General features: G+C 45.5%; 1 protein-coding gene across 1 annotated transcript; it reads right to left on the reverse strand.

The window, feature by feature from the left end:
* Positions 1 to 373: 373 nt before the first annotated feature.
* Positions 374 to 69,937, reverse strand: DDHD1 (DDHD domain containing 1). Its single transcript, XM_059819692.1, has 13 exons — positions 69,220 to 69,937; positions 54,206 to 54,379; positions 46,361 to 46,462; positions 39,638 to 39,766; positions 37,702 to 37,849; positions 27,069 to 27,175; positions 26,815 to 26,921; positions 13,882 to 14,144; positions 11,669 to 11,744; positions 6,439 to 6,588; positions 4,262 to 4,514; positions 2,801 to 2,983; positions 374 to 708 (listed from the first exon to the last, which is right to left on the reverse strand). The coding sequence occupies exons 1-13, from the start codon at positions 69,935 to 69,937 to the stop codon at positions 527 to 529; spliced, it is 2,592 nt and encodes an 863-aa protein (XP_059675675.1). The 3' UTR covers positions 374 to 526.
* Between the last annotated feature and the right edge of the window lie 74,242 nt (positions 69,938 to 144,179).

The raw sequence follows: 144,179 nt of genomic DNA on the forward strand, positions 1-144,179 counted from the left end.
ATGGCCTTTCAATGGTACTGTGGATAATAGGATGTGGAGCTGAGTAAAGTCCTAGAAAAATGACACCACCGTTGGTTATTTACTGATACATAAAACATCAGAACATGGCAGTTTTAGGTTTGTATCTAACATATATTTCTGTTAATGGAAATTAATTTAGGTTTTTTTTTTTAATCAAGTAATCTTTTACACTTTAATGAACTAAACAGCAGTTATGGTCAGTAACAAGTCAGCCACCCAAGCACACTGCACAACCGTGCTTACGGGATGCTACACGGTGTATTGGCTTTTTATACAAAGTTAACAAGACTTTGGAATCATTTCAGGTCTAATTAAGCACTGCAAAATGTTTAAAACCAGAAAGTGCTTTTCAATACAAATCATTTTTGCTCTTTAGAAATAGGAAAAAACCCAAACGTGCACTTAAACCTGAAACCTCCATGCCATACATACTGCAGCTCAACAGTAAAACATCAGTTTTGTGCCATTTGTTTTAAAATTTCCTTTCCCATCCCCAGTCAAAAATTCAAATAGTGTCTAAATTGGATTTGTCAGTATCTTCTTGGTCGTGTTTGTACATGAAGGTTAGAAGGAAAAGAGCAATATCCAGAGATGACCAATAGGCAGTGTGGGATGTGACTGCGGACCAGTATCTGCTCTCCACAAGACCTTCCCTGAGCTCGAAATCAATCCTGTGCTCCAGTTCCACTAGAAATTGAACAAGAAACAAAAGCCTGGTTAGAACTGCATGTCAGCAGAAGAAAAAACACCGGCATGGTTTTCCATCAGCTTTCTACGTTCTACTTGCCGTATATAAAATGCATGTAGTATCTCTGTGTTTACATTTAACAGTACACTCACCTAAGTCAACTGTGATTTTTAATAATCTGGACATACATTTTTACGCACATGCATTTAGCACAAACCCGGCCTAAGAGTGGTGCTTAGTTCAGGAGGTAAAAAAAAAAAAAAGATAACCTAAACCTAAAGCTTGGAAAAAGCTGGCATTTTTTTAAGCAGCTGTTTTCCTTATAGTAACTACCTAAATACATATATTTATTCTCCTTATGGTAACTACACAGAAGTATTCAGCAAATGTTGAGGCCCCATTAGGAAACATTGGCTTTCAGAAGGTGGATGGCTCAGAACTTTCTGAAATAAATGGACTTCTCGCATCTTTAGTGGCTAGACAAGGAGACCACACCCAATATTCTAAGCCCTTTCTGAAAACCAGCCGTTCCTACCCAGCACTAGCCCTTTTCATTTCCAGATTATTCCACGTATATTTCAGCAGTTATCCTTTCACTGCAATGGTGGGTTTGATTAATACCACGTTCAAAGCAATTTTCACTGCCTGTTTCACTGGGCCAATGGCTAACCCATTGTCAAGGCACTTCAGCGGTTAGAAAATCTCAACAAGGAGCAATAGAATAAAAAGGACAAAACCAAAAGCCTGCTTAGCCACAAAAGCCAAAACCCCATATTGAGTAAAAAACGCAGCCATTTATCAAAGCCAGTTTCAAGGAATTTTAATTCTTGGCTCAAAGAGCGCATAAAGGGAGCATCGCACAAGGGCCGCCTCCACTCGGGGAACGACGTGCCTTCTTCGTGTTTTCGCAGGAGCATTGCGCCGCTTTGCAAACGCGGTGGAGGAGAGGGAGTCAGAGCCTTCGAACACCAGGAGACAACCGCAGTCATTTCCACTAAGACGTATATATTCAAAAAACCCCACTCGCTCTGCAGGAAGGACGCCCCGAACGACTCCGTCTCTCTCTGACGAGAGGCCGTTACAGGAGCTTGGGAGGCAGCCAAACCCCACCGCAAGCCGGGCGGCCGCCCTCTCAGAAGCAAATACTTGGGCGGCGGATTGCATCATTCAGCTCGCAGCCTCTCTGGCCTCCGCTCCGCAGTCTCCTTCTATGGAGCAGGGATGGCCTTTCAGCAGAGAGGGATACGGGAACAGCGCAGAAGGCCCTTGACGTGCCAAACACCCCTGGAAAGGACCTCATCATCAGCTCCACGACGTTTGCTGTCATGCCACTCTATTCTCTCAAGTTAAAAACAAAGTCTCTGTCCTCAAGCACTGACTCAGACAGGTTATCTGTCGAAATTAGCAGTGATGAACGGACAGCAATGTATCATGTGAATGCTACCACAAGATACAACATACTTGTGACTCCTTAGATTGCAAAAACCCCCACCTTGCAACAGTGCCAATGAGAAGTTGAGAAAGAAAACCAAGTATGAATTTCTGTGAAGTACCTATGCTTTTCCAAAAAAACAGCTGCTAAAATTGCACTTTCTGTTCTGGGAGGGTCAGATCAGGACAAGGGCAGCTTCTGCTGCCAGTCACATGTGCCTTTAAATCCAGATTGCTTTGGAATTGCAAGTGTATGGGGAAATGTAAATAAATCCATTTTATGATAAATGGTGAGCGGGATTCTCTGCAGCAATCATATTGCTTTTCCTAGTGGGAGTCTACGAACTACTGATACGGAGATCTCATTAGCCAAAACTCATACATGCATATATATATAAAGTGGCGTATATGCATGTACAAACACATGTACAGCTAAACCTCCTTTAAAAGAAAAAAGGATAAAAGGGAGAGCAAAGACCAGTCCTTGGACAGTCTGAAGAGATTCAAAAAGCAGGAATGGATTCAATATTTATCACTTTAGAGCAACCCAGCAAAATCGAATAGCGGTATGGTAGTATGATATTTCCAGCCACAACAGAGAGGCGCATCCCACCGAAGGTCCTGTTTCCCTGGGGTTTGTAAGGTGGACACGTCGCTAACCTGTGGGTTCGAGAAAGCCCGAGCTGCTGTGCAGGAAAGGCGGCGTCCCAACGGTTGTGGCCTTCTTGTCGTCCCCCTCGGCTCCGTCTTTTCCCGTCTCAAGCGTTTGTGGGGTGGTTGTACTAGATCGACCAAATCTCGAAAAAAGTATCCCGCCGAGGCCCTTACCAATACTCGCAGCTCCTGCATTCAGCACAGAGGAAAAAAACCAAAAAACCAAGCACATGGGCAGCTAAATCAAACCATAAATTAAAGTCACTGTAGCACCCATGAATCAGAGTTGAGTGACAGATGAAGGAAAACACTATTCATGCTTTTCTAGGGTGGGAACAGCTTATCTGACTTATGTGTACACTGTTTATCGTGAGACTCATCTAGTGTACAAGCAGAGGCTATAATTTGGAAACTGTAGTTAGGGGAACAAAAATACATGAGAACGCTTCTGCAGCAAGAAATCTAGTACTTCTACAGATATGTTGTAATTCCTCTTTCATAAAAAGTCTAAGACTAAGACAAAAATGCTTTATAACAATGTTAGTACCTTCTGCATATAAAGAACCCACCAAGACATCTAAGACGCTCCTCCCATTAAGGGTCCTTAGGTTGGCTTTGCCCTCGCAGACATTTAGAAATGCTAGCTCACCCTCTAACAGGACTATTTTGGTTGCTCAGGAAGAGGGGTGTAAAAGTTAAGACCAGATCTGTCATGTTTTCTCCCGACTTTGCTGCCACCTTATGGACACAACATTAAAGTTACTGTAGTAACGCAGCAAAAAGCAACCCTGCTGTGAAATACCGCTGATCTCCACTTAAGGACTAAACTGTTTTTATATACTTTACTTATTTGATTGGGAAGACTCCTGGCACTAGGTCACATTAGCCTTCTTCCAAATCCCACATAGAGAGCTAAAAAAAAAGCCTTGAGTCAACAAAAACTGCAAGTGCATGCTCAAACATAAGCTTCAGTCAAAGTGAATTTAAGCTCAGTTAAACCAGGGCTTATTTTGAATCAGAAAGCCAGAAGGGGACAGACTTCATATTAAACCAGCCTCAATTTCCTATTGTAAAATTGTGAGTTAAATGGAACAACTTACGTAGGAGAAAAATCACTCTAGTTGCCAATACCAGAAAATGTAGTCACAAAATAAGCTTTACATTTTTTTTTTTCCATGAAGTACAGTGGAAACTATTAAATGATCAGGATGTTACTTCAATGAAGCAGACAACAATAAGGCAGCAATAGCATAAACTCCTTGACCCACATCCTCTTCCCGCAAGCCTTGACTCCGGTGTATGTAAACTGTCTTTTCTTCAAAGTAAATGTCAGTTGGGATTAAAATAAGTCATACACCTATACAGAACAAACTGAAACAGCCAGGAATAGCTTGTTGTAGCTCAAACAGCAAAGCTCTATAAGAAGGTCCTATATAAAATAAAAAAAAGGACATGAAGAACAATCACCTAATATACTCGCTTTGCCTATGTTTGTTATAGACTCCCCGTAGTGGCGTCGAACCATGACTGGTGAAGTAGTCGGGCTTGGTGCAGTTGAAACACTTTCACCATCAGTAACTGAGGTAGGTTCTTTTGTTGGGTTGAGAAAACTTGGCTTCATATGCTCGTAAGGTAGAGGGTTTGCAGTGTTGTACCAGTGGATCTGGACAGGTGAAATGTTGCTGTAGTGTTTCAGAATTAAAGGTTCTAATCTATAGGCCTGCAAGAGTAATTCAGAAAAGGACATCCTGAGTGTCAAGACTGAAAAAAATCACATTCCATTCCCATATAGAGCCCTCTCCAATCTCAAACCCAAAATATCTGTACCGAGTGAAGCCTATGAAGTGACAGAACGGTGGCGTTATGTTCTGGTTCACTTTTATTTTCACGGCTTTTATTTTCAGAAGCAGTGTGGCAGCAGGAGCAGGGAGGGGATCGTGCCCCTGTACTCGGCGCTGGTGAGGCCGCACCTCGAATGCTGTGTTCAGTTTTGGGCCCCTCACTCCAAGAAGGACATTGAGGTGCTGGAGCGTGTCCAGAGAAGGGCGACAAAGCTGGTGAGGGGTCTGGAGCACAAGTCTGATGAGGAGCGGCTGAGGGAGCTGGGGTTGTTCAGTCTGGAGAAGAGGAGGCTGAGGGGAGACCTCATCGCTCTCTGCAACTCCCTGAAAGGGGGTTGTGGTGAGGTGGGTGTTGGTCTCTTCTCCCAAGTGACAGGACAAGAGGAAATGGCCTCAGGTTGCACCAGGGGAGGTTTAGGCTGGATATTAGGAAAAATGTCTTTACTGAGAGAGCGGTGAAGCACTGGAACAGGCTGCCCAGGGAGGTGGTGGAGTCACCATCCCTGGAGGTGTTCATAAAATGTGTGGATGTGGCACTGCGGGACATGGTTTAGTGGGCATGGTGGGGTTGGGTTGGTGGTTGGACTTGATGGTCTTACAGGTCTTTTCCAACCTTAGCGATTCTGTGATTCTATGTATTAGCTGCCTAGTTGGTTGTGCACTCAGTTGCACATTTCTCTGCAACACTTCTACTACACGCTGTTACGAACGCACAAGTCGCTGTTAACAGGTGTTCATTGTTATGCATTGACAGAGCAAACTTTATGTACAGTTAAGCTGACTCTGCACAACACGGCGGAGAGGGAGGAACGGCTATGTAAACATTTTGTTTGATGACTCTTCACTGATCCCTGTGCAAACCATGAATTGCTGTGCTTATCATAAAAAAATCATTTTCTATTGATTCTTTATTTTTCTTTGTTTACTTAGATGTAGAAAAGCATTCTGCACTTCTTTATCTTAAAACTAAGTGAAGTTACCATTTGCAGAGTGGGACCACAGACTGCAGCCTGACCAATCGTCCCAGATGTCCCAGGAAAATTCTGGTTTTGGGGTAGCTGGAGATGAACAAGATCTTAAGATGAGCAGAACCAGCATGTTTGGATTGAAATCTGAATGTACTCAGATTCAGGTAGAGTTTAAACACAAAAGTATCCCCAAATTACTATTCTACAGTAAGCATGAAATCCCAAATCACACTTGCATCCAAGAAGTTGCCAAGGTGACGCAGATCAAAGGTCCAGCATCCTGCCTTTGGTAACAGCGAACATTGGGTGCCTACGGAAGGGTGTAAGGACAGGGCAAAGCTATGGCAAAACCGCCCTCCCAAGTACCACCCCACTCTATAACAACCTGGTACTCTGGATCCCTTGGGAAAAAAAACAGTGTCTTTGTTTTTCTACAGTATCTTGTAACCTGCTTGTGAAGCCTTTTTTAACAGCAGTATCATCTTTGGACGGATGATGTTTAACGGAAGTCAGCAAGTTAAACACACGTTAGAACTTGACTGAGAAGGATTATTTCCTATGTCTTTGCAAAAAAAAAAGCAAAGCAGAGTAATCTCAAATCTTATGCTTATCAATATGAAAAGAGAAGCAAAGTATATGTATTTAAGGCAGTTATTTGTGGAAACTGTCATTCTACAGTTACAAAACCCAAGACATTGTACAATAATCGTCAACAAATAGTCCTGTGCTGGAACATACTTGTGTTGATTCACAAGCTTTGAAGATCACACATTATCACACAGCTGATGCTTAAAAATAGTCAAGGTAAAAGCTTGCAACTGCAATTAAAACTCACCACTGGATCTGTTGGATGAAAAATATTTAGTAAGCGGTTACAAATTGTTCTGGGCAGAATATGATCTTGACTTCCGCTATTTCCTGGACGGATGCCACGCAATGCCAAAAACACTGCTAAAGGAGATCCCATACAGAAGAAATTCTCAACCTAAGGAGAGATTTCATCCATGTTAATAAGGATGGAAATAATGCTTTCTAACATGGCTGGATTGGATTTCTCTCTTTCAACTGATTTCTCAGTTTCAGGTGAGGGACTCGTATAGTATTAGTAAGTCAAAACAGGGAAGACCACTGTAACATACATACTATAACATGAAGGTTAATTTTCCCATTTCCCTTTGCTGTAAGAAGTGTTACATGTTGTGATGCTACATAGATGGAAAACTGAAAAACAAGTCGGATATTTGAACTGAAAGAGGTCTACCAACACTGGAAAAGCTGGAGCGAGAAGAAGTGGGAAGACACTAAGGAAATGTGAGGAGTTTCACAAGACTCAAGTCCAATTTCTCATGAAACTTCCCAAAGCTTACCACAGCTCCTTAACCTTACCCTAACCAAGTACTCCGTGATTTGTTCTGCTACACACACCCACTGATGAAGTAGAAGCGCAAGCTACACTGAGTATTAAAGACAACCTAGAGAATACTTACAGTAGTCACACACACATACAGGCTGGTGTTATGTACAACCTCTTAAAAACAACTCGCGTTAAGCGAATGGAATGTTGCTTGTCAAAAGTGCCACCACGTCAGACGTTAGGAACCACTACCCAGGACAGGTACGGCACACGGAGTGACTCTGCGGGCTACTCTCACGCCGTCCAAAGCTACCAGGACTTTGCTCTAAAAGGACTGCTTCTAACAGCGAGAGGCAATGGAGTAAACCTGAACTGCGACCGCTAACCCATCTGACAAAGGTCGCTGAACATGCATCAGCGGTAACGACTTTTGGTCACTACCAACCTGGGCTGGGATTCAACAGTAACCTAGAGGTGAATGGCTTCGTATCCCATTACCACTCCTCAGACATCGTCTCCTAGAAACATCAAATGTAAAACTCTGCGGTCAAAAATATTTTCAGAAGTCAGAATTACTTTTTAACCTTTAGAATATTTTCTTATAGGAAAAACTAATTTTACCATTATCAGAACTTCACTGCAGCTTTCCCAGTAGTAGCGCCCAGTTTGCAGGGCACTACAACTGAGCAACTCCTAGTGCGCTGCTACTTAACCAGCAAGAGAAATTGCTGCGTTCTTGCTAAGCGCACGTGGTGGATGCTTGGATTCATATGTGCCTTCGCCATATGTCAGCGCATGGAGCAAGGGTGTAGAAATAATGCTCCATTTCATCTATCAGACTCCAGCACTGCACAGAACTTTCCTCCTCCTTTGACTTGGCACTGGTACCCCACCTCTTCCTTCCAAAAGGATATGCAAGCCCCAATTCAATGGAAAAAAAGAAATAAATCTAGGTCTTCAGGAAAGCTATCCAATGTCAGCTGCTGCAAAGCACTGCCCTGTCATCTTACAGTTACTCTAGTCTAGTGCAAAGCTGCTCTCCTTTCTTATAATCAAGCTTTACACAGACCCTTACACTTTTGCGGTTTGGATTAAAAAAGCTTTCTCACCTTCAAATACAATAGAAACAGATATTCACAGTGCAATCCTTTAAAGGGCATAAGTAACCTGTAACCCTGTCCATTGATATCTCTGTATCGAGCGCCTGGAGCACACAACGGGTACTCCACAATGTGGAGTCCACAAGTCTTTCTGCTTTAGAAAGAAATCAGAAAGCGAGCACCAGCTTACACTTGCTAGCTGATGCTTAAAAGATGTTTTCATGAATTCCCCTTAGGCCACTACAGACTAGGCAAAAATCTCAAAAGGTAAATAGTTTCAGTGGTGACATGGTGCATGGCTTTTGTTCCGTTACTTCTATTGATAAACACAGGATTAACAGTGTTTGCAGACAGATGCCTTCTTCTGGGAGGGCTCTGTTCTTTGCTATGTATTTTCTTACAAGCGCAAGCCTTTCAACACTGTCTTCCAGCTCTGGAAATGCTTACAAAGATGAAATACCAATTGGTGGGTACCTTAATGGGTGGCACCTGACCAATACCAAAGCGGTGAATGCTAAAAATCAAAAGCAAATCTTCCAAAAATAAACTCCTTTAAATTGCAGCCACTACACTCTCAGTGTTGTTGCAAAGTGGTCGAAGAGAAGACTGCCATGCTGTGAAACCTACTGGGAATAGAGTTACTAAAGTCTTTGTAGAAAACATTTATTAATTTTGGAGTTTCTCCTAGAAGCAGGAGTGAGGCACTTCACATATACTCCTGTAAATGTTTAACAACAGAGAAGAAATGTTTAAGAACATGACCTTTCAGGATAGCACTTTTCTGCTGGGTATGATTCATAAACAGGAGACTTAATGAATTTATTTGTATTTTAAGCAGAAGCTGAGCCCAATAGTCATCCATTCAAGTTAAGACTGCAGTATTTTTAGAATTAAAAAAAAAAAAGCTGAATGAGCCAACAGAAGTGAGGCAGCACAGCTCTTTTGTGCGTAGGTAAGCGTGGGGGACAAATGAACATGTTTAGCGGTGATGTTAAAACAGAAGACACAGAAGGCAATTACAATTTATGTTTCTGTGCTGCCTTTCAGCCTGGAGGATCCCAAACGTCCTGCCAGAGTGAGGAAATACAGACCTCTGCCGCAGCCTCTACCCATTCCTGCACCCATGAATGTTCTGCAGCCTTAGAAGACAAAGGGAAGAGACTTATACCAGTATTGCATGGGGCATTGAACTGGGTGCTTGTGTGTTGAACTGCTACGACACATTTCTGCATTCAGTTTAAAGGCTTCCTCCTCTCAGATAAGGCTGCACATCAGCATCCCATTAAGCTCTCATAATTCTTGTACATGTGGTAAATCAGTAGTATCTTATAAACAATTTGTGATAGTTGTTATCAACGTTGACATCACTGTCAGATGATGCTACATAGAAACCACAAAGTCAAGTACAAGCTGAAGCTTCTTCCGGAAGAGTTTCTGTAACCCTGGGGGAATGAGAAGTGCTAAGGAATCCTGAAGCACTTTGGACCAGCACATTGACAAGCCCAGATTTAAATGAATTTCCATCTCAGTATTAAGGAGCAACTGAGGTACGTCCTGCCCTCTTCTTCCCTACTGAGATTGAAAATCATCCTACAACATGGTTATTTTCATGCACCACAGAGTCATAAAGAGGTGGGTGTTGCACCATTCCCCATGTTTTCATCTTCTTCAGCCCCTTTAGCCTTTAACTCCAATTCCTGTTACATAGCTGGTGGGGAGAAGGCTGCGCTTCTAAGCTTTAAATTTACAACGGGGTGTTGGCTTTGCTTTTAACCCACGCAGGTCCTAATGATTTAGCAGTTTATTCAATTGTGCCATCTGAGGAGAAGCAGAGGAGAGAGCGCCCTAAGGATACCTCGCCCTCAAGTTCTCATTCTGGTGGCTTGGTCAATACATTATTAGAGCACAAGACACTCCATATCTTCAAGGTTTTTTTTTTTCTCCCCAAAGGGTCAGTTGAACGCAGATCATTTCCTCTAATATTAAATACCAGCCAAGTTAGCTGCTGTATTTATTCTTACACTTGTCTTGCCAAAAGCTACCGTTGTGCTTGCTCAACATCAAGCAAGCTTAACTCTGCTTAATGTAGGACTAGTGACTTCCTCTCATCCTGGGAAGTTTAATTTGTTTCAGTCCATAAAAGAGGCAACACATCGACAGTGGCCAGCTTTTTCATTACAGCTGTACATGCCCATTTTGTCGTGTAATACAGCCTAAAGAGATCAGTCAAAGACTCCAGTCTCTGGCGTCACACAGACCAAAGTAACTTGTGGATCAAACACTTGTAGTTAATAGCAACTCATGATCAAACGAGAGCTCTGGTCTGCCATGAACAGCCAAGGTGCTGGTACCTGGTACCTACAAAGCAGTTTGTTCTCTTTCAACAAGCTAGTCACCGTCAATAAGCTGGACCGGCTTGCTGACGAGCAATCGTCTTTCAATGTTATCCTGTTCAAATCCTCCCTCGGCAGAAGCACTTTGCCATCACGTTCATGGAAAGCCTCTCTCTTCCCCTGGAGCTCTGTTTCAGGCACGGTACTCAAGCAATGGGAGTCACTAGCGTAAAGCTTCGCAGAAACAAGCATCTTCCTTTCAGTAAGGGTAAGAAAAAGGATGTACTGCAATGGAAAATGACCTAGCAGTAATTTGGATTGATACAGTCCTCTTTTCTTCCCCCTTTCTTTTCCCCTCCTCTCCTGCTCCCTCCAAAAAGCATCTGTTCAAAAAAAATCTTCAGTTTAAACACAACTGAGTGAAGAATGATCTTTCACAGAGCTGGAGGAGTATCAGCCTGACTCCAGCTTCCTTGATGGTAGAGATAATAACATGATACATGCTTTTAAACAGTGATGAAAAGGAGGCGGCTATGACAACTTGAATTATGGTTAGTTTCCTCTTTTTTATGGCTCAAGATTGATCTTGGCTTCTAGGAGTCCTTCTGAACTCAGAAGGAAAGAAAAATGGCAAGTTAAGAAAGAATAATCTATTTTCCTCTCATCTATCATGTCACATGGTTTAACATTTCAGGATATAGTCGAGCAACTAGAAAGTGTTGTACATCCCACCAAGAACCTAGAAAATGCCTTTTCCCAACAATATGAAATTGTAGCAATTTATACAGCTGATTAGCAAGCAATCTATTTCATGAGACTAAAAGTAACTTGTGCTAGCTGTCAAACCAGTGTAATTTGGAAGGAAAATCCACTGCTGGAGGAAATTCAATCAGATTTGCTCAGATATGTGACATGGTAGAAGTAGTCCCCAAGGAAAATGGATTAGTCAGCAAAGCAGAAGTGAAACTGTTTAAGATACATGATTAATGTAATTTGCCAAACAGCTTTTACCTTCCCACATAGTTGTACGTGTGTGTAATATATTAAGAATCTATATACAGGCTTGTATTTACAGATAAACATATTTGTAATAAATAGGGGTATATGAATACAGTAAAATGTTTACACACACACATACTACAACCGATACATTAAAATTATTCTACCAACATCATGTCTGGGGACATGGGGAAAAAAAAGTAAGTAGAATTACTCATATTGCAGGTGTATTTTTATAGCAAGTAGAACATTCAGTAAAAACCTCTCGAACATACATACCTTAAATTTTAAGACAGGTGGTTTTGATATGGTGGATGCCTTTAACCCATGTAACCTCTCTTCTATCTCTCTCAACCTAGAAAATAGAGATCTTTCTGAGATCCAGTAAAAAACGGAGCCTTAACCTCTCTGATCCAAACAGGCATCCCTGTGGGGTCCAACAGTTTTGTCTGCTGGGAAGAGAGAGTGATGGCGTCAGTATTTCTTGGAGTCAGCCCAATTGATTAAGAATCAATCTATGTGAAATCCTGTTTCTCTGACCACAGAAGGAATCAATCAAGACACGACGGTTTCCTTGTTCACCACCCTAAGCATCTGCCCACCCTCCTTCCTTAGAAGTAGCTGACTCACCTCCTGTTTCCTTGGTGTTTAAGCAACAAAATCACCTGATTTGGGTTTTTTCCTTTTTTTTTTTTTAAAAGAAAAAACAAAGCCACAGGAAAATCCATGGCCCAAGCATTATGGAGTTCTACATTGTGGTGGAATATCTGGAGGAAAGTGTCCCACCCTTTCAACTATCATTAAAAAAGATTGTTCACTTGTTCTTCTAGTTAGCCTGAATTAAAAAAGCAGCTACAATATAAAGCACCTCATACGGACTGGTAAAACTGTCCAGCCCAGCACTAGAGCAGGAAAACACGATCTCCTCCAGTTCCACAAAAGCATCATGTAAACAAATATATTAAGCTTAACTTCTGCCATCCTGATTAGAAAGAAGCAAGTCTGGAACTGAAACTTCCCAAAGAGCAGTACTTTCAAAAAAGTTTGTATGCTTTAATGAGCATGATTCAGTCTTAAAGAAGGCATGCAAAATTCTTGACTCTTGTGAACTGTTGTCAAAGGGTTCCAATGCACAACCTCACATGCTGTATGTATGTTATTCTATGATGTAGAATATTTATACATGCTACGACACACCCTACTCAGGCATAAGCATTTCCAGAAATCCACTATGTGTTTGCCATTCTTAAAACACTACAAATCCAGAAGTTATAGGATGTCAGTAGTATATTTTCTGTCATTTCAGACTGAATTGCACTAGGATGACTCACGAAATGGAGAGCCACTCTAGCTATACAGAAGTGCCAGTGTCAAATGATACTTGGATTACTGTGGGTGCAACCTGAAGCACTTCAGAGGATGCCTAAGGAGCTGGAGCGTGAAAACAGTAATTTTTCCCCGATCATATGCTAGCGATATGCCTGAAGGGTCATCTCACCACTGGACAACTTCATTAGGTTTCGTACTTCCCTTCTCTCTGCACTTTATCCAGCCTTGCAGCTGATGGAGATGTCCTGTACCAATCCCTAATTACACACATACTGATTTCAAGCCCTGCAGGAGGTCTATGCTATATATTAATGCTTCCAAAGTACTGCCAATACTAAGGTTTGAAGAAGGAACCAAAAAGAACTGTGATCAGGATTTATCCTCACCTCCCACTGGAAAGACTGAAGCTCAAGCTACTATTATTAGAGTCTCTATTTATGGGTGTGTCTCATAGCACCTCGATATCCAGGTTAGGACAGGGAAGTCACCACGATGATCTGCAATGTCCCCTAACACTGCGAATCCCTGCCAACACTTGCAAGGCGCTGAAACCGCGATCCTGTTTGTCATAGCGGGCAGTGCTGCTTCGCACTCCCAACAGCACAGACATTTCTAGATGGCAGCAGGAAGAAGCTGGTAAATGATCCGCAGCAGAATAGCAACCCCATAAGCCCAATCACAGCAATTACAACATCTGTATCCAGCTGGTGGAGCTCAATTTCCAAGCTGAGCCTAGGAGAAAACTACTCATTTTCCTCTAGAAACTTAGGGATTTCACTGCTCAGGTTCTGCTCAGTGTTACAGCTCACTGCCCACCTGCAAGCTACTTGGTTGTGGTTCTCCTCAAGTATCTGGAGGGCTAATGGCCTGACCTTCTCCTTTCTTCCTGGCTATGATCTGCTCCCAGTGCATCTGGTCAGTGAGCAGTAGCTAGTGGCTTGGTTCTGGTACAGCCCGTGGGATGTGGATTCAGAGCTCCCGTTAGCAGTGCCAGCTCCCTGTGCCTGCTCAGTCCTGTGTTTAGCATTTACCACTGCCACTCATCACCAGCAGAAGAACATCAGCCACAAAAGATAACAGCCATGGTGGGTTCTGGAAACACTCAAAGGGCGTCATCTAGGGATGCGATTTTCTCCTTTAACAATCAGAAGTGGATGCATTACCGTTGCTTAGTTATGTAAAGTTCTTCAAGTAAACGTTGCTCCTCATAGCTCATCCAACGGTCTTCAAGCTCCTCCTCCTCCTTCTGCAGCAACTGTTCATAAAGCCTGACTGGGTTCCAGCCAGTCATGATGTCGTAGGTGATGACGCAGCCCAGCGAGTGGGACACAATCGAGACTTTCCCTCCTTTCTCCTCAAACTCTGGATTCCGGGAGCAGAAGAGTGAGTATAGGCGGTTCAGCTCCTGCTGCAGCCCTTTCACCAGCTGTTTCAAGAAGGTAAGGAAAAAAAGTTTAATATCAACATCTTATCACTTGTGTTCACGTTCACATATGTTCACGTACTACACCGATGAGCTTCTTGAGAGTCTATCTAGGATGAGCATGACAGTCTGTTCACTTCGGCTGGGAAGATGAGCAAAATCTTATGGTCAGCAGCAACAGTTTGGTTGACTGTTGCTGACTCCAGTGGTTCATCTCTCCCCTCCAGACCCAGCAGCAACCACCACACAGGACATGTGGTGACCCTAGAACTGCGGCACGACACAGCCCAAAGCATTAAATCGAAACAAACCCTTAAAACAAATGACCGCTGTGCTTGAAGTACTTAACAGCATCCTCTGAGGTGAGCAATAGCAAGGTCCTTGGTTTTCACTAGTGATACATTAGCACAACAGCGACTATTAATACAGCTGTATTTCGCTATTGCTTGTTTCTCCCCCAGTTTCTCTACCTTTTCACAGCACTCAATGTTTCTCCTGTGTCAGAAGTTCAGCTCCTTTTTTAACCTAAGGAGGCTGGAAGGTGCCTGAGCCACCCATGATCTGAAATCAACTCACATCTCTGCCACAAGCTTGGCACATAACCCTAGACAAGTCGTACTCTCTCTTCTCCATTTATCAAAGTGAGCAACAGCATTCCTACCTCATCGCAGGGGACTGGGAAGATAAATCCACTAAAATGGATACACACAGACACTACAGTGACAGCCTAAATGGGTTCTGGGAAAACATCCTCAAATTGCTTTTTGGATCTTCATAAAGCATAGTTGAACTCATCAAGTCTTCCATTATTCTGCCCACTGCTTGGCTACAAAGAGATGCGGCTTTCTGTCCTACTTCCCCATCTACCATACCGCACCTATTGTAATTTTTTTCCAAAGGGATCAGAATAAAATTATGCCACTAAAGAATAAAAAGCTTCATCTTGGGCAAAGGGAAGATATGGGAGGAGAAAAAGCAGATACCACAGAATCACAGAGTCACTAAGGTTGGAAAAGACCTGTAAGACCATCAAGTCCAACCATCAACCCAACCCCACCATGCCCACTAAACCATGTCCCGCAGTGCCACGTCCACACATTCCTTGAACACCTCCAGTGATGGTGACTCCACCACCTCCCTGGGCAGCCTCTTCCAGTGCTTCACCACTCTCTCAGTAAAGACATTTTTCCTAATATCCAGCCTGAACCTCCCCTGGCGCAACTTGAGGCCATTTCCTCTTGTCCATCACTTGTCACTTGGGAGAAGAGACCAACACCCACCTCCCCACAACCCCCTTTCAGGTGGTTGTAGAGAGTGATGAGGTCTCCCCTCACCTCCTCTTCTCCAGACTGAACAACCCCAGCTCCCTCAGCCGCTCCTCATCAGACTTGTGCTCCAGACCCCTCACCAGCTCCGTCACCCTTACGATATGCCCTTATGATATGAGACAGGCAGAGCCAGAATTTGAACATTCGATATAAGCAATGCTACGAAAAACAGTTTTCTGGTTATAGGATGTTTTTTTTGGGGGAAAAACGGGAATACAACACAATTCTCAGACGTCATAGGCTAATCCTATAGTACTACTGCAATAAATATATATTGGTCCTATGTTAATTGAGTCTGAGAGGCTTAATCTGCTTTGAATGCTACACCAGGGTACATATGCATAAAAATGTTCAGATTCACAGAAAGTATTTTTTAGAGAGAAATGTTTGAAGCCATGAAATTTAGGAACTAGACAATACAAAAAAAGGCAGCTTTGCTTGTGAAACTCAGCATAGTAACAGAGCAATGCTTCCAGGCTACAGCAGAGGACAAACAAGAAATTGCAAATCATTCCCTTGTTAGCAACAGGAAATTAAAGCTATAGAACATGTAATTTGAACATGATTTTTCAAGAGCCTGAATCGTTACTGAATATAAATATGAATAGCACCAGGACTGTCAGTGTTTGATGCACATTTTACTGAGTGAGAATCCACACGTCAAACCCTGCGCCTAAAGCACTGTGAAATAATTAACAAAGCCTTGCAACAGCTTGCAGAAATAAGTATCGGAATATCTGTTTTCAAGTATCATTGACTGTGACGCCACCTATTCTTGCGTTTGGCTCTATACAGACTCTGGGCACTACGTTCACACATGAACAAACAGGCAGAGGTTTTAGCAAGAGCTGGAGCTGAAAATAGAAATCAGGACTAGCTTTGGCTGGCTGGCGTCTTCTCCATTTAAAAAGGTTTTGATTAAAACCTGGAACAAAATAGCAGAGATCTGTTGAAATCAAAGTGTTTTGGGATTCCTGCCAGGAGCTCAGTGAACTGAGGAAGGCTGATATCTGGCAGTTTGCGTGGCTGGCTGCCGTGGTACCCTCCAAGGGAGCCAACACACATCGTCCTGCCATCGGGGACCTCCGCAGGGAGCCCGGGACCCCCAGCCACGCAGCAGACACTCTGGACGGAGTGCTGGCTTCAGGTTTCAGAGCTGTCAGGGTAAAAATGCCAAGGAAACTAGTGCTGGACTCATCACAGCTTCCAGCATCTCTGTCAGTACAGCAGGGAGATGAGTAATGCCATCTCGGTTTAAAAAAAAATCGTAAATAAGCAGTATTAATATATCTCAGCGTCCCCAAATTTTTTCTCTGGTGGGAAAAGTAAGATGCACAATAACTCAACTGCTTTCCTTGGTTTCTTCTTGCATAAAAGCTATTGCTCCCGATGCCCTGCCCAACTTGCTCAACAGCTCTGTCCCCTACTCTCCTGTACCCTATTCCCACACAGCCTACTTCCCTGGAAAAACAGATATCTCCCAGGAAGAATGGCATTATGTCAGTCCCCTCCACAGCCCGTAGGCACAGAGCAGGTAAGTAATCTCCTGGCATCATGGCATTTCATTACAAAGGTCTTGTTCTCTTGCAATCTGGAGACATAAGACAGAATATTTTTGGAAAGTCCTGGTTGGACACCAAGTCCAACGCTGTTTTTAAGGAAGGGAAAAGGGAGGGGGGAAAAAAAAAAAGGCGAAAAGGGAGGGGGGAAAAAAAAAAAGGCGAAAAGGGAGGGGGGAAAAAAAAAAAGGCGAAAAGGGAGGGGGGAAAAAAAAAAAGGCGAAAAGGGAGGGGGGGAAAAAAAAAGGCGAAAAGGGAGGGGGGGAAAAAAAAAGGCGAAAAGGGAGGGGGGGAAAAAAAAGGCGAAAAGGGAGGGGGGGAAAAAAGGCAAAAAGGGAGGGGGGGAAAAAAGGCAAAAAGGGAGGGGGGGAAAAAAGGCAAAAAGGGAGGGGGGGAAAAAAGGCAAAAAGGGAGGGGGGAAAAAAGGCAAAAAGGGAGGGGGGAAAAAAGGCAAAAAGGGAGGGGGGGAAAAGGCAAAAAGGGAGGGGGGGAAAAGGCAAAAAGGGAGGGGGGGAAAAAGGCAAAAAGAGAGGGGGGAAAAAAGGCAAAAAGAGAGGGGGGGAAAAAAGGCAAAAAGAGAGGGGGGGAAAAAAGGCAAAAAGAGAGGGGGGGAAAAAAGGCAAAAAGAGAGGGGGGGAAAAAAGGCAAAAAGAGAGGGGGGGAAAAAAGGCAAAAAGAGAGGGGGGAAAAAAGGCAAAAAGGGAGAAAAGCATATTCATGTTAAGTCCCAGCTAAAAAATTATTTGGTTAAGCAGTATATGAAGTTAAGATAATATTTAATCCTGATTTGCCTTCTTAGTCTTAAAAAGCATACAATATTCCAACTTATAAAAGAAAAGCTTAGTTTGAAAAGGGCTTTAGTCCAGCAAGTGTAACACGAAGTGCTTTCAAATCTCTTTTGTAGTTAAAGCTTGATATATATCCTAACACTCCATATAAGAATACCTTCCATAAACACCAATTGGCTTTATAGCTGTTAAAAATCAATGACTTTTTTCATTGGAATTACACACGAAAAACATAACTACCTATTAAATTTTACCTCCTAAACAGCATCACTGTAATTAAACCCAACTTTTTAAGAGCTGACTTTTCTTTTTTATCTCCAGCTTGTCTTTCTGCTCCTTCTAAAGGGTCTACAGGAGTCTGTTTCATTAAAATAGAAACCAAAAACCCAACTCGCTCCTCAGCCTCCCAAAACCACAGCACCCATGCGGCTGCTCCGTGTCTGTACCTCCTTGGCAGGTGCTAAATAAAGGGTGCCTCAACCGGAGCCTGCTGTAGGTGCTCTCGCTGCACCTACATCCAGTGACTTCCCAGTTAAGGGAGCCCTTTCCCCACTGGTTTCCCGGGTGCTTCTGCCAACCCCAAGCCTCACTCACTGCCTGTCTGTGGGATCTCTTATGTGCTTAGGAAGCCCCTGCTCTTTCTGCCTGAAAACAGGAAAGCATGAATCATCCAGGAAAAACCCACCAGTTTAATAGCGGAATGCAACATGACCAGACGCCCCTCTCTCTCTCCACCTCCCCTCTTGCTTCCCCCCTCCCAGTTCCCACGTTATTTTGGGGACCAGTGGGACTGAACATTCACAAAGAGCCGCTTCTCCAGCCCCCGCTGTTCTTTGGCAGTCCCCCAAGCAGGGCTTGCAGGAGGGCTTTCCCCACAAAAAGGCTAGAGTTTCCACCCAACCCATACCACCACCTCCTAAGGCTTCTCCCACAGACTAAACAAGCTCAAGTGTCTCACAAAAGAATAAATGTGGCAGCAGTCGAGTGAGTCGATTTTTTTTTTTCCCTGTGCAGCTGCTCCGACTGCTAATCTGCCGGCTGCTCTGCTCCGCTCGGTTACCCTCAGCTCTTCCAGAAGGACCAGTGAAATGCAGCACGCTTCCGTGTCTGTTACTGAACAGATCTAACCACTGTAACAAAGGGAACAGTTCCTATTTCTTCCAAAAATAGCCATATCAAATCCCTTCTTTCCAGCTGACGTTTCTACCGCAGCATTAGTTCAGCATCAGCCCGAGGACAATGCAATATTTGAAAGAAAGGTGCAGAAAATCTTCTGATTTTCTTCCCCAGAAGAGTCCTTTCTCCCTGTTCTGGTTTTTAGGGAAAAATGTCCTAAGCATCTTTTGCAGACCAACTGTCTCAGTGCCAAAGTTTAGTGCAGGATTAAAATGTTACAAGCCTTGTAGATGTACCACCGCAAATATTCACAGATACCCAGAGAAAAACGAAATATAAATGAAGCAGGACTTTGCAATGCCTGAAGCCTTTGATGCAAGCAAATTTCTGTGACTGATTTTATGGCAAGTCATAATCAGGCACATGAAGCACCCCACAGTTCTCAGGCAGGGGAAAGAGCCCTTATGTACTATTAAATTTTCAGACCCACTCAATGCCAGCACAAGCACAGACACTTCAGACACAGCCTTCCATACAGTCTGACAGAGCAGCATCCAAGAAATGGATGCGTCACCTACATGTCCTAGTCCGGTCCCAAAGGACAAGGGAGAGACATGATTTCCAGCAGTCAAAGATCTCAACAAAACAGGGTGAATGGAGAGGAAACGCCACCGGCCAGCTCAGCAGATGTGGTACGGTGCTGTTCCTCTGTGAAGCTCTTCTGGGAATGTGTTTCACTTTTGCTTCATGAAAAGGAGGTTGATTACTAGTTGTCTGACGCCCCCTTATCAGCTGAAGTTTTGCCAATAAATCTTCCATGCAGGAAACTCAAGCTTGCTGGATCAAGTTGCTCAGAAGCCATCAGCTTATAGTCTGACAAAGTGAGTTAAACGCTCTATGCCCTTCACAAACCAAACTAAAGGGACAGTAAGGAATGCTCTATCTGCATATTCATGGAGAGCCAGAGTGACAGCCGTGCAATTCGAGAGGAAGCCAAAAACCAGACTGTCGACCAAGGAACGGGTTGCTGGACCTGGCTGCTGGTCAACAGCCGGCTGAAGATGAGCCAGCAGTGTGCCCAGGTGGCCAAGAAGGCCAACGGCATCCTGGCCTGTATCAGAAATGGTGTGGCAGCAGGAGCAGGGAGGGGATCGTGCCCCCATACTCGGCGCTGGGGAGGCCGCACCTCGAATACTGTGTTCAGTGTTGGGCCCCTCACTCCAAGAAGGACATGGAGGTGCTGGAGCGTGTCCAGAGAAGGGCGACGGAGCTGGTGAGGGGTCTGGAGCACAAGTCTGATGAGGAGCAGCTGAGGGAGCTGGGGTTGTTCAGTCTGGAGAAGAGGAGGCTGAGGGGAGACCTTATCGCTCTCTACAACTACCTGAAAGGGGGTTGTGGTGAGGTGGGTGTTGGTCTCTTCTCCCAAGTGACAAGTGACAGGACAAGAGGAAATGGCCTCAATTTGTGCCAGGGGAGGTTTAGACTGGATATTAGGAAAAATGTCTTTACTGAGAGAGTGGTGAAGCACTGGAAGAGGCTGCCCAGGGAGGTGGTGGAGTCACCATCACTGGAGGTGTTCAAGGAATGTGTGGACATGGCACTGCGGGACATGGTTTAGTGGGCATGGTGGGGTTGGGTTGATGGTTGGACTTCATGATCTTACAGGTCTTTTCCAACCTTAGTGATTATGTGATCAGGCCAAAAATCCCCTCTGCTTTCCAGTTACATGCCTGCTTGGCAAGGCCTGCTTCCAAGAAGTCAAAAAATAACAGCCCATTCCACCCATTCAGGAATCATGGTGGCAAGGACATGTGTTTTAGAAAGACAAGACGGGAGTCTGAGTCAGATGAGAGATGCCACTGTCATCTCAGGCAGAAGAAGGGGCTGTGGCAAGGCTGATAACAAGGGCAGAAGGATCACATCTCTAATCACCTCTTGAGTATCGGGTAAGCCTGAACTGCTGGATCATGATGGGGAGCAAGTAATCATGTAAACAGTGAAACATCCAGAGCTGCTGTCTGTCTCAGCTGAAGCCCTTTTGTGCAGAACATTAACATCATCCTGTGCCAAAATGGAAAAAACCAAACCTCTAAATCGACAGCACCATCATCCAAAACAGCTGTTCATTCCTCCTCTGATGCAAAAGAAGCCTCATGAGACACCAGCGTAAATAAGCATGCCTGTTTCTTGCAAAGCCGAAGAAAGTCGGCTGTGCACGTGGTGGACAAACACCTCCTGGTCCTACACCAAGGAGATCCAGGCAGGAGGAAGAACTTCACTCCCTGGCCATTCTAGTGGGCAGATCGCTGGGGCCGAAGAGGCTTTTAAGTGCACGCCAAAAGTACCAGGGTAAAAAAAATCCAGGAAATGAGGATTTTTTATTTTTTTTTTTCAAGAAAACAAGGAGTACAAAACCCCTGCTGACACCCTGAGCACAGAAATAACGCAGAGCTTGCACTGCTCTTGCTCAAATCCTCAATGACCTGCTTGCTGCTAAAACTTGGATATAGCACTCCCATCCCATTCTCTTTGATCTGTTAAAGCCAACAAAAACACTTGCTCTCCTCTTGGGCTATGCTAATTGTCCTCTTCTGAGACTGCTTGCAGCTCTGACCACCCCCTTGCTGTAACTTTCAGAGGTCCTGTCTCTCTGCTGTCTCCACAGGACTCTCACCCACTGGACAATCTTCTCACACGAACAGCTTGAAGCCCAAGAGGAAAAAAAAAAATCACAGACAGCTACATATGAAAAGGGAGTGCAGTAAACCTGACCTCTGCACCCCTCCAGCTTGAATAGCATGACTGTTTTTGTAGGCTTCGTGGGAAAGGAATTTTAAGGAGATTGGAGGAACAGTGAGTTTTGCAAGCGGCTCCCTCCAAATGTCAAGAGAACTTCAGGAGAAAGTGCAAACTCGTTTGAAATTCAGCAAGCAGGCAATAAGAAGGTGTGTGAGCCAACTGGAAGTAGAAGAAGGTCCTTAAAAGCCAACGAAAGATCTGCAGCTCAAGGGTGGATTGTAAAGGACCACGAAAGCAAAGACAAGGAGTGTTTGCTTCACGTGAACCAGAACATCATGCCAGCACACAACGCAGAGATGGTGAGACTGCGGACCCTGCAGAATACAACAGCTGTCGTGCTCCCTGATGGCATCACTGATGGCTGCCAGTAGAGTGTCACAACAACAGATGAGAGGCCAGAACGAGACTTAGCTGTGTGAACAGACAGGAATGGCTGCGTCTTTGTGGCATTACAGAAAAAGGATCTGTGGATCTGCCCAGACCTGAGTCTCTCTCTCTCAGTACCCCTCTTTCTGTTGAAAAGCAGAGTCTAACCCATTTCTAACCAAGTCACTGTGTTCAAGACTAAGTTTAGGTTCAGCCAGATCCCGTAACCTGTTATAAAAAGTTGAGAATACATTCAAGGACAATCAAATGAATTAAGCAAGCCATGAAAGTGCTGCCAAGCAGCTCCTTGACTATTAGGTTCAACAGAATAAGAAAACCAGTGTTGAAATAGTCTCAGTTAAAAATTTCCTTCTTCACATCCCTCCCGTTTTCAAACATGCATAAAACAATTGCCTTTTATTGCTGAAAGGAACGCATAAGAGAAGGACATTTCCATTGCAAAACTTCATATCAAAGAGGGATGAAAGCTCTAGTAAAAGTTAATACTTGCCCCGAATTTCAAGAGTATAGTGATTAATTCTCCTTTGTAATATGTGTATAATAGCAAACCATCAAGCTGTTTCAAGGCGGACAGTGAAGTCTGCCCAAGGGAGCAATGCTAGGTTGGCCACATTACACTGCATCCCCCCTGGCCTCCTAAAGCCTGTGATGCACCTCCAACACCAAGCCCACAGCCACCACGTCCCAGACCCCGGCTTTTTCATTTCCTGACCTCAGCTGATGAGAAACGTTCAATACCCACCGCGTTTCCCTGCACTTCAGCTGTGGCAGAAGTAATCCATAAATATCTCCTACTAGTCTTCTGAGGCTATTGCAGTATCTGCACTAAATCTTTAGATATCTTGGGATGACGGATGTAAATAATATTTCTCCTGTAGTAAAGGCATTTTCTGCCAAGACATATATCAATAATTTACAGAATTACAATTAGCCTGCAAGTAAGTACAGTGAAGATCAGTAAAATAGGCACTTAACAATATAATGAAGGTGACAACACTAAACCTACTATGCATCAATTAGCCTTTTTAATCTCTGCTACAGCCATTTATTATTAAAGAAATATGAAGCTACACTGACACAGACGTGAAACCAAGTCACCCACTGAAGACACTAAAACCCAAGGATATGTTACCATAGGTGGCACTAGCAAGGTCAGAATTAAAAGTCTGAAATCATTGTTCATTTAGAAACAGGCACGTGGGCATCAAAATACCAATTTTTTCCTTATTATCTGTGTAATGTTGAAAGAGGGATTCTGTTTTACTCATCCTGGACCGCTGTATAAATGAGGACCTGCACAGCACAATTCACCCACAACCACACACAAACGCCACAGCTGAATCTGTTGGCTGCAGACATCCTCCAGACTGAACTCGGAGACCAGATTGAGACGTTCATAGGGCTGTACTGAATTATTAATACCTGTCTGGTATCACATCACACGTCAGAGGCCCCTTTTGGCTATTCTCCTACCATGCTGCAGAAGAAACAATACTCGAAATCAGAGAGGGGGTCATCCACCACACTCCCGTAACGCCGAGCAGAGCAATCCAGCTACATCTGAAACAGCTCTCCACTATCTCATGTGAAAGCTGATATGACAAGGCTTCTTCCCCCCGAAAGAAGATAGCAGCTACCCACTTGCAAATCCCTTAACAAGTTGGTTAAAGAGCGGTCAAAACCTTTAAAGAAGCAGTTACGTTACTTCTAGATGTGGGGAAAACCCTTGTAAGTAGAAGAAAATTCCTATCAAAGTATTGTGGAGTGTTATCAGGTGAATGGCAGCTTTGCTCTTCTCTAGGCTGAACTCGCTGCACTGCTCGATTTATTTCACAGGGGCACAGCAAAGTTTAATTAGCTCCTTGTGAGATACTTTTAGGATTTCTGGATAGACAGGGTTAGGAGTGCCCACAGTATACAAAGAATGGGGTTGGCGTTATGAAGTGGTGAGCAGGAACACTAATTCTGAACAACGTGTGACCACGTGAATACTTGAAGACAAGGACCATTTCTGAGCTGGCATGAGCACTCGGAGCAAAGCGCCACAAAACAGCTCCACACTGAACACGGGGAAAACCCAACTGTTTTTCCAGAAGAATGCTCAACTAGATACCATTGTGTTTAAACTCTGCAAAGTTAGGTCACAGAAAATAAAATGGGATAAAGAGGAACAAAAAACCCCAAACCAAACCCAAACCAAGTCTCCTTTCTGTAGGTAAAGGCAAAATAAAAGGTGAAAAAATATGCAAAAACTATTTAATGACTGTTTAATGACTATGAACTTTACACAACTCCTAACCAAGTGAGCAGAATCAAACAAGAAGTCGCATCTCTGACAACTCACAAACAACCAGAAAACCCGCAGCCCAAACATTTTGTCTGCAAGACCAAAGATGCATTTCAGAAACCTGTTCTTCAAGGTACTAACATTTCATTTGTAATAGCACTTTCTTATTTGGACAATTCAAATTGATTTAGCAATGCAGGCTGAATACAGTAAGGTAATGATCAACTTGTTGCAAACATTTCAAGAAAATTCACTTGATTCAGTGACAAAAACAACTTAGTCTTTTGTAATCAGATCTAAGCACAGCCACAGCACACTCATTTTATTTGTCAATTCTTGTACTTCAGGGATGGTGATATACCTGCAAAACTACAGTTCTACTGAGCAATGAATTAAATTTTTCAGGCATCGTTGGCCAGCATACCTGAACTTCACTCAGAATCACAGAATCATTAAGGTTGGAAAAGACCTGTAAGATCACCAAGTCCAACCACCAACCCAACCCCACCATGCCCACTAAACCATGTCCCGCAGTGCCACGTCCCCACGCTCCTTGAACACCCTCCAGGGATGGTGACTCCACCACCTCCCTGGGCAGCCTCTTCCAGTGCTTCACCACTCTCTCAGTAAAGGCATTTCTCCTAATACCCAGCCTGAACCTCCCCTGGCACAACTTGAGGCCATTTCCTCTTGTCCTGTCACTCATCACTTGGGAGAAGAGACCAACACCCACCTCACCACAACCCCCTTTCAGGGAGTTGTAGAGAGCGATGAGGTCTCCCCTCAGCCTCCTCTTCTCCAGACTGAACAACCCCAGCTCCCTCAGCCGCTCCTCATCAGACTTGTGCTCCAGACCCCTCACCAGCTCCGTCGCCCTTCTCTAGACACGCTCCAGCACCTCCATGTCCTTCTTGGAGTGAGGGGCCCAACACTGAACACAGCATTCAAGGTGCGGCCTCACCAGCGCCAAGTACGGGGGCACGATCCCCTCCCTGCTCCTGCTGCCACACTGCTTCTGATACAGGCCAGGATGCCGTTGGCCTTCTTGGCCACCTGGGCACACTGCTGGCTCATCTTCAGCCGGCTGTCGACCAACACCCCCGGGTCCTTTTCCGCCGGGCAGCTTTCCAGCCACTCGTCCCCCAGCCTGTAGCATTGCATGAGGTTGTTGTGACCCAAGTGCAGATACTTGCTAGTCCATCTCCCAGAAGATACCCACAGACATGCCAATCCTCTAAAGCAGTTTAAAAATCTATTTTAGAGCTGCCAGAGAAGTTTTCATCACTTGCCACAAAAGTTGGTACTGACCTCAGTTCCACAACAGCGAGAGAAATCTGGTACACAGCAGAGAACCCAGGAGCCCTGAACAATGAACTTGCCATCACTGACCAACAAGAGAGGCACAGCTTTCGGCACACGTATTGCTAGTGCTGGAAGCTTCAAGGCCTCATAGCGATCTCACCACCATTGCTAAGAAGTATTATTAGGTAGTTTAGGGTTTAACAATTATACTGCCAGACTAAAGGACTTACACATATCTAATTTTCATGAAAGGTAGCATCAAATCCACAGGTAAACTTTGAAAGTCTCTCTCCCCTGCCCCAGCCTAACCACGCACAGAGCACCAAGGCTGCAAAAAAGATTACTATTACTCTATACATAACGTGGTCAATACAGAAAAAAACTAGAATTCCTATCGAAACTAATCCTAAAACATTTCCCCAGGTTTTCCAGTAAGTGTGACACAGAAAGGATGCTATTGGGGTGATGCGCTGTACGTATTTTTACAAGCTACTTTATCACTTACTCAAGGCTTTCCCCCTCTGATTAATGGGGTCACTCTACAGCTACACTGACTAAAGCACACATGTGCTTACATGGATGTGGCAAGGTAAGATGGGAGCTTCTGCTATACAAACAGTCCCCTAACAAACAGGTAACTGAGTGTCATCTTGCTTTTCCAGCAAGGCAAGTGTACACAAACGCATCAAAACTGGCTTGGGCATGTTTACACATGCTGCCACCCCGCCTGACACAAACGAAATGATAAACGTTCATGGATTTTGGAAGGGGTAAGAAGAATCTCAGCTCTGTGGTCTCCCATTGCTCTGAATACACAGATGCATGAAAACACCGTAAAAAACCTTCCTATTTCTAAGCTGCTGATACAGACCCATTTTAGACAGCCCTTTCTGCTCTAAATACATTACACGGATTGTACTTTCTGCTGTTTCTCTACTCCTCTCACTCTTAAAACTCTGTATTTTGATTACTATGGATGACCATTACATACTTGCAAAGTGTTAGTATTTACTTTCCGCAGAAGGAAACGTTGCTTACATTCTTAAGCCCAGTTTGGTTCAGCCTCTATGCCCTGCTCTAGTAAAACTTACATAAAACCACACTTACTTCATCTCTGTAAAGAGGACTTGTATAATACATGATATCCATCGCGCTGCTGTTCAGCATATCCCGTAAACCTCGTACTTTATCTGGAGTAATGGAGTCCACAGTGTCTGAAAGAAAAAAAGAAAAGACTTGAGTTACAGGCAGAAGAATGATAAAATCCAAACAAGGCACATGCAGAGAACAGGGCACAAAACTTCTGGGGACAATTTTGCAGGCTGCAGCTCCTGGAACAGCAAGAGAACCAAGTAATGTACCTCCATCGAGGGTAAGTTTTGATCTCCATTCCACCGGAAGAAATTCAACATGCGTGGCAAGATTGGAAAAATACTTTTCTTCTATTTTTCTTGCAGTATCTCGCATCCTATAAAAAAGACAAAAAAGAAAATGTTCCTGTAAAGACTACTACCGGTGCTCTTATCAAATAAAGCCAGTGCATCCAGGAACAACGCATTTCTCTTATTACTACTTTTAAAGTATGCAATGCATGCTTACTAACAGAGGTGATTACTTCAGCCTCATGCTTTTGTTATAAAGTACTTAAATTCTCATATAATGAAAAATTCTGTGCATTACATGCTCAAAAGAGTTTAAAAAACTTTAAATGTATTACACTATGGGCTTAACATAAACCACCTGAATTCATTTGAAAGATATCTATTAGCTCTGGTGGGTTTGGGGTAGAATGTGACTGAAAATTAAGAATTTTACCACTGCCTTGAAATCTTGAATCCACTTAGATCAAAAATTCAGACCAGTACATAAGGAAGATAATTCAGTGCCTTTAAACACAATGAAAACTATTAAAAATATGGCTTGAAAAGTCAGAATTTAATTTTAATTTCACATATTAAATTGGAAGGCTTGAGTGTTCTCAGAGCGAGAAATAGGATCACCTATTAGCATTTCAACTTGCAGGAGCAGATGGACAGGCTAACTGTCCTTTTAAAAGACTTTTCATTTTTAAAGTATATGTGGACATGAACACTGATGCACCTCTCTGAAGGGATGCAAGCAACTTAAAATCCCCAAACCTCAAAGTATATCTGACCCTCTCTGTTGTTTGGGGGTTAAGGGGAATAATGGTATGTTATGTGCTTTTCAAAATGATACGCTACTTGTGTTATGTGAAAGACCGATCAGCAAAAAGTGAAAACCAGCACAAAATTATACAAGATACTGTCTTGTATATTGTACTATCTTGTATAAAGATAGTACAATATCCACGCATTCTATCAAAAACATTCAGCAACCAAACCGAGCATTCTATTTTCCTTTCTTTCCTTTACGTGAGCCTTGGCTCCCAATGGCATTGGCATTTTTGAAAATGAGCATGACAAACTAAATCTGCCCAAGGGGCAGCAGCGTGGGCTTCCCAGCAGCTGGTTCCCAGTTCCAAGCATCAGAGGGGTTTTTTTTATTTCTGAGGCAAAGCTCAGAGTTTCAACGTGGGGTTTTTTTTTCCCCCCTATTTTCAACGCAAACCCCTTTTAATGATTGCTATAAGCATGGGCATGATGACATTAATCTCCCATCTGTACTTGAACCAGTCCAAAGGTGGGTTAGGAAGTTAAGCCCCTTAGCTGAGACACTTTCCTTGAATATATTAACGCTCCTCTGTTCTCCTTCAACAGAAATGAGGCAGTTTAACCTAAATCACCACCAACACTGGTGTACTCACTTGAGCTGCTCCATTTGAGGAGTGCTTTCCGCATCAACACAGCATCAGCACTATAAAGAGAACCTATATAGACAACTCTGCCGAACTCCTGGCTTGAGTTTAAGCCCCATTTAAAACAAAGTCAGGAGTGGCCCAAATCTCCTCCACGAGGCTGCCACCAGAGGTGACAATACAGATGAAAAAGGAAGAAGTATTGACAAAATTTCTTCTTAATCTCCCAGCATAGCTGTCGCCCCGTTGGGACGCAGCTCACTAGTGGGATTTAGGCTGAAGGCAGATGTCTCAGGTGGAACAAACGCAGAGATGAATTTCAGCCATCACCTTCAGCTCTTGAGGGCTGCAGAGATGTCATGGTGGCTTTGGGCAAAATGCCTTCTACATTTGTATTTCAGCCTTATCAGCTGCACAGCGAGAGAGAAACACACTTCACTGAGGCAGGGGTGTGAAAGGCAATGCCTTGCAAAAATATCTTCTACAAAGATAATTAATTCTTCTCCTTTATCACGTTTTTCCCAGGAAAAGCAAAAGCACGTTATGCTACTAAAAAAAGCAGATCAACGATGTACCAAACTTTTGAAGCAGGCAGTCAAAAGACTTTTCCATAACTGGCACCTACTTTCTGATGAAGAAAAGGAAAAGAAGGAAAGGGGAGCATCCTTTACATGCTTTCTTCCAAAGCAGTTACTGATGGCCTGACCAAACAGCCGAGAAATGCAACTCATCAGCATCTCTATTTTTAAAGCCTGGTTTGATTGCACTCCTAATCTCCTAGTCTCTAGTCCAACGAGATGGCAAAGGTTTAGGTAAAGCAGAATGTCCTTCCTATGATGAGGGGATAAAAAAAAAACAATTCAGCAAGAGGATCTGCTTAAATCGGGGACGATTTAAGGCCCGAACTGACCAAGCCTTGCAAAGCACAAAACAACCCTCCCCACCACCTGCCTCTAAGGACACTTACTTGAGAGGCCAACTTCAGCCGCATGGAATTTCTAGATTATCAAGAAGATAAAAATTCAGTAAATACATTAACATTCCTGGAGTCCCTGAGTAACCAAAACAAAAGAGAAAAACACACCTGTCTAAAGAAAATCAGATGATTACTAGCTCAAGGAAATATAAGGACCTAAATTCGTGCCCCTGTACTCGGCACTGATGAGGCCGCACCTCAAATCCTGTGTTCAGTGTTGGGCCCCTCACTCCAAGAAGGACATGGAGGTGCTGGAGCGTGTCCAGAGAAGGGCGACGGAGCTGGTGAGGGGTCTGGAGCACAAGTCTGATGAGGAGCGGCTGAGGGAGCTGGGGTTGTTCAGTCTGGAGAAGAGGAGGCTGAGGGGAGACCTCATCGCTCTCTACAACTGCCTGAAAGGGGGTTGTGGTGAGGTGGGTGTCCGTCTCTTCTCCCAAGTGACAAGTGATAGGACAAGAGGAAATGGCCTCAAGTTGCACCAGGGGAGGTTTAGACTGGATATTAGGAAAAATGTCTTTACTGAGAGAGTGGTGAGACACTGGAATAAGCTGCCCAGGGAGGTGGTGGAGTCACCATCCCTGGAGGTGTTCAAGGAACATGTGGATGAAGCACTGCGGGACATGGTTTAATGGGCATGGTGGGGTTGGGCTGATGGTTGGACTTGATGATCTTACAGGTCTTTTCCAACCTTAATGATTCTGTGAAAATCAAAATGAATATTCTTTGGAAATGCTAACAATTCTTTGGTAGTGCCAAGTCAGCTTAACTTTCTCTGCATGAAGGAGGATGGTGGCCAGCTAAGATGGATTCCGAAACAGTAAGTTTAGCAGGAAACCGCCCCAGCAGCAATCTAAAGCTGTTAGGCTTAAAAGCAATAAAAGCATAGAAACGTTGTATGAATAAAGCACAGAATTCTACACAGCAACAATTATTTTAAGGAATCGGTAAATAACCTGGTCCTAATAGTGCAGGAAAAACCATCCGAACCACTTACGCATCAGTAGCGGCTGTAAATATTATGAATAAATAGCTGTTCGAGCTACTAGAGCTATTGGCATCCCCATCTTCAAATATGACAGCTACAGGGTTTCTTCCTGTTCGAAAAGGTCCAGGTTTTAACTAAAGCTATTCACAGAGGATTTTTTAACTAACAGACTCCTTTCTAAAGCTACATATATGGAAAAAACGGTGCAGCCTAGCAATTCTGCCAAAGCTTTTGGGAAAAGCTTCAAGTCTCCCCTCCTAAAAGCTGTGCCTTAGCCAAAATTTTGTGAAATGCAAAATGTAATTTTACTCGCATCTGGAGGGTTCCCCCCGCTTCAGCTGAGGTTGCCCAGACGTGTCCAGCCTCCGGCAGAAGAGTCCCAAATTTCTGCTAGAACGGTTTACGGACAAACATTCAAAAGCACTCGGGTACATTAGAAAACCAAAACCCACTCTGCGTCCATCTTCCTTATGCCTGGCAAAATACGTTCTGGTAGAAGTGCACAAAAGGTCTGTTTCGACAAGTTTTTGTTAACTGCCACTTCACCGATGTCAAATCAAGTACGCAGCAATTGCGCTTCTCGGTGTTTCAAGTGTGCTCCTGTGCTATGATCCATTGCATTGCACGCTAACCTTATGAAACTGCTTAATATTATAAATTACTGCCTGGAGTTTTGCAGATTACAAACTATATTGTTACAAAAACATTCTTTTTTTTGCCTTCCACTAAACTTTGAGGCAATCCAGTTCAGTGTCACTAGCCAAATACTGTCAGAGGGGCAATTATTCTCTTTTTCATTATTTTACAGCAAAAACATCACACAAATCACCTGAGCATAAGAATCATGGAGGCATTAAAACACACCAGCAGAACAATTCCCAGTGCAACACATCTCATTTACAGCGAATGGCACTATACGACATCTCCCACTGATTTTGATCAACAGGTTTATATTATAAATTCTAAAGAAAATTGTGGTGTAATTGCCAAGCGATGCGGCTACGCTCTCATGCAAACCCCCAGCATATATACCTGCTATACACACGCTTCTCTGGTTCTGCTATAGAGTCTGTTTTTTTCTTCTTCTGGCTTTTAAAAAATAAATATTTTGAGCTATTTTATTACATGGCAAGTCCATCTACTCACTTGCTAAATTAACACCAACTGAAGTAATAAATCCTCATCCGAACAGGCAAAGAATTCTCCTCCTTTCCAATACAAATGGATGTTGAAATATCGACCCCAGAGCAACAATGACTTAAATCTATACGTCAAAACACATGGTAACAACTAAAATTTACGATTTTTCTAAGGAAAAAAATCACTCAGGTGCAGATGCAACACATACCTTAGAAAGCATTTTGACATATTGCTATTTTCCATGCAAGAAGTAATGTCCTGAAAATAGATACTTTGAAACTCACCATAAATAAAATGTGCTTGGCTGCTTTTCTCTGATTAAAATAATAAATAATAAACCCATATTTTCACAGGTATACATCCTTGCTTAAGCAAGTATATTCCAGAGATGTATCAACATATTTACGATTATCGCTGTGTTATGCTACTAATTTTACTCTTGTGGAGCATTCGCAAATACGACATTAAAAACTGGAGAGCTACAAACAAGTTAGCTTCAGCTAGTTTACCGATTTTATAAAATGACCTTGATAGCTGGTAACAGCAAAATGCCTGAAGGCTTGATGATGTTATTCATTTTATTTCCAAGTCATCTTTGCAGACTTTCTTCAGTCGGATGATTCATAGCCAAGAAAAAGGGCATGGTTTTTAATTTAAAAAGCATTACACCAGCCAACTGCTTACTCTGAACTCTTGATTTAAGAGATAGGGCAATGGGATGTCCCCATAGAAAAACCTAAACTCTTGCTACTGCCTGCAAAACCATGTGGATCCGCTGCTGGTTTTTGGTCATGCAACTGGTAAATTATGCTCTAAAGCATTCCCCAAGTGCTTTCACCACTCCGCAGTTGCCTCAAACGGAGGGCAGCACTCACCGCCTCTTTGAGGAAATAGTACCACCAGTTATTGAGGAAACTCGGGGCTGGCTTAAGCTAAATTCGGTAAGTCAAAGTGAGAGTAGCGGGCATGAGTAATAAAAATTGAGATCCGCTCAAGCCAGAGGAAATGAAAGGGAGGTTGTTTTCAAAAGCTCAGCTGCACCGCAGAAATGCGAACTCAAGTCTTACTCCAGGCGGATTTCAAAGAGCAATTGCGAGACAGAAGTAATTTTCTGCCACTGTTCTTCAGGGATTCATCTGCTCTCAGACCAGAACATGTTAAGACCGCTGCTCTAGGACACACGCAGACTCATTTGACTTCTGAAGGATGGACATTCTAGGATGCAACCAAAGTAAGCATGGTCATGGCTCACACTTCATCTTTTTCAAGAATAATGGGACCCCGCATGATCAAAAGAACTCAGGCTGCTCAGTTAATTGATCACGGGACCCCTGCGACAAGCCGGCAGAGATCCAGGTGCCCCAAGTGCAAGTGCCTCCCTCCCCAGCACCGCTTTCCAAACGGCGGCAAGGTTGCCCCTTGGCGAGATGCTGGCTTTGGCACACAGCAGATTAGGCATTCCCCGTCCCCGTTGTCATCCCCCGCCTCCTCACCACTCCCTCCCATCTCCCAGATGGGGTTCCAGGTTTGGTTTTTTTTTTTTGACCAACTGCAGCAATCCAGTTTACAATGGGACCACGCAGATGGTTGTGCTGGTGTGGGCAAGGAACGGGCAGCACCGGGCAGAAATGAGGGCTGGGGGGAGGACGGGAGCGAGAACAGATCTAGAGATCCATTTAAGTCCTAAACAGACTCTTACAGCTTCCACCTGATACGCAGTCATGTGTTAGGTAATTAATAAATGTACACAAAACAAGCTCTTACGGAAGTATTTAATGCCCTAACTACCCCCTTTTACCTCTTGGGCTGAACTTCTCATTTAGCTTGCAAGAGCAGCTCAAGTTGAAACCTGTAAGACAATTTTTACCATTTGGATACTTAATTTCAGAAGGACACGCAATCATTACCAGCATTGAAGAACGGAAAACAAGCATGTAATATGTATTTAATGCAATGCAAGCATTTAAATGGAAAATAAGCAGAATTACCAAATACTTGAAAAGCTAAAAATTTTAGGAGAAATTTTACAGGAAATCTTGATGTAAGATTCCGACAGCGCATATTTAATGTGCTGAAAGGCCTCTGAGAGGCTCTGCACTCTGTAAGGGCTTGCATACCACTGGAAATGTACCAAAATAGCTATTCTGAAGTAATTATTATAATGATAATCCACAATTAAAATGCTTTCTAATGGGACTTGCAATAAAAATGTAATTGGTGATTATGGAACGCCAAGATGATGTTGCTTGTGCAGACAGCATTTTTTGTGCTATGAGCAGCAGCACAGGCAAATATAATTTTCAAATCAAACCAGGAGATTCAGACAGAGGCAGACAGATACCAGCTTTAGGGTAAGAGCAGCCAAGAAGTGTCACAACATTACAGCTATGATGGAAATACACAGAACAGTTCTTCCATTGAATTTGCAAGCACAGGAGCTGATGAAATTTAGAGGGTCAGCCTAAAGGTCTGACCTTTACCTAAGTCAGGTAAAACAACAGGATTTTTTTCAAGGAGGTTGGAAACATGGGTAGTAACATTCCTAATATACGTAAGAAACCCCATCCCATCCCTGCCATAATCTAGAAGCACAATTTCAACAAAATCAGAGATTAGGGTTCAGTGAAAAAAACATTCAAATTAATGGTATGAAAGTGTATACAGTAAAATTAAAAGGATATCCCAAAATGATTTTTTTTAAAGTTAACATTGTACCTTACCAGAAACCTAGTAATGCCAGAATACTGCAACTGATGGCAAATAAAACCCCCTCCAATTATGCCATAATATCTTAGTTTATACTACACAGGAATATAGAATATAATATCTTCTTCCTTAAATAACCATCCCTTTGCTACCGAAGTGGCTCACAGCACATTATTCTGTTCACGTTAGGTCAGCTGAATCACTGTTCCAGCCTGGAGGAGGTACTGTCTCTTCCCAGACGAGTTCTGCAGTTAATATCAGCACTGACAGAAGCAGCTTGTTGTACCAGCTGCCGTGCTACATTTAAGATAATAAATGTGTTTAACGACACTGAAGAAACAAAATCATGTCACATCTACCAAAGACCTGTTCACTCAAGCATCGATTAAATGCACCTTTTCCATTTACCTACTTACAGGACACCCTGCGACCACAGCATCTAACCACGTTAATGATTAGATCGAACTCCATTCCTTAATGAAATCAGCGCATATAATTTTACATCACCCTGGAAGCAGAGTTCTGTTTTCACCTCTGTAACCAACAGGATCTGCCTAATGATGCAGATGCATCATGTGAGCTGCACCAATTTCTTCTCGAGGAGGTAACCTGAGGACAGAGCATATCAAATGAGCTCTGGTAGGGTCTCTCACCAGCCTGGGTTACACAGTATTCCCTGTCTGGGTTATAAGCTATATTTTTGCACTTTCTTTTTCTTTCTTTTAGGACCACTTGTTCAGGTGAGGCTTTGGTTTTGTGCTATGAACTGAAGCGTTGCTCTCACACAGGTTGAAATAAATACAAAAGTTTCATCCCAGGGTAGATTGAACCCCCAAAGAAGCAACAATAACCGTACGTGGCAAAGACAAAATGCACAAGACGGTTTTTTGTGGATGGTAGAAAGGAGCCTGAACAAGTATCCCTGAACAAGAGACCCCTGAGTCCCTCCAAGCACCGTACCAAAACAAAAAAAAGCAAGGTGTCACGGAGATTGCCTCGTCCAACCTACCTCATCTCTGTTCTCTCCCCAGAGTCCGTGGAGAGGACTGGTGGCTCTCTGCAAAGGAACGTGTCCTGCCATATGTCCTGGGCCTAAACCCAAAGCAACCTTCTATTTCTAAGGGGGATGCACACCACCTACCCCAAGGTTCTCACACTAGCATGTCTATATCACAAGTGAGATCCAAGTCCTTCAAAGCTGCACGCAGCCCGAGACAATGACGAGCTCTGAGGGCTGACAGGGCTTTCTACATCTGCTGGTGGTACCCAGATATTGATGAGGGAAGAAAGGAGTGGTGACACTGATGGGCAGACCTATGGCTTAAGTTACAGATTTAGCACGGCTGCAGCTACACGTTTCCTACTAAAGAATGTGCCTTTAAAAGGAAAAAAATCACTGAATTCTATTCTCCTTAGCTTCTACTTTAAAGTGCGAATGGTCAAAAAATATTTCTCCTTATCTTATCATTTTTCAAAAGGCAACATTTGACTCCTTGTGTCCCTAATGCAAAAGAATGTAAAAAAAAGCAACACACATATCACAGATGAAGGTGCTAACAGAAAGTGCAGAAAGTGCTAGTATGGCTTGTGAGAGCTGCCATTGTGCTGGCCTGGCAGACTCTTCTTCTAAAATCTCTTCCTAGAACATATGGGTTGTTCCTCACTGATAAATCTTATGCTAAAAAACCCAAAAAACAAAAAAACACTGAAAAACTTCAATCTAAATGATGCTTTCATTTGCAGATTTTGTACAGAATACACAATTTATGCCGATAATTAGCATTTTAAAAGACTGCGCAATACTATCTGATATTTCTTGAGGATATGAGCGAGATTTACTGAAGCACAAAAAGTCTTGTTTCCCTTTTAGACAAAAGATTTCACATAATGTGCTGCCAATTAAAGCAGGATTTCTTACAGAATGAATGCTTATACACTGTGTCCTGAGCTGAAGTTAACCCACCCGTACAACCCCTGTATGTACGTTCAATGGCAAACAGGGAAGGGAGAAAGAAAAAAGCAGAAAACCTTAATGATTCCAAGGTGGAAGTTTTATTTCTCGTCGCTGTTAAAACAACTTATTTTTAGGGTATTTGCATTTCCAGTGTAATTGCTTCCTACAAAAATTTAAGTTTTTACATTTATTTTGGTAACTAACTTCAGCTTTTTATCAAGGGCTGTGGATCCTTTTCTCTTTGGTTTTGATTGCTTGCTCTTAAACAACACGAATAAAAGAGCAGTGAAGTGCCAGAATAAGGGGAGTAGCAGGTTGTTGCTTTGAGGTGACAAATGACACAGCAGTGACATCAAGAGGTCTACTCTACCACACGAGAGGACACTAGAGTGGAACAACCAGCTGAACGAACACAAGAGCCTGCTGACATGATGGTACACACCACAGCGACGGCACATAAGCCCTGACCTACATTGCCATTCTGGATTTAAAGGGAGGTTCACAAAGCTCTTGCCACAAAATCAGCAATCCCGGCTCTACACACACTTCCACAGGAGTCACTGGGTACGTCGCTATTTCTGTCAACTTTGATGGAACGTGGAACTATTTGGGACACACATACTAAACCATCTGCACAATACAGATCTGCGATTTACACTTTTTTAGCCTCTTCTTTCAGCTAATGAAGCATTCCTTAACACCACCTTGTCCCTCACAATGCTGTTATCACGACTTTACAATTTCTTCTAATATTCAAAAATATTTTCAGGTAGAGCATTCTAACAGCTCAGGAGTTTCTCTTCCCATTCACCAGCACCCTAACTGGCCTTCTGAGTTAGCTCAGATGTCAAATCAAAAGCCATTTGCAAACCAGTCTTCACATAAGACATTCAATGAAAAGATCCGGTAAGCCTTCAATCACGTTTTACTATTCAACGGGTATCTACGCACAGAACTCCACGAGCAGTCTCACAGCAAGAGCTTCCAACTGCAGGAAGTGACTCTGTCCTGTTAGGAATGCCAACATCCCTACTAGCTCCCCGTTTCCCCTCTCTTACCAGTATGCACTTCATGCTTCCACTATTCTGACAACCAACAGGAACAATAGAGATTCCCCTTGAGTCCAACCAAATGAAAATCTCTCCCTGCTCAGCAAAGTCACTGACCACAGGTGCTAGAAATTCACGGGCCAGTACCCTAGAAAGTTGGAAGCGTTGGTCATGAAAACAGAATACCTCTTCTTGCTCTTCTGGCTTGCAGCTGCTCTCACAAAGTCCATACATCTGAATTAACATAGAAAGTAGTGTACTCACAATATAAAGACTAACGACTCAGGGGAAGAGGGGGAGAAGGAAACGGGAAAAGATACAGCGTAAACCCAAGGGTCTGCTGTCACGTAGAATGTCAGCCTTAGATTCAGGCTAGAGTTGGTACTGCAAATATTACAAAGCACTCACATAGCTGTATTTTTGATGATCCTTCCTTGGTCCATTTTCTGCCCAATACCATGCACAACAAACACAATGTGACTAGTTTGTGGTGGCTTGTCTTCTAACGTAGCTTCTTCTACATAGCCTCTATGTAGCCTTGTCCCACTACTTGAAGCTGTAGAAAAAACATTATCCTAGATCAGTTACATTCTACGAAGTGCAATGGTCTTTTATGTCGACAGAAGCTTGACTCATCTCAGACCAACACATTAAAGTATTTTAAAAACAAGATTATGCATAAAGGAATAGCATGTATTTTTAATGTCTGCAATTTTAAACTCCTGTGAGATTTGAGCAACTAGGTGATATCAATTGTATCAGTCAATGTATTACTAGGCCATTTCCACTGTAAAGACAACTAATTTCAGAGATGTTTTGAAAAACAACCTTTTAAAAAAACAGTTGTATAATTGTCCCTTCACTTTTACAACACAATACCCTTCTTCTGTGTGTCTCAATCATTAAACTTCCTTACATCCCCACCTTACTTCCACAGAATGGAAGGATCATGGAAATGATCTGGCCCCAAAACTGATAAGCGTTGTCATTCTTTCTCTGACCCCATTAAGAGAGCTGGTTGAAAAGCTTTACAGGTTTTCATTTTGACAGGGAAAACCTATGTTTTATTTGAAGCTCATCCAACCTCAAATTTCCCCACTCGTTGTCCAGTTCAGCTGCCAAACCAAAAAATCAAACACCCAGGGCAAATCTGGGTATTCTCCCAGTGCCACGCCGATGGCTTGAGAAACGCACTGGCACAGCGTGTCTCCATCTCCCTCTAGTGACAGAGCCATCCAGAGGACCACAGCCTTGCATCAGGGCTAGCTGCGCGTGAATCCAGCAACCCCTTCAGATGGCCACGTAGAGGAAGGCAGCATCATTCCCCACCACAACAACTGAAACAAACAACTTGGGTCGTGTTTTTGTAGTGTTTTCCTCCCTAAAAATTAAGGGCAGTTTTTACATGGGACAGGTTTTCTTTATCAAGTGGGCTTCTATTCAATATTCCCCCCCACATTGTTTAGGACAGATCTTATTATTTATTACATGCTATCCAAATCAAGTTCTGGATACAGAATATTTCATTTCTTCTGGAACCGAAGCACTGAATTATATTAATTCTTGGCAAACATTAATTAAGTATCCACCCAAGAGCCCTGTGGGGTAAGAAGGCGTTAATTACAGAACAGAGGCATGGAGATTAAAGCCAAACCTATTACCCGATCTTGTCTCTTCAGAGACCAAGGAACAAAACAGATGTGTATGTACTTGTTTCTGTAGTTGTCCAGCAGTGCATAGGAGCACCATGGCAGAGAGGACAAGTCCCAGTTTTCTAGGTTGGCAATAATCTGCCTTTTGCTGGAGAGAAACCATTCTCTCTTCCAACCATCTCAGCCTTGCTGGCTTTGTAACTGGTAGTTTTGAGCTTAAATGAGTCTGGAAACAATTTCTGTCTAAATGCTTCACCCCTCCTCTCAGTTCATACATCTGTTTAATGAACTGAAAAAAAAGCAAGAGCTGGCGAGAGGGGAAGGTGTGATCATGTATTTAAGGAATACATCACAATACACAAGTACATAGTGGTAAAGTTAAGGTTGCAAAGGGAACTGTAATTCTTGTATCGTAGCTGCTAGACTAATATTTTCATGTACTTATTACGTAATGCTAACTGCTGCATCCAAAATAATAATAAAATACGTAATAAAAATAAGTCATAGCCTATTCCCATCTAGTTACAATTACGTACAACAACCTAAGGACCCTAATATACTCTTCTGTAAAAACTGCAATGGCCAAAGTGGGCTAGTCACATATTAAAACTTCAATCTCCCTTGAGCGTTAAAGTAACAAACTTAAAACACGGGTATTTACAATATTCTTTACAAACTCCGAGAAATATTACCTTTGGAAAACCCCAACTTTTGTGTAACAGTTCTTGCAATTTTAGATGTTGTTGCATCACTGTAAAGATACACTTCATCCACACTGTGCCAGTCCACATGGTTGCGACTCAACTTTAGACTATGAATAGCTGCAGCAAAAAGGAACAACATTTAATTTAGATGGGTAAGAGGAAAAGAAAGCCTCTTCAAACACAGAGAGAAGAGTAATTTACACATAGGTTAAAATCTAGAGCTCCATTATACCTAAATCCGTATTATTTCTTACCTTGGAAAGTTTTTTAGATTTAGGATTAATCTGACCAGGACAAGCAGCAGTTTGGAGACCACCTCTGAGGACATTTCATATCATTCTCCTCCCACCCTCATTTTGGGATGGTGGGTTTCCAAATTATTCCCTTAGCTGAAAATAAAACACGGGGGATGGACAGGGCAACGCATCCTGAAATATTGCAGGTTGGTATGATGACCAGGTGGCTGCCCCATGCACTCTCATCGCTAGAAAAAGAGCAATTTCACTCCTATCTTCTCTCTCCTGTGTCCGTACAGCAAGATCCCTGCGTTTGACTGTACACTGCAATACCACAGCGGCTTTCAAGGCTCCATTACTAGAAGGCTCCATTGCATTTCTATCCTTTCAGAAATATCTAGGAGCTGGAAACGCAGTTCAATGAGAAAGCCTCTGAATGAGTAATTTCTGGCACAGAACAGAATCTAACTCTTTCAAAAGCCACTAAGAGCTCTAGTGGGTTTTTTTGTGCAGTTATTGTGTTTTCCAGATTTGGAACTGATTGAGCTCTGGGACCAACCTCATGACACGCTGCCTGATTGTCGGGATTAAGCACAGCAGGCATGTTATAATGCAAGTCAGAATCTCTCATCTAAGGCTTAGAGCTTGCTTGAGCAAAGCAGTCCCGTACCTGTATTACTAGTAATTTGGATTTCACCTAAGTGTGGAAATCTGCTGCTTAGCTCTCCTCTAATGTGCGATATATAACATTTGGAGAGCTGACAACAGCAATAGCCCTGTGACAATAAAAGTGTTATTTAACTGTCATTGGTCTTGCTAAAAAGTCCAAAGTCATGGAAAACACCCAGAGGGTTTGCTTTGGGTTTGGTTTTTTTTTCCATAACAAGTGGACTCTAACCTGTCCCCTACTTGAAGCCACTCAGGTGAATTGTTTATACCCTTCTAAAAACATTCTGAGAAGGCCTGAACCATCATGATTTCATATTTTAACTCTGCTACAGCACAAACCAGCCGTATCAAGCTAGATGTTGTGACCTTTCTCCTGCAGTATTTTTTGTTTCTTTGCCAAGGCAGATAGACCTCACATAGTCTGATGAAAAACTAGATGAAGTCTGTAAGAAACAAGGGGATTAGAAAAGGATTATCCCTTCTGTTATAGTAAACAACTGATTCACAAAAAATAACTAGAACTATATTGCTGTTTTACACTGACAGAGGAAGAACAGGAAAGGAAGTAAGCCTGACTTTGAAGAGCAGACATGTCAGCTTAGGGTAACGACTGGCCAGAGCAAGAAGCGATCTAGCAAGAACACAACGAATATACAAACGGATTTTTCATAAACATCCCTGCAGGCGCAGAGATGAATCCATGTCCAGAAATCTCAGTTTAGAACTGGAGCAGGAAAGAAATGCCCAGCAAAAATCCCTCTTTCAGACTTGGAGACAATGCAACACAGACTGCGATGTCCCAAGACAGGCACGTAGTCTAGGGGCAAAGGCAAGGGACCTCCTTGCAGATATCTCTGCAATCTCCTCCATCCTCAATTCCATGACCAATGTAAACTTTTTATGCATTGTCTAGCAGGTTGTTAAGAGCTGTTCCATCTGCATTCTGTAAAATCCCTCTCAGGGTATGTTCCTGGGGAAGCTGACAGAGGAGGGCTGGAAGCTTGATGCCTTTGTAGAGCGTTGTGATCAATGTCCAAAGCATGCAGAGGAAGAGATGGAGAGGCCCGTGGCCAAGACACTTATTTCTACTGAAGAACAGCAGTTTGGGGAGGAGCGATCCTCAAACTCTTTCTGGAATCAAGTCCAGCCTCTCTACTGGAAAGAATATACAGAAAGAAGTAGGTTTTCCCTACCCTGCATGAATTATTCTCACTTGGGAAGAACAAATTCCTAACTTTCACTCTTACGGTGTTCTTCAAAAACACCTATGTCGAAGGACACATCAAAATCAACTACAAGACATGCAAGCACTGAGGAACTGCAAATGAAATATCCAACACTGTTTCTCTGCATATTTAGTAATGCCTTCAAAAGGGAACCTGAAAAATTTGGTCTACTGTTAACACAAGCACCACATGAAAGTACCAGTAACCTTCAGTAGGACCGTACCTCCTTGTCTCTTGACAACAGAGTCACTTACCTCTCTGAGATGTGTTGTTAACATACATGTTGCATTCAAGCTCAGATCTATTTTTTACAGCACTTGGACTACACACCATTCCTTTCTCCCCAGCACCCAGAATAAAAGTTAAAAAAAAAGTGTGTGTGTGTGTGTTCTCGCTTCTCAGTTTTCCTTCAACCACAAAATATCAGGAGCTTTTAGGGAAGCGGCAGGATCCAGAACATGCGTATGGACGCTTTTCAGAGAATCTGAATTTGCCAGCAAGATGATAAATTTTGCAATTTTGATTGACATATTTACATTTTATTTCGCGTCTCTTAGTAAATTTTGTTAACCAACACAGTCACTGCTTTGCTGAGTGCCTGTCAATGTGCACACTCCAGAGCAAAGTCCAAACCAGCAGCAGAGAGACTCAATCACTGAAGAACAGTGGCTGCAGGACGTTTTGAAGGCACCATGCACTCCAGTGCAGTATTTTGCACTTTTGTTTTTGAATAAAAGTATTTTGAAGTTTGGATAACACTTCCAGGGTGACTATCTTACCAACCAGGAGTAGACACATTCCTGTAAAAGTTAACAAGAGTCACCAGGCTCAAAACAAACTAAGCTAGGTGCTCTACCTTGGCACTCTGTTTTGAAAGCCCATGGGATGCACTGTTTAAAAAGTCTACCTGAGGATCAATGCACCCATCCCAGAGACCAACCCAGCCTCTTACTGAGGTGGGGTGAGATTTTGTCTCCCCTTTTTTATTTATGTAACTCTTGGGATGTCTGTTCATCCTTAGGCCCTGGATGTGATGTCCACCAGTGGAGCAGAAAGCCCCTAATAAAGGAAAAATCTATCACCCTGAGCTCCAGGCCCTCTTGGTGTGCAAGAACACCCCTTCAAAATAGAAGCGACACCCCACTTGATGACTATGGTTGTGCGCTCTTTATCCTTACATAACCGTCTGTCCCAGTGATGACAATGTCTGGGGAGAGAAAAACGGTACACCCTTGCGGATTTGCATGGCAGAAACCCAGCTGAGAGAAAAGCTGCCTATCCGAGATCAGTAACAGGGATAAGCGATCCACAAGCCAAACATGCATGCATATCTAGGCAGAGACAGTGGTCCTCCGTCATTATGCACAGGAGATACTCTTTAGGTAAAAAAAAACCCCAAACCCTGCAGTAAGGGTCCCTGCATGAGGGCCAACACTGCACCGAGGACTGTGAGGAGATTCTCAAGACTCTCAAAAGCCCAACCAAAAGGAGCTTCTGCTGCTGACAGTCCCAGGGTGTGTTAATAAGCTGAAAATAAGTATCCTAAAAAAAAAAATAAAAATCTGCAAACCGTGCTTTCCAGGCATGGGATTACAAGGGCTGCCATCACTGTTTTGAAACTGAACATGAGGAAGAGCAAGGTATGTTTTCCTGAAGATGATGAGACAACATGATTTACATTCTCTTTTCAGAACAAACCGTGACTGTCTTATAAACCTCTTGCATGCTGCAGAGGTGGTCAAATTGACAAGTCAGGAGCTGTTCACACCGAGAGATGTCACAGAGTGTCAGGAAGTCACCAAGGCATGTCGTAGCATGGCTGAGGAAGCCAAGTCGCAGAATTCAGATTAGGCAGTGGGTATGGCACAGGGGAACGCTCTTTGTGTTCATTCCTCTGCCCTCTGGGCCCTTCGGGAGCACGCTTTCTACGTCTGCGGATTCTCTCCAGGGCACCAGGCTAGGATGTTGCTGAGCTTCACTGAGATCCAACTGCGGCTACGGCATCTCTGAACGGCAGGCACAGAAGTTGAAGGGTCTCCTGTAAAACCGTGGGACAGGAATCCCCCCGTGGATCAGACTTCTTGCAGCTTTGTTTTCACATGAACTACTTCTCTGACACTGACAACATGCACAGCTTGCTTAGTAGGCGTCTCCATAGGTGCATCTTCCCCAGTTGCAGAAAACACTAGATATTCTGCGCACTGCTTAGTTTTCTAGTTTGGGATTAACAGCCAAGCCCATGGAAATGAGACCAAGTTTTGGTTTCCTTTGTAGCCAGAAACTAGAAATGAAACATTTTTCAGGAATACCAACCATGACAGACACCTAGAGTATGAGTATGTGGAAGGCACAACCCCACTGTAGATGGAAGACAGCCTGATGCTAGACAGGAGCGAGCAAGCCATGCAAAAACAGGGAGAGAAGCATAGGTAAAGGGAGAGTGATCAAGAAAGGACTTCTCTCAGCTGAAGAAATCAACAATAACTATCACAGAAACCTCCAGTTTCACCAAGGTAGATGAACACAGAGGGGAAAAAGCCCTCTAAAATGTTTAAATATGAAAAATGAAGAGGTAAACATAAAATATAGACTACAGATTCCTAACGCCTTGAAGAACCTGAACTCAATTAGACTGCAGAAACTCATCTTGAGTCAAAATAACTGGAGAATAACTGAGGAGCAGAAAGCCTGCACTATTTTTTATGCTTGTAGCACAAAACCCATGGAGAAGCTGGGAATGTGCACACTGCATGTGCATTGCTAGTGCAAACATCCTCCCAGCTCAAGTGCTCGAGGAGCTGAACACCTCCAGCATCAAGCACAGACAGACAGGCACTTGAACATGGCATTTCACAGGGCCAACCGTTTAAAATTAAATACCTTTTAACGTAAGCACCTGTTTTTTTTACTTGATACTTTCATCCACCTGCCAATACCAAAGCACAGGGTGATTCTCTTCTAGCAGAGTTTGACTATGCTCAAGTCAAAATCAATCTAGAAGAAAGCATCTTTGTAGGGCTAAGAGCTGGTATCACCTCCACCTCCGCCACAAAGGCACTGTCATTCCAGTCAGGGCTAAAGAGCAGAGAAGGGATACACGCTGTCTGAAAACCTTTTCTGCCTTCTTTTTTTCAGGGATTTTTAAATTAATCTGTCTTGCAATCAGTAAGCATTACTTTCTGCACAAAAGCCTGCCGTGTCATACAGGAACTCTGAAGTTCTGGTATGTAAACCTGTGGTACAGCTGTAGACTTTAAAACCTTCTTTTATTTATTTAAAAAACAAATGCAAAGCTATTAAAAAGGCGATCGCTCTTAATTAAATTGGGCTGTTTCACATTGCTGTCATTTTTGTATTGCACTTCACCACCTCTCAATTCATCAATGTCACTATTTGTTATATAAGCACCTACTTTTAATTTTTTAATTCAAGCACATTCATTACCACTACTGAACATGATTTGGAGAAAAAAGAAAAAACACAACCCAAAACATTTTCAAAATTACAAACATGAAATAAAAGGCAGAAGTCCCTTCTTACTGCTCAAGACAGTAGTGACACTTATTCACCTTTAACAGACTTGAGTTCCATGTGTGAGAAGAGGCAGGAAAAAGCTTAATAGTATAGATTTTCATTTCAAGCATTTTCATTTCCAAATGATAGAAAAAATACAATTAAAGGAAGTCAAAAGGCAAACTTTATGCACGTCAAAATAAATTCTCATACTTTACAATATCCCCAGGAGCTAAAGGAATATACGGTATGACAAGAATAACTCTAAACCTACCATGTGCATATACATTTTAAATCGAGGGTGCAGTTTTCAGAAGTCTAGTTCCACAGTCACTGAAGTCTGTACAAGTTTAATCACTATTGGCTTTAATGGTGGCAGAGAAAGACCAGTGACAAGTACTTCTGAGCCTTTTGCAATCATTAATGGCTCCTGTAAGATCTACTCCCACTTTCTGAGACAAATTTGCACATCAGCTGCTGCAAGGTTCAAAGTTGTTTCTGCAACACAGCAGCCTTCATCATGTATTCTGTACAGCTTCCCCTTTTTATATCATATGTCCAAAGTCTCATTTCATTCCAGTACTCACACAAAAGCTGCATTCAAAATAATTTACAACATAAAATTAAAGATGCATGCATTACCCAAAAAAAGTGGCAAAGAAAATATTATCTAGTATAAACCCTCCATTCCTTCTCTGACATAATTTATCTTATGCCAGGCCTGCCGTGATTCTAAAAAAGTTGCTTTTAGTTTATTAAAAAAGCCAAACCACATATAAAGAGTGTAAGAACCAAACGATTATAGTTTTCATCACAGTCACAAACAATTTTAATAAGGATTACTGCATGATACTGTTAGCATCTACTTTTCTCTAAGATTCACAACACTTCTACTTTTCTTCTAAGATTTATGACGCTTTTTCCTTCCTTTTTGAAGGAAATGGCATGAATACAGCTCAAGAAACTGAAGCATGCAAATCTAACGCATTTAACTGATATAAGCAAACTAGAATTTAAAGCTTCCTAAGCCAGGAGTACCACAAAAAAGAAATCTACAATTACTGTACCTTGGGAACGCTTTCGCTTAAGACATGCAGCATCTGAATTCTCCTTATATCCTCTCCATTTGAACAAAGAAGGGAGGGAGAAGGGAGGGAGGTAGTAGAGAACTAAAAGTAAAAACACTGAGCTTCAAAGTAAAATTTTTAAAAGGAGTGTCATATTTCTCATTAGTATTACCATTTTTTGAAAAAAAAAGTTGGCACATTTTCTGAAAAAGTATATACACTTGAAAAATTGGTTTTGTAGCAAAAGTGTTGGGTCACATTAGCCAAATTCAATTTCTTCACTCTTCATAAACAGTTCCGACATGACAACAAAGCTAAAGGCATTAGTAAAAGACAGCTGGGACACAACGTAATCAGACTCACTGACTGCCTTTGCATTTACATGTACAAAAGCATCATTGCTCTCCTTGGTATTGGGTAGAACACAGTAACCCTTCTTAAGCATACATTCAGGATTGGAAAAAAAAACCCAAACCAACTCAATTTTAAGCACAGCTCTATTATTTTCCCCAAAGAGTGTAAGAGAATCATTACAAGTTAGATTAGACAAAATATCCTACTGTTACCCTGTTTTCTAAGTCCTCAAGAAGCTGCCGTCCATGGTGAAACGCAACAGCGTGCACGCTTCGCCGCTGAGCTTCCCCTTGATGGTAAGGCAAGTCCGTAACTTCTATTAGACTTTGAATCATCTTATTTCACTCCTTGAGAGTATATTGAAATATTGCACAGCAATCCAAAAGATTCTTTTTCAGGGACTTGCATATTGGCCCTGTGCTATTATGGGAGAAATACTTTAAGGTAGGTGAAAGCTGGTGCTAAGGAGCAGGTAGAATCATGGGAGCAGGAAAAAGCCGCTTTGGCACTTACACAACAGGAGACTTGTGTTCACTGTTAACTCAGTTGTGACGGATACCTTTTACGCTTCTCTGGGGGTTCCTGAGCAAGGCTGAAAGCGAGGTCCTACAAATCTACATCTTCTGTGTTACCGCTCTGTGGGCCCTCGCTCATACAAATAGTTTCAATTTCAAACTGGTTTAGCCTCAAAAACCTGATATAGTCAAGGGAGTGTGTTTAAATCCAATGAGAAACCAAGAGGCTCCAGCCTGGCTTCTGAACCCACAAAGTCATTAGGCTGCGATTACCTGAAATCAGTTAGCCTGCTGGAGAGCGGGGAGAAGTGCAACTGAACAACATCTTCCCTTACAAACACCAGGAATAGTTAATACTTTATGAGCCAGTAACTGATGCCAGTACAGGAGGGTGATAGTCCATGCTTGCGTTAAGGGCTTCGACTGCCAGTTATGCTGGTCCAGGATCACACCTCTTCACACCCTCAGCTAACAGCTCTGTCAGCAGATGCCTTAATACAGATGCAAGTCAAGTATATGACTGTTGCACATCAGTTTTCTAGAGAGGAAAATTAGGCTTATAGCTACTGCACTTGGAACTTGATGGAGTAATTTCATCTACAGAATAGTCTACTGGCTGTGGCAACTCAAGAGGAATATACACAGGAAATTCAAGTAAAGTATAAGAAAAAAAAAATCTTCGTTATGGTGAGTGTGATAAAACACTGGTAGGGATTGCCCAGAGAGGTTGTGAAGTCTCCGTTGTTGGAGATATTCAAAACCCCACTGGAAACATCCTGAGCGATCTGCTCTCGTGTCCGCAGCTTTGAGTGGGGAGGTTGGTCTAGATCATCTCCAGAGATCCCTCTAATCTGCACGACTCTCTGCTTCTATGAATATGTCTTTCCTATCTAAAGGTTAACTTAGCCAGCTGCGATAAACATTCATCATTAATATGAATTTTTTTATGAACAGAGAAAATTTTATTTGAAATCTAAGGCAAAACAAATCAACTATTCCAAACGCAACCATTATAGTTTTTGCAGCATCTAAACACACGCTGAAAATCTGTAAGAAAAAATAATAAACTTACACAGTTTCAAAATCAATGCATTTCGAAAATTCCTTCCGATTCTGACTCACTGGATTTTTTCCTACCTTTTTTATCATCTATCACAGAATCATAGACTTGCTCACAGAATAATTTCTGTTGCAGGGACTGCTGGGGTTCATCTGCTCCGATCCCTCACACACAGCAGGATCAACTTTTAAGTTGGATCCAATTTCAAATTTGGATCAGGTTGCTCAGGCGATTGCCAGCTGAATTTTGAGCATCTTTCTGCGCAAATACAATGAACTACGTCTATTCCTATCTTACTATCACATACATTAAGCTTTCAGCTTCACTTCACCCCCATTAAATGAATATACCTAAAAAAGATGATGAAGCTGCAGACGACAGGTACTCAACTGTATTTATGATAGTAACAGCTAACCAAGTATTCTTAAAGCAGAGATAGCAGACCTTAAAGCTGTTGGAGGATATTATTTATACTGGGGACCAGTTTATGATGTACCCTTTGAACCACTGCTCAATGGTCTCCAGTAGAAGAATCAGAATTAGCACTCGTGCTAGCCTAGAGCAGTGGGAAGCATCACCTGCCGCTATCTCCCCCGGAGCACACGAGAGATATGTGGGCTTTGGCCCCAGAGCAAGAGAGAAAAATCAGCACTGAAGTAGCGACCTTGACCCTCCATCAAGAAGCTCTTGGTCTGAACATCACTGCCTTTATTATGGTTAAATACTGTTAGCAAAATATCTAGTCTGAGAACGCTTAAGAACCTGCTATGATCTGAGTTCATGGTCTTGTGTTATCTTACAATGGCCTTCATGTTACTGAGATCACTTGAGAATGCTGCTCCTTTGATGGACTACTTTAGGTAAGTCCTGAACTCACGGTCTGCACAAAAAGCAGTTTCTAAATCTTATGTTATTCTGTACATTTTAAGCTTATTGACGGCTAAAAAGGTATTATGATACCCTTCTTGTATTCCTTTCAAAATGGTTTCAGCTGAAATATTACTTCAAAGAACAAGTGATATAACCTAGGTCTTGCTCAGAAATATTTACAGAATTATTTTACACTAGTAATATATTTAAGCATAATCACTGGGTATATGCAGTACAAGGAAGGTCAGTATTTCTGCACAAAGGCAGAGTTACAAAGCATTCTCAGTGTGATCAAATAAACAACCCAGATATTTCCATGTTTTAAGGGTTGAAGTTTGTTTCATTTAAAATTTTGACCCTAAGAATTTAGATCAAGACGCCACCTTACATCTTGTGTTGATATTCTTTTATATACGTTACGTTTGAAGAATGAATCTTCCATAAGAAGGACAAGCAAAGCCAATATACAAAAAAGCCTAGTTTACCTGGATAAAAAACCCAAGTACTAACAAATGAATTTGAGGTCCCCAAAAAACCCCAACAACATCTACCTATCAACAGAGCAGCAGAACAACAAATCAGTCCTGGAAGCCCACATATACTGTTACAGCAGTGCAGCATCTCATTTAGGGGTTTAAGGTGTCAGACTCTATTTTTTTAGCAAAGACGTGAGCGGCAAATGTCAAGCTCTACTCCTCAATACAACTATAACATGACAATGTGATAACTCTCATTTTGCTCAAAAAAAGTTATGCAAAATTACTTTATGTAATGACGAGACAGACGATGCCTTCCTGAACCTGCAGATATGCAGTTTTGCATTTGTGCAAATTTGTGATTTGCATTCACTCAAACCCAGGCTGCAGACAGTTTCACAACAAAGCAGTCGAAACCCTAATTCCTCACCCTAAGCGTGGTTTCCTCCTGAAGCCGTATCAGTTACTCTGTCTTAAAAGACAGAATAGCAATGTCCTTTCCTGTATCTATCAATAATAAAATGAACTATTTAAACTGAAAAATGTATGTGGAATTTGGCCAGGATCAAAGCAGACTCTGGGGTGACGAGGCGTGAAACAGAGCGCGGTCAAGCTATGGAGGAGATGGGTGATGCCCTTGCAGCATTTGCTCGCACCAGGACTTCAGCAGCATTCCCCTGGCCTGGTTCTAGGCACCTTGGGAAGCACAGCTCCCTGCAGAGTTGGTGAAGAGAGAAGCTCATGCCCGCAGCATCCTTCCCAGACCTGCACACATTCTGCCCAGTCTGGGGTGGTCCAGGGAGTCGGCTGTCTCCCATGCCAACACCTCCTATGGATGCGGCACTTCAGAGATGGCCCATCAGGGTAGCTGGCCTTCTCCAAGTGTTACAGATGCCACCACATTCAGAACTAAACATCCTTCCTGAAATCTCAGAAACATGACTAATTTCTACAAGCAGTGGATAGAGCTCCAGCACCTGGGAATCATGTCTATGAACTCCTACAGGACATAATCTTCTTGGAGACAAATCCAGGTCAACTGGGTATTGCAAAACTAAAGGTCACATTAACCTGCTTGGACAGTCCTAAGTGCCTCATTTCTGCGTTCTGCCATAACAAATACCTGAGAAAGTCATGCCACTGCTGAGGCCAACAGCTCAGCAGACCGCTGAAGAGGATCAGACACCAAGGGGAGTCAGTGACTTTAGGCAGCATAAACGCAGTTCATTTTGCAAGGCATGAAATTAAATACTTTAAAGGGTGAAAATCAAAACGCCACTACAGGCAGTTTGCTCAGAGGGATCTCCCAGGGAAGCAGTGGTCTCCAGGCTGCCCCATGGAAAACTGAACTTGAGAAATCGTTCACCTAAACACCGTCGTATGCTGTTCTGTTACCTTCAGCATTTACAGCTTCCTGCAGTCCCAAACAATGCTGGAAGGTAGCACGGGCACTGCAGGACATGGTTTAGTGGGCATGGTGGCGTTGGGTTGATGGTTGGACTTGATGATCTTACAAGTCTTTTCCAACCTTAGTGATTCTGTTACTTATGGGCCACAGGTTGGAGATCCCTATTCTGAAACATTTTGCACTTTGGGAGGAAGGTTTGCTTGGATTAACATTTTAACAATGGGGCATGTATTCATCGACCACCTATTATCAATAAAAGCCCTGGATAAAGCTTAGTTATTTCCTTGTTAACATGCTACAATCCAGGAGCAGAATTAATAAATCACTGGAGTGGGAAATTGGTGGATGCGTACTCTCCTAACGTGTATCCCAAAAGTAAAGATATGAAGAAAGAAGCAGGGCACTGCACGCTGAGCAGCTACCCTTCACAGGTAACGTACATAGTGCTCACTGTTAGTTTTTGCAAAGACAAACTCATCTGTACGGATGACTCCCCATGCAGACGGGAAGCAGCACCGCTCGCCCCGTGCTTAAAGAGGGCAAATTCCAGTGCCAGCAATGCACTGGGCAGGCTGCTCAAAAGCCGAGGGTGCTAAACACCTAGTAAACTTGCTCGCAATTCTGTTTTCTTCACGAAAAGATTTCGGAGGACAATAAAATTAATAACTCAAGATGATTAAATTGCAAAGAAATTGTCAACTGAGTCTTGGATACTAACTTCCAGGATATCATACGTTGTCCCAAGTTCGTAGGCTGAATGAGAGAAAATTATCCAGAACAGGAGCAGCAAAGTAGAACCTGCTCCTAACTTTTCAGCCTACTGCCACCATTTAGAGCATGGCTGGGGTCAAATCAAGAGCCAACAGGTTTGTCTACTGCATATCAACAAGATGCTTGTTGACAAGCTAGTTTTTTGTTATTTATGATGCAAACTGGCATATTTGTATAAAAAAGTAATTGTACCTAAGTACTAAGAGACTGTTACAGCAGATCGTCTTAATTTTGCTGAGGAATTAGATGAGATTGCTAGTTTTTCATCATTTACAATGCTTTATCGTAGCATTGCAAATAGTCACTTCGCCTCACAATGATATTTACAGATCTATTTCAGCTTTCACCACTCTTAAATAACAGCTACCTGTAAACCTTGATGGGACCAAAATATGTTTCATACAGGATGCAATTACGACAAATTGAAGCATTTAAGAAATTTATAAACTGAATGCAGCACTTCTCCAATTATGTTTACTTCATCAGCGATCATGTAAGTTGTAAAGCTTCTCCCAGTGCCATGTGCAGATGGCAATCATGGATGCCAGCTGATCAGAGATGTGTGGAGAGGCATATTATAACGACAAAACCACTTTTCACACTTACTGTTAGCTATAATTTTCCTGCAACTTTCCTATTACTACCAAAAAAAAGCTATTGAAAGTTATTGATGACTTTACATCTATTACATTTTGAAGTGACTGCATACACAGCTATTTTTTTTTTTAACTTTAGTTTTAGAAAAGGCATTGGCATCTGAATTTGGATTTTCTTTTTCTGATCTTTTAAGTTTTTGTAAATATCACCCATTGTATCTTTCTCAACATCTCCCCTACCTCTCCTACCTTAAATCTGAAAATTTTTGCTCCACAGCCAGACTTTTTCTGAAAAAATAAATAAAAATGAACTCCCTTCCTTACTGGATAAGGAGAATCCAAGTACAACTGAAGCCATCCCTCCTTCCTTCCATCAGAAGTTAAGCCACCAAAGGCTGGAAGCACTCGGCAGCGATAACAATGTGCTTTCCAAGTAAGAGCGTACTACCCCACCACAAACAGCACTGCACTCTCAGTGGGGCTGCAGCTGTACTAACAAAGCTGAGCTTTGTACCGGTACACTGGAAAAATAAATCAGTGCAAGCACACAGAAAGACACGAAAAAGTGCCTTTCAAAGGGGCGGTTGTACTGGCACAGTGCTCAGGGGTGACACCATTTTATGGACCTACCTGACAGAGCTGTTAGAACAGAAGACTGTACTGCAGGCTTGGCCAGAGGAAAAGATCTTTTCAAGTGGTGTAAATAGAAAAAAAAATATTCACGGAGTCCTCGCTAAGCCTTGAGGGGAGTTAGAAACTTTACTCTCTCCACTGTTGAAAAATCTCTCCAAGTCAGCAAATGCTATTCTGGTTTTCCTTACAGTAATCACAGAAGAACCCTGACTCCTGCCTTGCTTCGCAGTTATGAACAAGCTTTTACTTGTGTGGTCCTGTAGCTCACACATAAGAACTCCTCCACGCTCACCGCCAAAACACAGCCACTCCTACATTCTGTAGCTGTTTTGTACAAAGTTGTAGTTTAAAGAGTTTAAAAATAAAGTTGCATTATAAAGAATAACACAACTAAATCCCTACTAAAATGTCGTGCGAGGCCTCTGTACTTGCAGCTCTTCGTTTGTAGATTGTTCAGGTGACAACCAACAAACAGAAGTGGAGTGTGAAAGCCAGAAATGCTGAACTTCCGCTGCGCTATACTTATCCTGATCAACCAATTCAACTGCGTACATTAAATAATAGATCAGTAATTTCAGATGGCTATTTTTAAAAACTTTAAATGCACCTTTCTGAGATTCCCAAGAACGCTAACTGAACGTCCTCAGCCTGGTCATTAAGATATAAGGACTTCCATAACAGAATGAATGCTCAAGATTTACTAAAGCTGAAAACTAGTCTAATAAAGTCACAGGCTGAACTAGAATAGAAAATGAAATGTGATCTGTAAAATTGGTACTCCCTTTAGGGCAAAATTAGGAATGCTGGCCAGAGAGCTAATAGCCACTTTGCATCGGGACACTGATTCTTCTCGTCCCATCAAGAGATTTCAGTTTGAAGTGATATTTCAAACACAATTAAAAGATACGAAACACAAAGCAATGCGGGAACAAGAAGTTTATCCATGAATATAATTTTTACAGTGTTCATCAAATGTGCTGCAGCAAGAAATCCTACAACATCAAGATGCACTGAAAAATGGGAGAGCAAACTGATGCCTATAGCAATGTTCCCCACTACGTAGGATGGAAAACCATCACAGATCACATTCTCAGGTTTAAGAAAAACAGACCCCAACTGTCCAAAGAACATACTATGATAACAGTGATCTAAACAATCTTACCCTCCTTCCCGTCAACAGGTTTTGATACTTCCATATCAAAGCTCTCTTGCAGCTGCTGGCCTTTGAAGCGGTTGAGGTGCTCCTGTTCTATTAGGTTACTTTCCTCCTCTTCCAGAGGTTGCCATGTACCATCAATAAACCACTGTCCACGCATTACAGGGATCTTTTCCGTTTCTGAAAAATCAAACAAAAGGAGTTTGTTTTTTTTTTTTTAAATGCAACAAATCACAAACTGACAGCAGATAAGAGGGAAAGGGAATTCTCTTTGGTGTTTTGATGAAAAAGTTACACTCCCGCTGCTGGGACCCCTAAGAAGGCAACCAAAAATGCCTTGAGAAACCCCACCACCTTTTCCCATGGGGCTGAAATAAGTAGTGAAAGCAGTGTTAATCCACCAACAGCTGAGCTAATGAGGCCAAGTTTTCAGAGTGTATATGAGGATGTGAGAGATGGACAGAAAGATGTGGATTCTGGAAAATTTATTAAAGGTTAAGTTCAAACAACAGGCCAACCTTAATGGGATACACTCCTCTCTACCCAGTTGCCCTGAATTTTCAAAATATTAGGAACTTTGTGAGAGTCCTGCTCCTCTATAAAATCTGACTGATAACAACCAGTGGTTTCAAAGCTGTTAAGAGGGTGCAGAACAAGGAGGAGAGACAAAACCACTCATGCTTATCCCAACTGCACAGAGCTTTGTTTCCTTTGGGAACTGCACTTACAATAACCCAAATTACCCATCAATTAGCATAAAGTGAGATTTTAAAGAGGACTTTTTTTTTTTAATTAAAATCAGTCTTTCACCAAGGACTGGTTTTGGTCACTGTCATTTTAGTTTGAGTTTCAGCACTCCAAACAAGGACACTGGGTGCCCAGCAATCGCTGTCCACGTGACAAAAGAAATCTCTACGAAAAAATGTATCTTGGTGCTTATTCTTCATCAAACTGTGCTCGATGCCCAAACTAACTACTGGGGCTGTAAGGGGCGAGAATTCTCCCCTTATATCTACCCCTGCAAGCAAGCTGAGACAATAATATCCATTGTAGCTCAGCTCAGAATCTCTCCTCCTCCACGTGGAAAATCAAGAAGGAGAAATAATGTGTGTGCCTGCGCTCTGCAAGCCTGTAAAACCCCAACCTCCAGCCTCATGGGACCAGCACAGATACAGCTCTGCTGCAATCGGACCACTGACCTCCAGCACACGCTAACGTGCACTGCTGTATATTGCATATGTATAGAAAGACTCAGCCAAATGCAAACCTCTCGTGTGTGCGCATACTAACCGCACAGGTCGAGCTCCCCAAAGTAGTTAAGAACTCAACCACAAAAGGAGAGAGTCAAAAAAGGAGATGGGGAAAAAACAGGCTTTACTACTCAAAGATCCGTTCCTACCTGGAAGGTGGGAAAAAAGCTGGTAAGGACAGCATAGAAAAGAAACAATAAATGCAAAGAAACAGTAAACTAAGATTAGGTAGAAACCAAACCAACAAAAAACAATAGAGAGCACGAATATTTCAGAGTTACTGAGCGAAGGAAGGGAAAGCAGAGATGCCCAATCTATCGCCAGACCAGTACAAACACAGCTGGGCGAGGTGACCCAGCCAAGGGCAGTGGATTTTAGCCCGGCCACAGCGCTCTGTTCGCACAGCTGTTAGCTCAGGTCACGAAAGCATCTGCTCCACAGAGCACCACACCGGGACTGGGCACGTCCCACTAAGCCTGATGGCAGTTCGGAAGCCTCTGCGCTGCCCTCCACTACAGATACGCTGCCAGCGCTCGTTGTGCCTGGGGACACGAGTATACAGCAGAAGTATTTTTCATACTAACTGCTTGCAGATGAGAATGTAAGAGAATTGCAAGCACCTCCGTAATTTACTTGGAACCTCCAAACTATTCTGAATTCTTCATCCCCCCAGACCACTGGACCTACAAGCTATGAAAATAAAAGGAAAATCTCCTTAAAATAATCTCTCCACAGGGCAAGTAACACTCAAAATGTTTCCAAAGCCAATTTTGAAACCTTTCCTATAACAGATTTACATGTAAATCCTGTTTCTACAGTACTAGAAATGATGATAATCTCTTAACACCCCACCTTTGTAACAGAAGGAGGGCACACTTGCGGGTGACGGCACCCTTAAGTTGGTCCTTGCAGCAATCGGCAAGGAAAAGCAAACAGCAGGAAAGCTCGAGGCGGGGAAGGAAGCGGACGCTGGAGGCAGATGATGCGGAGCGAGGAGCCCAGATTACCACTGAACTCCCCTCGCTTGGTGCTGGCACCCGCGTTCCCCCAAGCGTTCCAGTGACTGGGAAACCTGCAGGCAACCCTGTAAAACGGCCCCTCTGTCCACACATGGCACAATGCAGAGAGTCAATTCCCCAAAACAACGGCTCCGAGCGCTGCCAGCTTCTCCCATCCCAACTTCCCATAGATCCCAGTTTTCTTCGGCAGGCATCGGGCATCCTGGTTGGTCCCTCGCAAGTCCCCCCCAGCCCTGTTCAAATTCTCCGACCTTCCTGCATCATCACCTGTGCCTCTACATAACAGAGACGACTCCGGTTGTGTTGGCTTGACCAAGACACAGACGGAAGTAGCGCAGGACCCAGTTCTGCCATTCAAATTCTGTTTGCGTGGCTAAAATAGCTACTCCAAACAGGAGTCACTTGTTACGCACTGAATTTCTCATGTTTTGGATGTTGACGATCCATCAGATGAATAGAGGTTGGGGTGTTCAAAGGGCACGGTTATTTAATGAAAATGAATCCCAACATATCAGAAGAACAAAAGGTCTGAGTGGCTTTAAACTGCAGAAGTTAATAGTCACTACAAATGATATAGAAAACTCAATTGTTTATGAAAATTTAAGCTAACTCTGGAGTCTACATCGCATCAATGAAGTGGGAAACATGATATTTCATTTTCACGAAATGAAAGTTAACCACAGCAATGTTAGTTGTCACCATACACAGTAGCTTCTCGTCATGCCCTTGTCTTAACCTTCGCTGTATTCCCCTACGTTTTACACCTGTCAGATAGCCGCATTTTTCAGTAGAGCTAATACCCACAGATCCAGTTAGGCTGCCCTTACGAACAAAGCACTGTCTGTAGGAAAAAATGAAATGCACATAATACGTGAGCGTAGATAAAGGATCCCATTGTTACTGAAGCAATGACACAACTACGTCAGATGTTAATCCTTACTGGGAAAATCTGTAAGCAATTCCTTAATTCTTGACTAAGCATTCTGACGAGGCTCCATTCATTGAATTTATTTTTTTTTTTATATAATAATCATATGAATACGATTTTGTACTCCAAACCAAATGAATACAAGACACCTCTTTTTCAGTTTTGAAGGGCTTTAAGTTTTTCACATGGGAATTTCCACCTACAGATTTCTAAAATTCTAAACATAAAGCATTAAAATAAACATTTTCAGGCTCTTTTTGCCTGAGATAAACTTTCCCATAGTGGTTCTTTACAAGAGCAGACTGTAGCACTCAACAGCAGCTCTCAAACATAAGACAGGCAGTGCCTTTTCCAGAAAGGCTCAGCCAGGAAAAATTGGCATGTTTGAAATAAGAACAATTTTATTGTAAAATCTTTACAGTTTAGTTTGGGAATAAACTAATATATCTGGCTCTGGAAAGGGCATTTATATGGAAATATAAATCACTTTCAGATCCAAAGAGAGAAAGTTATGGAGCTTTCTTTTCAGATTAGGGCTTTAAAACCTGAGCGAGGCAATTCTGTTTTCCAAAGTTCAGTGGGATTTTAGGGGGACCCAGGAGTTGCCTTTTTCTTTTTCTCCCCTCCTTGAAACCATTGCACACCCCACGTGCAGCCACAGCACCCTGAGCTACAAGCTTGCCTTATTTCACATCTCCAGCTGGCCGGCGGGTTTGATCACTGCGCTGCTGGGAAACCTCAAGAGAAAACCGCCCGGTAGCGGAGGCGAGTAAACGACATTTCCTTCCATCGGAGGCACAGTCTGAAGAACACCGAACACTGTCTTTCAGAAGTGAAACAATCAAATTTCATGTTACTTCGTTAGAGAGGAAGCTTGGTAAAGTGGGGAAAGAACAACTTCCCATTCACATCTGTGTTTCCAAAACTGAACGACGACGGCTCTAACATTGTATGTAACAATGCTGGATTTCAGTCCAGGTCAAAGCCTAACTCCAATCACGATAATTATGACCTACTGATCCTAAAAGCCACCAGCTCCAAAAGCAAGTGGCATTTTAGTTGAGAAGAAAGAGAGGGACATTAAAGGTAATTACACCGGATACTCTGGGTTGGGTGGAGAAAACAGGCGACTGCAACACAAGAAGAGATTTTCCAGTATAATCTGTGGACGGTGGGAAAGAGTAAAGGCATGCCTCGATAAACACAATTCCTCTGTTTAATCTCGGACAGGTGCAGTTATTTAAAGATTTCCCTGCGACTCATCCAGAGAGCTTGATGCAAGCCATTACAGTAATCACCATGAAAAAAGTGATGAATCAAAATTGCCCTTTTAGCACCCGATTTCACGCGTTCCTATCCACCTTCAATAAATCCATCTGCGTCTTGGATATTCACATGATTTTAGAAAGCTTAAACTACATTCTTTCAGTTATTTTTGTTTTATGGGAGAATTAAATACACAAATACTTACATCATGTTGTAATTTAACTCTTCTTTTTTGCCAATGCAGCATCCCAAATCTATAATATGAAGTGTTATTTATCTTTGTCCCTACAATCTCCATCCTTAGGAAAGGATTTGCCTTGATTTCTTTACTGCCTTAAGTCTTACACCATATAATTTGCAGTTGGCAGTGCTTCGAACAAAGATACCAATATATTTGGCCAGTTATACACTTGCATGGTTTATTTATACAAGAATTTCTAAATAAATTTGAACGGCAGAGATTACAAGCTGATGAAAAGCAAGTTATTTTAATTAGTCATACATATTTTACCACTTTTAGAGGAAAATAGTTTAAGCGACCTAGACTGCAATAAAGGATTTATTTTTACACAAAAAGGGCTTTTTTTTTCCCCCTGAAAATCCACAGAATAAAAGAATACAAGTGCTGTAATTAATGATGTGAAGGGACAATAACATGAGCGATTTGCATTATCATAATCACCTAAATCTTCCAAAGAACAAAAATTATGTTAAAATAAAAACTGTATGCAACATATAGTACACGCGTGCGGTAATTTATATATGTGTACCCCAGCTCCTCCTGTTTTGTGAAGAGCTTTAAACTGTGTGACCACATCCAATATAAATTGCATGAAAAAGCCAACTAATCCATCAGAACACAGTATGAAAAGTAATAACCGAGCAGACTTTGCCTTCATTTTTCTTCTTGTACTACTGCATGAACACTTTGTTTCCTGCCATACTGGTTGAAACGGTGTGTACCTAAATTTAAATATTGTACAGCTCGAATGTGGCTCCTATAAGCCTCTTCCACCTTCCTTGATTCAGAACCGGCAAACAGCAAAACCCAAGACGACACGGAGATAATAACTAAAGGTGAACAAACAGAGCTCAGAAGAAGCCAAAAGGAGGCCTGTTTCAGAGATGCGAACGCCAGCTAGTACACAACCGGGAAGGCAGACAGAAAAGAAATTATAAGAGAGCAAGATTCAGTAAACTTCTGTTTCATTGCTTCAAAGCTGAGGTCCTCTTCAGATGGCTTGATGGCAAAGTTAAGGCACTTCTGGCACTAGTCACTCATCACTCTCAAGACAGCTATAACAATTCACCCACAAATGAGATCTAAAAGGTTAATATAATATTCAAAGGCTCAGAAATGTAAATTAAAGCTTGTGTTTCACTAAAACCGACAATCCCAATTTCCCAGCTCTCCAAGCCCAAAGACAAGAGGTTGGACAAGAAGCACAAGCTCAGAAAACAGTCAGCTCGAGAGGCTTTTCAGCGTAGTAATTTCAGATTCCTGCTTTTCAGTGGAGTAATTTTCGGTTCCTTACATTTGACTTCCTTATTACTACGGTTGCAAACAATACGCATGTGCGTGAGGATAACATCTCATGTAACTGTGGTAGCCTCACAGTTACATCTCAAGCTGAAAGCTATTTAAATAACAAAGAGAAGTACCCACACATTTACCAAGGGGGAAAAAAAAAACCCTGGGCAAAATGATCTTTTTTTCTTTCTTTTCTTTTCCCCCCTGCCACAAAGGCCTTCTAAAAGCACTGCGCATCATATGTCTTGGAGCACAGCACTCCCAGCAATTGTAATGCACATAAGCTGAATGTCGACATCAGCCACTGAAATAAATGTATTCCAGAATAACATCAAGGGTACTGTAAGAGACTTTTTAAAATTTGCTATCCATTCCTATCATATCAGGCCTAAATTTATATTTTTGGGTATATTAGCTACTGCACAGCCTGTAAGACTTTTTGCTAGTGCGAACACTTGAGTGTAAGGACAGGTATGACTCGACCTCTGCATCAGCGTGCATCCTACTCACCCAGCAGCCACGGCCACTGCCGCCTCTACGGCAATAATGATTTGCAGATTCTATTTTTGCCAATGCAAATGCACAGAGTGCAGTCTGCAGGACAAGAGCTGTTCCTCTTCCTTAGTTCCCTCACGGCTGGGTCTGTAGAGTCTCGTGAAGGAAAAAAAAGAAAAACTTGGGAGGGCAGGAAGCTTTATTGTGAGAATGTTACAGAAACCGATGGTGAGATTGAAGATTCTTACATTTTACTGTCAGTGACATGATCGTGCATGCCGGGTGAACAAACAGATGCTATAATAAAATAGCCCAAACCTAAAATTTCATTATTTGCCAGGAAATATAATTTTTTTTTTTAATAGCTTAGCGTTCTACAGCTTTCTAGCTATTACCCAACATATTATTTCAGAACAGAGCAGGTTACTGATATTTGAATAAATAGAGCCACTCATTTAATCACAGCCTGGGTGACCTACCTTTATTTAACCACAAACAATCTGTTCTGCTCTTTCAAGAGTAACAACGTAACCTGAAGAGGAGTTCAAGGGTGAAATCCTGGCCTCAGAAAACCTAACAGAGCTACATGAATTTACAGAGCCAGACTTATTTTTCATTCAACGTCCGACATGAAAAGAGATTTCATTCACTAAGCGGTAAAAGATATTATTTTGCTGGTCCATCAAATAATTCTAAATTGCTTTATTGAAGCAATTTCAAAATTACAGGTGGAAGTCACTTTTGAGTTTCACCCAGACTAAGCACATTAAGAGCAATCTGATTGGCACAGACGGGATTTTCTTTCCCGACTCTGATCTACAGAGCAGCTACACGCACGAGCCTCCACCTTTGCTTCCATGTCAGACGCAGCAAGGGAGGAACACGCGCTTTGCTCCACTGCGGGTGCGAAATTGCCTCTGTTTTACCAAGACTGCCTGAAGTATTCAAGCAACAGCTTGTAACCGTTTTTCCCTGAACCACTTTTAATCGGTTTACGCTATGAACTGAGCAATCCAAAACGATAAGGGAAGGCTGATCTTTGGGGCTGGCTCAGACGTCAAACACAGAAGGAACCTCTCAAAAAGAGATGAACGCCCTCAATGTCATCTCTCATCTCAATTGCTGTCTATCACCCCAAAATACAGCATGTATCATGTTTTTCAAGAAGGATTTTTCTGGTTTAAGATAGTAGTTTAATTCACATATCTACAATTGCTCTTTTTCCAGACCTAAACCCGACGGTCCAAGTCAAAATCCCAAAGCTCACCTTACTAGCCATGTCAATGATGAGCACGAAACGCTCATCAAAAAACCTTGGGCTGCTGAAACACGAAACGGGGCTGCAGTGTTAAGTTTAGAGCTTTATTTTTATCGAAGTCTTATCAATTAAAATAGTTTACCAAATTTCAATACCGGTACTCTGAAGGGAAGCACTTCCACCACCAGCGTTTGCTGCTGGGGTCAGTAAGCTGTAGGAGCTTAGTCCCTTATCAGCTCTTTTCTCACCCAGAGAAACTTGTATTTTTTGAAACCGTATTAGGCGAAAGCTAAACCGACCCACAAAAGAACGACCGTGCCACATGACAAACATGTGAGTACCTCCTAAAATGTAAGCACGTGCTCAAATCCCACTGAAAGTCACGGGACTTTTGCGCAATCACACTCTCAGCCCTAAGTGCGCGTGCTCTCCTGGCAGGCGCTCATCAATCGGTCTTTTGTTAGTGAGCTCTCGCCAGCACTGAGCAGCAATGATGGTGTACATACTGAATAAGTAGGTTCCTATACAGGAATATTTTTTAAAAAACAGAAGAGCAAGCTTTTTCCTGTGCATACCTCAGACCTACCACTAATAAACAAGATGAAGGTATTCAAGGGCACACTAACTTTTGCTCTCAACTCCTTCTCCCTTCTCCTCTACAGGCATTTTTTTTTTTTTTTTTGCATGTTCTTCCTGGCCTCATTTCCTTTTTCTGTCTACTCCACCCCATCTCCTGATTTCCCTACACTTTCATCCCCAGATTTCACTTTTTCCTTCAATTTTTTTACCCTATAGGGTTTCCCCCCAAAGAAACCAAACAGGTTTTAGTCTCTTTCGTCTTAAATATCACTGCCTGGCACCCCACTTGCACTCCCTTCATCCCAGCGCTCGCTAACCATGCTATTTACAGCACTTACAATCGCTGGAGCTTCTCCTCTCCAGCTCCACACCAGGCACAGTCTAGTGTGGCTTCAGCTACTTGCAACCCACTCAAACAGGTCATACCACACTACTGACCTTTTCTCTGGCCAACACTCAAAACCACTACTTCATCTTCACTTTTTTCAACCTTACAGATACCACTGACAGAACCGCTCATGCTTCTTACTTTAATTTCTTGCTTTTTTGCAGTTTTTTTTCTTCCATCTAGTCCTTCTGCTTACTAACTTGCTGTGTCAGCTCTTCCAGATTCTTCTCATGCTCCTCTCAGGGCAAAAAAGAGCTCTGCCCAAGGTCTCTCTTTGCCTTCAGTATCATTTTTTTCCTAGAGAGCATCTCCCTCTCACACACGCAGAAATTCATCTGTCATCCATCTTTAATCCAGTCCTGTCACCTCCAAATTAAATCCCATCCTATTTCTTTGATATCGCCACAGCCGAATCAGTATCCAAGCCTGAATTAAGTCAGAACAGAACTCCTGATCCTACTCATCCCACAAACATTTTCTGCTTTCTCAGCTACAGTAGGTAACACCCTTCTGCCTGTCACCCACAACTTGTAACCCAAGTGTTCCCTGCGCCTCTACCTTCTCCCTTGTTGACCTCATCCAGCAGGAAAAGTGCTGGACCACGTTGAAGGGCAAGCACAACTCGCCTTCTAAGCTGAGTCTATCCTCAGCCACTCTGCTGTAGCTGACACCATCCATCGGAGAGCAATTCTGTGACCCTGGTATCATCTACAAGGCTAAGACAACAGAATAATTTTGCTTAAATAATGTTTGTATATCACAAACATAAAAGCTGAGGACACGGGAAGAAACTTGCCCTCAAAGACATGTCCGAGCAAAGTGCTGACATCTCCTACCTGTCCTAGTAAAAGCATCCTAAATGTCTCAGGTTCTCTCTACTGAAAGAAGGAAAGGTACCAGAGACCATAAACACAAACAGAACATACAAACAAATGTAATTTGTGATTTAATACACAGAGCACTGCAAATCTAAAAAAATTGTTTCATCTATGTGTGTTAGGCCTTCTGGTCAGGAAGGAGCTGGCCAAAACTAAGGTACAAGCTACTTTTGGAAGAAAGATATGGCAAGAACGGAAGCAGAAAAGTAAAACCCAGGAAAGATTTTGAGTAGCGCAAGTAACACTTTACCTCACCATGTGAACTATCAGTATTTTATTTGCAAAACAGCAACATACCTGGAGAGAAAAGCATGAAGATAGTATTCAGGAATTCAGCCTTTGATCAAAAGGTCCTTTACATATAGGAAATGGTATCAACCAAGTTCGAAGACTGTCCAACACACCAAAAGCAAAGTTCCAAGCAGGCTGTAAAGCAACTACAAATGCGTTCTGTTGCTAAAAACAGACTAAACCAAAGGCAAGCCACAAACATACAGATAAACTCTTGGTTCCAAACCTTTAATTCTCATCTTGCCTCACGAATCTGTTTTAATACTATCTCTGTTTCAGAATACAAGACAAAACCCATAAACTAAACATGCAGCCTCAGAATACCAGACATTAAAGCAGCCAGGCAAGAGGTCTAGTGGGACCTGTGCCTCAAGATGGGCTTAAGGTTGCCAGTCTGTAACGTGTCAACATACAAATTTATGCTGCCAGCTCTAGGGAAGGCACAAGCACCCAACGCTCCTGCACAAAGCAGACAGCAGAGAAGCACCTTACAGCTCTGAAAGGTTGATTTTTTAGTCTCGACAGCGCAGCCCAAAGAACCACCAATGGCTGAGGTACAAAAAGCTTTGTATCTTACTGCTAACGTCAAAACATCAAACACTACTCCTACATCCAAACAAGCACATGATAAAAAAATCCGCTAAGAAAATAGCCTTTTGTAATCATCTGGTGCCAAGCATCAGCTACTATACTCAAGATTTTTTCAGTAATCCTGACCGACTCTAAGTTCAGAGGGCAGATAACACTGCCCTGGCATTTACCTCCCATTTTGCAAAAGCTCAACCTGCAGAGGCTTTTCACAAGGTGCTAACGACTGCCTCTTCTTCTAGTTTACAAAGCAGCTCACACAGAGCCTAGGAGAGAAAATACAAGGTCTTGGATATGTCTTTCAGTTCAAGTTTAGAGGCAGCTGAAATAGTTTCTAAAAGCCACCCAATTCCAGCCTGAGCATACAAATTTTAAAATTAAGATCCAGTGGTCCACTCTGTATTCACGAGTGTTTCCAGGCTAAGGTGAGTAAAATACCTGTTGTATCTATCAGTACGGCAGATCTTACATCTTCACTCAGGGATGGTCCTAGATAACAATTTTTTATTAAATACAACAAGAGGTATTTTACTTAATGACTTCTCCAACTATTAGGTACAAAAACATACATGTTAAAAAAACAAACGAAAACCCCCACCCTTACCAAACCTGTGTCTGGGAGTGGAGTATTCTATCCCTCCCTAAAAGACAATGCTCCACAGACTCCCCAAATGGCTGTGGAAATACATATTTTTGTTGTTGCTGCTTCTCTCCACGTACCACCAGGTTTTACAAAAATCCTACTTCAATTTTAAAAACTACTGTTGCAAGACAGCCGTCAGCTGAGGTGATGAGTGACCCCAACACACAGAATTCAAACCGGAGAACATGCTGGGATGAAGACGGCTACCTGGAGAGTGAAAGCGGACTGGTTCATAAGAAAACACTACCAGAACTAAATACAGGCAACTTGACAATGTAACTATCAAAAAGGAAGGGGAAAGCAAATACCAGGCAGGGCAACAGTTGCATGGGACAAGCTCACAAGCCTAGGAACAGGAGAGAGTCACCCACAAGTCCACAGGCTGTGGTTTTAACAGGCTCACCCAAGACTTTGAAAAGTAGACTGAGTAACTCTATAGAAAACTGGTTGTAAAGCAGCCCTCTTCAACTGGGAGGGCAGAAGAGGGCTGGATAACCTAAGAAGATTCAGACAGAAGACCCACGTATAAAATATCACTCGTGTCCGCAGAAGACAAGCAGCAGCCCAACTCCAAGTTACTCACTTATCTGGAAGCCTACACTAATAATTTTTGTCCTCTTGCGCCGTCTTTGCTAGTTCTACAATACTAATTAAATAAATCCCAGAGGTCACAAGGTAAGGATAAAATTCTCAGTAATTAATCTGCTCAAATTGTAACTCAGCCTGATATTCCTGATGTTACAAACGAATCCTGTGATGAGCTTAAGATTTCTGAAGACGTGGAGTTGAAAAAATATTTCAGTGCATGCCAAGCTACAGTCAACATTTCCCTGTCATTAAGATGCCACAACAGCCGAAGAAGTGTCAGGGCGTTCGGTATTGTAGCTGTGAGATAGCAGCCTTCCCTGAAAAACAGCACATACATGAAAAACAACAACAAAACGGGCAAGAACAATGATAAAAGCTTTTGACCTTTGGTCTGAACTGAAAACGTGAATCAGCAGAACCGGATAGCAGTTTCTGTCCTCTTTTAACGTGCACCTCAGCATATTTTAAGTCAGTTGTACTCATTATACTTCACGCTCGTGGGATCAGAGAGGGAGATTCTCCTCCTTTGCTCATGGGCTTCAGAAGTGTGAGATCTGGTTTGCCACCACCGGCTCCCTCCCACACTACGGTGAACCACCGTAGTAGCTACCCTTTGGATCCAAAATTACACGCACACAATCAAATGGGAATAATCTGGGAATAACAGCTGCACCAAGGCCTTCAAAAGCATGGATGAGACTGAATCCTTGGGATCTGACCTTGCTGTTTTCTCAGGTCTGGAGGCAGCAGTTGGGAGGAAAGAACAGAGGAAAGGCAAGAGAGCTCACGGACACAGGGAAGAGAGGCAAGGAAACGTGCAAGTGAAGGAGTTAGACCAGAAGACACCAACAGACCCTTGAAACACGAAAAGTTTGTCTTAGTCTTGTGAAGGAATGGACTTGCTAATAAGAAAAGATGTGATCACTCTCCTTAATCAGCTTTCTGAGGACTGAAAAACATCCCCGTCATTAGTCTTCTCAGGACCATGAGTTTATTTCTCCCCTGCCTAGCACCGCTTCTGGTGCTAACCTCTGGGAATCTCTCCTTCCAAGCATCAGAAATCATCTCTGCACAGCGTATGTTGTCATTTGAAACATCTGCTCCTCAGGCTTAATGAGGCTGAATCAGCTTCCAAAATGGACAAGGCAAAGGGTCAAGAAATTAAACCTTTAAGCCGCTGATGAGTACAGCCTCATGCTCCCATTACCAGGAGCAATCCTGCCTCACCTGACAGCTCTGCTCACTCATTCCCCTCTCTCCCCATGGCCCAGTTACCAGAGGGATGGCAGAAGTTTTCCTCGTCCCTTGGATGACCTACAGCCTCTCTTGCCAGTAACCATATGGCAGATACATCAAGTACCAAGAGCAGGGGCTTCAGGGTGGTGACAGGGAGAACCACCTCCACTTTCTGCTCAAGGAGCTGTGCCCAGGCTCCTCTAACTCAAAACACGTGTGGACCCAGACCTCTGCTCACTCTTTGAGCTCAGTGTCTGTCTGCTGGGGCACTGATTTGAAAGACAAATTGTCACACCACAAGTGAATTGTTGCGCCTGGTACTGTCATTTATGGATTTCCCTCCCGTAAAGATGCTGAGAAAGAAGAGGGGAAACAACCAAAGGCCCTAGTTTTCAGACTTGCTGCTCTGAAATAGTTCTGCTGTTCTGCTGTGACTCCCCACCTGAGCCTGAAAAACACGCAGAGGAGACGAGAGAAACTTGCCTACGTGCAACCTCTCCCAAGTCCATGCCAGGACAGTGTCTATTGCTCGGCCACTCTGCATCTCTCGCTCTACTCTGTAATATTTTCCCTTGCCTTTGAAGGAATGCAGTTGGAAAGCAAGTCCTCAGGGATGGAGGCTGAGCAGTGGCACAACTTGTCTGCTCCGGGAGAGCAGACGCTCATTTGTCCAGCGAGACCCTGGGAGACGTTCCCTCCAAAGGAAGGGGCAGAAGAGCTCAGGTGTCCGCTCCTTCATCTCTGTTCCCCAAGGTCCCCTCTCCTCCAGCAAAGGACACAGGAACGCAAGGGGAAGGGTGGGAGAGGGGGTGCATCACCATCCCGTTTTGAAGTTGAGGGGGTGAAGCAAATTCCCCTCTATTGGAAGGATAAGAAGTAAGGACTGCGTGTGTCCCCGAGATGCCTGTTGCACGCCCTTCAACAGAAAGTAGGAGAAGTCCCATTTCACACCCCCTCCCAGCGGACGGGTGATGGGGAAGGGAAGATGAAGCACACTATCATAATTTTCCTAGCAGAAAGGACACAGGTGGCGGAGTGCAAGCCAGGTATCAGCCCTCTTTTCCATTGTTCCTCCCTAAAGAAGAGGGATCAGAAGTGTGCGTGTGGCAGGGAGGCAGTAGACAAACAATTGCTCTTTCTACCCTGCTCCACCTGAAGGAAAGGTGCGCATATTGAGGGAAGAGGGGAGACTTGAAGGCAAATCTCCACCCTCCCTCACCCTTTGTTTAGGAAATGGGAAGCGTAAGCAAGCAGGTTCTCAGACACCTTCCCTCGCACTTTCTTCTGCACGTGCTGAGAAATAAGATGCCCAGACCTGCCCTTCCCATGTCTCTGTGTGCCAGAGCGTGAATGCCCAGATTCCCCCCTTCCTTCAGGTGCACGTACACAGCGGGGTGACAGGGAAAGATGCCCAGTTCCCTTCGCAGCTGGAAGCGGGTGAAGAGGTGCCCGGTACACCCTTCCCCATGACCCTGCATGGGGGGTGAGGGTTACCCAGTGACCCTCATCCTTTGGCTGTGTTGGGGGTTCCAGTATCCCCTCTCTCAAGCGCACACTGAGGGATGCCCACGCTGCTTCCCTTATGGCTGTACCTGGGAGGGTGGGATGCCCGGTGCTGCTGTTTCCCCCCATGTCTGAGACCTGAACGGAGAATTCCCAGTCCTTCCTCGCTCAGGTGTGTGTGAGAGATGGGCGCCCAGGGTCCCCTCTCCCTGGAGAACGTTTTGTCCTGCATCCCTTACCCCCAAGCGCACGCGGGTGGCAAGTGATGTCCAGTCCCCCGGGCGCCCAAACCCCTGCCTGCGCTTGTGCGATGGGGAGTGCTCAGACCCCCATTTACCTATGGGGGTGCGCTGGAGGGGCAGAAAGGGCTACCTGGTGTCCCCACGGCGGGGGGGGGGGACGGACCCAGGGCAGGGGCTCTGTGCGCACAGCGATGCCCAGCGTCCCTTGCTGGGGAGAGCGGGAGGCAGCCCAGACCCCCCCGCCCCGGTCTCTGTGCGAGGACACCGGGATCCCCCGGTCCCCGCGGGAGGGGAAGGGGAGCTCCCCGGTCCCCGCGGGAGGGACGGCGGCACTCACGGTTCCAGTAGACGGGGTAGCTCTCCGCGCTGGCCACGTCCACCTCGTAGAGCCCGCTCCGCACGCACACCGGCTCCACCGCCGCCGCCTCGCCCTCCCGCGGCTCGGCCGGGCCGCCGGCTCCGAGGGCGCGGTAGGCCAGCTCGATCCGCAGCGAGTCGTAGCCGATGAAGGGCTTCCAGGTTTTCCGGTCCTCCCGGTAGAACCAGCGCACCTCCTCGGCGCCCAGCTCCCGCACCACCTCATAGCGGGGCCGGCCGCCGCCCGGCCGCCTCCTCTCGGGCAGCGCGGCCGCCGCCAGGGAGAAGCCGCTGCCGCCGCTCTCGCTGCTCGCCAGCCCCGCGCCCTCGCTGCCCTCGCCGCCCGTGCCCGTGGAGTAGCGCAGCGAGGCGCCGGACTCGGCCGAGTCGAAGTCGCCGCCGCCGGCCTCGTCGCTCAGGCTGGGCTCCCGCGGCAGGGCGGCCGCCGCCTCCGGCTCCCCCTCGGAGGAGGAGGTGGAGAGCGCGGCGCGGAGCAGCGGCGCGGAGCGCTGCTGGGGGCGGCGGGGCGGGCGGGCCAGGGGATGCTGCACGCCGCGGCTCGCCGCCGCCGCCGCCGCCTCCTCCGCCGCTTCCTCCTCGCCGCGGGCCGGCCGCTCGTAGCAGCCGCCGCCGTAGCCGCTGGCTTCGCCGGGCAGGTCCCAGGCGCCCTGCGGCGAGCCGGGCTCGGGGTAATCCATGCCGCAGCGCGCCCAGCCCGGCGGCGGTGCCGCCTCACCCCGCCCGCCCCCGCGCCGCCCCGCTCCCGCCCGGCCCGCGGCTGCCGCAGCCGCCGCCGGCTCCGTCCGGGCGGGGGCGGCGCCGCATCGTCACGCGCGCCGCGCCGCGACGCGGCCGGGGGCGGGGCGGGGGCGGGGTGGCGGCACGCGGCCTGCGGGCCCGCGGGGGGGCGTGAGGGGCGTCCTGGGGCGCGGCGGGCGGGAGTGTGAGGCGCCCTCAGGCGCGGCCTGTAGCCCCGTCTGTCGGCGAGACCCCCGCTAAGGCAGCCTGCGGCCCCGTCTGTCTGTGAGGCACCCTCAAACGCAGCCTGCAGCCCCCTCTTGTGTGTGTGTGGCACCCTCAAACACAGCCTACAGCCCTGTCTCTGTGTGAGACACTGTCAAACGCAGCCTACAGCCCTGTCTGTGTGTGTGAAACACCCTCAAACACAGCCTGAAGCCCTGTCTTGTGTGACACCCCCAAATGCAGCCTACAGCCCTGTCTTGTGTGAGACACCCTCAAACACAGCCCGCAGCCCTGTCTGTGTGTGTGAGACACACTCGAACACAGCCTGCAGCTCTGTGTGCCTGTGTGAGGCACCCTCAGACACAGCCTGAAGCCCTGTCTTGTGTGACACCCCCAAATGCAGCCTACAGCCGTCTTGTGTGAGACACCCTCAAACGCAGCCTACAGCCCTGTCTGTGTGTGTGAGACACCATCAAACGCAGCCTACAGCCCTGTGTGTGTGAGGCACCCTCAAACGCAGCCTGCAGCCCCCTCTTGTGTGTGTGGCACCCTCAAACGCAGCCCGCAGCCCTGTCTCTGGGTGAGACACTGTCAAACGCAGCCTACAGCCCTGTCTGTGTGTGTGAGACACCCTCAAACACAGCCTGCAGCTCTGTGTGCGTGTGTGAGGCACCCTCAGACGCAGCCTGAAGCCCTGTCCTGTGTGACACCCCCAAACGTGTGAGACATCGTCAAACGCAGCCTGCAGCCCCCTCTTGTGTGTGTGGCACCCTCAAACGCAGCCTACAGCCCTGTCTCTGTGTGAGACACTGTCAAACACAGCCTACAGCCCTGTCTGTGTGTGTGAGACACCCTCGAACACAGCCTGCAGCTCTGTGTGCCTGTGTGAGGCACCCTCAGACGCAGCCTGAAGCCCTGTCTTGTGTGACACCCCCAAACGCAGCCTACAGCCATCTTGTGTGAGACACCCTCAAATACAGCCCGCAGCCCTGCCTGTGTGTGTGAGACACCCTCGAACACAGCCTGAAGCCCTGTCTTGTGTGAGGCACCCTCAAACACAGCCCGCAGCCCAGTCTCTGTGTGTGAGACACCCTCAAACGCAGCCTACAGCCCCGTCTTTTGTGAGACACCATCAAACGTAGCCTGCAGCCCCGTCTGTCAGTGAGACCCCCACAAACGCAGCCTGCAGCCCCGTCTTGTGTGTGACACCCTCAAACGCAGCCCACAGCCCTCTCTCTGGGTGTGAGACACCCTCACACCCAGCCTGCAGCCCCGTCTGTTGATGAGACCCCCGCAAACACAGCCCGCAGCCCTACCTCGTGTGTGAGGCACCCTCAAACACAGCCTGCAGCCCCGCCTGCGTGTGTGAGCCACCATCAAACACAGCCGCCAGCTCCGCGTGTGCATGTCACAGCCACAAACACAGCCCTGGCTCTGTGTGTGACAGGCGCCTTGAACTACAGCCTGTGTGCATGAGACCCCTAAAACACAAAGCCCCAGCCTGCAGCCTCGTGGACATGAGTGATGCCCGCCGACACGGTCTGTGGCCCTCCGCGTGGGTGAAGCACAACCTGAAGCCCAGTGTGTGTGAGACAGCCTAAAGCACAACCTGTGGCCTCACAGGTGGGCAAGACACCCTGAAACACAACGCATGAGTGATGGGCACCCCTGAAAGGCAAACCATGGCTTGGTGTGCTTATGGCAGGCACTCCTAAAACAACCCTCTGTGAGCATGGCCAACACTCCCAAGACACAAACTGTAGCCCCGTGTGGGTGACAGACGCTCTTAAAGCACAGCTTGCACCCATGCGTATGCGTGTGTGAGAGAACGCACGTCCTGCAGCCCCGTGGGGGATTGATGTCTGTGTGTGAGACACCCCCAGCACCCATCTTGCTGCCTTGTGGGGGGTACCTGACACCCCCAGCACCCATCCTGCTGCCTCATGGGCATGTTGGTATCGGTCTCTGTGTGCATGTGTGTTGCTCCCTACAGCCTGTCGGGGGGTAACTGAGGTTTGACCTGTAATTGTAATGGGTGTCAGGCCCAACACACATCCAGTAACTTAACAGGGCGAGTGGGGTACACACGTATGCAAGAGGGACAACCCCAGCCAACACCCTGCAGTGTGCCAGGAAGTACTGGGGTTCATGTGCTGGAGGGGAATGTGGACCCTTCAGCACACCCCCCAACACCTAATCGGGGGGTAACCTGCTTATCTCTATGTGTGCTGGGGGTGTCACACCCTGCGACTACCGGAGTACGACAGGGATCCCTCCTGTGTGTGTGCAATCCTAACCCCCCCCCAAGGAAACCCTACAGGCTAACGGTTGACAGTCATGCACAGGGTAACGCTGTGCGTGAGATGTCCTCCCCCAGCTAAACACCCCAACAGCCTGGCAGGGAGAGGTGGTCAGGTTTGACCTCTGCTCCTTGGTGTGACACCCCTTTTCCCTTCAGCCAGGCATTTCTCGGTTGTATAGGGGTGTGTGTGACACAGGCGTACCCCAAACACACACTCTGCAAACTAATGGGGGGGCAACAACCTGGAGTCACCCTTGGGCGAGAGAGACCACGCTCTCCCAAATGCTAGCTATGCTCCCCAAAATTGGAGGGGCTGGGGTTCACCTGTGCTTGTTTGTGTGCGTGAGCGAGAAACACCTGCCTCCATCCCCAATACACAGCTCGTAATCAACAGGAGGGGGTGTTGAGATGCGTATCTGTGTGGTAAAACACCTGGAGCCTGTAGCAGGAAGAAGGATGAAGGAGGGAGCCCGGGTCTTACACCCGTGTGAGACAACTCCCTGTCCCAACACACACCTTTCAGCCGAGTGAGGGGCAGTGATGGATCACCTCTGCGGTGCCGGTTCTCCCCCCATCCTTTCTCATGGGTTGCGGGTTGTTGTGTGTGTGGGAAAGAGAGACTCCCAGAAACACGCCCCGGCTTACTGGGGTGGGGTCACCTGTTTATGAGACATCCCCCACTTTTCGCAACATGCCCAGGAGGAAGGAGGCGGTGAGAGGGTATGCAAGTGATACTCCTATCTCAGTTACACCTCGACGGGCGAGGGAGCTGCTACCTGCACCTTTGTCACATCTGTGTGTACGACGTCCCCACTGCCTTACTCACACACACGTCACAGCCGGCAGGTCAGGGTGTTGGTCTGCAACCTCTAGCCATATCCACCCTGCAGCCTGACGGGGGGAATGTGGCTGTGCGTAGATTGTACCCCCAACCCAACCTTCATACACACACACACACACACACACTTGCACACTTTTTCCTAAGGTAAGAACAGGGGAAGGCTGGATGTCACCTCTGAACATGAATTACCCAAAATACCCGACTGCCTGTGCTGGCCTGCGGTGGATGGCCGGGTTTTACCCAACCTGAAAGAGTCAGCTAGTGTGTGTGTGTGTGTGTGTGCAGTCAGAATGCAGGAACGCAAGTCATATACATGTCATATACATTTGTGTGCCCCCAACCCTAAATGTCTGTGTGTGTCATTCTCCTTGATTTACAGCAAAACCCCATTCATAGCCCCTTTGTCAGTTGTGGAAAAAAAACCCCAGGGTGGAGTGCATGTGTTCCCTGATTCCCCCATCTCCTACACATTCTGCTTGTCTCCATCCTACAGTCTCCAGCGACAAGGGGACTTCTGTGTATTGCACAGCGTTGTGTGTCCAAAAATAGGTTTGTGCCCTACCTCCTACATCCGCTTTCAGCTGGGGAATCCTGTTAATGGAGTGTGTTAAAACACAAGAGAGAGGCCAGATTACGTTCAGGCTGGAAGGGTAGGTGAAGCTTTTAAAAATGTTCACTGCTGGTGTGTTGTTTCCCGGAGTCATTAAAATCACGCTGAAAGACTGCGCACAGGTCCTCGAATGCAGCGGCAACATTTTTCAATCCTAAAAGCACCAAGAACATTGTTAGTATTCACGAGTCCCCACCGCAGAAGCTTTGTGCATGCTTGTTCTACCTTTACCAAAGGAGAAAGAGAGGGGATAAACAAGACACAAGCAAGAAGTCAGCGGAGGAGGCTGCGCTTGATTGAGCTGCGTTTGACCACATTGCTCTAGCAACAGGGACATGATCTGTTTGCTTAACTTATCTTTTGCATTTCTAATGAACTCCACAAGGTAATCTCCCCGTGAAGCCTGTCCTGGATTTTTCCCCACAGTCGGGAAGAAAAAGGGAATGTTAGTTACCTTGTAGATTGCTTTGAAAACACAGATTGTAGGATTCTCACTTTTTATCCTCGTTTCCATCAAAGCCAGGGGGATTTCACCATCTTTTCTCATGCAACAAGTGTTTCACCCTTCTTCATGTCATACTACTCAAATTCTCCCTCCTTTTGCTCCTTGTCTGAGATCAGGGAAAGATTGCCCAAGTGAACAAGAGGCATTTTAAATGTTCTTTACCTTTTTTGTACATTCTTTCAGATTATTTGATTTGTTTCTTGATGTGCATTTCTGGGAGTATATGTTTGCTCTCCATATGCAGACACTGCATTCTTGTGCACAGTCTTTCTGTAGACAATAGGCAGAAAGACTGAGCACTAGTGTTTCGTCATCATCAAGCTGAACCACAGCATGGAGAGTTGCAGCGTGACTGTTCTTCATTATGGCAATCTTGGAGACCTACGGAGACACATGGCCTGAAAACTGGTTTATTAAAAGCAAAGCGAAAGGAACTCCAGAGCCTGGAGTCCCTCCTGAAAGAGTCCCAATGGCTTTCACTTTGATTTTAGGGAAGAAGGTCTTTGCTTGGGTGGGCTGGTATGAATGAAGTTGAGAGCCCAGACCTCTCTCATTTGAGCTAAATGATTTCCCCTTTTTACTGTTAGCAGCTCTGAGCTCACAGGTGTTGAGTACCTTGAAAGTTTCTGGCATGACACACGACTCAAGTTCCATCACCGTAGAGTTACATTAAATGAAAAATAAGACAAAATGTATAAACTTCATTTACCATCAGAGGAGGAAAGTTTCCTTAGAGTGGAGTAAACATGGAAGAATGTCAGCATGTATATGGAAGTTTTAAGGCAAAGTCACCTTTATTTTGAAATGTCATTTATATAGCACTGTGAATTTCTGTGCAAACTAAGAGCAGTGGATGCTGTAATCCTTGTACCATGAGACCTTCACAGAAGATTTCCATAGCCATATATGTATACGTGTCTCCTTTCTGCAGAGTTAATACAGTTGGGAATTTCCTGGAAAAGAGGTAGGGAGGTACCATGAGGACCTCCCAAGGACCTCCAAGAGAAAAAAAGGTGCCATGAAGGTAGGGAGTATGTGTGTAATTGAAAGTATAATGCACTGCAAATCATCTCTGAATATCCTCCAGTTTTTAACATCACTTGAAGAAAAGAGGTGCACACAAGAAATGGACTCTGAATCTCTGCAGCAACTTCATCAAAAAAGAAACCCGGCAATATGTCCTTTTTATCCTGTTCATTTGCCCAAGGTTGCTCCAGCGGCCACAGCACTGCGCTGGAGTTAGCTCGCTATAAATGTCCCTGAAGTAGTTTTCCACAGTGCACTCTGCTGCTTTCCAGGGTATGGACTAAGCAAGAGGCACTTCTGCATTTAGAGCTTACGTCTACATGAACCTGCACCGTGCAGGACTTTGCACTTGCCTGTTCTAAGATTTCCTTTAACTAAGCTGATTTTACCAAGTTCTCCTAATTATCCTTATCCCAGCAGCCTTTGGTTGCAAGACAAGCTACTCCCATTAGTGCAATTTTAAATAGTGTAGCCGGTTTTGAAACTATCATCTCTCACAGTTCACATATGATGCAATCATCTTGTATTTTCTTGTGGATCCTAAATAAAATACAATGAATAGCACAAGTGCAAGTGCTTGCAAGAGTCCATTAGAAACAGTCTTTATTCGTTGATGAATCCTTTATAACAAAGCCATTTTAAGATCTTTCCATTAGCTATTTTTAAACCATTTATTATGCACTCATATTGATTTTGTATACTTTTTTTTTTCTCAGACCTGGATACTGTGCAGCACTGAGTCAACACTGTTACTGCTATCAACCATACCCGTGATTTTATTAAAGAACAAGATGAAATTTGTTCTTTGACAGGAACCATTTCCCATGAAAACTGCTGATCGCTCTTTCACTACATGCCCACTCTCCACCTCCTTATTAACGGCTACAAACCACTTCATTATACCTCGGTCAGGAGCAATGTTGGACTAGCCAGCCTGAAATTACGTGGGCTTACCTAAGTCACACTTTTCAAATATTGACACAACACTCTTTTTCTTCTTAGAAATGGTCTCCTGGACCGTTTCTAAACTCTCACGTTCCCACCTTATGTGAGAACTGTCATATGAAGAGCCAGCTCTTAAAATGCTGACATGCAAGTTCTCTAGACCCGCTGCTTTTAAAATGTTGGTTGTGCTGTTTGATGTTCTTTTTTAAGTTGCTTGAATAGGAAATGTTTCATCATCGTTATATAATATGGAAATGGCATTCAACTTTGTCCCAAATACAGGCAGGAAATATTTATCAAACACTTCTGCTTTTTCAATTTCACAGCTATCCAAATATATTTGGATACACTGAGAGTATTAGTAATTGGACTCCACTAAAATATTGTTCATCAAATTAAGCAGCGTTCCAAAAAATCTCTGCTTACAACATAATATTTTCTGCACAGGGAACATTAACTCTCTGGCTCTTTTAGAAGGGATGTTGGTCAACCGGGTTAAAAATCCCCCTTGCCAGTGTTTTACCCTACTGTCAGACATGGGAGGCTTGTCTGTTTGTTTATGTTTTTCCCTGATGGTATAGCTCTTACGGCAAGGTCAAAAGTGCCTTTCACTAGATCTGAAATGTTCTTCCAAAGCCACAGCTCCACGTTCCCTTACCCCTGCTGCAAGCAGCAGAAGAATATGTCCCTAGCTCTAAAAGACAAGAGTTAGGGGGCAAGGAGAGGGTCATTTCTGTGATATCAGATACTGTCTCTCACAATGCAGCATTGTTAAATTGTACAGGCTTTTTTCTCCTTTTCTTTTTTCTTTTCCCATTGTCCCAGGGCAAACAAAGAAAGAAAGCAAAGTAGTGATCCCTGGCAGAAATATTTACCCTTGCAGACTTTGATCTGGAGAAGTCCTAGTGTTCACCTGTGTGTCGGTGAGACTCGCAGAAAGCCGTGCACAGGCAGATTGCTGGCAGCGCTTCCAAAGAAAAGGCTGAACTGGAGCTGTGATGCGGGCTCAGCCACTGCATCTCCTCCTGGATCCTCCTTATCTCTTTTTGGATCTCCAGGGGTACGGATTTTGCCCTTCTTGTGGGAGTGAATGAGAAAGGGGTAGCTTGTTCAACAAGACAAAGGGGGGTTGATGGGACTAAGGGAAGAGTTTCTGATGCTGAGCGTGTCTGTTATCATGCAAACTAATATTGTCATAAGGATGTTGGACATGAATTATTGCTCCCTCTTTCTCTAAAAAAAATCCTGGCCCTGCATTTGTCCCCCTGGTAAAGAAGAGGGGAAATATATGAAAGATATAAAAGCATCAAATGGAGGGGCCGCACTCAGTCTTCTAGCCAAGACCCCTTCAGCATTCTTCTGAGGAGTGTTACAAAAAAGTTAGTCGCAAGGTAGGCTCACTTACTAAAATAATGTTCTCTGTGTGTGTGTGCGCACATGCGTGTGCTTGTAGAGGTGGGCAAAAGGCCTCTCCCATAAATGTGATTACAATCCAGATGCATGTCCTGCACCAGAGATAGTCCTTCAAATCCAGGTACTCCTCCTCACAGAGCATCGACGTAGCCCGTCTCCAAGGATGCCAAGAGCTGCTTTGTGCACACACTGTCCCGTAAATGATGCCATCTCATTTCTAGGATATTTCCCTTCCTTCCAGAATACTCTTCCAACAGAGTTTTGTCACATGTCCCTTGGCTCTGGGATTGCGGCAGTTCCAAGTATTAGAGGGGTTGCTATCACTGAATTTTTTTTCCCTTGCTAGACATGGTGAGCACATGGATGAAAATAATGTAGAAAAGGTAGTTCTTGTGGTGGTTCTTTCCCCCCATTTGTAACAGGATGCAGAAGGTGCCTGAAGTTCCACTTTCTCCAGGGATTTTATTTAGCCAAAGCCATTAAAATATAACCTGAGAGTAAACATATTTCTTCCCATGGTTGCTCTGGGTTTTTTTTTTCCTTCCTGATGAGATACTGTGAGTGTGGGCACATGGGAGGCAAATGAGTTTTGTAGATCTAAGAACAATAAAGTTGATACAGATAATTTTTTTTGGGGGGGGGGGACAGGGAGAGGCTCAGGGAAAGGGGTGTTGTGTAACATTCTGGTAAGTGTTGATTGTGGACTTGACCAGATCAAGGTTGAAAACAAGGGCTCTGTATTCATACTGTGCCAACAACTACGCCAAAAGATGAAGGATATTAGGAAAAATTTCTTTACTGAGAGTGGTAAAGCACTCGAACAGGCTGCCCAGGGAGGTAGTGGAGTCACCATCCCTGGAGGTGTTCAAGAAACGTGCGGACGTGGCACTACGGGAGATAGTTTAGTGGGCATGGTGGGGTTGGCTTGATGGTTGGACTTGATGATCTTACAGGTCTTTTCCAACCTTAATGATTCTGTGTGATTCTGTGAAGTACAAAGACCTTCCAGAGGAAACCATTGCAGACCTTTGGGAAAATGGAAACCTAGTTCCCTTCTGTAGACACTGAAGTAAAGATTGGGAGGCCACTGTCTCTCCCACACACCTTGCAGTTGGCCATCTGAAAGGATATGTTACACACAGCACAAGCTGGAAGCGCCACAAGGAAAAGAAAAAACCCCTTTACCCTGCACAAAACCCCCTGTCTGGTGAGTGGCTGAAAAGCCAAGAACAAGAGGTGGTGTCAAGTTGTCAAAAACTCCTGCACATAGCAATTACAAGGGAACAAACCAAAAATACTCACTCATTCACTTGGGAGAGGGTTGGCATGCACAGGGCTGGGGTAAGGAGGGTTTTGTAGGGGTGTGGGGCTGTGCTAGAGTTCACAGCTAAGGATCTTGGGAACGGGGTCAGATGGAGAATGAAGAAATTTTAGAGGCCTCTGTACCAGAGTCACAAGGTCTGGAGGGTTACACGCAAATGTTTCGTCTCATAATAACACCCAAAAACATTGCTGGAGTTGCAGGACCTTGGGAACACTTGGCACTAAAAGTGACTTTGAGGTCACTGTCAGTGTGACCGGGTGTGAAATCCTGGCTTTACTGAGTCCAGAGTGAGTATTGCCACAGATTTCAGCAGGGTTAAAAATTCACCCTCTCTCTGTGGTTCATCCTTTCCCCTCCCAAGCGTTTACTGTTGTCAATTGATCACAATCCACTGGATGTATTTCTGGCTCAAACTTGCGATAACTGTTACGCGTGATGAATCATAAGAAATACAAAATATATTACCCAGCCCTCGCAGTACATGCTGTTCTAGGAAAGCATAGTAGCAATGCTCGTCATTGCATCCTTGATGGAAGTACTAAGGGACATACTTAACCTCAAGCATGAGAGCAGTAATGGAAATACTCATGTAAAGTCAGGTACCCTCTTAAATACCTTGCTGAAACAGGGTCTGATGGAGAAGACCTTTAAGCCTGCACATACCTCCAGAGATGCAAACGTTACCTCTTGGTAAGATGACACCTGATAGCAGGTGAGTGACCTTGGATCATCTGACACTGTCATATTGCCCCAAGGGAATGTCCTTATGACTTGTGTAGGTAAAATGGGATCTTTCCTGCCTGCGGCTGTAGCACGTGTGAAAATGTGCAGGAGGGTTGTGGAAAGCTGCTATGGCAGCGTGCAGTCAAAGACATTGCGCGGTCATCTGGCTGGAGCTGTCTGTCGGTCAGGTGACAGCTAGGACCAGATTCCAGCTATAAATATATCACATTTTATTCATTACATGGAAGAGCTTTCATCAAAAGCCTCCAGTTCCTGTGGGCCTCAGGACACTCTGGTTTTACTCTTTGCTGAATATTCCAGCTACTTTGTTCTGTCTCCATTGCCAGATTTATTCACTTCTCCTCTAACGTACCGTTAAAAGGTCTCCTCTTGTATGTCGTGTCTGGCAGATGGATTGAACTGTAGTTTTGCAAGCCTGAGAGGGACTGAAGGCCAACTGTTCCTACAGCCTGGGCCAGTGGTGCAGGCAGGAGATCTCCTTTCTATTTATGGTGGAAGTACTGTTATAGCAAGTAGTAAAGGGCCTGGAAAGGAAAGTCAGGAGAGGGGCCTCGGGGAGTGAGATCTTTCCAGTTAAACTTATTTAGCCTTCACATTATCCAAGATCGTTGCTGTCTTACGGGCTGAAATGAGACAATCTGTATTCATATGGTTCAGGGGGATCAAAAAAAAAAAAAGTAAGAACAAACATCTGATGTGGAAAATCTTCCTGTGGTAGAAAATCTGACTGTGGTAGGAAAACTGTCCATGGTGGAAATCTTCCAAAACCTCAGATTATTTAAAAGGCCCCATGAAGAAATTTCTTCCCTGTTTCTTTGCAGAGGTAGACAACCACCTAACTGTGAAATATACCTTCTGCTTCCCGATGATTTGCGTTCTTTTACGTCAACCTACCATCCCAAAGTTTCCCGTATATGTAATGCATAGTGATATATAAGAGCATTTCCAGCATCTCCCGCCTGGGCGGCGTGGATGGGGACATTGTGGGGCTGCTCAGGGGACTGGATTCCTCCTGCTTCCGACCTGTGGATCTGTCCCTGGGCTGGCATAAATCCAGTAACTGAAACCTTTCAGAATATTTTCCCTTCTTCAGTAGGTTGAATCATAGCCCTTTCCAGAGCAGTCTGGCTTTCCAAAGCCTTCCTAGGAAAAGGTTTATTGGCTATTTAAGTCCCAGGTCGCTGTAGCCCACTCACCCCAGGTGAACTATGTGAGTTAGAAGCTTGCAGTCCTGTACACCATGTTTGTAAAGCAAGCTCTGATGGGTGGATCCGCAGATCAGCGGTATCTTTAATGATCCCTGTTCCCCAAACAGGTACTTGCACTGGAAAACAGGTGCCTGCCCTCTCCAATTGGCTCAGTAGAGGCATGGCATTTTAGGTGGGTGAGGGATGAGCAAATATTTTGTGTCACTCTGCATCTGATTTCACGCCCTGATCTGAGGGTTTGTTTTTCCTACGGGACTTTATCACTTGGCTACTACATGGGATTTGTACTTCATGAGGAAGATTCTGGTGATAGAGTCACATATCCAAAACTGGCGTCAGCACTGCAATTCGCTTGCTGAGCAGCACGAGTAATGACAGGTTTAATGATGTGAACATCTGTATTCAGACAGTAATGTCCCGTGCCTCATTCTCTTTTTACAGCAATTTTAAGTCAGCAGTTCCTGATGGGGAGGGAGTAAAATCAGAACCACGTTCTGTATTCTCACCCCTCCTGGCCTGAGCGGGTGGCCAGCATTGCAGATCGTGACTTGGGAAGGTAAAGCACAACCAGATAAATTGAAGATGCTGCAATTAGACCTCTCTGGGCAGATAAAACTCAGAGCAGAGGGTCTGTTTGTCCATCACTTTCTGATCAGGTCCTTAAGAAAATGGAGAGAAGAACATTTCTGGGAGGAGGTATCTGGATGGCATTGAGTAGGCTTTATCATCGTGGCTTCCACATCCATGAAGTCCTGGGCCCCTAGCAAGTATCAAGATGCTAGTATTGGACCTCTCATTGCCTTGTATCGTAGACAGACCCCAGTAAGAATAGCCCAGCAAAAGTGACTGTCCTTTCTGCTTGCCTTTTGCTGTGCCCTGAACATTGCTTAAAATGAGAGACACAACTTCCCCTCTTGCTACTATTCTTGTGAGGTTTTTTTTCTTCTCCATCAATTGCATACATTTTCCTTCCCTTTCCTAAGGCCTAGCAGAGCCAGCCAAGAATCCACCGTCTGCAACTGTTGTAACTGTTGTAACTGTTTCTGAGCCTGGAAAAGCAATATCCAAGGAAAGAGGCCAAAGCTAGCAAAAATGTGTCAGGTTTCAGGGCTGCTGATAAGATGGGGAAAGTGTCTGTTTCCCCAGAAGCCAAATTACAAATGACAGTTGAAACGAAGCAGTGATTTCTATTTTTATTCCTTTTTTCTCCCCACTTTACCTTGCATTCATCATATCTTTTTGCAAAAAGAAAGCAAGAGCCTATTGCTTGTACTGCCTGGGGAAAGCCAGGGATCTGGGCTTTTTTTTGCAGAGCCTCTGTACCCTTTGTGGGACAAAGAACAGAAGCAAGGACATCAGCTATCCCTATGGATTACATGGCAGACTAAATGCCTCCAACATAGGCTAACTCTGACAGTCTGATTTTTGTAGGATTTAGTTAAGTCTCACACGATCACTTCACCCGGATCAACATACTAGATTGCTTTTCTCCCCTTCTGGCTCTGATTATTAAAGACCCGTGCTTTATTAAGAGTCTAAGCACCTTTGCCGTGTGCTTTTAGGCCAAGGATTGCAAAAACCTCTGAGCAGTGGGCTCATGGCCACAGTTCTGGGTGCAACTATACAAGCAAATACAAATACCGCAAACACACTATCCATCCTCCTCTATCGGTCACTTCATGGCAATCACTGGTGCAAAATGCCTTAGTTTTGTGGACTGCTCAAGCTCATTTATTCCATCTAAATTAACAGCAACGCTTTGCTTAGAAAAAACAACCCACTGCCTTGTGACTTTCTCTTCGGGCCGCGCTGCTTCCCTTTCTCTTCCATCCAGCTTTTTCTCTTTATGTGGTTTGTGGATGCTTCGGCTCGTGGACGTGCCGGCGAACAATACCCAGCTCTGTGTCTGTGCTCAGCATGAACAAAACGATCCCCACACACACCTCAGCTCCCACCGGCGTAGGCTGCTGCTCGCGTTTTTGGTGGTGCCCTCTTCCTTTGACAAGAAGCTGGCCCCCTCCGTGGGTTCACTCCATCAGGTCAGCTTGAAAATGCTTTGCTCAGAGCAGCCAGGAGAAGCTGCTTGTTTTCACCTCCGGATGCTGGTGCCTGTTATAAATCAGTCGATAGTGCTCGAGTGGAGGGACTCTTTGACTTGATGTGCATTCATTAGTGAGCTTCTCTAAGGGTTTGATTCAGTTAAGGCAACAGGAGCCTTTCCAGGAGCTTCCATGTGCTTCAGGACCAGACCCTCTTGGTTTATTTATTTTACTCAAATGTTGGTACGGGAGGCACTTCTAGCAGCTGCCCTCTCCACCCTGAGGATGACATGGGGTCTTCTCTCCCTCCTTCACTGCCACCTTGCTGTGGGTTTTCCTCCAACCGAGCTGCAAATGTCAGAGCAGGCCCTTTGCAGCCATCCCCCATCCAGCGCCCCGGAGGCACGAAACTGGTGGAGGGAGGGTTGCCCCACACCGAGCACCCAGCCCTCTCACCACCTCCGCTCCTGCGAGATGAGACGAGGGAGCCCAGGAGGAGGGAGGGCTCCCCTGGGAGCTGGCAGGCACCAAGCTGGTCCTCAGAGCCAGGCGACAGCAGGACGAGGCAATGCAAAGAACAAATACAGCCGCTGCGAAAACAAACCTTGTTATGCCTCGGAGCAGCACAGATCATGAAAGGCATCTCCACAGAGCCTGCTCCTTCCTGAACCCCACAGCAGCCCATCAGAGACTACCTTAGTGTACATAGAGAGATGACTCTAGGCAGCAAATTTTGGAAATTCAAGCTTTCTTCTGGGTTGATTTCAGCCTGGCAGGTGAAGTGCTGCTTGGTTAATTGTTCTTTAAGATCTAAAATGGCTTTCATATCACAATTTGATTTGCGCATGGTGATGCTCATTTATTTTGGGTCATGCTTTCCCCCCTTTTAGCAATGACATAGCTGCCTGGTCAAGTTGCAACATATCTAGCATGTCCAGGAGGCTTTAATAGCTCTTAATAAATATGATTATGAATGATTCAAAGGCCTCAACCAAAACAGAGCATCACTGTGCTGGGTGTGGTGCCAAACAGAGAGGTGCAACTATGTTTGCCCCTCAAAACATGCAAGCTCTAAGGACAAACTGAAAAAAGAAGTGTTTTAACATGATGTTGGCAGAGAGTAAAGTGAGGCTTTGCATGATTGAATGGTTTGTGGGAGGGCACATGGGGCTCTTGCAGAGTCTGGATGAGAATCCAGATCAGAAGGTATCTAGCTGCTCTCCGAACCTTCTGGCAGCGTGAACTTTGCACAAATATCGGCTCTTCCCTCTCGCGCATCTGTCTTTAGGGCCCCTCTTAAAGAAGGAGTGGGGAAAAAACTCCGTGATGAAAACAGCACTACAGGAAAGGGCTGAGGGAAAGGGCTCATGGCTCCTGCAGCCCCGCTTCTGGCCCATCCTTCTCCCCTCTTGGCAGGAGGAGAACGTTAATGCCAGGGAGAGGAGATTAATGCACAGACCTTTCAAGCAGCTCAGGGAAGGCACAACTGTGCCCATGCTCTGCAAAAGGCAAGTTCGGACATGTGTTAAATACAGCTAAGCTGGCTACGTTTCTGTGTTAGATCAATACTGATTGATAACAAGCTGCCAAGTGTTTAAATAACTGACTTAGGGGTCTTTTTTTTCTTTTTTTCTGGAGTTTGCTAGTTTTTCTGCAGCAAGAGCATCCCAAGCATTTGGAACCCATCTGCAGCGACTGTGCATCCAACATCATCCAAAAGGACATGATGGAGGGATCAGGGATTTAAACTTCTTGTCCCCTGTGACTCCTTACAAGCATCATTAAAAGCAGTCTTTTCAAATTTACGCTGCCATGATGAGACACTGCTTTTTTCCCATCCCATCTCCACATTTTCATTTCCAGATTTGCCCAACAGCGGAGAGAACCGCTCATGGAAACACAACCCTTCATCACTGTTGGTAAAATGCTGATTTTTTCATGTCATGTAGCTTCTCTGAAACACCACCAGGAATTAATACAGCGAGTGCCTTTAGAAATCCATATAGAAATGTAAGTAATAGGTCCAATTACAAAAAATCAGTACTTATCTGAGCTTCACACACAAAATCTGTGCTTCTCAGATGCACCTTTGGTCTCTGCAGGAGCCTGACTGTTTAAATGAAAGAAAAAATATATAAGCAATTAGAACCATTCTTTTTGTGAGATGTTTTCTTCCTAAGATAATTAATGTCCTAAAGACATCCTCTGCAGTGTATAATAATGAGAAAAATACATAGTAGCCCTGAAGAATTGGAACTGCACCTGAATCCTTGCTCTGCACCCAGCGTGTAGCTTACTTTCAGTGCAAAAATGGTACCATATGGAATTTCTTGAAGGTCAATGACCGTAGATTGAAACTTTCTTATTAGGCAATGTTAATCGGTTTGAGGCTGATCTAATCAAAGATGTGAGGAGTCGGCTTTGGCTCTGCTTGGCAGCATGAAGCCTGCTAATCCAAGTGCCACAGATGCTGAGACATTCCTTCATATGGTATGAGCCAAGTCCTGCACGCTGCCAAGTGCTTCCTCTGAAATTCATGGGAACCGGGAGCGTGTGGCACCTGGCAAGACCAAGCTTGCTGCAAAAACCCTTTGGAAAGGACAGGGTTTGCATACCAGAACCTGGAGTAGTAAACTGACTGTGGCCCCAGTCTTGCTGTTTGCCAGCACGAGCCGACATCAGGATCATGGTGTAGGAAAGCTTGTAAACCAGGGTGGGGAGTCTGCAGCCCGAGCATTTACAGACTGGAATTTCATTCATACAGCCCTGATCACATGGCTCATTCTTCCATGGTTTTACAATAAAATCTTGGCTAATGTGTTAGTAAAGCCTATTTTGCCCTGAGAAAGGAAGAGGTTCCCCACCGTTGTTGCTGAAAAACATCAGATCCATTGCACAACTCCACTGGGAAACATGCAGAGGCGCTCAGCAACTGCTTAGCCAGCCTGTGCCTAGACTTGGCATTGATTTGAAAGCACCACAAGAGGCCTGAACTTGATTAAACCTTCACACTAAATCCAGACAGAGAATGGAAAAAGGAAGATTTTCCCTCTTCTACCTGTGAGTGCCAGCTTTTTAAACTCCAGAGTCCAGATGCACAAAGCCAAACGTATGCTGATGAGATGTGCACTCACATCTTAGGAGAAGGTCTCCACAGCTCACCAGCAGCTCAGCTCTGCAGAAGGGTAGCTCAGATATTGTTGGAGTTGTGGTAGTGGCTATGAATAACCAGGAGAGGATGAAATCTCATGGCCGAGACCAACGGCAGAAAAAAAGAACCAAAGGGCAGAACTGCCTTGCCAAATCTTTTTGCTGATATTTTGTGTTTTGAAGCTCATCCCTTTAGGTATTTTCCTGAAGCCAAATTCACCAGCATTGTCACGAGGGTTTTTTTAATCACTCCTGCAGCACAATGCTGCTACAAACCTTGCTTACCTGGAAGCTGACATCCTTTCTTACTGGTGATTTTTATCTCTGAGTTGAGCAAAGTACATGAAATATGCTTTCGTCTGATCTGGAAGCACGTTGAGCTAAGAAGGAACTGGTTGGCCAGTGGCAGATGCAAAGGAGATTACAGGAACCTTGCATCAGCCCTGCACAAACAGCGAGCTGGCTGATTAAGCCTGTGAGAAGCAATAATCAGGGCTCACCCCAAAATATTTGTTGCACCTGGTTTCCTGGGGATGTGACTAAACCTCTGGAACAGAGGTGTTTATGAGCTTTGGCACAGACCCCTGGCTATTCTCCCTCCAGCACCCACCTGGGTCCTGGCATGTGCAGCCACGTTCAGCCTGGGACTGTCTGCTCTGGGCGCTTGGGTGGGGGGGACCCTGCTCCTGTGGCAGAAACCAGATATTTTTGGGTGGTTCCTCATGGAGTCAGTGTAGATCCAAACAGTGGGCCCTATGTTACTTGAATTTTTCCATTATCTCACCTACTTCAGCCCCCATGAGCTGGACAATGAAATTTGACCTAATACTGAAGACAAGTAACTAGCTCTCTGGGGCATTAGAAGTCAGTTTAAGTGACCTCTTCTCTCTTACACGTTAACTGCCCTATTTCAGCCTGTAGGTCCCATTAATTTTGCTTTTTGCAGATCTCAGTTTTTCAGGGGAAAACTTCTGGATTTTATTGTTATCGTATGATTTGAAGGTTTAATCCAAAATATACTCCAAATGAAAAAAGTGTATAGAAGGAAAGTGGCCTGTTCTGATATGAGGACCTTACACAACACAGCCATGAACATTTTCACAGAATCACAGGATCACTACCGTTGGAAAAGACCTGTAAGATCATCAAGTCCAACCACCAACCCAACCCCACCATGCCCACTAAACCATGTCCTGCAATGCCACACCCACACGTTCCTTGAACCCCTCCAGGGATGGTGACTCCACCACCTCCCTGGGCAGCCTCTTCCAGTGCTTCACCACTCTCTCAGTAAAGAAATTTTTCCTAATATCCAGCCTGAACCTCCCCTGGTGCAACTTGAGGCCATTTCCTCTTGTCCATCACTAGTCACTTGGGAGAAGAGACCAACACCCACCTCACCACAACCCCCTTTCAGGCAGTTGCAGAGAGCGATGAGGTCTCCCCTCAGCCTCCTCTTCTCCAGACTGAACAACCCCAGCTCCCTCAGCCGCTCCTCATCAGACTTGTGCTCCAGACCCCTCACCAGCTCCGTCGCCCTTCTCTGAACACGCTCCAGCATCTCAATGTCCTTCTTGGAGTGAGGGGCCCAAAACTGAACACAGTATTCGAGGTGCGGCCTCACCAGCGCCGAGTACAGGGGCACGATCCCTTCCCTGCTCCTGCTGCCACACCATTTCTGATACAGGCCAGGATGGCGTTGGCCTTCTTGGCCACCTGGGCACACTGCCGGCTCATCTTCAGCCGGCTGTCGACCAACACCCCCAGGTCCTTTTCCGCCGGGCAGCTTTCCAGCCACTCGTCCCCAAGCTTGTAATTTTGTAGTAATGGCTGGTCCAAGGGCCTTACTGGGACATGATCCTTGTTTGGCTTTTGAGACACTCAAAATAAAAGTGCTCTTCTGAGGATTTTTTGTAGGCCTGGATTGACTGCCAGGCGATGTGGATATAGAACTTAAATTTGGTGCCAGCCCTTAGCCCTTGGCATCAGAGGTGAGTCTTGTCCCAGGAATTAAGTGGCACTTGGGCAGGTGTTACACGACTGGCCATACACCACCATTTAGTTGTACGTAACGAAGCAATGGTTGGAAATGGCAAATTCTTGCTGGACATTGCCTGACAGCTAGAGGTACGGTGAGCCACATCAAGTATAGAGTGTACCAGTGGACAAGCTCTTCCTCATCGGCCTTACCTCTCTAAGATGAGATACAAACACCCCATCTTGGATTATTTCTTGAGTTACTAGTGTGCCACATTTTTATCAGCGTAGTCAGCTAAGGCAAACCCTTCTCTAGACATCCATAAAGTAGTATTGCAAGCAGGCTTCCTTTCCTCTGCACTGAAGAAAGTTAATAGAGCTAATGTGTAGATTTTAAGTGCAAAAATAAATATTTTGACAGTTTAATCTGATGGTACCCAAGCTTCTTGCTGGACTTCAGGTTTTGTCAGCACTGGGGAAGGACCTACTGCTCAAGTTTAATTTCTCTGTAGAAAACCCAGCATGTCTGGTAACTCTGGATCAACCTGGCATGTTCTGTACTACACAATGCTGCCCCAGAGAAGATGTGATTTAGAGCAACCTTCTACATCTAGGACTACTCAGGTACCTGGCATTGGACACCAGATTTGCCACTGGACTGGTACAAATGTATAGCTGACATACCACAGACAGCCAAGAGATGATGATGGGAAGCAGGATACGTGAACTTTTGTAGGAGTGATGGACCATGCACAGGACTCATGTCCCCTTTGCCGTTGCCTCCAGAAAGTACCAGCTGAAGGAAGAGTCTTGGTGGGCCGTCAGCTATTTTTTAGATTGTACCGCACACATCTCATGTCAATGCATGGGTATCATGGATTTATTCGGTGTACGCAGTGTCTGAGGAACCCAGGGCTTTACAGTGGTGACCACACAGATGTCATTAAGTATTAAGAGATTGAATTGAACAGGCCTTTTAGTCAGGCAGTTGCTGGCCGTGATGACATGCAGCAGGATAAGGGAGCAGGGTACGACGTGGTGGTGACACATATCGGCTAGTAGCTAGACCAGAGCAGCTTTGGGAATGTACAGAGTAACTCCATGAGCATCTCTAAGTCCTGCTGACACTCTGAATCGTATTGAATGAGTCTGGAGAAGAGAACATGGACAAAAGCTTGATCCTGCTGAAAAAAACAGCCAAACTCCCATCAGCTTTGCCGGAGCCAGGACATTACCCTGGGACTCTCTGTACCGCAAGCTGTTCTGTGCAGATGGACCTCTGATTGTGTTCAAAGCTTCGCTGGTTTTCCTGGGGCTGCAGATGGCTCTGAGATCTGCTGCGCGGAGCGGGGCTGGAGCAAGTGCTCAGAGGAAGGAGCCAACAGTGTCTCCAACTTGGAGGGGTTGCAGCGTGCTGTAGCTTGGCCCGCTGGCTTTGCAGACTTCTGAACCTCCCTGCCCGGGGTGGCTGGGCCAGAAGGTCTTAACCAGGAGTCAGGGAAAGAGAGCAGCAAAGTTCAAACCTGATTGTGTTGCTGAATACTGCTTGAAATTCCCTGGAGCTTTCAAGGATGACAAGCAACGTTAAACAGCCCCCCTCCCTCAGAGTCCACCTTTTTCAAATGTCACGCGGTGGAAAATAAAGTATCCTCTCTAATGCATGGTAAAAAGGTCAAAACCACTGCAATTTGGGAATATGATGCTTCCAACCAGGGCTTTCCTGGGGAAAACATTTCCCAGAAATTTTTGACCTTACCAAGCCTGGAAAAGTACTGCTTGAGCCATGAGTGGTGGTAGATCAGAAGGAAAAAAATAGGAAGATGTCTCATACGACCACGAGATGGCAGCTGGAGTCTAGGAAGTTTTTTGCAGACACAGTAGCTCCCATGGAAAACTGAGCCATTTGCCAACCCAGTTTTAAATCGCGCAAGACGAGAGTCTGCATTTGGGAATATGCACCTGCACTACTTTGGCTTTGAACATTTTGCATGTGCGCTCAGAGCAGGCGAGCTCCGGAATATCTGATTACCCCTTTCATTTCCCAGCTCCTCCGAGCCTTCCTCGATTAGTCAGTATCAAATAAATGGTTTAACCGATGTAATCCCTGTTGATAGGAAAACAGCAGTGCCTCTGGTTTAACACTGCTGTTATGATCTAGTCTGCTCCAACACCTAATTCAACAGAGATCTGTAGCCAGATGCTCTGCCCGCCTCGTGCCACGACCGCTTCTGTCTGCAGTTCCTCCTGGAGCTGTACTCTTTCTCTCGCCGCTTCAAATGGCCGATTGCGTGTGGTGTTAGCCAGTGATTGTGTTTCATTCCAGAAGAGACCACATTTCAGCAGCAGTTTAAGCAAGCCCTCGAATGCCCTTTGTCTCTGCAATGCAATTCAGTTGGGCTTGGGCTCTGCAAAGGTCTGTCATGCGGAGCTGCTCTTACAGGTGCTGCCCTCTCCAAGGGTTGGGAGATGATTCACACGCAGAGTTAAACACCCCTCGATGCAGACAGCGTGAGGCCTGAGATTTCTCAGCCTTGTTAAGGTCCTCACGGAGGCCGGAGAAATGTGAACTGGAAAGCGGAGTTTTAGGGCAGAAATTCATTATCCTGGCAGAAGAAAGCAACGAGCATTTACATATATGGATTTTAAGACCATAGAAGAAGCACATGCGGTGGTCAAGGTAGTAATTTGGAAGTCCTGCTATAAAGCCATTTGGTCTAGAGCCAGAGTACATAAAAAGTGTCAATGCATTTGGCTGCTTTCCCCAGAAGTGACAGCATGGTACGCTTGATCCCCGCCTTTCGCAGCTGCTCAGCATATGCCAATGCCGCACGGGAATCCTGTCCTTTGCATAATGGAAAATATGCTAATATTTCCATATTTCTGCCTGTGGGAGATCTTCACATGATGTGCAGCTATCACTGCCCATCGTAAGTCCGTTCCAGCTCTGTATTTCTCTGTCGAGCGGTTGTTTTCCCAGTTGGGGCAGTGATAATCATGCTACAGACCTGCTGCAGTGCCAAAAAATTTCTCAGCTAAGCCAGGTAACAGCGCCTGCCGCTTCAGAACTGCCTTTAAAAAAACAAAGAAAAAGGTATTTGGTTTATGATTTGTGTTATCGTGGCACTCTGAGACGCTTGTTGACACAACTGGAGCTAGAGGGAGGTGGAATGATTCACCCACCCCCCAAGCTAGGACAAAACTGCCCCCCTAAATCCTGGTATGCCCCAAAGCTGGCCACGTTGCCCATGATATCTCCTGCCAAAAGAAAACGTACCTGCTCCTCCTCCCCGTACCATCTTGCTTTTACACGCCATGAGCAGATAGTTCCTAGGAGCTGTCACGCTTCTCGCAGCAGCGGGAGGGATTTCTTGGCAATTGGGAGACGGTAGGAAGCAGTCGCAGTGGGAACGCTGAACGGAACAAGGAGGAAATTGTTATCGGCCGCGGAAAAAGGTGAAGAATCATCGCAGCAATTTCTGTGCTTCTTGAATGGTTTGGTTTGTGGAATGGAAACTACCACCGCTCTGGGTGAATTTGTCCAGCGAGCTTTCCTCTTTCTTAAGAGCGTAAGCTTATTTTATAGGACAGGGGAACACAGCCAGATATGAGCTGTTAGCTTCTTTTTTTCCTGACCTATCGTGAGTTATTTACAAAGGTTTAGACCAAGTTAAAGCAAAGATGAATTTCTGAGTCTGCTAGTTAATACCTTACAGCTGCTCTTCTGAGGCCTGATCCAAAGACCAGTATCGTTACCAGGCACCTTCCCTCTGACTTCGAGGGGCATTAGGATGGGATTTATGTATTTGGCAGAGGTTTTCTAATAATTTATTTAAACACCGGAGAGAGCAGCAGTGATTCAAATCAGGTTGAGGGTTCAATATTAGAGCGCTCTTGAGTGCCAAGTCTTGTGGGTTTTCATGTTGTTTGTAAGTGGAGCTCTAACCTTGTGAATGATATGGTCCTCATGAGAAAGGGACAATTCCTGCCCCACAATCCCCTCATCTTCAAAGCTGCTGTATCCTGATGACGTCCCCTGGCTGTCCTCAAGGCTCTGTGGGCTCTCAGAAGCCAGGTAGTAGAGCTCATATGCTGATGGATTCACACTGCTCCTGTCCCACTGCTTTCTGAGCATTATCTGCAGCCAGCAAGCTAACTGTCCATGGATGCAGGCGAGCATCACCTTCTCGAGATGATTCACCTGTGCAGTCTGATCCATTGGGTCTGTGTGTCTCAATATCAAGTTGGTTCTGCAACCAGGAGCTAGGATACCAATTGATGCACCATGCAGAAGAAAGAGGGAATTGAGAGACAGGAAAACGATCTTGTAGATTGCATTAGAGATGGTGAACCACAAAGCTTGAAAGACAGGAGGGGTGGTTAAGGAATATACAGAAGCAAAGGATTTCATGGACAGGAGATAACGGAGGTTTGGGTTATGTGAGGATTAAAGAAGGCATTGAGAAAAGTTAACCAACATCATCTCTTGGTCATTGTAGAGGGCAGTTTCTCCCTGTGGCACAGCTGTTTGCAGGCTGCGGTGATGTCCCTGGGAATGCAGCTCTACTGCTTGCTGGGAAGCGCCTGCTGGGAGATGGGACACCGGAGAAGGAGTGGGCCTTAGCTCTGCTAAAACATACAGATCTTCTAAGGCTTTCAGGTCCCCCTCAGTGTCCCCTAAGCCCCCATTCACTGCTGCTCAGTAGAAGTGTCGTGGTTTAACCCCAGCCAGCAACTAAGCCCTCCACAGCCCCTCCCTCACTCCCCCTCATTAGGATGGGGGAGAGGATTGGAAGGGTGAAAGTGAGAAAACTTGTGGGTTGAGATAAAGGCAGTTGAGTAGGTAAAGCAAAAGCTGTGCACACAAGCAAAGCAAAACAAGGAATTCATTCACTACTTCCCGTCGGCAGGCAGGTGTTCAGCCATCTCCAGGAAAGCAGGGCACCATCACGCATAATGGTTACTTGGGAAGACAAAACGCCATCACTCCAAATGTGTGTGTGTCCCCCCCCCCCCCCCCCCCCCCTTCTTCTTCCCCCAGCTTTTTATTGCTGAGCATGACATCATATGATATCGGATATCCCTTTGGTCAGTTGGGGTCAGCTGTCCCGGCTGTGTCCCCTCCCAACTTCTTGTGCACCCCCAGCCTCCTCACTGGTGGGGTGGTATGAGGAGCAGAAAAGGCCTTGGCTCTGTGTAAGCACTGCTCAGCAGTAACTAAAACATCCCTGCTTTATCAACACTGTTCCTAGCACAAATCCAAAACACAGCCCCATACTAGCTACTATGGAAAAAATTAACTCTATCCCAGTCAAATCCAGCACAACAAGGCAGGCACGCATGGTGACTCATGCGCAGCGTTGGGTTGATGGTTGGACTTGATGATCTTACAGGTCTTTTCCAACCTTAATGATTCTGTGATTCTGTGTGATTCTGTGTTTGATCATAGCGGTGCACGTAGGTGTGAACTCACAGAAGCTCCGAGAGCAGCAAGACTGCCCAGTTCAGCTCCCACAGTGCAGATGTAGTGAGCAGATTAGTGGGAAGAGGTGTTGGCTGTAATGTCCCAGTTACACCCGCTGTTGGAGAGGACCCAGCATGAGGCTGCTGGAGTTCTTTTTGCCTTCCTATCCTGGTAGGACCTGAGCTGAGGGTCCCTAAGCAAGCATGAGCCTGGTGCAGAGGTGGTGGTATCCTCCACAGAGACAGCGTGTGCACATGAACCCTTTTCCCCCGTGCAAAACTGCAACAATTGTGCGTGACTTTATGAATTGAGCATGGATTTGGCAAACCAGTGGGTGAAAGACTGGAGGACCTCCTGATTTTAAGGCTCTTGAGCATGCAAAGAGCAGCTGCTTCATGCAGCACGCTCTCTTGAAGTTGCTGGGGCAGTTGGGTGCTTTTCAGCTGCTAGCGCCTGTCTCTTGTTGGGATGTCGCTTCTGCAGCCTGGCTAAGGAAAGCGCTTGCACAACTGCCAGCCCATCCTTTGGCCTGGCACGCAGAAACTGGGTTCCTATGGGTCCTGCCTAACCAGAAGCGGGCTTGCAGCTCTGCCCCAGTTGTGTGGAGGCCTCGGGATCGTAAACAAAGCTGAAAATTGGGACATCCCTGAGGGTTTGTTTCCACAGTCATCCCCAGCCATAAATGCCGGGGCTGTGATTTCTAAATCACAGCCTCCAGATTTCTTTCTGGCGAATGTCCGGGTCCTTTTCACACTGCACTCTTTCAGTTTCTCAGTCCCCTTTCACAAATTCCTGTGCACAGCATGGGATAAGCGTGTAGACCCAGGGTCTGCAGTGAGCAGGGTTGTGTCATCCAAAGCAGTTTAGAGGGCTGAAAGCAAGAGGAGCAAATGGAGCCATTCCCAGCCTCTCTGGGAAACTGCGATCAGTCGATTTCTTCTCTGAAGTTGTGCCCTTTGGTGCCACTCACTCATCTTTTTCCAGCAGCAATAAACAGAAAGATAAATCAGTCTTTTCTCAGCAGTGCCCATAGCCAGAGCAAAGTTCCCGGTGTGGAAATGGCACCCGTGTCATGGTCCCTTCGGCCATCAGAGGAGAGTGCACTCCTGCCATCTCATGGATGTCCTGGAGAACAAGGAGGAATTTCTCAACAGGAAGAGGGGATTATGATGAATTTTTCTTCAAATCTATTTCAACAGTTGAGAATTTAGCTAAGTATTAAGTAGATTAATTTTTTTTTTTTGCCTTTATGCAGGCTTTTGATTATGCAGTTGTCGTAATGAACTCAATGTGGTTGTTTCCGATTTGGCCCTGTAGCATCTGGCAGGGAGCCTCCGTCTGAATGCGAGTCTTGCTGCATCCAGATTTGATTCCTTTTCCTTGGCACGGCTTTCCCTCCTGCTGATGGAAGCTTTAAAGAAAAAAAAAAATACCATGACATCTGAAACACTGCCAAAAAACATCAACATGCTTTCTGGCTGCCATCTATTGTGCAATGCAAACCTCTTAAGATTTAATATTTCTAAAACTGCGGTGCACCTGCTTGCAAGAAAAACTACCTTGTCACATGATGACATGTTTTGTTAAACCACTTTTTTTATTTATTAGCTTCAGAATGTGGGTTTCTGCCCTTTCTCCCCTTTTTTTCCTCCTCCACCCCAAGATTTCTCCATGAAATAGTACTTCCTCCTAGAATTGTAATCTATAATTATACGATACATTTCCCACCCTCTGCTTTTGACAGATCCTTGTCATCTATCTATGGTGAGAGCTTCGATGACTGAGTGCGTTTGGTTGTGTCCTGAAGGCACTGCTGCCTGCTATACCCAAGCACCAGATAAACCCCAGCTTGGCCCAACTGGGAGATTACTAGTGCCTGCAAGGTCACATTGGCTCAACCAGTTCTTCACTACCCGCCGCTGGACTGAAGAGGGCTCTGCTGTCTGGCCAAAGCAAGCGCTCATGGCTGCCACAAATGAAAGTTTATTCTCCTGTTCGATTTTTTTCAGTTGTTTTTCAAGGTAGATTTCAGCTCCACAGGTGCTTTACTGGGGTGGGAATCTGACACGGAGCTGGGTGTCGCAGGTGGGCTTAGGTGGGCCAGGAGAGCTCAGAGAGGAGAAGTCTCCTGAGAAACACGTGGGACCCCTTCATTTTGCTCCCACCTGGTAGATCAAAGTATTGCTCAGCGATAACGTCTAGCAAGTCGCCTTCCAGGTGTCACAGAGATAAGGCACTTTGCTCAGGTTACGCTTACCTGTTGGTAGCATTTGCTGTCATTACAGCAAGCACAAACAATGTGTGCTCACTTCGGGGATCGTTCTTGAAAGACCTTTCCCTAGTTTTCAGAGGGGTGGCAGCATGGTCTCACCTCCATTTCCCGTGGCCCAAACATTTTTCAAGACTCTTCATTTCAAGACTTCACCTTAGAAGGTGACACAGAGGGGGAAGTTCTCCATAAATAACCAACGAGCCATGTTGTTTTGCTTGCCCCAATATCCGGCAACCAGACCCATGAGAGAGTTGGGACTGTGGAGTCTGTTGAGTTACAGCACCTAGAGATCCCTATCACCTTTATGGTCACTGTTTTCTTCATTGTATTTGCCTGTCACACAATGGCAATGAGCAGAAATCCCCTGGGGGACAAACACAGCCTCTTTTCTTGCACGTTCAGGCCCTTTCTTGGATGTTTAAACAGTCTGTTGAGACCATGGTGGGAGACTCTCAGGGGAGCGTAGGAGCTCTGAGCATCTGGCCTGTGGCCGCCGAGCTCCTGGCTTACTCTGGCCTGTCAGTTCCTTCCTCCCACAACCCACAAACTGCTTTTGATTCTCCCCAACTAGAAAGGCAAAAGAGCTTGTTCAGGTTTCTTCCCCTCGCCAGCTCCCTGGCCTTTGGGAGAAGGACCATGGGGAGCTTTTGGGTCGCACGCCTGTAGCTGTTCCATCTGAAAAAAAAAGGTTCCCCACTGCTCTAAGGTGTTCCAGAGAGGGGATCTCAGCACCTGAACGTGGTGACTGCGGATTCATTTGCATGGCTCAGAAATAGCAGTCTTTCCCCCACCCATTTTACAGGTGAGGAGCTGAGACAGAAGGCCAAGGAGACCTGCCCAAAGTCCTGCAAGAAGCCAGCAGCAAAATTTGGTGCTCCAGTCCCTTTCAGATAGGTGTTAGCAGCTTCCAGTGTCTGATATCTAGCAGCAAAGCGAGGCAAGGAGGAGTTCACACTGCTGCTCTGAGCCTTGTGTCTGTGTTACCGGCCCCTGTGTCATTTAATTAGAAGAGGAGGACACAGGCAACCTCTTCCTTGCTCTTGGCTGTGAGCTGCTGTAGGGGTGGGTGGCAACTTGCGGTGACAGACAGATGCACCAGGCTACCAAACCACCTGGCGCTTTCAGCAGCTGCCGAATAAATGGATACCCTTGCAAAGTTTGTCAATATTTATCCTTGCCGCATATAGCAGATGAGTGTTGGCTAATTACAGGCTGTACCACCACAGACAGGCAGGCTCTGGTTGTGCCAAGTGTCCTCATTGATGTCGCCTTCATCAGCTGTGCTTGGTAGTAAATCAGCCACTTCAGCTCACTGTTTGCCTCTGTGGAGGGGCTGCGAGTTATCTCCAATCGCTGCAGACATTCTCATGCAATCCGGAACAGCGTGACGATACAGAGATCACTGTAGGAGGATGTAACTTACTCTGCAGTGGTCTGAAAAACACACTGGACCTCCAGAGAAATGCAGCCTACTCTTGTTCATGACGCCCTTTCTTTGAGTTGGCCAATTTCTCTTCCACAGGCTGAAGCTGGCCATTTCTGTCCCAAGCCAGCCCTTCCCGTTGTCTCCTCTATAAAATTGGAAAGGCTCTGCCTAGGTCCATGCTCAAAGCATGGCTGTTTGGTGTATATAAGGGGTCTGGAGATAACGCATGCCCAGACATGACAAAAGCACCTGCTTTCCCCATGAGCAACTTTGGTCCCCGCAAAAGACCTCCCAGCTTCTCCCTTCCCCTTACTGGTGGAGAGCATGTCCTGCTGCTGGTGTTGGGAGAGGTTGGTGGATGCTCTCTCTTGCCATCCCATGGGCATGAGCCTGAATCCTTTCTGTGCACTCATTGTCCCTGAATCAGTGCCTTCAAATGACAGTGAGCAAAAGGGAAGATCTCCCCTCCTGCCTTTTCCATCCTGCACTTGAGCAGACACAACATTTCTCTTCGTTTGCTGCAGAACAGCACAGGTCCCAGTTCCCATATTGTGAAGCCCTCTGCCATAAATCAGGCTGATAGGTTTATTCTCTACGTAATGGGAAATTATGACAAATGCAGCTGTATAATCTAGTTAGTAACTCACCATAATGACTACTTCTGGGGTGATTTATGGGTTTTGTCATATGTGAGCTTTCAGAACATTAGAGATTACATTTTTCACACTTTTTGTTGGAATCTCAGTTTATTAGACTTTACTGCAGCATTAATCACTTGCAGTACAACCCCAGACTTCACAAATGTATCAGATCAGCGTGAAAAAGGCAGAGAAAACAAGAACTGTTGTGAATTAATGAGCCGGGTAACACATGTCTCACAACCAGTGATGAAACAACCTGTGTTCTTCTTCAAGCTGCAACAGAAAGCCCTGAAGTCTGTAATTTTTTTCACGTGACGCCAGCAGCAGCAAAGAACTGAAACACCACAGCCAGGCTTGAAAACCTGAGAGATCTGCCAGGCTGAGTCTATTCTAATTAATGGTAAAATGATGTGTGACTCTGTCCTAAACATTCAAATAAAGAAGATTGATTCCCGGTTATAATATGGCTTATAAGCAAAACACTGGGATTATATAGGAGAAATGCATTGTCGTGAAACAACCAATGAATCAGAGAGACAGTTCCAAGGTCTGCTGTGAAGGTCTGGGAAACTTTCGGAGTTGCCATCCCTGCAGTTTGGTGCAGGATAAACCAGACCAAAAGGCCATCATTATCCAAATTGCTTTGGTTTATGCTGTGTTTTTTTCAAGAGGCCCATTCAGATAACACTTTATAATACTCCAGGAAATATTTTGAAATGGTCACCACGATCCGTCAGAAACAAGCAAAGGGGAAGGCTGGGGGTGCTGCAACATGTTCCCCACACTGGGAGAGTGCACAGAGGGCAGGCCTGTTTTGGGGTAAATCAGCATGGTTCAGGGAGGCGGCTGACACCCCAGCTCAAACCTTGGCTGGCAAAAGCCTTGGTATGTACTGATGGCCAGCGGCACCCGGCTGACTCTGGTTTTTGATGGGTGGGTAAGATGATCCGCAGGTGGTGAGGAGTATCTCTGTTCCCCGAGCACCTGGAGAGCTGCAGACACTGATAACTGATAACGGCACTGGCCAGGGAGGTGACCTGGTGAACCAGTCTGGGTGTCTCCTTTCTGCTGCTGCTTTCTGCTAAAGATAACAGCCTGTTACCAACCTCTTCTTGCTGAGGCGATTAATGACTGGTGAGATTTGGTGCTGCATGTCCCTGTTCTCGTCTGCACGTCTACTCTCGGCACCAGGCAGGATTGGGCCAGAATGGGGGGATTTGGAGTCTCAGAGCTGGAGCTGAGATGGATGGCCAGGCAAAGCAGCTGGAGGTGTCACAAACCCTCTGCCAAAATACGGCGCGGCTCTGTTAAAGCGAGAAGGGCATACTGAGCTGTACCGTGAACTTACTAATATCAATGGATTGCTATGGTGCTCAGGGCAGCATGTCTTCAGAAGAGAGGTCTTGCCCTGGGTTGAGCTTCTTTGTATACTGAGTGAGCAGATCAGGCACAAAAATTTGCATCTTCTGTGAGCCAGGGCTACTTTCTTAGCCCCTTTCCCCTTTACTACAGGAGTACCAGAGACATGGGGCTACACAGTCCTTCATCCCTCCATAAGACTGCTAGTCCCATTGTAGGTCATGGTAACCCTCCATGGCTGCTGACCCCATGGATGTTGCAGTGTTGGGTCTTTGCTGGGAGAAGAGAAGGTGTAAAATGAAGGTCCTGAGACTGGTAGGTGTCCTGGAAGCTGGCCAGGCCCCACCTAACTGTGGGGTGCTTGTTTGGCCGGCTGAGCTCACAACAACTTACTGGGCTGTGTGTGGACAGTCATCTGTGGAAATGGGGACATGTGAACAACCAGCGATGGGCATGAAATGCAACCTTGTACTAGCAAGAGCTGGGCTGAGCCTTCTTTAAAACAAGCCCTAGGTATGAGTCTTCGCTGTCAGGAGCAACAGATTCTATCCTTCATTAAACCAGAGCCTTTTTTTTTTTTCTTTTGAGGACCACAAATGACCAGTCTTGTTTATTTTATTAACATTTTTAAATTGTCTTGTTTGGATAGCACACAACACCCATTGCATGAGAAGCATCAAACATTAGATATTGCCAGAGTGTGGCATCTGCAACTAGATGTAAATGTTGTTGTTTTGGAGATTTAGAGATGTTGGAGACAGGGGCTCAGGTCCTCCAGTGACTGGCAGCAGACGGGAGACCACACAGCCACAGAAGGTGACCTATACCATGGCCAGACCTACCCTGGCAGGTAAAAGCAACTTTGCTTGTACGTGTCCTTTTGATTTTAAAATCCACAAAAGGAGACAAAAATGTGCTACTGTCTTTCCATCTGCAGCTTGATGCAGGCTGGGAAAGACTTTTTCCATGAGTTTGATTCACCCGTTCCAGGCTTCAGGCACCGATGTTGGTCCTGAGCAGATATAACACTGCCTTGCAGGAGGTCTCACCAGCTTGGGTGCCCTTTGGTGCTGCCTGTGCAGAAGGATACGGTTTTGAGCTGCCTGCCCAGAGGGGCTGGGCAGAGGCAGCCCTGCAGGGCAGGCAGGCAGCCAAGAGCATGTGGGAAGGGCTGGGAGCATCGCTTGCATTCTGCTGGGAAAATGTGGTGGCAAGAGGGTGAAGGCAAGTAAGGAAACAAATCCAGGTTTTGGCAGCTCTTCAGCCATCCAGATTGAAGTGGTCAATGTGGCGAATGTGAAAAAGTGGAGACTTCAATGGATAAAGCTCAGCAAGTACCATTCTCTGCAGGTCTAGGATGATGTCAGCAGTGTCTCCATGGAAACCCAGGGATGAGGCAAGCAAGAAGAGCATCCCAGTGCCTACAAAGTTGCAGGTGCTCACTCCAGTATCGCCTTGAGCCCAGGGGACCAGACCGCCCCATGGGACCCTGCCCTTCGTTGGTGCCTGCCTCTCTGGGCACTCCTCAGCACAGCCAGAGGCAGGGGCTGAACAAAGTCCTGCACCAGCTCAGCCCTCCTCTGTCTCCACCAGCTGTACCAGGCCAAAACCACAATCAAATCCCAGGCGCAGCCTACGTGACGTGGGAGAGATTTTAGCCTTGATCATCACAAGCACATGATGGCCAGTTACCTGTCCTCGGAGCGGCTGTGGGCTTTGCATCCAGAAGTGACCTATGGATGGAGGATGCAAGACATGAACACAGGAGAAAACCCAAAAAAGCACCTTGCAGCATCAGACCTTTAGGTCTAAGCAGTGTGGCGAGGGACAAATCCAGCTCAGAGCTTCCCAACCTGTGCCCATCGGTCCTCAGGAGGAGAGTCAGGGCAAGGATGGGGAGTGGGAGAAGATCTCGGTGTGCTGCTCTGGTTGCAGCTGGTGCAGGCAGCTGTGCATGCACCTCCCCAGCTCTCCCTCGGTGGCAGGAGCCCACCGGTCTTGCAGTACTCTGGCACAGGCAGGGAGGCCCAGGCTGCTTTGGGCAGCTGCCTGATTTGCCTGTACCTCAAGCTGGCCCGGCTGGATTCTCTCAGCTCCCACGCGGTCCTGAGGAGAGAAAACAAGAGGCATTCCTGCCGTATGAGGGGGAGCGCAGGGAGCAGGGCCGTCACACAGCGCCGTACGTCATGTCCCGCTGACAGATACTGGCTGCAGCAACGAGCCGAAAAACCAAAAATAGTCCCTTCCCGCACACGTGAAATAAATAGATGGGAAGGCATATGTGCACCCAAATCTCCACGTCCTGTGCTGTGTGGTGCCCCGGCAGAGAAGCTCAGCATCGGGAAGGGGGTGCACCCGCCTGCCCCCCAGGAGCGGGGTAGATGTGGCATGGCTGGTGCAAAGGTGCCAGCCTGGCCTGATCCTACATCTCCATACCATGTGTCCCAGCTTGGTGTAGGCCAGCTCTTGGTCTGCAGTACCATGTGCATCTCCCATCTTCCACCACCTCTGGGGCCTGTCCCCATCATCTCAGACAGCTTCTCCTCCTGGAAGGTGTTGCTAATAAGTCCCATGCAATGTTTTACCTCTATTTTCTATGCAGCATGGAGCAAAATGTCCCCATTAGGCTTGCTGGCATCTTGCTATAGCTCTATGGGAAGCCTATTTCCCCTCGTCTTTCTTGGGAGAAAACTGTCCTTTATTTCCAGCTGGGGAAAATGGACACCACTCCTCATCCCCAGGCCCAAACAGTGGGGAGTAAAACAGAGGTGGTGGCCTAATGCCATTAAAATTGCTTTCTCCCCATGCCCACGGCTCCGTGTTTCCATCCGCTCCCAGCCCAGGGGTGCTGGGTTGCCTCCTGGGGAGCAGCGCACAAAGAGTGGAAAATTAGGGGCGAACTGGTGAAATGGCTGTGTTGCAGCTCAAGCCAACGGATCTGCTTCGAGGTCAAGGAACTGCCGCTTTTGCCAGCAGAAAGAGCCCAGATGTTTTTCAATTTACACAGGCAAGCTTGCCGAACGCAGGTTAGCACTACCAAACTGCACGTTTGCAATTGTAGGGACCCCCTCTTTGCAAAGTCCCCGGCATAAGATATATGCTGTGAAACGGGAGATCGGAGTGCTGAAGTGATTTAAGAGCTTTTGCTCTGACTCAAGGATTTTGAAGGGGTCTTCGTGTTTGTTGTGTTTCTGGGTTCTAATATCAATGAGAGAATTAAATCATTATATTAAAACATCAAAACACTAATGCTTTGTTTTCATTGGCATGAACCAAAATGATCTAACTCAAAAGCCACGAAATATCAACCTTTTTTTTTTTTTCGACGATGAATAATAAGATCTCTGGCTGCTTGTGATAGTAAATTTAATAATGTCAGTGATTTGAAAGGTTTGAATCCGAAACGTGAAGAAATGTGTTCTACCCACTCCACCCTCTGCCTTTTTCTCCCCCCCTCTACTACCGTCAGGAAGTTTTGTGGCAAATAAGCCAAAATGCACAGATTAGAGCCCATCGGTCTCATATACCAGGTGAGTGCCAAACACTACATACCCGGTGCAAACCTCCATCTCCCAGGTGGTCTGAATTTGCTTATAGCTGGGTCCTGTAAGCAGATTTAATATTTCATAAGCACTGCTCCATCTCATGCCTATATTATTGACACCACATGGAAGTCAGGAAATTGGTTCTTTCTGGGAACAGTTTGCAGAAATATGCAGCCTGTCAGCTCCTTTCTCATGGGGTGCATTAACAGAGGGGCTCGCAATTACAAGTAATGAACCTTCTCCAGATGTCTGCAGTGACTCAGCTCCAACTTTATCTTCGACGTACGAGATGGACTTGACAAGACGGATTATTTGTGGATATAATATAATAACTTTGCAAAACGTGGAATTCCCAATTATTGCAAGGCAGGCGAAGTATTCGGTAGGAGAGGGAACACCAAGGTTTATATACTGGATAAACAACAACAACCAAAAAGGAAATAAGCTGTGCCATTTCCCCCTCTTGAAACTACAAATGTTCCCATGCTGTTTTAATTCTTCCTCTTTACGATACCGTTTATGTTACACACATTAAAGTTAAGTCATGTCTTTAATAAGATGGAAACTGGAAGTGAGATTTTGAAGAAAAAGGAGCTCAGCATCCTAAATTTACTCTGCGCTTGGAGAGCACAGAAAAACAACAAAAAGGATGGGATATACCAAAGAAAGCAATTTTAATTGTCATCTTCCATGGAAAATTGAATCCAGTCGTTGCCCACCGCTGTGAGTGCCAATGCACTGTGCTATATATGGCTGGGTGCTTATTTTAGCAATTCAGCTGTACAGAAAAAGTGTAACCAAAGTGAAATTTCTTGGGTAAAGTTCTGGCTGCAAATGATGCATAGGGTTTCTTGGGTTATAAATTTTAAAATGGGTATTTCAAGGCCTGCATCAAATAATTGGGACAAATCTGTTTTACTTTGGGTTTGATTAAGAGCGATAATTTCATGCTAATGCCTGCCGAAGGCATACTTGTCAGGCGTGGATAAAGAGATGCTGAATTATCTTTCTTTTAAATCGCAAGTCTCCTGGTACCCAAGTTGTAAGACTGGGGTCTCCTTGGGGAAGTATTTGTATATCTTCTTGGGCTGAGCTGCAGGTTTGTTTGATGTGGATCTTCAAGATAAAATTACTGCGCTCCAGATGTTACGGTTTAAATGTTTGTACATAGGGATTTCCTTGGTTGTTGAAGAGAGGAGACTCAAAACAGACTCGATCATTCATGCATCTATTTCTAGCACATGCTTTGCTATGTTTGAGGAGGCGAATGTCAAGAGGAGCTTTTATAAACAGGCCTTTCTTTCTCAGAGCACAGTTTGTTTACCGGGTAACGTGCAGAGCAGGCTTCTTCAGTGCTAACAGCAAACTGTTGATTTAAACTATCACGCCTTTCCCACCAGCTCCAAAAATCTTCCTTTCTGGTCAGGATGAGAAAATAAAGGGGAAAATTCTGCTCCCTACCTGTTGCCTGCCAAGGGTGAGATGTGCTCTGCCTGCATCCCCTCCATCTGCCATGCAGCTTCTGCAGTGGCTTTTTCCAGGCGTGGGAAAGGCTGAGCTCTGGGGATGCTGGACTCTGCCCGGCCCTGGGGTTGTGTCGATCTGAGAAAACCTGCTCCCATCCCTGCTGCAATCAGGCTTTTTGCTCCCCTTGGTGCGTCCTTGTGCTCCCCCCCCAACCCTGCCTCTCTGCCAGCCCCGTGCCACGTGCTGCGTGTCATTGGGGTGGTGTGGCGACCCGGATGGGAACGAGCGCAGCTACGTACGCATTTGCTGGCTGCATCCTCGGCATTGCGTCAGGATCAGCATTGCAAAGCGAAACACAGATGGGACATGAAATTAAAAAACGCCAAACACCGTGCCGTTGGCCAGCAGATAGGAGGGAAAGGCAGATGGTAAGAGTTTCTCTACAAGAGGAGCTCACTCAATATCATACCTGCAGGAGACAAGCACTGTTGGCACTTGTTGGGAAACTAGTACCGATTTTGGAAGGAGCAGAGACCTTCCCCATGCGGTTTTGTGCCAGGGAGGAAGCAGCGGGGCCACTTTGCTACCGTGACTCTTCATGGGTGTCCTCAGCAATTTGGGACAAAAACATGTCATGAAGCAGCAGCAAGCATGTTGCAGAGACACAAATGACTTCAAAGGGAACAAAAGCACACCAGCATGGTTGATAGTTATCAAAAGGAGAAGCCAGCCCTTTGTAAATAAGAAAGAAAAAAGCCCACTGCAGGATGGGGTCTGTCCTGACGCCAGTTTTGGTGGCATTGCATGCAGCAGTGGGGGAGCAGGGCTGGGTCCCCTCTCTTGGATATCTGTAGAAGTCAATGTGAGGGGTTGCGCTGCTTACGTGGGGACCGAGGGAGCCGGGGGCTAGCTCAGCAGTCGTTATTCTCATCTGGTCATTTGGGGTGGCTTTGACGTCCCAAGTGATGGCTTTGTCAGCATGGAGAAGCAGAGGAGGTGTTTAATTCTTCACTTCCACGTATCTACAAACCCTGCTTTTGACAATAATTCAGAAATTTAGGGAAGAACAGACAACCCTATTAAACAGTGTGGCAGAGAAGGTGCAGGGGCAGGGGGATGAGGAACAAGGTGGTGGAAAGGAGACCTGCCCTGAAGTCAGTCCCAATCTTCTGTGCCCCACAGCAAGGTGTAGAAGGGTCTGTAAAGCCCCGTTTGAGGTGAAAGCACAAAGCAACGGCACTTCTCCCCATCTTCCCAGGAAAGAGGGAAGGCATCCGGGTGTGAGCACCACATGGAGATGCAAAACCCTGCAGCATCCTGCAGCAACACGCTCCCCTCTCCCTCCTTTTCCATGTACGCAGCCGAGCAGCTCCGAGCCAGCACCGGCGACTGCAGACGAGGTGAGCCTGCTGCGTGCAGCCACCTGCGCCCGGCACACGCGGCGATTTCCAACCAGAGCATCTGGGGCTCAGGCTGCCTCTTTCCGGGCACCTCATCCCTCTCCGTCTATGGTGGTGGTCTCGGTTGAGCCTGCGGCTCTGTGGCGCAACATCTGTCGGTGAGCAGGACCTGCGCTGCTGGCCCCAGGGTGCGAGCGGGCGGCCTCATCGGATGTTTCCCAAGCGGCTCGAGGCGTTTGTAGTGAGAAAGGAATGTTCTTCCTGTCCCGCCCCATCCCCTTTCAAAGCCCTGCGCTTCCCAGCCAGCCATATGACTCCCTTCCCAATATATTCTTCCCTTCAGCTGTATTTTACTTTTTTAGGGTTTTCACTGGCCCGTAGTAATATAGGCAGCTTTTATTCTGTGCTCGGGAGAAACATTTCCCTGCAAAACCCTGCGGAGGAAAGCTCACCTCCTGTCACCTTGCCCAGGAGAGGGATTCACCTGCAAAGCTCACGCATGCACCTCCTTCATCTTTTCGGATGCAGCCCTCAGTTCGTCCCCGCTCAGGCAGGTCCAGTTGGGCATCTGAGACTTGGGCTTTCATACTGCCATTTCCCACTGGAGTGGCAAGAAATATGGTGGTTTGATGGTCTTTTAAATGGTGCTGCAAACTAGACACAGCAGTCTTCCTCCTGAAGAGGAAGGAAAGTCAAGACTGTTTGGTTTTGTTATTACTACTGCAAAAGTTTGCATCCTCCTCCTTTGCAGCCAGAAGAAGACACACATCCCCCGGTCAAGGGGACAGCACAGAGGGCAAGGAGAGCAGCTGCGTGCTTGTGACTGTCCTCTGCAAGGTGACCTGGCGCATGTGGTGACCATCATGTTCTAACCCCAGCAAGCTGGTGCCTGAAGACCTGGTCTGGCCATTGCTACGAGGTCCTGGGGTTTGATTCAAGGTTATTAGCAGTGCTACGAATATCAAGTCCCAGCCGGCCGGAGGACGTGCTTGGTAAAATGAAGGCCTGAGGAGAGTAATAGGCTAACAAAGAAGAAATAAGAAGCATAAGGAGGGCCGTAGCCCAGGGACATGAGCTTTCCAAAGCTGGGCAAGGAAAGCCTGTTGATGCTGCAGGATCTTAAACTTACCTGGGGATGACAACAAGAGGCATTTTTGTTTGGTCTAATTCTGCCTTTTGCTTTCAACTTGTGATGATTTTTAAAGCAAAAATATGCCAGAAACTGAGCTGCGCTTCTTGCTATTCTGCATAGGTTCCCCCCAAAACTGTCTATACATCACCCTGCAGTTCTCAGTGTTACAGTTTTGGGTGCGGAAACGTTTAGTGTGTGCAGGTGCCGACAAAAACAGTAGGAAAGTCACAGCCTATACTCCAAAAACGTGAAAGCTCTGTTTTACAATGGTTATGGCAACCTTACGTGTGTGAGAAAGAGGAGGTTTGAACCCCTTCACAATACCTGCTCTAATGTGACTGCGGTTCCCCAAAGAACAAGATCTTCCCTGAGAGACTCCCACTGGGTGAAATATTTCCAGGCTGCAGCCAAGGGAGAGTCAGGAGCAGATTCACTCAGCTTGTCCCAGGTGCATGAAAAGCAGCTTCACTACAGACCTCCTTGACTGATTTTTCAGCAGCTGCACGTCGCCATGCAGTTGTTGGATGTGTTTTTGTGACACCCCCCGCCCCGAGCGCTCGTCTCAAACGACGCTCTTGAGGCAGTTTGCACGAGGACTGTGAGCTCTTTGCTCACTGACAGGAAGACTGAGTGACCAAAATAATCTGGAGGATGTTCAGGGTGAGCTTTGAGAGCGAAGCCCTCGTGCACGCACACAAAATTGGTGCCTGCCAGCGAAAACCTTGGGATTTTTTGGATGGGAAGACGTGTCTCAGGAATGCCTCGTTCCCACAACCTGAGCACTGCGCCCAGATAAGACCCAGTACGCACCAGAGAAATGCAGGTGAGTACTTCGAAGAGAAGGGACTTTGCAGCATTTTTTACACCTCCCAAAGCGCATACAGAGAACTGCCTGGGGTATATACCCCTCCTGGCTCCATCCATACCAACTGCTCAGTCACACCAGGCATTGCCATGTCTTACCTTGGCCAAGAATGGCTGTCTGCAGCTTGTCAGTCCCGAAGAGGACAGTCCTCGACTACATAGCTGGGTTTTCTCTGCTGAGTAGATTATTTGGTACATTCCTGAGGTGAAAATTGGCATATATGCAAAATGGGCATCAAGGAGGCAAAACTGGTTTTGGGGTAAAATCAGATAGGGAATGATGGGGTGGAAAAACAGCAAAAATAGGGGGAAAAGCAGCCTGGCAGTATAAATGTAATTCTTAGGGCTAAGAACCAGCATGGGACAAACAGGTAGAATTTTTCTGGGATAAAAGGAGCTGTGCCACTTCAAATAGTGTAAAAAAGTTCCCTGCGGTTGTGCGGGCTCCCTTGCAGTGCAGTGCTGTGCAGCTCTCCCTTTAAGCCATCAGCATGGGAGACCAACACCACACTGCGGCATGCCACGAAGGATGGTCCCAGGTGGCTGTGTGGCTTGTGTCGCTGTCCTTGGCCAGCCAGCGGTCCCCTTTGTTCCCCGGCGCGTGGCACCGGAGTAGCAGACCTCAGCACGGCCGCACAGCCAGAGCAGCAGGACTCCCACCGTCCCATCCCAGAACACTTTGTCCTTGGATGCTGCTCGCGGTGCGGCTGCGAGGACAAAGACCTACGAGCCAACATAAATCATCGTTTGAAGTCTGCAATGACAACATGGAGAAACATTAATGGGATCGTTTAATAAAATCCACATTGTTTCCATCGGGAAGCTGTATAAACAGCACTATCAGGGACTGCCTAAGCCAGCCCTTGAAGGCTGTGAGTGCGTGCTGTTCGGCTCATGCTCGTTGCATGCGGAGGGAGGCAGGGAGCTGGATTGAACGATTGATTAATCAAACAGTAGTTTGGCTCTGGGGCGGCTCGCATGGGAGCTGGGATGCTGCACTAACACACCCTTCTCTTCAGCGGCAAACTGGCCACCTCCTCCTCGAGCCCAGCTGTAGGTGAGGGATGCACAGAAGAATGCGTGACAGCTCTTGCTTGCGTTTACCCTCTCATCCAGCCAGCACCCATGGGTCACCCCTGCGGCTGGTCCTGGCTGAGACATCCCCCTCGCTGCTCTTTCTGGGAAATTCAGCTCAGTTAATCAACACCAGCTTCATCCATTCCTGCCTACTGTCGTTTAGGGACTATGCCCTCCTGTCCCAACATGCCATGCTTGGAGTAGGGCTGGGTGTGGATACATTCATGTATTTTGACCTTGAGCCGGCACCCGAATTCATTGCAGCTTAATTAATCTGACCATGAGATGTATAACGATCCAGGGGGATCAAGGAGTTCCCAAATCCTACCCGTGTCAGACATCACCCAGGACAATGGACTCACCTCTCTGCCAAAATTCCCGTCAGGACCATTTTCTCAGCGCAAGATGCACAAGTTGGCACAAGGTCCTTGCTAGAGGTTTTGCTGATGCCGATGTGTCGACTGCTGCCTTGTCAGAAGGTGTTTTCCCGCAGAGGAGCAGAGGCGTGCAGGCTGGAGGAAGCATGGGCTGTCTTGTCCATATTTTTCAGAGGGATGAAGCATTTTCCTGCATTGGCTTGGGGCACTTGAGGAGTGCTTTGATTTTTCTGGTATTTTTAGGAACTGCAGATCTGAACTTGATTGCTCTGAGCAAAGCCTAAAGATGGACAAAGCTGCCAACTCACAGGATTTTATTGCAAGCTCTGTGGTATTTCTTAAGTCCCAGTTCTTGGAGTCATGTGACTAAGTGAGAATTTCAGTGTTTGTTTAAAAAGTTTTCTCAAATAAGGTGTGAAACCTGAGATCACCTTCAAGACTCGGAAAACATAGAGAACAGAAAATGGGCTTTTAAAAAATATTGGGGTTTGAGTGAGTGTCACGGTTTCAGGGAGCTGGACTTGATTTTTTTTATGGTAGGTTATGCTGAGAAAGTGTAATTTTAGAAGCAAGGTAATGTCTGTGGGGAGAGGGCAACACAGGGCATGGTGGAGTAAGAGCATGAAAGGCCATCCCTAGGAAGAGAGGCTCCGCTGGGTTTTTCCTGCCCTGAACTTGTCTCCTACCACTCGGCATGGGCCCCTCCCACCTGTAGGAAAGGAAGAGCCCTGGAAAGGGCAATATGGGCCACCCCCAAACCCACGACGCTGCACCAAGCCTGGGTCCTCTCTGCGGCACACCTCTCCTCTGCTCCTGGACATAGACCAGCATCCATGAAGGTCTGGCTGCATCTCATCACACTTTAGGTGCCTCCAGATGACCAATTCCTCTCAGGCTCCCTATGGAGCTGGTGGGCAGAAATAGGTGCTCCCTGGGCCCCATCCACCCAACATCTTCTGCTGCAAAAGGGGAAAAGGGCACCTCTGATTTGCCCATTTCTCTCTGGTGGTTATAAAGGGAGCCTGTGCGGACCACCACAGATGTAGGTCAGAGATACCTGTGCCTGGTCAGAGTGGTGGGAAGCGTGGCCGTCCTGGCCTGACAGAGGTGACAGCATGGTCCCCCTTGCTGGCAGGACACTGCTTACAGGTGTCAGGGTATCCTGCAAGGCAGGAGACTGCAGAGCTATGTCACAAGTGTGGCTAGCAGGAGATAAAAAGATAGCCAAGTCATTTCATATCTGCAAGAGGTGCAAGTCTGAGACATGGAACAGACCTCAGCCTTGTACCCATCTAAGAAGAGTCCTTAGACATTATCAGGCCAAGTTTCTAGACCCCCATTGCTATACCTGCTGCCATAAAACCTGGGGAGTCCACAGTCCCATCAGTGCCAACCCTTCACTTCTTCTGAGGACATCTTCCCTCCCTTTTCCTCCTTTCCCATCTTAAAGCAGTAGCTGAAGAAGCTGGAGCCAGTGCTGCTGTTGCCATCACCACTCCTGGAATTTCCTTGGCAAGGCTGGTTTCTCTCCCCTTTCTTCCTGCTGGCTGCATCCTTTCAGCCCCAATCCTACCTCTGGAGGTCTTGGTGGACTCCATTCTCCAACACCTCAACTGGCCTTTCAGCAGATGTAGTGTTTCCTCCTGTGAGTCCTCAGGTGAAACCTTGTGGCCATCACACCTTTCAGCGAGACCAAGATGCTCGATTTATGTAGCTTCGACTTGTTCGTGCTTCCCGTAATTAATCTTACGTTGACAACAACCATCCATGCTGAACTATGGATCTAGCATGGATAGCTATTTCTATGACATTCAGTGTATAAAGCAACCCACCAGTTCCCCTGGGGCCTCTTGACTTTTGTTAGCATTTGGCTTGGGGGTCTGTGCTGGTGCAGTTTGAGATCAGATTCGTGGGTTTGTTGGAGTCAATCGCTGGTACGCACACCCCACAGTGGATCCCTTCTCTGCTCTCTGGTCTTCTGTAGTTTCCTGGCCATCTCCAAGCCCAAGAAAATTGCTCTGCATTAATCTTCTTTTTATCTGTTGTTTTTTATCTGTGTGGCAGCAACTTGGTGGGTTTTCTTCTAAAGCTTTGTATTGCGCTCTCAGATGTCTTTGATCAGCCAAGGCAAAACACTTAGGTGCTTTTATTTCCTTCTAAACTTTGCTTTTCTCTTGAATACAGAGTGCTTAAGAGGCTTTCTTGTGGCAGTACTTTCCTTCATATCTTATGTATAATGTTTTCTCTGTTAGTTTCCACCGGGGTGAAACCTTGGTCTGGCAGAGCCAGGGGATTTCTGCATTTGGATCCAGTGCGAGTGGGATTTCCAGCTCCATACTTCTTGGACTCTGGCACAAAAAAACGGATCACAACATAACATAGAAGTGTGTTACTGAAAAAAAACCCACCCCAAGCCGTTCCCCAGCTCTCCTGCACTGTCATAGCCACTGTTTTCCTATGTTCATCATTAAGCCCAGATATAGTCCTGGGGGACTGGGCAATGCCGACAGCAAGCTGAAGGCTGCTTCTGCCCCTGCTACACCTCCCCGTTGCACTGGGAACAACACATGGCAGAATAAAATGATCTTTCTGAGATTTTGCTGGCTGGTTTGTTAACTGTTTGGCAGCCTTCACCCACCCAAAATGACACCGTAACTTTAAAGAGCATAAAGGAAAACAGAAGAGAGAAAGAAAAATCTTTGCTGAATCTAATTAGTTGAATCTAATCAAGGGCTACAAACATAACCATGCTTGAATTATAACTGCGTCATTATTTCTTGACTGTAGGGCAGAGTTAAAGAAAGAATATCCTGAATGAACACACCCTGCACTGGTTTGGATTTCTTTCCCATTTCAATTTAATTCTGATTTTTCTGACCCTAGCTCCTGGGGCTTGGGATGAGTCCAACATCTCTGTAATGGTGTTACTCCACCTGCAGTCTCCACTTCAGCCTGGATGTCGTTTGAGACTGCATATCTTTTGAAATTGCAGCAATATCTGAAGGCCCCCTCCAGGAACAAACCCCATTGTGCGAGAACGTGCACCAGCACCTACCAACGAGGTGGCTTCAGCTCAAAAGGCATGCAGCTGCATTTGAGGGGGAGGACCCATGCATTAGCTGAGATTCACCTGCTGCCTTCCGCGTGCTCTCTTTGCTTCATCCTCCTGCTAACACAGTGACTTGGATCTTACTGTACCATGTGCATCCCCATCTGTCACTAAATCCCACTTTGTGACTATGCTCTGGATAAAAGGGGCAGCAGAAGGGTCAGTAAAGCTGTAACTAAGGTCTTAGGATTGGTTTAGGTCTGTGTGTAGGTTTTATGATTGGGACAAATGCGCACAGAGAATATACCGAGTGTGATCCATGAGTATAATTTCTGGATATATATAAAACCCTTTTTCATGATGAGGACAGTCAACCATTGGAGCAGGTGACCCAAAGAGGCTGTGCAGTCTCTCTCTTTGGAGGTTTTTGAGGCTGAACTGGATAAAGCTCTGAGCAACCTGGGCTGAGCTCAGAGGTGGGATTGGGGACCTCCTGATGCTCCTTTCAGCCTGAGTTACCCTGTGGTCCTATAACACCTGATTTTACATCATTTTCTAGACCAACTGATGCACTCTGTCACACCTTCAGCTCTGTCCCTAGATGTGATGCAGTCTGGCATAGCAAGTGCATGAACCTCATCTTGTCTCCCGGTCTCAGCTCAGCCACGTGCTGGGAACTTGCCTGGGCATCTGGGCCTGGAGATCAGGGTGCCCACCCACTGGTGGCCATCCCATCGCTTCTTCTTTCTCTGTTCTTCTACCATTCACTGCTGTCTAAGGCAAGGACAGGCCTGCAAGGAAGAACAAGGCAGGATCCAAGGGGTCTTCACAGCCTAGGGTAGGAGGTAGCTCTTAAGATGCGTTGGCGTGGTATGGAAAACTTGGGCTCGATGAGCACGACCTCAAAAATCAAGCCAGCATAGCATCCGTAGCATCTTCCTTGGATTAGGGTACAGCCACACCAGGGAAGGAAACAAGTCCTGGAAGACATCCTACCTTCTTGGGACAAAACTTTTCAGGCTCTGAAGCAAAGTGAGGGAGTCAGTGTGAATTCATGACAATATGTTTAAAGAGCTATAGGCTGTCTTCCTGCCCTCAGCAGGAACACGGCCCTGGGGTGCTCAAACCTCAAGGGATTGCTTCTACATTGCTAAAATTGCCAAAAACTCAGCATGAGCAGCAAAAAGAGCTGTAAAGCAAAGCCAAATAACCTTCAATCAGAGAGGACCCTGCTGATAAGACGAGACCCTGTCTGGGGCTCTGGTGCATTGTAGGAGGGCATAGTGTATCACAGGCTGAAAAGGAGTCAGCAGTGCTCTGCCTTTTGCGAGCAAAACAGACATCAGACTTGCAGCGCTACACAGAAGACATGCAAAGTTATCCATCTGCTCCGCACAGCCCCAGGAAGACCTCAGCTGGATATTGAATCCAGCTTTTGGCACTACACTTGAGAAAAGATGTGGACTCCTTGGAGAGGGTCCAGAGGAGAAGAACAAAGAGGAACAGAGCTCTAGAAAACATGACCTGCAAGGAGACACTGAAAAAATTGGGGTTGTTTAGTCTAGAGAGGAGAAAACTGAGGGAAAACATGACAACAGCCTTCAAGTATTTCGACTTTCCCCACTGGATAGGAGATAGGAAGCTGTCCTCTGTGTCTGCTGGGGCTGGCATATAAAGTGATTAGGCTAAGGGCAAGGGTGACTGAGGTCAGACTTTAGGAAACATTTTCCAAGGGCGAGAACTGGGATTCCTTGTGTGGGAGGCGATGGAAACTCCATCACTGGAGGCTTTCAAGAACAAGTTATTTAGCTATGTGTCAGGGCAGACTAGGTGGATGAGAAGACCTGCAGGGATTAGAAGATCTCTTGAGGTCTCTCTGGCCACCCCTGTCCCGTGTGAATTCACAAGCTGAGCTACTCTAGCTTTGTCCATGTGGACTTTTGAAAGAGCTAGGGGATCATCCTATCTGCTGGAAATCACATCCACTACTTCTTCCACTTCTCACGCAAGTGCTATCCCGGCAGCTCTGAAGAAGGAGTGAGGATAGGGCTTCCCAACGCCCCAGTCCTTGGGCTGCCCGCAGTCTATGGCTCCACGTGGGAACGCCGAGGCATGCAGAGAAGCTGGACATTGCTGCTACGGAGCCGGGTGTTGGAGGAAAACAGTCGTGTTGAGGGCGGGAGGTACCGTGGGTGGTTTCATTGTAGTTGTTTTTGTAATTTATGGCTGGTGAGCCTGGAGTCTGGGAGGAGTGTTCCTTTTTATGCTCTTTTGTATAAATCCAAATAAATAAATTCAGGGAGAATCACTTAGGCAACCAGGGCCAGGCCAGCATATAGCTGTTAAGATTAATATCTGCCTCTTGAACTGTGCCAGAAGACCAGAGAGGGAGCTGGCAGGGATCTCAAAGCACTTTGTAGGTTCTGAGTGTGTTGGAAAATCTGGCGAGTTATATGGTGCTCCAGTGGGAACTGAGTCGTTGGGCAAAACCGATCCCAGCGGAGAGTGAAATATGGGACGTTCCAGCCCACGGTGTTTACCTTCAGCAAAAGCTATGAGCGTTTCTAGAAGGAGGGGACATCCCAGCTCTGGAAACAACACTGCTTTGCTCAGCCCTGAAAATGCCACCAGTACGTGGGGTGCGGGGCCGTCACCCCCCTCTGTCCCCTTGGATGTGCTGGGAAGGGGAGTGAGAGATAAGCCAGGCAGCCCCAGGATCACTACATCCCCACCATGGTTTTAGTAGACGGAGGAGGACACCAAGGGAGCAGTGCGTTGGTTTGTTAGCAGAACAGCCAGAAGGCCAACTTCTTTCAGAGGGGAACAGGGTGCCGCCAGTAAAATGTCACCGCCCAGTTGAAGCAGCGACAGAATAATGGATAGGGGTGAGCCCCGAGGAAATTTTGGATCCTGAACGCTCTCAGATGCTGCGTTCAATAATTTTATGACACGGGTGTTCAGGGGAGTTTCTCCCGGAAACATTTGTTTTATAAATGGCTCATTTTCTAATTACATTCTGCAGGGCTGAGCAGCAACAAGAAAAAGAAAGGGAAAAAAAGAAAAAAAAAAAAAGGGAGGGCCACGAGACTTGCCAAAGCTGACTTGACGCACGCTTGCTGCAGCTTCCACATTGATGCAAATCAGAAACCTCTACCGAATGCAAGTGATAGCCTTTGTGGGAGATCTCCCACATGGGGAGCCCTGCACCTGTGGGACCAGGAGCGGTGGGGTGGCTGAGATGACATTAACAGGGACTGCCCAGGGTAGGGGGTCCTCTGCTATGGGCGGTGGTGGCCGTTCTCCGCAGGCTTCCCATGGAGCCCGGTTTCCCTCCCACCCAAGCCAGATCTGCAGTCTCCCTTGCTCTTGATTGAAGAGTGCCTGTGCAAATGAATCCCATTGTGGGGTGGTGAAGGAAGAGTTAACCACTTCCTTCCAAAAAAATAAAGAAAAAGGCCACCATTTCCTGACATGGGGCAAGATGAGCCGAGCAGCAGGGGCTCGTGGGGTGACCCTCGCCCGTCCCCTTCAAAGAGGGGCCGGGAGAGGTTAGAGCGTTGCTGGCTGGAGCGAGGGCCCCAACCATCTCCTTTCGGCATATGCCCTTATTTACAGGACATTTTTGGCTCGGCACTGCGAGGCCAGGCATCCCGCAAAGCCGGGCAAGAACAACTTTAAAGCATCGCCCGTAACAAGGGAAAGAGGGGAGTTAAAGGATGCAGCCCGTCTTCACGCTGGAAGGGAATCTGGTGGCCACATGTATCTACGTCCTCCGACTTGATGATGATGATGAAAGATGTCATGCTAGGAAACTCTGGAGATCAGAGACACGCGGACCACATACCGGCATTTCAACACGAGAACACAGCTTCCAGCGTCTGCCGAACCTCGGAATTTGCACCTTGTAACACTAGAAATGGACATCTGTAGACGAAAGAAAAACCCTTGTGTACACACGGATTTTATGAAGCAAGGAGGGGGGCTCTTTCATCCCTCCAACACTGCGAGGGTAGCCCTGCTGCCAACTCTTCCCTTTTGGACATGAAATGCAAGTTTAGCAGCACTCGTGTGTGTGTGCGCGTGCCTACGTGCATGGGTGCATGCGTGCGTTATTCTGGGATTAGAAATCTTTTCCAGGCTCAACAACAAAGGGTGGCACATGGCAGCTATTGTCCCCGCTCAGCCAGGGTGAAGTCGGGGGAGGTCACAGATGTCCTGACCATATTTAGCTCTCAGAACAGGATTAATTTAGTTTAGCTTAATTTTTTGTTTCTTCTTTTTTTTTTTTTTCTCTCTCTAAGGAAGAAATTGCCGGCTGGCTGGCAGGAATGCAAGTCACAAGTTTCAGGACCAGTAGAGTTGGTACTCACCCTGGAGAAAGCCTCAGAAAAAGGCTATTTTTCAGGGGAAAGGCAAGATCCTGGTGCCCTCCGGAGCCAGGGTCCTGGCAGCCTGGCTCATCCGTCACCTTTGATAATCAGGGAGCTGTTTCATACAGAATCAGGAATTTTGGCTGGACCCTTTCTGAGCAAGCATGGCTATCTTCTCCTGACCTTCTCCCCTGCAGCTGTTAATGTGGGGGGACAACGTTCCCCCGAGTAATTCCTTCTACCAGCTGTTTGCAAGTCTGCCCCCTTAATGAAAATAAGAGGGAGAAAAAAAAGCCCCAACCCAGTGACCCTCCTTCTTCTTGCCAGATGAGCTGTTCCTCAAAAACACCTGTCTGGCAAATTAGAGTGGGAATTGTAAACGCCAAGCACAGCATATTTTCCTTCGCCACTAATATATTGAAGTTGCATATGGTGCCCTAGGGGAAAGGCGACTGTTTCAAGTCAGATTTTCAAATCGTGAGCAAATCCTAGGGAGAGAGATTCGCTGATTTACAGTGGATCTTGAGAACATATCACCATCCCCTGCCTCAGGTAAGGAAAACACAGAGCAGGAGCTGGGGGTATTTACCAGGACCAGCACTACCTCTCTGGCCAGGTCGATGCAGATGAGGACGGCATCATACGCACGGAGGCTGGAAGCAGAACCCGGGTGGTTTCCAACTAAAACACAGACGTTAATTTTAACCATTATAAATTAAAAACCAGGAGGGATCCCCTCTGCATTCAGATGTTCAGGCTAAGGCCAGGGAAATGCTTTAGTCACACGTAAGTTGCCAGTCCCAGTGCAAAGGAAAGAGAAATAGCAGAGAGAAACCGAGGGGCACACGGGGCGGTTTTATGTCCCCTTTTATGTCCCCTTTTTCGTCCCCTTTTTCATGTCCCCATAAGCGATGAGTCTCATTAACCCCACCACCCCAGAGATGGGAATTCCCACGCAGGAGCCGTGCACGAACCCTTGGCATACATACGCGTAAAGGCAAGGTGACCGAGGCTTTCAGATCATTTCTGAATGAATGTTAATGCAAATAAAAAACATTTAGGTAAGTGTTTTGTCGTTTGGTCCCTTCATAGATGGAATAAGTGATTGTTTCAGATTTATGTGCTACATGTTGTTTTTCTTGGCAGTTTGTGGAGTGCCGTGGTCTCCGAAGGCTTGCAATTTTAGGGATACTTTCTGATATTTAAAGAGAGCATTTTGGCTGAAGTCCACAAACTGCCTATAGTCACAGATACTAAAACTTCTTTCCAGTGACTGCCACTAATCATGCAACACTTTTGTGCTTAACATCTTGCCCTCGAGTTGACCCAGGGACTAACGGATCCCCATTCCTTTGGGTTGAGGTTGTGGCTTCCCCAAAAAAAATGGTGTGCGGATAAGTCCAGCGAGGCTGGAGAAGCCTGGAAAGTCACTGCCTCTAACAGAAACTGGCTGCAGGAATTCAATTAACAAACAAAAAAATAAGTGGGTATAGGTAGTTCAGTTAAAAGAAGAGAAAAAAAAAAATATATATATATATGCTGGCTGTTCCCAGCACTGTGCAAATGTTAACACACAGCAGAGGCACGAGCTTGTAAAGAGCCAGTGATGAGAAAATGAGTTTTTTTCTGAGTGTGGGACGTTAGTGGGGTTCAGCTAGTAGTGGAAGGGAATAAATGAAAGGCAAAATGGAAATAATAATAATAAAGTAAAGATAGAGAGGAATGGGGAAAAGGACAGGTGTTTTTCAATGTTATTGCCAAAAATGGTCCAATAGATTATTTTTTAAATTTTAATTTATTTAAAAAAGGACTAAGACTTTGTATATCAAGTTCATCCCAGTTAAAGCCACCAAAGAGAAGGAAAAAATGCGGCTGCTGCTCCCACCTGTCCCCTGCCCTGGGGAAGTGGGGCCACGCCACGCTGCTTCATACGCTCATTACCAATCCTGCTAATTTTATTTCTGATTATTTATGTTTTTTCATGAGCGGCCATTAAATGTTCATTTGTTAAAGGCTTAACACATTCCATTACACCACAAAATTTATATTTGTAACAAAACGATGTCTCAGAGTGATTCAGAATTAAATTAATGTGACAGGGACTATTTATCAATATGGCAGCTTGGCTGCTCAGGAACAAGGGATGATTTAGTGGCGTGTATATGTGCAAACCTATAGGCTCTGCCCTGGTATTTCTCTTGTACTGCAGAGGAACTGATAAAATAATCCTCCAAAGTACCTCAACATATGGTTTAGATCATCAAAGAGAAAAATACTTGTAAAAGCACAAAGAAGGAAACCAATAAACATGTACATCTTACCAGTTAACTCCCTTTGTAGGAAATGTAAACCATGAAGGATGGTGGGTTTTGAGTCAAATTCTGTCATTTGTGTATTTTTTTAATTACAGTAACATGCTGGCTTAAATTACAGCGTGTCCATTCAAACAATGGCAGCGCAGGAAGGAGGCAGAAGCTGGTGCAGATCAGCAGCGCCGCACTGATTTACACCAGCGAAAGACTGAGCCCGTTTCAGCTGCTGCCCGTCTGAACCTGCGTGGGTTTGTCACTGTTCCAGGGCTCCATGGGTTGTTTTTACTAAAAGAAGACGTTTATGATATAGTGCTAAGTATTGCACGCTTTTTTTTTTTTTAAAAATAAGCATGGCTTCCTTGTATGTAAGATTTAACGTTTCTTTTTAGAGAGGAGCGAGGCTAAATTCAACATATGTTTTGGCAGATTCACATCAACACTTATCACAAATGTTATCAGTTTCATATTTTTTTAAGGAAGTCTCCATTGCAACTCTTAATATGTTTGGGATTTGCTCTACCATATACTAGAGTTTATGCAGTGATACAGTACTCAGACTAAGCATATTTAAATTACTTTTTAAAAATACGTACACGTTAGCTACACGGCATTTCGACAACAACCTATTTTCCAGCATGCAATTAAGTAAAGGTAAAACTCTCCTCACATTTGCTTGCAATACCAGCATAAAAATAAAGCAGTCAATGTCTGAAGTGAGGCACATCTGGACATCTGAGGCACTACTCTCAGAGCACCTGAATTATTAATTTCCTGAATTTAAAAAAAAAAAAATTGGATGATGGTTGAACACTTAGAATTTAAAGTGTCAGGTAATGGTTACAATAGCAAACGAGTTCAGAAAAGGATGAACCTTTCCTTTGGTGGGGTTCTCTTTACTTTCCCATATCTTTTTAGCCACGTGGAAATTAATCTCACTTTTTGAATTTCCAGTAATGTGTTGGAAGACCTGCTCTGACACTGTGTTTCAAATACTTTCAAGATCTACTCTTTTGAAAGAGTATCTAGCGTTCTTCACGGGTAAATCAGCCATTTCCCAACAAATTTCTTGGGATTCTTTTATATTTGGTGGTGTCAAACTTTGTGGTTATAGCAGTGCAGAGGTTATTTATTGCTTCCTTGAACATCCTCCATTTCCTAGAAGACATTGTCTGTCACCTGCAGTAACTTCAGGGAAATTTATGAAGCGCATCGATAGCTCCATTTGTGATGATGTCACTCTCTTTAAAGGGAATGACTCCTCCACTTATTGTCAATATTTCAAATTGAAAGTACCAAACTTAACCTTAAATGGATTTCACTTGGATTTCTTTCTCATCGATCACATAGATAAGCTCCATCATTTTGTTATCCCACAGTCTCAGTCTTCTGAAATAATGAAATCGGCTTTTCTCCAGGTCCTTTTCGCACGGCTCACCCTAAGCCAAGAAACCCCTCCTGCGTACCCCTCCATTGCACCCCAAAGCCCAGCATGGATCCAGGACATGAGCCCAATCCTCACACGGACCCCACAACACATCTTGTCTGCTCGTTTTGCAACAGGTTTTATTGCCCCTGGTAGTTAAACACACTATTTTCAGATCAGCCTTGTCTTTGGTCTTTAATGTGAAACCTGCTGGTCTCTGAAGGAGATGGGAGATTCTTGGGCAATGAAAGAAAATATGACTGAAAAAGATTTTTAGCAGGGATTTACATTATTTGCCATCAAATCTACTGGAAAACACACAGCTGTCCTCGGGCAGCTTTTATTTACCCAGAATAACATTTACCAAAAGACCCCAAATTGAGGCACATAAATGTCTTAGAGTTTAGAAGCACAGTTTCTATGTTTACTGATTTCACACCAAAGTGAGGAAAATACATTAGCAGCTGGAAATCCTCCTGACCCGGGAGTTTCACCTACAATTAGAAAAAACCGACAACTGTGTTAACCATCTGCTATTTCTTTTCTGAAGACGATCAAACACTTGAGAAAAATGCTCCTTTGTAAAGTGTTGTCGGGGGAACAAGTGCATGACGTGGGTCCATATTTATCTAGGAAAGCAAATAAACCACTTGTCTTGCAAAGGGAATTAAATGGAAACTCCCGAGGACACAGATCATGTGTGAAGTCAGCCGCAAGACCTGTTTCGGGATATTCATGGTCTCAGTGTGGTTCTGTTGTGTTTTTCTTCACCGCACACCTGATGTGACTAACGTGCTTCCAATGCTCTACAGTTGCTCACTCTCCAGCCAGGCCACCACGTCAATATATGCACCCTGAAGTCTTTAAATCCTCAGTCCCTTTTTACATTTTAACTTTGTGCAATAACAATAAGAGAACTTCTTTTTGTAGCCTATCTTTCTGAACCAAATTTACACTCTCTGGTGCCATTCAGTGACTGCCAACACTTCACATGCACCCAGTCAGCTGAAGACCATGGTGCTGCAAGAAAACTGATGAACACTTGCTGGAAGAAACAGGGTAGCATGTGTTTTTGCACCCAAACACCAGATATTTCATAAATTCTTTCTTTTTCTTTTTTTTTTTTAAATTGAAGATACATATTTATTCTTTAGAGGCGGGCTCTCCTTCCTCCCAGGACCATGCCTGGTGCTTTGCCCTATCCTCCCAGCTGCCCTCATCTGCCTGATGCTCCAGACAATCCCAGCTCCAAACAACACAGTTGTGCAGCCTTCGCATTTTCAATCTGCTGTGGAGGAAGCCCATCTCATGGTGTCTGAGGTCATTCTGGCTCATGCTTTCCATGAGATGAGGGCTTTGGGCTGGGGTTTCTATCATTTCAGCTCCCTTCTTCTGCCAAGGAGCTGAGCACCTTCCCTGGGGTCAAGGGTGGAGAATGGTTGCTCTGCCCTCAGATTTGGAAAGAGGCTGTTTTCCTGCAAACATAAGCTTTTAATGATTTGCCTGCAAACCCTGCAGTCATCACATACCCAACCACAACCCCCAAGGTCTTGCCATGCGGACTGGTGATTTGCAGCTACACTGTAGGTAGGAGGGCAAGGGATCATCTCTCCAGACATCTGAAAATGCTTGGGCAGTGGGTATCTGTTGATCTACCAGCTGCTCAAACTCAGGCTGCCTTCATGGGACATCACATCTCCTCCAAGAAGGACCCTATAGCCTGGGCATATCCCACCTTGGCTGTATGGGCAAACACGAGAGCAGCTGGGATGTAGGGGTGTGCTGGACTGGGGGATGCCGCAGACAAGTGGACAAGGGGCACCCCATGGCACCCCAGCTGCATCCACACCACGTGGAGGTGAGTCTGGGCGTGTGTCTGGCCAAGCCAGAGGAGCACAGTTGAAACCTCTTTCCAATACATAATAAAAGGAGAGTGAAGCCAGCTGGAATATCCTGTACATTAAGTGTGATGACTAACTATAGCAGATGTTGGTGCATTTGTTAAAGTTTCCACCAGAGAAGGAGGGACTGGAATATGAGCATTTGAAAATCAAAGGTAGTCCCTGAGTTAGCGAGGAGAAACAGGAGATGAAAGGGAACGGAGCTGTGGGGAGGGAAGGCCGGTGCTGGGCTGGCGAGAACGATGATGGGGGAAATTGTGGTCTGGGGTAAGGGGCCAGGAGAAGTTTGCAACATCCAGGCAGGGGGTGTGCGTAGGGCTCCTTTGTCAGGAGGGAAGGGCTGGGGAGCCTTCTGCAGCAAAAGGTTAAATGGCTCTGTTCCCAAGGGTGAAAGAGATGGAAAATCACATGCGTGGCTTTGGGCAGACACAGAAACCAGCACTTGGGAGCCGTGCACATGTCTCCCACCCCGAGCCACCACCAGAGGAAATTCTGAGGTTCCTTATCACAGCGTGACCCCATCTGTGCACTAGAAATCAAGAACCTCTCTGCTAGGCATCTCCTTTGCCTGTTGCAGAAATATTAGGTCTTCCTCCTTAACAGGTATATTCATCTTGGTGTGGTTACACTAGACCCAAGTACGAGCCCCAAAGTCACAACATCTTATATACAGAAGCGAGCGTAAATGCATGCAATTAATGTTATCGATATGTAATTTATGTACTTTCTTGTCAGTACTGTTTTCTGAGGAGTCTCTATCCAGTAAGCTGAGCCAATTTCTCAAGAACATGACATGAGTGACATGAGCTTTCCTGACTGATCTCTCTTTCTAACAAAAAAGAAAAGAAAAAGTGGATTGTAGAGTTGCTAAAAAAAAAAAGGAAAACATATTTTAAAAAAAAAGTTAGAAAACTTTTTTTTTTTTTCTTAAAAGAGACCTACATTACACTTTTGGATCTGTTTTGTTTTTTTCCCCAACACTGTCAAGATTAGGTTGGAATATCTTGTTTACAGCAAAAATCATATACTAGTGAAAACATAGCTGCCAGTGAGCAAAATTAGCTATACAAAGAAAATCACAATTTTATGGAGAGGTTAGCAAACTCTTTATTTCTTCAAATTCTGTAAATAACTTGGTGCATTTTCAAAAACGTAAACTAAAGTGCATAACCATCATTTGACTCTTACCTTCTCTTTCACCAGCCAAATATTTTGCAAGCATAGGTCTGTTGGCCAATATTTCAGCAAAAATTCAAAGACAAATCTTATCCCCCGAAAACAGGCTAATGCAAATGGAGTAGGAAGCACCCAAAAATAATTTATTAATACGACTGCACACCTATCTGAACTGATTTTTCTCCCTTTAATGTTAAAATACTTATAACATGATGTATCAGCTGATGTATGAAGCAATTTCCCTCAATATTTAGTAATTGCCTGCTGCGGGTCTGATGTAAAAGTTTCGCGGATTTATTCAGCCAAGTGTTCCTCTCCGCACAGAGCAACACAACTCAAAGTTTAAATTCCTTAAACACAAAATTATAAATGGTAACGACTAGAGAATACATTTAACTGATCTAAGTGTTCCTGAAAAAAATACCTTCTAGTTATTCCACACAAAATAGTAATTTGTCTGCGCTACATGACACTGCTGGTGCTTATATATGAGTAGTTTCAGCAATACCAAAAAACCCAAAAGTCTCAATTTAATTCTTTTTTTTTCCCAGAAATTAGTCAGTGCCAGCAGTTTAAGTTAGTGACTTAAGTTTCTTTCACTGTCACTGTTATCAAAGTTAAAAGGCAAAGCAGATGATCAGCCCTGGTTAAGACAAGTTCTTCTTTTAGCCTAGTTGGCTGGTCTAATAAAATAATTTTCACTTTGGATATAATGCAATATTGCCTTAGCCTTTCCTTGGCAAACGGGATGAACATCAGGGTGAAAAAAAAGGCACCAAGATTCAGCTTGGAAAAATGGAAGTTCTGGAAGAAAGATTAAAATAAATGAAATATCACTGGCTTGGCTAGCAGCAACTGGGGGAGAATGAAACAAATATTGGAATGACATAAATCCTGAGGAATTACAGTTATAAGGAAAGGCTGGAAGTGAAGAAGGTAAAATTTTGGCTGTCTAGCCACAAAAGTTTCCTGGTGCAGATATCTATTAGCGAGGCGGTCTTACGAGGAAATGGTGAAGGATATATAACGTATGACATTTATAACTAGACTAAACAAAAACTACACAGTCCTTCCTACACAGTCAAGTGCCCCAAAAATCCACTCCTACATCCCATGCGATCCCATGCACTGCGTGAGCAGCCACGTCCCACAGGAGGCACAACCCCTTTGGAGCAGTGACTTTTTTTCTTGAACCACAGCCCAGCCACACCTGGGCTTTGAATGATGCTGAGCTTTGACCGGAATGGCTTGAGCTAGAGCTTCAGTCACAACCATCCCTCAACCAAAATATCCCCTGCCTCAACTCCCTGATGCCAGGCTAGGTTTTGGCAAGAGATAAAAACGCACCGGTAATGGAGCAAGGGTGATTTCACCCTCCTTGGCACTTCTGCGCCATAGGTCTTTGATGATGTGTTGGGATGACCTTGCGTTTGGGCCATGCAGGAAAACCCTGAAAGTCTTGGGATCTGCTAAATGATTGGCCTTTCACAACAGCAAACATGACTTCAGTCCTGCCTTTACATCTCTGTATTTAACCAACATCTCTCTTCCTAAGATTTAGGTTATGCTTGGTTTGGGGTCTCATTACACCCCACCACTACCACCTAAGCATGCTCAGCAGTACCACATCTCTCATGTGACCTTCCCTTCTCCACTTCCTAGTGGGTTGAGTAGGTACATTCACTGGTGTGACACCATTTGCTCTTTGAGGGTGAAGATGGGACCTTTCCCCTGCAGCAGAAGGTTAGAAATTTCCTTAATTCAGATTCATCCTTTTTTTTTCCACTGTTGAAGGTCTGGAGAACGATTTATCCAAGGCGACCAATAGAACTGTGATGTCTTCCTCATTGAACACTGTAAGTGGTGTAACGATGAGATCAGCTGGAAGAGGTTTCTGCAAAGATAAGCCCAACTCTCAGTCCTACACCTCTGATGCTGGTGCTCTTCTTCCACAAGCCTGCTCCTTGTTAAATATACTGCAACAGCTTTTATTGTACCTCAAGACTTAAAGATTCTTTTTGTCCAGACTTTGGAAGTAACACTCTCCTCATTTTATCCTGCTTCTTGGAGGTTTTTTTTGACATCAGAAACCACAAACAACACTTTCTGAGGAGGATTAGGCTTTGGAGCTATTTTTCTCTGCAGTTTTTCTGACCTGTATTAAGAAAACCTGGCACAATACTGAAGGGCGACATGCATTTTGGAGTGGGGTGCAAGTGTGCACCCAGCTGAAATGGCTCATGTGAGACCGTATCTGAATGCCAGGACAGTTTCCTCTTCCCAGTCATTGTGCAAGGTCAATGAACAAGACTGAAACGGTGGGAAGCAGAGACATGCAAAGCACTTCATCAGTTGACTGCAGCTTCATTTCCTTCCTGCTTTGTCAATGAGTTTTCCATGACAGATAGAGAAACGATGTCACTCCGATAACCAAAACAGATAAGCAGATATGTCCATTAACCCAGCGGTACAGCAAGCTGGCCTTCAAGAATTGTTTTTGTTCATGGATAAAGTGAGATTTCAGCTTCCAAAATCATCTTTGGACACAAAGCAGAGGAGAAATCAGCTCTCTGTGACACTGCCAGTTCAGTGTGCAGCAAGAAAAGCCTCACATATATGCCACACATGTCTCCTGAAAACGAGGAGAGACAACGAGGCTCGTCTGTCTATTGTCTTGCAGTTGCTCAGGATGTTTTTTCCAGCCAGAAAAGAATTGCATTTAGCATGGTGACTCCTCTGTATCCCAAGGGGCAGCAGTGGGAGAAATGTTCTCATTCCTTGGATACTATTGTACTGAGGTTCCCCCTGTAGCATGTACTCATAAGCTGGTGGGACATCTCTCCATGATGCTGGCAATTACACCCCGTTGAAGAATGGATGGGAAAAGATCTGTGCTACTCATCTCCACAGGAGTACTGTTAAATAAGAGTTAAATACAGACCCGGGCTTACTGGCATCTGGAGGAAACTCTCATGGTAGCTTTCAGACATCAGATGTGTTTCACATTCTGTCTGTGTGATGGAGTCCTCAAACAACATTTCTTAAAACTGATGGGGATAGCTAAGTGGTGTTATTTGGTTGAATCCAGTTTCCATGCTCAGGAAAGCTCCCCATGAACTGACTGTTACAAATCCAGTAAGTGTTCGTGCAGAGAAAAGGTGTTTGTATTAAGGTAGGAGATATCTCTAGTAAAATGCCAGTGGAAGTTCTCCTGCTCTCCTTAGTTAGCCATGCAAGCCAGAACGGGTGAGTTTTTCTTGTGAGTTGTTTCTACTCCAAAATGTCCTTCTTTGGGATCTCTTGCCACCGCTTTAGCAGTGGTCACCAGTAGTGGGGCTGCTAGTACAAAATGTAACCCCCCAGCTGGGCTGCTAGCCACCTCCCCCAAAAGCCAGTCTACCGGAGACCCTGGATGTGGACACCGCGTCCCAGTCCTTCCGGGATGGAAAATCCTAGGAAGAAAACCATATCTCCCTGTGGACACTGTGCAAGAGAGATTTAATCTGGGGCCATGGTGTTCTCATAAACACGAAAAACAGGTTGTCCTAAAATTTATGGCTTTCTGACAATTTGTGTTGGCCTCTCTCAGCCAAGTGGCCACCAGCCTAAAGGTAAATATTGGGATAAGAGTTAATGCCTGTCCCAGGTAGAAGCCTCTGCTGTCAGGGTTGCAAGGTGATTTGTTTAATGGGTAACCATTTTGTTCCTTGAAGCTTTCCTTCAGCGTGACAAAGAATTGCAAAGAGCTAATGCCAGTGTTTGTCATAGACGAGTCAAAGCAAATTGTTATCATCTCTGTTACCACTGCTGTTAGTGTTAGTATTATGGCATGATCCCAAAATGCTGTCCTGCTCATCTGGGGAGTCCAGGGCAGAATGGGTCCTACCGGTCAAATCCTCCAAAACCACCTTCTTAACACCAAGTCTTTCACCCATAGCTACACGTTAGCCTTTGCTATGTGGCTAGTGCCGTTATTGCCCTCCACCGTAGGAGAGGGCAGCATCCTGCACCGTGGCATTGACTGGGGTGCAGAGGGACAGGGCATTTAGCTATTAGCATGGTTAGAGTGACAAGCCCTTCCCTGGTTTCATTAAGCATCCTAATTGCTGACATTCCTGTCAAATGCTAAGTGGGGACCTTTTCAAGAGTGGCAGCTGGGTCAAGATGTGCAGGCTTAATGAGTTAAAGCGATTTGGTCCTCGGCAAGGAAACTACTTTTCAGCGGGGAGGTCTGAGTGTGAGGAATGCTTTGGGTTGTTCCTTCAGCAAGGGGGTTATGGACCCAGCTGTGTGGGGCAAGCACGGGTAGAGCATGAGGGAGCTGAAACACAATCACCTATGGCCATCGTGTGTCACCTTCCTGAAAGGAGACGGCTGGGCATAGGGGGAAAAAACCCAGTGACCATTTGATGGCAGACGTGGGGGTCTATGTGGTCCTCATGCAGTGAATGGAGGAATTTGGTGGAAAACAAAAGGTTTAGAAACAGGTGGGGGAGGCAGTTCTCAGGTGGACTTTTGCAGTTGCAGCTAAAAAGCAGAGCCGTGGCTTGGACCCCTGTGTTACAGCAGGGTGGCTCTGGGGCAGGGTGATGCCACAGATGCCACACAGATGGCACACAGGCCAGGTGAGAACCCCGGATGATTTTCGTCATTGTTTCAACAGCAGGAACGTTTGCTTTGGGGTTTTTGCTTTTTTTTGTTTGACAATATAAATGCCTCCTAAGAGTAAAGCACTCTTTCTCTCCGCTTGCCTCTCCTCATAGGAATAGATTAGCAAAGGGCTAGAGATACAGAGGGGAGCAGCTCCCAGCTGACTTTTAGGGATGCAAAAGGTGACAGCAACTCAGGTGTTGGTGGCAGAGAGGTCTTAGATGTGGCGCTGGGTGTCCTGGCAGACAACATAAAAGCATTGCTCTGAGTATCTGCATAGCTGTAGCATGAATAGAAAAGAAGGAATAACACACTGAGTCCCTTTGTTATCATTGCTTTCCTATGGGAAATACAGAGGAATACCTCCAACGTCTCCAAAGCCTCAGCCCTACGTCAACTGAGGGATGGGGTAAGGGTGAGGGGGTTTGGGTTTTTTCCACCATCTTCTGGATTGGGACCTGGAAGGGTAGAGCTTAACAGGAGAGTTTTAAAAGGCTCTAAACCCCAGGATTTATGCTGCAATAGCAATAAAACCCACTGGGGTATATGTTATAGAGGCAGCTAATACACACCTCGGGTGGTGAGATGCATTAAGGCCATTGCTGTGTGGATTAATGTCCCCATAAAACACGTCCCGTTGTGCGACATTGTTGTGAGGAGAATGAAGCAATAACTCTGAGACGCGCCGGGCGAGTGCCCGCCCCAGCTCCGTGCTTGCAGATGGATCCCCAGCCTGGGGCTGGAGGCTTTCAGGGCTAATACAAAACATTTGTTATAAAGCTGCCCCTCTCCTCCCATCCAACTCCGAACGGCACAGCCCAGGGCCCCTTCCCCACTGGCTCCCCCTCCTTCCATGCCTGCCACACCACCGGCATCGCCTGCTCCCTGGTCCCCCGTCCAGGGCTGTGTGCGTGGCCAGCTCAAGGCAATCCTTTGGCAGCTGGGTATGTCTCTGGGCAAGCCCAGGCGATGGCAAACAACAGGTTTGGCAGGGCTGAGGGTGTAAATAAAAGAGCAGCCAGGGCTGCTGAGCGGACGCCACAGAGAGCCTTGAAAACTGGAAAGTATTATATCATTTATTAATAGGCATTTCTGTTACACTCCCCACCAGAGTGTGCGTGTCCCTGATGACAGAAGTGCTTACTAGCGCTAATGAGGCAGAACGGAGAGGAAAAAATGGCCCTGTGGGTCGGGGACTGGCCGGGGAGCCGGGAGATGTGAGCTCAGCTCCTGGCTCTGCCGCTGCCTCCGCCGCCGACCTTCAACAGGCTGTTGAGCCTTGGCCGGTGCCTCGCGTCCCTCCCTGCCAGCTGCGGCAGATGGGGCTGCTCTGCCTTCACCTGTGGGTTTCGGGCAGGTAACAACTCCATAATTAACAAGGGGGAACGATGACTGGGAATTTGCCCACAAGCTATGTTTTCTTCCCCCTTGCTTCTCCTGCAAAATTTTCCAGAACCAATGTCCGCTCCGTCTCCCTCCTTGTGCTTTGCACCATCACAGAAAGGGTTTTTCTGTAAAGGTGCAAACTCAAAATGCAAATTGCAAAGGGGAGATATGTGAACGGGGGTTGCAACAAGGCATACACCGTCCTCGGCCACCCAGGGCTAAAGACACCCTCTCGGTGCTCCCAACTAACGCATTTCAACGGCTCACCCGGGGAAGTGTGTACCCCAGGGGTTTGCCTTTGCCTTCTGGGTATGGTTTGACAGATGACACTGACATATCCCCTAGAAATATCCAGCACCCTTTCAGGGCTACAGACCTGAACTGTGCCTAGGATGTGTCTGAAACACGCCAAGGAGCACTGAGTCACGCACCCGGAGAGCTGGGAGGGAGTAATTGCTTTTCAGATGGGATCACGGATGCTTACAGGCTATTTGTGGGTGCTATTTTAAGGCCTAATCCCAAGGCAAAGTTAGAGTCAACAGAGAGCCCCTCTGTTGACTCGGGCGGCCATTAGCAGGCTGGGATGAGATACGGCACGTTGTTTGGAAAAGCAGTGGGCTGGGCTGTGTTTATCTTACAACCGCTGCTTGAACAGGCTCCAGCAGCATGGGGACGCACGCCGCCTCAGAGAGGGATGCTCCGGGGCACCCGCTTCGGTCCGCCCCAGGGCTCTGACCGCTCTTTCCTCTCTATTCCTCTTGACCGAAGCTTCCCAGCAGTGGGTGCTGAGTGTTCGGGGTTGGGTCAGAGGACCTGGTGTGAGGTGGTACTTTCCAAGGACAAAATGAATGTGCAATGACCTGGGGGAAGGTTGCAAGTGATGCTTAGCTGCTGAAGGCTCCTAAAGGACCACAACACAGCTGCTTTGTGTTGATGCACCTTGGTCTGAGCACCAGAACCACACTAAAAGAGGTGAGGGCTTGTGTTATAACCACTGGAGACATCCAGAAGCCAGGCTGGCACAGGCATGCATGAAACTCCTGTACTACATGCTGGGAAAGGCAAATAATGAGCAGGCTGCAGTGAATTTCTACACCTTTCATTTTGTCCCCTTCCTCAGAGTGGCAATGTCTGCTCAGCACATCTTGTGAGCAAAAAGCAGCTGAAGTAGAGCAAAAATAAACTGGATAGCTGAAACAGGAGAAGAGAGCACAGCTACAGCACAGTTTTGTGTAAAACCTCATTCCTTACTGGTAGTAAATAAAAATAGTTTTTGTTTTTTTTTTTTTCTCAGTGACTCACAGCACAGACATTGCATGGAAAGGGCACTAGAATCAACAGCCAGGGGAAAAAAAAATACTGAAATGGAAAAATGATCATCACAGTGCATTTTTCCCATTCCCCTTTCATCTCTTACACCTGTGTTTGACTTCAGCCAACCTTACATAAATCCTTTAAACATCTGTCTAAGTCACTTATGAAATAAGCTGAAATGGTCTCAGCCAGGCTAACAGTTCATTCTGCTGGATATCTGCATGTTTAAACCCAAACAGGTTTGCGGCGTTTGCCAAGCCAGACGGGCAGCGGGCTTCCCATCAAACCCCGCTCATTCAAAATGTTAAAAACTGTTTGTGCCAGAACTACTTCTGCAGGCGCCACCTTATGAAAGACCCTATTTATAGCTGTGAACTTAAGACAGAGGCAACGAAAGTTTGCTTGAGTGTAGTGGCTGACTCTTATAAAATCACACTCCGCAGAAGACCATTTTGCAATCTGAATGTACCTAGCAGGGGATGAGGGCCATGGGCTGGGAAAACAGGAGTTTGGGATAATCTTGGAAAGATGCAATCCTGCCTAAGGGGTAGAGCATTAGTGTCTGTGGTGACATCCTCTGAATGGCAGAGGGTGGGACGGATGTGGCCCTTGCCTACATGAGGTCAAGGCACATGGTTGTGACCATGGTCATGACTTTGTGCTAATACAAGGCAGGGTTGTGCTGTTGCTCTTCCCCTTTTGCGTTTCGTTGGTGATTATTTCGGGTGATTATATCTGAAAACCTCTTTGCAGCCACTAGCTCTGCTGCCTGGAGAAATTCATTACATCTGCAAAGATGATTCGCTTCCATTCCACCCTCCCTGCATTCCACTGAGTGAGTCTCCAACGAGGAAGACAAGAAGTAACAGGGTGGTTTGGGTTGGGGTTTTGTGTCTTGACTTCTCTTTTGGGCTCCCTGAATTGAGAGAACTTCTGTTCTGGCATGGAGTTAGCTCTGAAACTGGTCTGGCCCTTGCGAGCTCCATGCCAGGGTCTGAGGGTGTCACAGTCTATTGTAGGACTGATTTTATATCAAAATACTTTGAAATATGCTGCCAATCAAGGTAAGTCCTTGGCTTGCGGGTGCTGGTGCTGCCCTGCTGGACTCAGTGGGACCATAGGCAACGATACCTGTGGGATGCATGCAGCGCCATGATGAGCATCCTGCATGGGGAGACAGGCTCCTGGGCATGCCACCCACTTTGGGACCTCGGTAAGCAGCGTGCCCCCTCAAAGGGCCCTTGCATTGTATGGTCCACGTTCAGCGCTGGTCCTGCTGCTTTGCATAAGCACAGGCCCCCAAAAAGCTTAGACCTCCTTTCAGCTTAGCAAAGAGAATGAAGGCTAGCTGCCACAAAACTGAGGTCTATGGCTCTTCTTGATTTACTGGTGAGTTTAGAAGAAACTTAAGATTTTTCTTTTAGGGGCAAAATATATTTTTCCCTTGACACAAGTCGGAACTAGCAAAAGGGATTTGTTTAAACACATCTGATAAAAGTCTTCCTTGGGTTGTGATCAACTTCTGCATTGGGTTTATCTCGGCTCGTGAATTTAGGCTGTCTGCTTGCCTATGAATTGGTTTCTGTTTCTGCAAAAGTACCTGCTGTTCATCAATATTTATTGGATGTTTGTCATGTGGGTTTTGTTGACCTCTTTGCTTTGTTGTGTGTATTCACAGTAACGATTCTTCAAAATCTAAGGGTGTTTCTCTTCCCCTGAGCCAAGATGGTTTCTTGACCCACGATCCTAAGATTGATTGAGTACCTCACACACATTAACTATGCCACAACAGCTCCATAAAAGTTCAGGAGTCTTATTCTAGAAATCAGAAATTAGGAAGAGCTCAAATTGCTTGCTTGATGTTACGGAGGAAAAGCTGCCAGACAGCCACTGAAGGTCAACATATTGCTATATTCAAAAGACCTTCAGCAAACAAGGAGAGCTGCAACAGGAGCCACTGGTGGAAGAAGATACTTTTCAGCACATGTTAAAGTGGTAAGCCCTAGCTCTTCCCACCATGACTGACTGGCAGATACCCTGTTCTTCTGGAGACTGCTGTGTGAGATTGCCCCTCTCAGCAAACAGAATCCATAGCACTAGCTATTGTGTTTGAAATCCATGTCCCAGTGCTTCAGCCTATTTGATATTTCATGAAGTTTCAACAAAAGGGATTTTTCTTTTGTGGAATAAGAGGATGCTTCCTAGGGAACCTGTAGTATAAGGCACATCTGTAAATAATACATATATCTCCATTTCTTTTGCAAGCGGGACATACCCCATCTTCTCTCTTGGTTGATTTGAGTGCATAATAACCTTCGCGTTTATTGGGAGGCAATACACACGCTCTTTTCATGTTGGACTTCTGCAGCGTCATACCTTCCATGTCCCCAGGTAGTCATACACTACCTCCTCTTGTTTCAGGCTTCGTTAGCCTTTGGCACACTCTCCAGCAATATGGTATCACCTCCTGAAGGTTTGACTATTCTTAGGACTCTTCTTCAGGACTGGGTATTCCTAAGCTTTGCATGTGAAATACCACAGCAGAGGGTGAGGTGGAGATCAGAATCTGCAGGCAGGGTGTTTGCTTATTGATAAGGTCAACCTGAGCTCAGGCTTTGCTGATGTACCCAATAAATCTGCGTGTACTCCCTTCTTAAGACAACAGCATCTGTTCTCTGTCTTCTTGTATAGGAGATGATTTAGCACTGCACATTTTCTCATCTGAGTGAAGGCTCCACTCAGGTCTTCTGTGCTCCCAGACAAGTGGGAGGGCTGGGTTGCACCAACAATGGAGTTATCTGCCAGACTTTTACTGGCAGGATGTTTCACTTTGCAGAGGACTGGCATGTAAAGCATACCTTCCCTGGATGGGCAGAGATGGTAGGAATCTGACCATTATAAAAACACAGAAAGTCTCAGTGTCCTGATTGCTTTCACACAGTGGAAAAACAAAAGCCCTTTGGCCCAAAGCTGCCCAAAGTCACTTGAACTGAGGAGCCTACATTAGTTGAATTAAGCTCTGTCTCTGATGAGACAAGAGTGGTTTCTCCAGGGGCAGTTCATATCTTCCCTCCTGGCAGGTTCTAGCATCTCTGCTTTGATGAAAGTGGGTGCTCGAGGCAACTCAGCTATTGCTCCAGATCTCAGTTCAGTGCTCACATGGAGGGAACTTGGTGCCTATGGCCCGAGGCTACGGGCATGTAAAGAAATGAAAATCAACCACAATTTTTTTTTTCTACGACAGTCAGAAGACCCAGTAACTACTTTTCAGTCTTGTGTGCCTAAATGATACATTCCTACACTCACTGTCACAGTCACCTGAGATGCAGTAAGTGTTACTTAGCAGGGTTCAAAGAAGGATCAGATGAAGTCAGACATCAACTGATTCGGCATACTACACATACGAAAAGAAGGCAAGAAGCATCTATGATATTGCATTCAGTCACCTACACAACACTAAATGGGAGTTGGAATGGCAAAAATACCAGGCAGACTAGTTATTCCTCAAGTGTTTTATCATATTTTCCTATGATTAGAAGTCACCACTAGAGATGCCACACTGTGGGTGAAGGACTAGTGCACAGTCCCACGTGGCCGTTCCTGCAGGAGCATGTGGAGGTGACTGGATGACCAGAAAGAGCCCTTTTTTTTCCCCTGGAAATCAGTAAACAGACTAAAGGGGAGAATAACATCGCTGTGAAATACTGGCTGTTCTGGCTTTGCTGAAGACTGAGACCTGAAAACTCCCTAAGCAACGTGTTCCCACTGGCTTATCCCTATTGTGCTTCTAAGAAGGATGTTTCATTCCTGGAAGTTGAGATCGCTCCAGGACTGGTCCAAGGGAAAGGGCTTTGTAGGTGAAGGATGCAGAGGTTCAGAGATGGTTTGCTCTCAAGCTCTGGAGCAACCCAAGGTGAGTCACCATATCCTTCTGGACCTTGCCTTTCCCTGGTAGAGCAGAGATAGCGTTTCTTTGGTTTCTCTAAAGTTGGGGGGTTTTGCTGCATTTTGCACAACGGAGAGCTTGATTATAGCTGGGAGCATAGTAAATAAAAGAGTGAAACAAGGAGCTCATAGGGGAAAGAAAGGGAAATATAGCAAGTATGACTTTGGGCAGTTATAGTTAACATACTGGACTAATGATTTTCAAACTGGCATCACTATCAAAAGCAAGAACGGTAGCAAAAGCTCAGATTTGTAATGAATTCTTTTATTCTTGAATTAGCTGGGACTGCTGGAATGTGCCATAAAATTAGACAAGGTAGAAACCTGCAGTGCCACCAAGTGTAAACTATAGTTTTGCACTGCATTGGACAGGGCAGTTTAACTTGTCTGTGCTGGTTGGGTGCGTGAAAAAAATCAAACCTCCAGCCAACAAATAATGGTCAAAACCCCTGGTGTAGAATCACTGTCAAAACACCCCATGCCTATGAGGTGACATGGTGGGGAAGGCAGCTACACCCCACCCCCCACCCCCCCCACCCCCCATGCCACCTTCTGCTGGGGTGCAGGAGAGGGCTGGAGCATTTTGTGACAGCCATGTAAGCTTTGCAGGGGATGTGCACATCAGGAACAGGGAGGCAGACCTGTTTGCTCCATGCAGTCAGTTAAGCCCCAGACAACACAACCCTCTGGAAAAACTCCATGAATGAACATCCTATACCTTGGTTTAAAAATATGCTTCCTTCTCAGCCCATCTATATCACAAAATGATTTTTCAGCCCATCTGTCTAGTGATTAGGCAATTGCTGCTGATATAAAGGGCACTGCCAAAAACACGAACTGAGTGCCACAGTGTGGACAGACCTTTCCTGTGTTCCACCACCATTTCCTTCTGTCTTGATGCTCTCTTGATTGAATTACTTTGTGGTTTCAGTCCTGCAGCTCGTGAAGGTGCAACCTGCATTGCAGCACCACCAGGCACGAGTCCTCACGGTGTTGTAGAGCTAGGCAGGCTCTGCAGAGACCAAAACGATTCATCTCCCCATGTGCTCAGGTGCCTGCCTGTGAGCACAGCACTGTTTGCTGTCCTCCTTCACAGCCCCATCGAGGTACGGCAGGAATGAGTGGGATGCGGTAGTGCTCAGTCTAAGGGCAGGTGGCAGGGATGATGCTGCAGTGTGTGGGCATTTAGAGAGAAGCTTTTGATGGATGAGACGTGGTTAAAGGGACTCCTTCCCAGGCCAAAGCTGGGTGCTGCACTGATCTGTGCTGATGCAGGAGCCAAGGTGAGACACCCTGCTCGGTGTCCCCAGTGCGGTCTGGATCTTGCCGAAGTCAGTGGGAGAATGATCTCCCTTAAACATCAGCCAGGTACTGGGTCACCTTCACTGTATCCTGCTGCGCAGGTGAATGGACCATACTGCTCTCTTGTTCTTGGCGTTGTGCTTGTTTTCAGGGAGAAAAGGGAATGGAGCATCTCCTGAGGCAGGACCAGCAGACTGCCCAGAGATATTCCCTAAATGGGTTCAGCTGACAATTCAAGATGCTCTACTCAGCATGGTCTCTCCCCCTAGGAAAAGTTTTTCCTGTGTTGTGAGGATACCTGTTTAGGTGCAGTTAATAATGAAGTGGCGTTAGCTTACATCCACAGATCCTGGGTTTTGTACCACAAAGAGCACTTCACTTCCTTTATGCTGATCTTTTCCATCTGCTCTTTACTGCCTGCAAGGTATTTCCATGTGAAAAGTAGCTCGAACCTGCCGTTTCCAAGCCTCATCCAAAAATTATGTCAAGCATGAACATTTTGTCATTAAGGGCACTAATACTTTGCACCTACACAAAATTTGTCTTCTGATTATCCCCAGCTTGTATTACAATGCATTTTGTAGGCACTTAGTCAAACATTTTACCTTTAGTCAGATATATGACCTGCTGTTTTGGAGAGATTGGAGGCTGGTCCAAAGCCTATTAGATCAAGGGAAGCCTTTATGCTGGTTTAGCAGAATTTGGATCGGTCCCGAAAGGCATCACAGATGATCTGAATTATCAGAAGTGATCCTAGGCAGTTGCAAGTAGGTAGAGATCAGTTTGCAACTGCCAAGGTATCTGAAGAAGTTGGAACAGATTGTTTCCAGTCATCTGATGAGAATTAGCTCAACTTAATCAAATCACATGGCAGTTGGAAATTCAACCTAGACTAGACAGAATAGGTTTACGGACTAGATGGAAAGCTAAATATACTAGAAGAAAAACAAACAAGCAAACAAACAAACAAACAAACAAAAAAAGAAGTTCCATTAGTTGGAAAATGCAGCTAAAAAATTCTGACCAGAAACTAGGTGTGCATTTTTTCCATTGGTCTAGAGTGAAGTATTTTCAGTTATACAGAGTCTTGAAATGAAACTGAATGTCTTTCCAAAGGAGATGCTCTACAACTCCATGCTGACCTTACTGGCTTTACAACCTCTGCTTTGCAAAATCTTATTTAGTTGATTATAGTGATTCCTTCTTAGCCTAAAATGCTGAACTTATGGAAGTCTGAAGACAGTGAGTCCAATTTTAGAAACAGGTAAAGCTCCTATTTCTAATAGACCAAAGTTTTCCTGGTAGTCACCAAGTGCATACAGAAGACTCTAAATGTACGTTGACATGGCCCATGAGTTGAGCCAGTTAGTTTGTCAGGTGAATGCATTGATGGGTCTCACTCCAGCTACAGTTCATAAGAGCCCTTACCCAATTAATTTCTATTAGAAATTTAGTCCAGCTAAAGAGCAGGTGATGGACTAGATGACCTCATCATATCCAAATCATCCTAACTCAGTATAATTTTCTTTTCATCCAAAGAACTGGGATTACTCCCATGTCTTTCAATATGCCGGTCCCGTCATCCTGCCTGCTCTGAAATTGTTCTTTGTGTCACCAGATAGCTCTTGGAAAAGGGTGACTTGCTATGTACTCCTGCCTTTTTTATATGGAATCTTGAAACTCAAGAAGCATTACAGCAAGGTCATCTCTACCCTGAAGCAATATTTTAATGGTGTCAGGTTTTAATTCCTTCATCTTCCCACCTTCCTCAACCCTGAAAGCTAGACCCAAATTTCCTGTGTAATTTGTGGCCCATTGATTTATACTGCCCAACCACATCTCTGCTATACCAGTTAAATCACCTCACCTATTGCCAAGTTAAATACTATAGTTTTCCCATGTTTGGTGGTAAACTCCTGCAATTAGCACAGAGGCATGTGGCATTTGACTGCTGGTAGACACTTTGCTCGTTGTCCCACTCTGGTGAAGCCCTACGTCTACTTGGAGAGGTGCCTCTCGCTTATTATTCTTTATTGTTCTGGCCACTGGAAATTCAATACTTCCCCACAAATCCTTCTCATCTGGATCTTCCCAAACCTTAGAGCCACCTACAGTGTTTGTGGTCTGAATTAAATACCCAGAAGTTTTCCCAGGCAACCAGTGGTTTCTTCCCTTCACTTCAGCTGCATTCCCTCAAAATGGAGGCTGAGATGACCAAGGCAGAGCAAATGACAGGGAGCAGGAGTGTAAGAGCAATCCAGTGGGTCAGACCATAGGTCTCACTGGTCCAATGTCGTGCCTCTGGAAGCGACAACAGGCTTGGGGAAGAGTGTGAGATTTATGCGACCTCCCCTACGAACCTACTCAGCTCCCAAATATTTGCAGAACAGGGACTTTCTGAGCCAGATGTGACTGCCTGTACTTCCCCTCAGTGGATTTCTGCTCCATGGACATGTCTGTGTGATCCCCCAGTACCCCTCTGCAATCCAGCCTCTGGTCTTGAGATGTGAGTCCTACGCTCCACGTTGGTGATGGTGAAACGTGAAAAAGCTCTTTACCACAGCACTATTCTTTTACAGATTGGCTGAAATTCATGCCCTCTCCATCAATCCTCCTTTCTACAGCAAATCCCCAAGTGTCTAATAAAGTTAAATCACATCCATTCTTCACCACCAGGCATTGACACGTGGTGGCATCCCCCCTGCATTTCAGAGGAAGCTGCCATAAATGGACTTCCTTCCTTCTCCCTTCTCTTCCCTCCTCCGGCTCTTCCCATCACTTGCAATAACGAGCCCTACAGCCATCGCCACATATTCACCCCACCCCTGTGGGCTGTTTGCAGGAAATCTGAGCCCCCCCCTTTTTACGCAAGGGCTAAGGCACTTACTTCTCCCCTTGCCTTTTGACCGTCTGTCTGCATCCAGCAGCAGAAGTGCCACGCACTCACTCGCTCTCCCACCAACTCAACCTAAACCCCTACCATCTGGAGATGATCTGTTTGTCTATTTAGACTCCAAGCTCTCCAGGGCAGGAACTGTCTCTAATTGCATGTTTGTACCGTACCTACAGCTGCGTTGGACTGAATACACCCACTGTCATCTTCTCTTGGAAACTAAGTTCCTCCTGGGAGCGTCCAGCACTGAAAAGTAAGACCACTTGCAAATCCAAGTTGCTGGAGGCACATGCCAGAGCTCCTTGGTTGCACTTACATTAGACCACAGAAAATTCTTCCAGTGACTGCAATTATCATCCAGCCCAATTTTTACTGCCGAGTTGACAAGAGGGACTTAAAAGCAGTGAAACCATTGCCTAGCATGGTGGAGCTCACATCTGGCTGAGGCTCCAAATATGCTCAAATAATACCGCATCCCACTGGGGAAATCTCTGAGGACCCCAAATTTGCCAGTGCCTTGTTCAATGACCTCCAGCCAATGCCACCAGGGAGCCAGGCTGAGAGGTCAGGAGTCTCCAAGTCAGATTTTGCAGACTGAATTTCATCTTCAGTCCAACGCAGCAGGATAGGCTCATGTATATATGCCAACTGTTCACAGCTAGCATATAACCTGCCTCCCTATTTCAGGATGATGAAGTCCTTAGGTACTTTTGTTCAGAAAAAGTGCAAAAATTAATTGCTTCCCCCCTGCTATTTAACAGCTTTAATTAAAAAGACCTGTGATTGTATTAAGGCCTCTTCTCTGTGCTGTAGTCTTTTCATACCACCCCCTGTTCATAACACATTTTTCAAGCTCTATATTTTCAGTGAAACAGGGCAGGTGGTAGAAAATCACAGAATCACAGAATCATTAAGGTTGGAAAAGACCCGTAAGATCATCAAGACCAACCATCAAAATGGAGGTGTTATCACAAAAATAGCTTTAAAAAAAAGAAAATAAAAAGGCTTAATAAAGTTTCTAGTCTAATCCAAGAGAGAGCATGAATGTATTACCACAGAAAGTCTCCTACAGATGGTTAAAAGTATTCTGATTCAATAATACAATAAAATAAAAAAGCGCATCTATATATTTTCCCATTTGGTTAACTCCGGAACACCATTTCTGCTTGCTTTGGCTGATTTTTATTCCTGCCTTTGAGTGTAAAGGAATGGTAAGGAAGTTTATGAATGAGGTCCTGCTCGCATTCCAGACTCAGCTATGTACGCGGGCTGTTTTCTGCCGAGATCCTGGGATGAGGTCATTTCAAAACCACCTAGTTTGCCGAGTGTGCTAACTCAAAAAAGATTGAAATGGACAGATTTGCAGTTACTGCAATGCAAACACACATACAGTAGTTTTCCCGCATGCCAGCGTCCGCCAAAATTCAGCCTAGAAGACTTGTGGAAAGAAAGAAAAAAAAAAAAACCAAACCTTTTTCCACTATGCAAGGCTGTTTATAAAATAGGTTTGATCAGCTCAGGAATGAGCTGAGATAATGTTTATCCACACAAACACAGAAGATCATGAAACTATCTTAACATACCGAGCTAAGATAACTACTCAGCTGAAAAAAAAAAAGGTTAGAACAACAGGAAATGGCTCATTTACTACCAGTTGCTCAGGTATTTTAAAGAGCTTCCAGAACATTTGCTTTTGTGTACCTAAGAGAAAAACGTCGCTGATGGTGGGGGAAGGCCTGATGGGTAACATAAAAGTGACTTTCCTTGCTGAAAGAGTAAAGGCAGAAGAACAGTTTTGTGACAAGAGGATATAAAATACCCTGCAATTCATCAGCAAGGAGAATCAAACTCCACCGGAGCGATTGGCATTCCTGGGGATTATGAAAAGGATTACGGTGAGTTGTTAGCAGGGCGAGGAAGCCACTGAAAGATGGGCTTTCCTACTGCCTTGAAATAAATGGGACAATTAAGGCTTTGGGAAAGTTAATGAGATTTTTTTCTTGAATTTTCAGAGCAGCTGGCCAGCCCGTGTGTAGGAAAAGCCATTTATTTGAGGAGGAAAGAAAAATATGTAGTGAAAATAAAAATGTTTGCTTTCCCTAAAAATATACTTCAAGCCTTGCGAGGGGGAAATCAATTATCTACAAGGCCATCCTGCTGTCGGGTAGAAAAATCTAAGGCATTTTCTAGCTTGGGCTGCTCTCCGCTTCGCGGCGGTTAGCTGATCTCTCTGTCAGATGGGTCTCATCACGGCGGCATTCGGTGCCTCCGAGTCTTTCATGTGTTTAATCTCACAACCCACCTGTGAGAGGAGGAATTACAGTGAGGGAACTGAGGAAAAGGGCCAGCCTTTTAAAGGGATTTAGCTGCCCAATTACCTCGCTCAGGGTTAGACTGGAAATCCCCAGGAGAGAAGGGTGTTGCACCTGGGTCTGCCAAGCCTTGAGTTAGTGCAGTTCTCAGGAGCAATGCCCATTTGGACCTCGGACAAGGCAGAGCTGAACGTACCCGTGAATGGGCCATTGTTTCTCCCTTGATTATTATGAAGAAATATTTTGAGCCTGAAGGCAAAAAAAAAAAAAAATAATCGGAGTGTGAATTCAGAGCACGAATACCAGTTCTTTCTCCCGAGGCTGAGCAGGGTCTCTCAGCATTGGTGCTTGTGTTTATTCCCAGGGAAGCTATTTACAAATAACCTCCAAGTGCCATGAAGAAGTATTGCTCCTTTCTGAGTCACGGTTTTGCTGCCTCCCCATGCACCAACACCACTCACTACTCACCCACCCCAGACCTCTTGGGCATGCTTTGATCTGGGTAGAGTCCTGCTAACAGGATCAGACAGAAGACATGCAGGAAAGAAAACAGCGTATTTTCTCTCTCATTAAGAGCAACGAGACATTTTCCCCAGATGAGGCTTCTTTTCTTATTCCTCCTTGCTTTCACTCATGCCTGTCTTCCCATGGGCACCCAGCTCAGGCTTGGCAGGTCTTGATGCATCCCAGTGAGGACATGGCACCCTGGGCAACTGGCTGAGTTTGGGCACAGTCCCTGCCATGCCCCCTGAAGATGTAGCTTAGGCTGGGCTGTAATCCTAATGTTGGAGGTTGTGAGTGCAACAGGCGATGCTGCACCGCCCCAGATCCATGGTCCCACACACCATGTGCTGCAGGAATGTGTCAGGGACATGTAGGAGTCTGGCCAGGAAGACCAGAGTACTCATATGGCAACATTTCCTGGGGGTATTCATCCATCTTTCATGGATGAGTCTCTGGCACATAAACAGCCACCAAGCACAACTAGCTCTTGGTACAGCAGGGGATTATCAGCCATGTGCGTGCCCAAGGTCACACCGTATCTCTGCAGGTCTCTGGACACCCGGCAGGAGGTGGGACAGGTAACCACATGTCCTGTAATCCCTTCTTCTGTAGACTGATTATGGTAAAAGATACAAACAGAAAAGGAGAGATGAGAAATAATGGAGAGCTATTGGCATGGTAGGTGTACCTGCTTGGGCGTGAAAACATACATTTGTTTTCAATTGTTATAAGCCGTCGCTCATTCACCACGCAGGCTCTGCATAATTTTTTCTCTGTCACTGCTTGACCCAGGAAACACATTTCAGTCTAAAGGAATTCCAAGGCAAAATCACAAGTTTCTCTAGATCCTAATTTATAAGGCAATTTTCCCTGTGAAGGGCTGCTATGGGTGTTGCATTTTGATTTTTCTCCATGGCTTTGCTATCACCTTCCGGTAAACCATAAACCCCTCCAATTCCCTCAATTTGCAAACCGGCATGACAAAGTGCAATCAGTGTCTTATAAATCCACATTGGTATCGAGGCAGTTCCCTTCCCATGCACTGTTTCTTATTAAATAGATATCTATCGGTTGGTCACACATGCTGTGTTACATAGCTAGGTATCCAGGCAACTTATTCAAAACTTGCTGAAGTCAATGGAAAGAGTCTGGTGTCCCTACAACACTACTGGCTTTAAAATGATCTCGAGCTCTTTGTTAGGAACCAGCAGGCTTCTCCCTGGTATCTCAGCTCCTTGCATGTGGATGGAGCTGGGACTAAAGAGGAAAAGCATCAAGAAAGGATAGGACAAGGGATAATGGCTTTAAACTAAAAGAGGAGAGGTTCAGACTAGATATAAGGAAGACTTTTTTTACGCTGAGGGTGGTGAAACACTGGAACCGGTTGCCCAGAGAGGTGGGAGATGCTCCATCCCTGGAAACATTCCAGGTCAGGTTGGACGGGGTTCTGAGCAACCTGATCTACTTGAAGATGTCCCTGCTCACTGCAGGGGGGTTGGACTAGATGACCTTTAAAGGTTACTTCCAACCCAAACCATTCTGTGAGTCTATTAAAGTTGCGCCAGGCCAGGGGAATCAATACAACTGAACCCACGTGGCTGCTGTTGCTTGTTGGATGTGTCCCATTTTGTCCCATTGTGAGCAGAATGGATCAGCAGCGCGGTCGGGCGCGCTGACGTGTGCAGCATCCATCGGCTCCCAGAGACAAGTTGCGCGGAGAAGTGGAGTTTTAGACAATCGGCACCCGCCTGCCAGCTGAAGTACAAAGCCTAATTGAAGAAAGCTGTTCTTTCATCCACACAAAGTATAAACAGCCAGTGTTATGGTGACAAACTTTCCAGCAGCTTCGTAGCTGCTACTCCAAGCGCTTGCATACATCGATGCTGAAAGCAGAAAAAAGAAGGTGACGTCCTTATTTTGCAAAACTTCTCCAGCTGATTCCAGAATGGCTTTGAAGCTCACGCCCAAAATCTACACATCTGCAATGGTCCTGAATCAAGGACCAGATAATTCTTGTTTGGGTCCGAACTGTGGAAAAATTACTCTTCATTTCAAGAGCTTATGTAAAAGCTTTTTATTTCCCCCCCACCCCCTTATCTAATAAGGTTATTTTTTTTTCAAAATTTCTGCTGCTTTCTCCTCTTTACTGATGGCTCCATGGACACGGTCTGTGCCTTGGCCGAAGCAATTCTCTATCTCAGACCGTCCCCTCAACGAGAGGAAGTTCCCCAAACATCACCTGAAGCTCTCACAAGGGGACGAGGGTACAATTTGCCCATTAAATGGACCTGATCCGGCAAGGGTCTGCTTTGATGCTGGGATGCAGGAACTACGT

The sequence above is a fragment of the Gavia stellata genome, chromosome 7 (assembly GCF_030936135.1).
Source record: "Gavia stellata isolate bGavSte3 chromosome 7, bGavSte3.hap2, whole genome shotgun sequence".
Classification (NCBI taxonomy): domain Eukaryota; kingdom Metazoa; phylum Chordata; class Aves; order Gaviiformes; family Gaviidae; genus Gavia; species Gavia stellata.

Excerpts from the sequence above, each read along its gene's own strand:
- DDHD1 (XM_059819692.1), bottom strand. The coding sequence starts at position 69,937 with ATGGATTACCCCGAGCCCGGCTCGCCGCAGGGCGCCTGGGACCTGCCC. Across the intron at positions 14,145-26,814 it reads GTCCTCTTTACAGAGATGAA|CTGGTGAAAGGGCTGCAGCA; the intron begins GTAAGTGTGGTT and ends TTCTTGAAACAG. Across the intron at positions 4,515-6,438 it reads TTCATCCAACAGATCCAGTG|GCCTATAGATTAGAACCTTT; the intron begins GTGAGTTTTAAT and ends TTACTCTTGCAG.